Source organism: Haliotis cracherodii, unplaced genomic scaffold (genome assembly GCF_022045235.1).
Source record: "Haliotis cracherodii isolate W230 unplaced genomic scaffold, xgHalCrac1.p SCAF_11, whole genome shotgun sequence".
NCBI lineage: Eukaryota > Metazoa > Mollusca > Gastropoda > Lepetellida > Haliotidae > Haliotis > Haliotis cracherodii.
The window spans coordinates 41,511,085-41,655,263 of NW_027266266.1; the positions used below are offsets into that span (position 1 = coordinate 41,511,085).

At 40.1% G+C, this 144,179-nt stretch overlaps 6 protein-coding genes across 6 annotated transcripts; 3 read left to right on the top strand and 3 right to left on the bottom strand.

The window, feature by feature from the left end:
- Positions 1-7,845: 7,845 nt before the first annotated feature.
- Positions 7,846-26,339, bottom strand: LOC139456506 (structure-specific endonuclease subunit slx1-like). The gene is made up of 6 exons (XM_071238256.1): positions 26,125-26,339; positions 24,275-24,572; positions 15,228-15,279; positions 14,156-14,524; positions 11,369-11,575; positions 7,846-8,115 (listed from the first exon to the last, which is right to left on the bottom strand). The coding sequence occupies exons 2-6, from the start codon at positions 24,445-24,447 to the stop codon at positions 8,077-8,079; spliced, it is 840 nt and encodes a 279-aa protein (XP_071094357.1). The 5' UTR covers positions 24,448-24,572; positions 26,125-26,339; the 3' UTR covers positions 7,846-8,076.
- On the top strand, positions 26,308-74,539 carry LOC139456507 (sodium/calcium exchanger regulatory protein 1-like). Its single transcript, XM_071238257.1, has 4 exons — positions 26,308-26,501; positions 53,238-53,410; positions 56,487-56,585; positions 73,529-74,539. Exons 1-4 carry the CDS (start codon positions 26,432-26,434, stop codon positions 73,580-73,582), a joined length of 396 nt encoding a protein of 131 aa, XP_071094358.1. The 5' UTR covers positions 26,308-26,431; the 3' UTR covers positions 73,583-74,539.
- An 11,524-nt stretch (positions 74,540-86,063) lies between these two features.
- On the bottom strand, positions 86,064-91,369 carry LOC139455812 (PR domain zinc finger protein 4-like). Its single transcript, XM_071237360.1, has 2 exons — positions 91,254-91,369; positions 86,064-89,305 (listed from the first exon to the last, which is right to left on the bottom strand). The coding sequence occupies exon 2, from the start codon at positions 89,300-89,302 to the stop codon at positions 87,086-87,088; it is 2,217 nt and encodes a 738-aa protein (XP_071093461.1). The 5' UTR covers positions 89,303-89,305; positions 91,254-91,369; the 3' UTR covers positions 86,064-87,085.
- A 440-nt stretch (positions 91,370-91,809) lies between these two features.
- Positions 91,810-94,797, top strand: LOC139455814 (small nuclear ribonucleoprotein Sm D3-like). The gene is made up of 2 exons (XM_071237361.1): positions 91,810-92,270; positions 94,489-94,797. Exons 1-2 carry the CDS (start codon positions 91,958-91,960, stop codon positions 94,545-94,547), a joined length of 372 nt encoding a protein of 123 aa, XP_071093462.1. The 5' UTR covers positions 91,810-91,957; the 3' UTR covers positions 94,548-94,797.
- An 18,466-nt stretch (positions 94,798-113,263) lies between these two features.
- On the top strand, positions 113,264-118,874 carry LOC139455815 (chondroitin proteoglycan 2-like). The gene is made up of 4 exons (XM_071237362.1): positions 113,264-113,400; positions 113,915-114,062; positions 116,642-116,787; positions 118,627-118,874. The coding sequence occupies exons 1-4, from the start codon at positions 113,346-113,348 to the stop codon at positions 118,710-118,712; spliced, it is 435 nt and encodes a 144-aa protein (XP_071093463.1). The 5' UTR covers positions 113,264-113,345; the 3' UTR covers positions 118,713-118,874.
- A 4,857-nt stretch (positions 118,875-123,731) lies between these two features.
- On the bottom strand, positions 123,732-141,135 carry LOC139455816 (lectin BRA-3-like). The gene is made up of 4 exons (XM_071237363.1): positions 141,054-141,135; positions 132,900-133,077; positions 124,516-124,739; positions 123,732-124,055 (listed from the first exon to the last, which is right to left on the bottom strand). The coding sequence occupies exons 1-4, from the start codon at positions 141,109-141,111 to the stop codon at positions 123,784-123,786; spliced, it is 732 nt and encodes a 243-aa protein (XP_071093464.1). The 5' UTR covers positions 141,112-141,135; the 3' UTR covers positions 123,732-123,783.
- Positions 141,136-144,179: the final 3,044 nt, after the last annotated feature.

Here is a 144,179-nt window from a genome sequence, read left to right on the forward strand (position 1 = left end):
TAGACAATGGCAGAGTCATGTGCATTGCCGGAGATGTGGTACACCTTTGTACTATGTAAAACTAGACAATGGCAGAGTCATATGCATTGCCGGAGATATGGTACACCTTTGTACTATGTAAAACTAGACAATGGCGCTGAGTCATGTGCATTGCCGGAGATGTGGTACACCTTTGTACTATGTAAAACTAGAGAACGGTGCTGAGTCATGTGCATTGCTGGAGATGTGGTACACCTTTACACCATGTAAAACTAGACAATGGCGCTGAGTCATGTGCATTGCTGGAGATGTGGTACACCTTTGTACTATGTAAAACTAGACAATGGCGCTGAGTCATATGCATTGCCGGAGATGTGGTAAACCTCTATACCATGTAAAACTAGACAATGGCGCTGAGTCATATGCATTGCCGGAGATGTGGTAAACCTCTATACCATGTAAATCTAGACAATGGCGCTGAGTCATGTGCATTGCCGGAGATGTGGTAAACCTCTATACCATGTAAAACTAGACAATGGCGCTGAGTCATATGCATTGCCGGAGATGTGGTAAACCTCTATACCATGTAAATCTAGACAATGGCGCTGAGTCATGTGCATTGCCGGAGATGTGGTTCACCTTTATACTATCTAAATCTAGAGAACGGTGCTGAGTCTTGTGCATTGCCGGAGATGTGGTACACCTTTATATCATGTAAAACTAGAGAACGGTGCTGAGTCATGTGCATTGCTGGAGATGTGGTACACCTTTACACCATGTAAAACTAGACAATGGCGCTGAGTCATATGCATTGCCGGAGATGTGGTATACCTCTATACCATGTAAAACTAGACAACGGCGCTGAGTCATATGCATTGCCGGAGATGTGGTACACCTTTATACTATGTAAAACTAGACAATGGCGCTGAGTCATGTGCATTGCTGGAGATGTGGTACACCTTTGTACTATGTAAAACTAGAGAACGGTGCTGAGTCATGTGCATTGCCGGAGATGTGGTACACCTTTGTACTATGTAAAACTAGACAATGGCGCTGAGTCATGTGCATTGCTGGAGATGTGGTACACCTTTGTACTATGTAAAACTAGAGAACGGTGCTGAGTCATGTGCATTGCTGGAGATGTGGTACACCTTTACACCATGTAAATCTAGACAATGGCGCTGAGTCATGTGCATTGCCGGAGATGTGGTTCACCTTTATACTATGTAAAACTAGACAATGGCGCTGAGTCATGTGCATTGCCGGAGATGTGGTAAACCTCTATACCATGTAAAACTAGACAATGGCGCTGAGTCATGTGCATTGCCGGAGATGTGGTACACCTTTATATCATGTAAAACTAGACAATGGCGCTGAGTCATGTGCATTGCCGGAGATGTGGTACACCTTTGTACTATGTAAAACTAGACAATGGCGCTGAGTCATGTGCATTGCTGGAGATGTGGTACACCTTTGTACTATGTAAAACTAGAGAACGGTGCTGAGTCATGTGCATTGCTGGAGATGTGGTACACCTTTACACCATGTAAATCTAGACAATGGCGCTGAGTCATGTGCATTGCCGGAGATGTGGTTCACCTTTGTACTATGTAAAACTAGACAATGGCGCTGAGTCATGTGCATTGCCGGAGATGTGGTAAACCTCTATACCATGTAAAACTAGACAATGGCGCTGAGTCATGTGCATTGCCGGAGATGTGGTACACCTTTGTACTATGTAAAACTAGACAATGGCGCTGAGTCATATGCATTGCCGGAGATGTGGTAAACCTCTATACCATGTAAATCTAGACAATGGCGCTGAGTCATATGCATTGCCGGAGATGTGGTAAACCTCTATACTATGTAAACTAGACAATGGCGCTGAGTCATGTGCATTGCCGGAGATGTGGTACACCTTTGTACTATGTAAAACTAGACAATGGCGCTGAGTCATATGCATTGCCGGAGATGTGGTACACCTTTACACCATGTAAAACTAGACAATGGCGCTGAGTCATGTGCATTGCCGGAGATGTGGTAAACCTCTATACCATGTAAAACTAGACAATGGCGCTGAGTCATATGCATTGCCGGAGATGTGGTAAACCTCTATACCATGTAAAACTAGACAATGGCGCTGAGTCATGTGCATTGCCGGAGATGTGGTACACCTTTATACCATGTAAAACTTGGCAATAGCATGGTATTTCACGAACTAGAATGTTTTCAGTCTTGACTGCAAGGTGTTTAGTTGGATATTCCTTGATGGTGAGAGATAGATTGTCCCAAAATATAAGATTGCTACGCGATAAATCGCAAAGAACAATACAGAACAGAGCGTGGTTTATTTCACGGTAAAACGGTGTTCTATCATGACGTCACGTAGATTCGAACATGCGCTCGCAACTTGATGACGTGGGACGTGGGAGAGATACCACAATCTGTATTTGGGAGAGAGGTGTTAGGTTTCCTTTTTTTTCAGTTTTGAGAAGTTTGGAATTTGGAAACTTGGGGGTCTGAGGGGGAGGGTGTGGATGTGTGTTTTTTGGATTTGTGTTTTATTCGTTTTGATTAGTGTTGGTTTGATTTTTGTAGGTGATTAAAGGCAGCCTAGTAGTTTTAATCTTAAATGGTGTCCATCTCTGGGCCCAGGCTTATATAGCCAAGGTCACCTGGCATGGATTAAGTCCTAAATATAAACAACAGTAATAATAAGTGACATAGTTGCACAGCTCGTTCAGGATGGCAGAAAGTCAATGTGCAATATAACGGGGATTAACAGTTGGGATTAGCATCTAATAAATAACACAAGACATACACATGTCATGAGTAATTAGTCTTTGGAATTAAATGTTCATTCGGATAATGGTTGTGCCAAATTGGTCGCTATGACAGCAGATTGTAACACCTTGAAGCAAGTGATGGAAACAGCTGTTAGAATCGATTCCAACATGCCACCTCAACTGTAACAAAGAAGATGTTTATCCATAGGAACATATCCTTTTCCATCACACCAACTTCTAAATGCTGAGAAGACACTGAGAACCAGCTACTACTGTAAGAGTCAGGCTGATTAGACACAAAGGAACTAAAGTCACTATCAACCATTTAGAGATATATTTCAAAAGGGTTTAGCGAGAAGTTTTTCATGATAAATTATTGTATCAAGTTGAGAAAGAAAGGAGATGCAAAATATGGACTTCCCACTTTAGACTGATACATCATACTAGGGGTGACTATTGGTCTGGAAATCACTATTGAGATAACTATTGATATTGAAAGAAACTATTGCTATAAATATCGATAGTTTTCAGTGTATCATTTTAGATGGATTTTAGAGTTGAATTAAACCTTGGAACTGAAATTTCCTTTGAATGTGATAACCATAACAACAAATAAAAAGTAAAGATTGAGACATGACTGATTTGTTTTTTTCTGTACCCTAATTATTTAAGAAAAAGTAATCTCCACATTACCATGTGTAAATTACTACCACTCATGATCAAAAAAAAAAAAAATTTGAACAGCATTGCATGTATACTCTTCAAAAGAACAAACTTGACACTGACTTTCAAAATGTAATATAATGCGATTGTTTCAAAAGAGGACACAGAAACCATAATTGAAACACACAATGTTCAAAACATTAATCGTGTCACCTAGACAGACACACGTACACGATACAGTTAATGTCACAGGGGTACAGAAAATGTCAGTATCGGCTGTGCCCACCACGTGCATCAATCACCGCTTGACACCGACGACCAATAGATGCAATCAAATTGTCAATAACACGCTGTTGGATGTGCTGCCATTCATGCTGAAGTGCATCAAGAAGCGCCGGAAATGTTGGGGCGGTGGATTCCTTCTGCGAACGCGTCGACCCAGCTCGTCCCACAGATGCCCAATCGGGAACAAATCTGGTGACCGGGATGGCCAAGGTAATGTCTGGATGTTGTTGTGCTGTAAGAAGTCCTGACAAACACGTGCAATCAATATGCGGTCGAGTGTTGTCCTGCTGGAACTGTCAGCCATGAACGTTGACGTGAGGAAGAACGTAAGGCTGTAGGATCAAGTCTCTGTAACGCACACCTGTCAATGCACCTGCCACATGCACGAGAGGCGTCCTACCGCCGTGATAAATTCCGGCCCGTACCATGACACTCCCGCCGCCAAATGGGACAACCTGCTGCACGAAGTTGGGTGCGTAACGTTCACCCCGACGTCTGTAGACACGTGCGCGCCCATCAGCACGTGTGGATAGGAAACGGGACTCGTCAGTAAACAGTACATTTCTCCACCTTGCACGTGCCCATCTAACCCTCTGTTGGCACCAAAGCAGACGGTCCGCCAGATGACGTGGGGTCAATACATGACGTCGAACAGGTCTTCGTGCAAAATGTCCGGCCTCCCTCAGTCTGTTGCGCACCGTTTGATCTGCTATTCTGCGTACCCCAGGGATCTGTGTGGTTGTAGACGTGGCTGTGGCAGTGCGGTCTCGGAGGTGTCGCAGCCGGATGTATCGATCTTGTGCTTGGGTTGTCACCCTTGGTCTTCCTGACCTTGGTCTGTCGTCAACTCTGTTGGTGTTGTTGTATCGGGTCCACAGTGCGGAGATTGTCTGTCTTCTTGCTGAGTTGCTCCAGCTTGTAACCTCCCAATGGCGTTGTTCCATTGAGCTGCATTCAGTAGTGGCATTCTGTCACCGCCTCTACTGCCGTTATAAGGACTGTATAAACAGCCGTTGATGTGGATTTTTATACCCATTCAGCAGGGGGGCCTGCAAGCCTAAATGCAGGATCCTGTGCTGCACGTGTTTTACAGGCGGCTGCAAAATAGCGTCAGCGACCCAACAAGTCAAGTCCAATCAAGCCAAGTTTATTCCCATAAATCCCAGATGTGACACAGGGAGGATATATATGCATATGTACACATGCCCAGATAGAAATAATAATAGTAAAAATAATAGTATACGATATATACATAGTATGAGTGAGCATAACATATATACAAATATATACTAGTAACATTATTTATACAATTTCATTGGTGCATTGATATACTTGAATAAATGTATACGGATAGGCCTATATTCTACATAAGTGATATGTATTTTTTCATTGAAGGATATTCGCAATAGTATTTTGGAAGATATAGATTTCGGAGGACATTTAAATTGGGGAAAATAACATGAAATGTAACTCATCACCTATTCCAGGATTACGTAATGTACAGATTATATATGTTCTCTAAGTACCTGGTACCATCAACCAGTTTCTATTGGGAGATGATGATTACCTAATCTTTATGTGTTTGTTTGTTTGTTTGTTGTTTAACGCCTCATTCAGTAATATTCCAGCTATATGACTGCGGTCGGTAAATAATCGAGTCTGGACCAGACAATCCAGTGATTGATATGAGCATCGATCCACGCAGTTGGGATACGATGACATGCATCAACCAAGTCAGCGAGCCTGACCACCTGATCCCGTTAGTCGCCTCTTACGAAAAGCATAGTCGCCTTTTACGGCAAGCATGGGTTGCTGAAGACCTATTCTACCCCGGATCTTCACGGGTTCTAATCTATCTGGAGTTAAGCTTAATCAGTTTACAGGCAGTGATAACAGGTATGGTTCAATGATATGTCACAGCTTAAACATGGAATATGGACACAAAGGAACTAAAGGAACTGAAGGCACTATCACCCAGTTGGTGACAGCATAATATTTCAATAGGGTTTATCGCAAGGTCAGTGTTACAATCAACAATCTCCGGTGTTTTAAATGAGAAATTACTGTATCAAGTTGGGGGGAAATGGAGATAAAAATTATGGACTTCCCATCTCAGACTGATGGATCACCCCAGGTAGATCCGGCTAAGTGTAGATGTGCAAGACTAAGTCGTCTGGAAACAAGGTTTCCTGTATCACAGTTTTACTTTATCCGTACGTTGACAATCTAAATAACAAGGAATCTCATTGGATACACTATCAGTGAGGAAGTGTTACATTACAGACTCACTACAGCTACAGTTAATGGAGATACACAATAGAAATAAATAGTGACCGAGTGAGTATAGTTTTACGCAGCTTTTAGCAATATTCCTGCAATATCACGGCGGGGGACACCAGAAATGGGCTTCACACATTATACCCTGTTGGAATCGAACCGTGTCATCAGCGTGACGAGCGAACGCTTTAACCACTAGGCTACCCGACCGCCCCTATAGTCATAAATAACACAATTATTAATATACACATGAGCATTAATAAAGCACCACCGACCTTTTCAGATATGTGCTACATTAAAAAAAAAAAAAAAAAAAGGACTAGTGAAATTCATTGTTGAATATGACAAAAAAATAACAATCTGACAAACAGAATGTCTGACACTACCAACACACAAATAAAGCTGGCACTGAACTAGCTTTTTATTGGCGTTATGTTAGGTTTCATTTCAACAACTGCTTAGAATCAGCACCCTACCCACACCATTAAATTTGATTGTCACATTAGGAAGTGAAAAACGAGTATTGTCAATCTTGGAATCACCACTGACCATGCAATCAGTGTCTGGAGTATCCACCACTCTGATGGATGATTTGGTTGGTTGGTTCGTTGTTTAACGCGGCACTCAGCAATATTCCAGCTATATGACGGCGGTCTGTAAATAATCGAGTCTGGACCAGGCAATCCAGTGATTAATATCATGAGCATCAATCCACGCAATTGGGATCGATGACATGCATCAAACCAAGTCAGCGAGCCTGACCACCCGATCCCGTTAGTTGCCTCTTACGACAAGCATAGTCGCCTTTTACGACATCTGATGGATGTTATTCACAAGGCATCAGCTCATCCTGCTGATTCGTCTGATGTTTAACATTGGGATCCTCTGCCATTCCGGGTACAGCACCAGTGTCACTTCATTCTGGTTTTGAACTGTAGGGTCCCTAGCTCTCACTTGGCGGCCAAGGTAACCCCAAAGGTGTTCAATTGGTTTCAGATCAGGGTCTGTCATTAATTATTCGGAAATTTGAATCAGGTTTTGCTTTACTAATGCTCATGTGTACTGTTAGATTACCAAATTATTTGAGAAATACGAATAATATTAATGTGGTGCATGTGATAAGACAGTATTGGATATAAGAAAGTCCCTTTGATTTTGTATAATTGAAATGCCAGTTCCTAAAGAAATATTTTCATCAAATCATCGTCTATTAGAAATCAAATATAATACTATAATACACCATCTAGGTCTTTGGTCACAATTAATTTGTGTTTTTTGTGACTTCCTCTTCTTGCCCTGAGCCAAGACAGTACATTTCCATGCCCTGTCCTGCAAATGCTGCTAGATCACATGTTACTTTGTCTTACAGCTGCACATCTTACAGCTGTATCAAACATGACCATCAGTCTCCTTACAGCCGTTTCAAGGTCATTCAAACATTCAAACATGACCATCACTCACCTTACAGCTCCATGAGTGAGTGAGTGAGTGAGAATAAGGTTTTACGCCGCTTTTAGCAATATTCCAGCAATATCATGGAGGGGGACACCAGAAATTGGCTTCACACATTGTACTCATGTGGGGAATCGAACCCGGGTCTTCGGCGTGACGAGCGAACGCTTTAACCACTAGGCTACCCGACCGCCCCTACAGCTCCATGAAGGTCAGTCAAACATTGCCTCCTTAAACTCCTTACAGCAGTATCCAGGTCAGTTTGTCTTGTTTCATTTGATAATTTCTTTGTTGTTTGACGCCGCACTCGGCATTATTCAAGCTATATGACAGCGATCTGTAAATAACCAAATTTGGACCAGCCAATTCAGTGATGGACATCATGAGCATAGATCCACGCAACTGGGATAGGATGACATGTATCAGTCAAGTCAAAGAACCTGACCACACGATCCTGTTAGTCGTCTCTTATGACAAGCATGGGTTGCTGAAGAATTACTCTAACCCGGAACACTGGTATATCAAGGTCAGTCAAACATGACCCATCACTCTCCTTACAGCTGTGTCAAGGTCAGTCAAACATGACCCATCAATCTCCTAAAAGCGGTGTCAAGGTCAGTGACACAAAACCCCTTCACCATGTGTCGCTCTCGCTGTCTGCTTGGGATTCTCCCTGAAATGTCAAAAACACAAACCTGTTCACACTAAAGATAAACATTGAGTTTTAGCATGCCCCAATATTGCACAACTTATTGCCTCAGAAGTTAGAACAAAGTGTTTTTCATATATTCTCAGCACAAAATATACAATTTTTATTACTGGCATTGTTTTGCAATTGTTTGGGTTCATGAAAGAACAAATAGTTTTCATGGACATTGAAAAACAATACTAAAGTACTGTTGGAAATGCTAGAAAACTGCTTTTCTGGCTTCATGTAATAAATACGAGTCATAGGACTGTAAAAAGAGCATATATCAAAATAATGCGAATTGACCTAATCTAGCCTGTCCTAACTGACATTGTGATTACCCTTAAAATGTACTTTTACAGGTAAAATGATTAGAAAATATGAAGAGAAAATTTTCGTGTGTTGTCATGTATGTATGAAATGGCCTATAACCTGAGGTAATTACCGAACACCTGTACCGAGGTGATGACCTCACACAACCCCGTGCATTCTCCTAGGTGCAAATGTCACCAAGTTGGGGGGGGGGGGGGGGTCTCAAAATATTGCTGTTATTGCACTTAATTGACATGTGTTTATGGGGTAGCAATTTAGGATATGTATTGCATTATATTTGCTTGGAAACATGATGGAATAGTTAAGAGCTATGAAACAGGATGAGTATTGGAAGGTTGCGGTTTTTGAATCCAGAGGTATTTGTTGTTCTACAGATGATTTCTTGAGGTAGACTTTATCTCCGCTGATGACGTATATGAATCTGTACTTTTGAATGTTGTGTTATGTCTTGCCACGAACCCGTTACACTAAGCCAAGATGGGCACAACAGGGTTGAGCTCACAATGTCTGACTGGCGTACGTAAGACAACGTAACAGTGTTGTGCCACCAGCACATATGTCTTGTACTTTACTAGTTTCTTATTCTATTTTTCTCCATGAGTTGAACTTTCGTTTCATATGGTCTGAAGTCGACAAGGCCATATATTCCTGTATGGTCGCGATAGTTAGTGCAGTCTGGGAAACATTAATTGTATCTTTAATTCCTCCCAAATTCTACTACCAGTCAGGGTTACCCTCTGCTCATAAAGCTTGTACACTATACGCCTAATCACCCTGTATCAAAGCTGTCTAATATCCTTTTACGCCCCAGTTTTGTTTTCTTACCATACCGTAGACTTAATGGTATGAATTGAAAACCCCATAGCTTGGACAGTTCGGTAATTCACCCTATCTAAATTAATAAATGGTTTCCCTCTATCTCAAAAAGTGTAAGGAACTTGTATACATTTCCCAGTACAGACTCGATATCGTGTACCATGGTTATGGCTATGCAAGTGTAATCTAACATGCATCATGGGAGCAATGTTAACAAACAAATCGCAGCGTCATTTTGTCATTTTAGAAGATGCACATCTAGAATTTTTCTCAAAATAATTTTTGTGTGTGGATTTGATGTTTTATGAAGACTACATTATTATCATTAGAACGGAGTCATGTGCATATATTTCTATAGTCCATTTTAGACTGTCATCATTGGACTAAGAATAAATGTGAACTTCGTGTTTTAGTTCGAATTTGTCTCCTGTAAACTTGTCAATAGGACTCCTTGTGACTGAAATACTTCAAACCGCAGATAGGGAGATCGGTAGTTACTCAATATTTCAATAACAGCAGTCTGTGAAAAATCATATCCTTTTTTCAGAGGCAAAAAGCAGTTTTCTCACATTTCTGACAGTACTTTACGGTATCTGCAGTATTGAGTCATACTATGTCATGTATACCAGGGTTCAGATAGAACTTCCTCGTCACAATATGGCCGATGTGACGATATATATTTTAACTCACTCAGATAGAGTTTTAATCATTTATCTATTCATGTTTTAATTCTGTATTGATTTTAAAAGATAACATTTATTAAGACTTTGCAACAACCTGACATAACTACAGGATTTTATCTAGACTTAGGCTAGGTTGTAGTGATTTAAAATCACATTTATTTGACAGATTTCTGATTGATAATCCCATCTGTCCATGTGGCCTAAATAGAGAAGATGCTTTCCACTTTTTGTCTAAATTGTCCACGCTATGCCAAATTTAGAATTGATAAATACTTTTTTGTTAACCAGCTCAGTATACATACTATACTCCATGGCAATGAAGATTCATCTCCCTCAGACAATGAACACATTATAAAATCAGTTCACAATTACATCATTGAAACAAACCGCTTTACGTTATTTATGCGTCAACTTAAGAATATAAACTGCATTTGGTATCTTGCTTTCCATTTTATTTCATTTTGTGTTACTCATTAATTACAATCTACATGTATAATGTACAATATTAGGAGAAGCATTAATATAGGCCTTTTTGGCCTGTTTGCTATTCCTTTTTCCATTTTTTAAAGTTATGTAATGTAAAATCTGAACATTAATGGAAATAAAATACTGTTTAAATCAACTACTGGGTGTAGCAGTACCTTACCAACTTTCAAACATAATACTGTCATAACAAGCCTTAAACACAAATTGGTTGGGCTCAAGTATCGTGAGGTAATGTGACATGAGAGCTGGGCAATTGTTTACTGCTCTACAATCCGTTGCTCCAATATCATACCGATGAAATGCAAAATAGATATAAATCCAAAAGCAACAATACTATCTAAAAGGCATGAGAGTTATTGATTTGTCCATACCAACTTGTCACTATAATTTCAGATATTGTCATGAAGTAGAGAAAAGTTGTTTAAAAAACTTTCATATAATTGTTGGTGTTTTAATGCCAGTGTGACCCTTACAGTGCAAATGGCTAAAAGGTAATTTGATCAACTAATCAGGGATCATGTCTTAAAATGTGATCAAAATCAGAACAAGGAAGTAAATACATTGCCATCAGGTGGACTAGTGATACTTACGATGTCAACATTTTTTCAAAGGGAGATTACCCAAGGATCTTCTTAACCGTAAAGTTGTCCGTGGACAACCGAAGCTGATATTTTGTGTTTGTCCGTCAATCTGACATAAGAGGTCAGGCAGGCATTGATATTCCACATCCCCTGAAGGGGCGGTATTACAGTGGGGTAAAAGCACAGGGCCACGGATAGCCATACTATACTGACTTCCTGATAACATCAAAAAATAAGAGTCTTTTTTTAATGTAATCAGTACAGTCAGTATAGTATGGCTATCCGTGGTCCTGTGGGTAAAAGATCTGACTTCAATGACATTGCAGCAGTACAACTCACTTGGGTTGACGACTCAGCGAGGTTCTGGTAGCAGCCCCGCTTATGCCTGATGAGGTCGCCCCACAGGAGGGGCTGCTTACACTTGAGACAGAAGCCTTCGATTGGGATTATTTGACCTGGGTCATACAGGAAGCGTTGAGCCAGACACAGGATGTGAGCCTCCATCTGACATTGGGGATGGTAGCAGGATACAGTCGTGTCATCAGGCTACAAACATGTGCAAAATATGAGTCGGATTAAAATCATTCATCATTACTTGTTGAGGAATCTACCTGTATGATTGGCCAATGTCGCATAAATATAGTGAGCTTGTGAGCGTGTGTTTTTCACGTGTGTGTTCATACCAATACCTTTGGTCTTTTGGTGTACAAGACCATTCAGATTGTAAAATACTGTTCATGTTGGTAGGTGTCTCTCATATCTGGTCCCAAGAGTGAGTGAGTGAGAGAGTTTAGACCTTGGTTTATCGCTGCTTTGAGAAGTATTTCAGTAATATCATTGTGTGTCACCTTGATGTTGGAGGAAAGGCTGTGGTAGTGCATGTCTCGGACATATACCAATTTGGCAACATTTATGAACATGGGTTGGGTGCTGACAAGCCTTGAAACATGACCGGGGCAAAAATAAATGACATAACTCTGCACAACAAAACACAGAGTGTTAGATAACTGAGCCCTCACAACAAGGACTGCAGGGATATCTAATTAGTAGTTCCTTTTATAGTGCAAACTTAGATACCATGCCTCAGTTTAACCTTGATACCCGTTGTAATGTGTGGGTAAACACAAGTGCCATCATTTAACATCTTTTGGTATTAGGCAGCCCAGGAATTGAACCATAGACTATCCACTCTCTGGGCAGATGCTTCATCCACTAGACCACAGAGGCCATCTCTGCTAAAGCAGGCCATCAAAACAAGCCACTGGGATTAGTGATTTTACTGCCTCTTCCCACAATTTGTAAGAAAAAGAGATAATGGGGTATTTTACTTACAAAAGTAAGTGTGATTATAAATTGTTTGATAGGCATTACTTAGACGCTGACGGATGACAAGGTAGACACAATATTATGGATAACAACTTCTTTAATACTGTAAAAAGTCTTGCTTGACAACGTTATAAGGATCTATAGAGAAACATCACTTTTTACAGTATTAAAGAAATTGTTATCCATAAAATTGTGTCTAAAGTGTGATCATGCTCTTTATCCTCTAATTGTGTTTTAGTCAAGTCAATACTCTGTTATTTGCAGATATAAATTGTTCTGGTTAATTATCAGATTGAAAACGGACCAACCTCTGCAACATCAACAACATCCCAGCAATATCCCAGCAATATCCCAGCAATATCATGGTGGCCTGTACATTGTGGGGACCAGACAATCTAGTGTTTGTTTGATTGTTTGTTTGTGTTGTTTGTTTGTTTAACGCTGAACTCAACAATATTCCAGCTATATGACGGTGGTCTGTAAATAATCCAGTGTGGACAAGACAATCCAACCAAATGAGCAACCCTGACCACCTGATCCTGTTAGATGCCTCGTACGACAAGCATAGTCACCTTTTGCAGCAAGCATGGGTTGCTGAAGACCTATACTAACCAAGACAATCCAGTGATCGATACTGTGAGCAACATGACACCATCGGAGTAAGTGGATATACAATCAACCAAGCCACTGAGCCTGACAGTTGATCCATTTGGCCTCCCTTCCGAGCAGCATACAGAGCCTATTCTAGCCAGGAATGACATGACTGATCAACCTTCAATTCACTGCAATATTCTCAGACCGATAACAATACATTGACGACCACAGCAGACAACAATAATAAACACCAACACCGCACAAGTTTCAATAGAGAATAAATTACTTAAATACCGATAATCTTGTCTGAAGTGGCATTCCTGCAGCTGTCCATACATATCATGTACGTAACTTTAGACCCCTGAATTCTTGTCGAACGAGATGACCAGTGGGATCGGGTGGTCAGGCTTGATAGATGCATGTCATTATTTCCAAATTGTGCAGATCAATGCTCATGATGTCAATCACTGGATTGTCTGATTATTTACAGACCGCCGTCACATAGGTGAAATATTGCTGAATGCGCATTTAACAACGACCCGATCCCATTAGTCGCCTCCTATGACAAGCACAGGTTGCTAAAGACCTATTCCAACCTGGAATCTTTACGGGTCAATTGAGGGCGTGACGTCACTTACCACACATTGGTGGTGAAAGGATCCAGGGTATTGGGTCAAAATAGAATGGATACTGTAAACAGCTTCATTTCTGCGCTGTTAAAATATTGCGAATACCACACCAAAGACAATACTGCGACGAGATATTTTTGCGAGTTGCTATGTTGAGAAGTTGAGAAGTGACAATGTGGATTTGAAGATCAGTGTCATGAAACCGATTCACGCAAGATGGCTTGTTTCCTGTGTGGACAAAATTGCAAAGGACACCGACGCAATCAAGCGAGGTTGGAAGAAGGCAGGATTACTGTGAGGTAACAGTGACACTAATTGGTCTGTTTACACTGTCATTTGTGATGTATTGTGTGACCATTCTGCATTCATTTGTGTTTTTAACTTATTGAGTAACTTGTGGTTCTGGTTGATGATTTCAACATTTGATGACGTGTTGCAATGAATAAAGTATGTATGTATCATTTATACTTATTTTTGCGTTTTTAATTTTTGCGATAAACCCCCTTTGCAAAACTCGCAATAATAAAACGGTTGCAAAAAATTTCCTGTTCACAGTATATTCCCCTGATAATCTCACCTTCAATCTCTTGTAGCACACGGGGCAGACCCTGTGTCTCACATTTAGACTTGTGATCTCGCTCTGGTTACATGTCTCCTCCGTGCTCTCCTTCGGAGTCTTCCCCTTGCCTGCCTTCCTGACCTTCATGCTCCTCACGGGGCCGTACACGATGGGCATGTGTGAGGGTGGTGCACTCGCTGGGGGGAAGTCAAGACAGTAGTCTTGCTTCAACCAGCGGATCGTAAGTGGGAGACGATTCCATGGACCTGTTCGGAGCATTTGGGAAACAATTCGGAATCGGAACTGATGTGCTGTTTCTTTGCGTGCTTTCTTCGGTAGATGGCGGAGACGTCTGGACTTTTCTGGGTGCTGCCAGGCCCACTCAAACTGAAATGAAAACGCGTTGTTTTGACATGAACAGTCAAACCGCTGGTTGATAGAGTGAACACTGAGCAATGTTGTCAGGAGCAATCTTGAAGCCCAAGAAGCTTTTGTAAGTTGTTTTTACAGGAACAAACAGTGAGTGCTGGGCACAGAAGTGTCTGAAATACATTTTTTAAATATATTTGGAACTAGCCTGTATTCAGATTTGCAGACCAGAATTAGTAAATACATGCTAGAGTAGACATTCATTTTCTCAGATTTACTTTATTCTGTGCCTTTATTATTCCAGCAATATTCCAGCCATACAATTGTGGTCTGTAAATAATCGAGTCTGAACCAGAAAATCTGGTGACTGATATCATGAGCATCAACCTACGCCACTGGGATACGATGACATGCTTCAAACCAAGTCAGTGAGCCTGACCACCCGATCCCATTAGTCGCCTCTCACGACAAGCATGGGTGGCTGAAGAGCTATTATAACCCTGATCTTCACAGGGTCACAATCACAAAGGTAGCTCTTGCTCTAAGGTAAGTGAGTCACATATCAATGTCTCGTTCAAACTTGTCAGCGCGGTTATGAAATTTTCAACCAGACAGTCAGGCAGGTAGGAATAAATTTGACATATCCCCATACCCATTACCAGGCACAGGATAGCCTGCAGCTATTTGGACACTAGGGGACACACAAAGACATGCACCCTACCCGTAATGCTGAGATATCATTGGGGAAGCCATGGATTATCAGGATCATCTCCCTGAAAAGAAACATAAATTGTAAAAGATGAAGAATTAAATGTTTTTGGTATTCACTGCAATCCCTGCAATTTGATTGGCCGAATGGGTCAATTTCTTCTGCTTTCATTTCGCAGTGATGAATTAAGGCACTGCCGAGATGGACTACTTTCATCACAATGGAATGTCACGGAATCCCAAGGCAAGGCCATCACTGTTTCAAGTACGCTTGAACTTTTAGCTTTGTTTCGGTATCAAACATGGCGTCACAAGCTGTTAATTATGCTAAGAGTAACTTGTGAAATAAAGATTGTGTCACTATTTTTTATACATATTGTCTGGTTAACATGGTTAACACTTTCCTCCTGAAACGACACAAAAAATAATCCAGGGTTGTCTAAGCAGCCATGACGCACCCTGCGACAAACGCATGTACAAGCCAAATGATGACAGTGTCCTGTCAATGCGCTTCATCAACACCTTGATCATCTTCCTGAGGCAAGGGAGTTAACTGACTGTAAAAATCCAGTTTCCACCCTTGCCGAACTCAGCTGGAATATCTAGACTCAATCGTAAGCACCACCAGTGACCATTAAGAGATAAGTCCCTTCTATGTCCCTCCTACTGACTAATCAAATTCCATCTCTTATATCACTTATATTTGCTTCAAACAAAATGGCGGTGGCCAGTCAGGACGATCTGATTGATAAACAAGATCTATTTTGTTACAAAACGGGTCTTACTTCACAAGTGCATCAAATCACATGAGCACCATGATAAAAAACATGAACAAATTTGGAAAATATCTGTTGACACCGAGTTGGCAGTACACATGCTTTGAAAATCCTAAAATCGACTGAAATCTGCACGGTATTTTACAAACCAGATGTCAACTTTGTTATGCAATTTTGATTGGATTATGCATAGGCCTGTTAGTCCAGCCAAGATATAACTCCATAATTCCAGCCTATTTCAGCAAGGGTGACTTTTAGAGATTAACTCCCTTGCCTCAGGAAGTGAGTGAGTGAGTGAGTGAGTTAAAGTTTAACGTCACATCGGCAATATTTCAGCCATATCATGACGAATATGCACCTTGATAAAAGTAACCAAAATTATTTTTTTCATTGACAAAAAGATGCATTTCGTCCCTTGTCTGCTTCTGGCCTACCAGTACAAAACTATGTTGGGTAAAAACTCATTCCCCCAACTCCCTTCACTTATAAAAATAAAAAGAATTTTTTTTTTAAATAAATTAAAAAATAAATTATTAGTATAGGCTTTCCTTGTTTGGTATCTAGCCACTTTACATCTGTTAAAGAGAACAAACTTTCTTACTGCTACAAGTGAAAGCAAACAACATTTGCCGTTTGGATAGAAACCGTCTCTCATTGTACACTGGCATTCACTGAGAACGGTGTGGCCAATAGATCAAGGGAGGTAACTCTTACAGCCTCCACACCAATGAGTATTATCCAGTATATGGGATCTGGTAGACAAACTAGGGTAAGCAGTGTACTATAACAGAACTGCTCTGGAAGTGATCACATGTTCTTGTGTGCTGAATAATAAAATATCATGTCTGTTGTCAAACCTCTCTTCTCATTATTTTAATGCCGAGTTTGAATTTAAACAATCAAACATGGTCTCAGATAAATTTAAGTGATTTTTTCTTTCAAATGTTTTTGAATGTAAATATTACTGGTATGATCAAAAGATTTCAAACCATAGCTAAACTATCAGTTACAATTCACAAAATATTGAAAAAGAGCACATAACAAGATATACCAACAAAAACATTTTTGTGGGTATTGAGCACTTTGATTACAATTTTTAAAAAAGCGACAAAACCCTTTACATTTTCAAAAAAAATCTCTGCAAAACATGCTAAAAACAGAGTCGACAGCAAGCCAGATCATACTTATTTTTGATGGATAGTGAAAATTAGTTGTTTCACACTTTATTATCTAAACCACAGTAACAAAGTACAAAAACTTACATTAACTCAGTGATAATACTTTTTTGTCAAAAACAAAAGCACCCTACACAAAAATACAATTGGCTATTTTTCAAGTTATCCAACCTGTTATCTGTGCTGCCTTTTCTGACAACCTTGTATTTTGTTCCATAAGCTGTCTATATTTTTCTGATATGAATTAATAATAAATCTTTATCCACAATATTTACAACACACTAAAAATATGTACAGATAAATTAATATTTTAATACAATATTGTTTTGTTCACCGAGAGCTATGAATTTATAAAACGAATTGCAAACTGTATTCATCTGCCAAGAAATGTCTCAATTTTCCAATTCTGTGTATTCATTCATGTTTGCATAAATAAACAACCTGCCTTGCCAAGATGTAAATTTCTATACTTGTTAGGGCTGTTACGATTCACTCGCGTAATCGGGGCGGTTGGGTAGCCTAGTGGTTAAAGAGTTCGCTCGCCACAGCAAAGACCCAGGTTCGATTCCCGACATGGGTACAATGCGTGAAGCCCATTTCTGGTGTCCCCTGCCGTGATGTTGCTGGAATATTGCTAAAAGCGGCGTAAAACCATGCTCACTCACTCACTCACTCGCGTAATCGGTGAATTGAACCGTAAATCGAAGCATGACCATTCATGAATTGAATTTGTTATTCGTGGCCACTAGAATCAAATATTTATGAATATGCAGTCATATGTATTTACATACCCTGAACCTAAAAATATCCATAAGAACATATTACATGCATAGATATCTTTCAATGACAACACTCTTATAATATTTAATTTGACAGTATTGTGGTCACTGGTCATTGTCGCAGTTGAGCAGACACTAGTACCTGGATAAGTGCAGTATATAAATGTATATTATATTAATAATTAACAAACCATGTCAAATAATTTATGTTGTTATTGTTTCACTGAATATAATTAATAACTATACATAAACTGCTGACTTGTTATTGTATTTGTGAATTAATATTCGTATTCATTACCCTATCTTCGTGATATGAATCGTATTCACTTCACAGTGTATTCGTTTGCAGCCCTAATACTTGTCATTCAGTTCAGCGATCACTAGGGGGCAGACAGCATATGACTGCCGCACAGTTAAACACATATCAATGTGGGTCATTGTAAAATGTTTATTCTTTACATATTCAAACATCCTTAAGCAAATATACCCCACAGCGGTTCCCCAGATAATAAATATCTAGATTGCTGAAAATGGTTCAGGGAGAATGGCCTAGTTTCCTTTTCAATTTATTGAGTTATGAACACAGAAGAAAAGATTTTGATTTGATGGAGGTGTCCTCAAATCTTCACACACAGAAGCATTGTATCAGAGAACAGGATCTGATTTTACTGAATCTTCCCATGGGTCCAATCTATTTTAAGAATGAGACAGTTTTAAATGAGACAGTTTGTGCAGTACCGTATTCGACATAATAAGCGCCCAACCTTACCTGCTGATTACCGGTACTTCCTGTTTGGAACAATGGGCATCAATGATAATTTTTTCTCATCATTAATGTGGAGTTTCGGTATCAAAAATACATCGATATGTAAGTTAATAGTATTATTTTTAAGAGAAATATATATCTAAATGGGTAAAATACTGAGATCGATCGTTTTCTGCGTTTGCCAAACAACGAAATTTACGACCTTTCAATTCTGAATTTTTTTTACCAAAATTATGTTCTTATAACCACCTCCTATTTCTAATTTTGAGAGTGCCCTGGGCGCTTATTACATCGAATACAGTATTCACTGCAATAGAGTTCATGTATGTATACAAGACACCTGCATTAGATCAATAAAAATTCTCTATACAGAAATACACTGCAGATAACAAAGTTGAAAAGACTCCCTAGGAGGGGTGTGTTAACAATACTCTGAGTAATTACCGAATGTATATCCTTTTTAACTTGCATACCTATATTTAATTACATCCTTATACAAAGAATGAATGCAGGAATTACACACACACAAACTCTACTGCACTGAATACAAATTAATAGACACCTGAAACAGCATTTTAAGCCGAGTTATTTTAAAATACCCAATAGCGAGTGAGTATGGTTTTACGCAGCTTTTAGCAATATTCCAGCAATATCACGGCAGGGGACCCCAGAAATGGGCATCACACATTGTGCCCATGTCGGGAATCGAACCCGGGTCTTCGGTGTGACGAGCGAACAATTGAACCACTAGGCTACCCGACCACCCCAAAATACCCAATAGACTGGACCACAGGAATAAGAATATACTGACTACAGAAAGAACACTATCAATACCAGTGTGAATGAAAACTTGTGAGTAAATACTCAATGTTAAAAAATATTATCTGGAGACCTATTGCATAATAGTGGTTGCTGGGGACCAATTCTAACCTGGAATTTCCACAGGGTCATAGTTCATTGAGAGTCTAATCCATCAGGAATCAGCAATGAACTTTATCCCCCAACTGACAGATGTCTTGGAGTAAATATATTGTTTGACCAAAGTCCGGCAGGTCAAACTCCAGGCTGTAGAGCCAGTGTAGATCTGTAAGCCAGATTAACATGCGTCTGGTAATGGCCCAGGGGTCTCTCCCAGCAGAGAATAGGCAGGGGGCATTAATTACATGGAACTCAAGGCACATTTGACAGGAAGTAGATTACCTCTGTCACGTTTACACTCACTGGCTACTTAATGCTACACTGTTACAACAGGCCAAACATTGATGATTGAGGTGTTATTCAACAGCTTTTAGGCCAATAACTATCAAAAGGTACCATGGATATTTAGTGTTCACGAAGGTACTCGCGCTTAAAACAGCATGGCTTATGACATATCCTTATTATGTTTTAATCCTTAATCTTTGATCCCATCCAGGGACTTCTCCAGTCTTTTAAACTTAGGGCCCCTGGCAGGCAAACTGAGAGGAAAACATAATTTTGTTCAAAATTGGGATGGTATTTTTAATGTTTTATTTTCCTAACTTCGGGGTGTATTGTATTTTGCTACGGCATTCAATATAATGACATGAAATGAAGTACCGTTTTCGATGTAACAAGCGTCCCGCACTAATAAGCGCCCACGGCGACATTTGCTAAGATATTGGCTATTGAACAATCCCAATCAGCACCCCTTCTGAGTGATCAATGTACACAAGACTTATTTATTCGAGTATAATATGTACTCGTGTGTTTTACACACCCTTAATTATGGGCATTTAATTCTGGAAAAATATATCTGTCGTACATAAACATTTCAGGCTGTCAGCATAAACCACGAAATTTATCTTTCAACTCTGTTTTTTCCACCAAAATAACATTCTATTGAGAGCCCCCTATTTCTAATTTTGAGAGTGCCCTGGGCGCTTATTACGTCGAATACGGTATTTGACACATCTTCTTTTTTATTGCTCCTGTACAGGTTATCTCTACAAAGCCATAAAATTTGTTATTAAGTTTATCCATAAAATTTGTTTTTAAGTTTATACATAAAATTTGAATAGAGACATGTTTATTTCCAATTTGGGAAGATATAATACATTTGCTCCAGATTTGAGGTTGAATATCACACTCCGACAAGGTCTAGATAACTCCATGTACATCAGTAATGCAGGGATATTTGCCAGGATTCCAACTACCATATTCGCAATAATAGCCGCCCTGATCCAAAAAATGCCCCTGACCAACTTCTAGACAAATCTTTTTAAGCACCCGCATCTAAGACTGAAAATAAACATGGCACTTTCTTGTGTATATTACAGATTTGTTAAAAACAACAGCAGAATACTACCAGTGTAGAATACATACCAGCATATAATTACAAAGTAACGATTATGGCAACAAGGTTAATTTCATCAATGTTTGAAGTAATTGCTCACTACCGCCAGATCACTGACAACAAATTTAACTCACTGTATGGGGTTTAATAAGCGTCCCCATTTGTCAATTTTCTGTTAACCCAGGCGCTTATTACAGGGAATACAGTATTGGCACATAATGCATTATTTGTCCAAAATTAGACTTTTTAACATTTTTATACTGCCTTTTTGAAGGCATTTTATCAAATGTTAAGACATTTTACAAGGCAGATTCTAAATTGTTACCTGATAAGTTAAAGGCATGTTCAACCCTGTGCGAAACTTGTCCTATCGAAGAAAAGAACTTTTAGGTCCACTGGCAACCCAGAGAAGTCTACAACTGATTTGATTTTAATTACCAGTCTCCAAGAACCTTCTTTCTCTAAATTGCAGCTCTCATTTTCTATGTATTAATATTTTGATATTTCATCAATGTTTTTACTGTATTTTATTTCACCTTATATCATTTTTGTACTTTTTTAATGTTTTATATCATCTGATTCTATTGCTGTGTGTCAACTTACTTACCTCATTGTCATTGTTAATAGCATCTTATTTTCCATATCAAATGTTACTGCTTACAATACTATCTAATCCCTTGTACAATACTTCACTGCATGAAATACGAACACAAATTATCTCCCTTCCTCTTCCTTTTCCTCTTCCTCTCCCTCCTCTTGACAGTGATTGGCTGATCAGAAAGATCACCTGTCTCATCCTCCTTTTGAGGTGTCCGGAGATCTTCATGCAGGGAGATATTGTCTTCACTCATCCTGTATCTATATTGCACCACATGATACAGTGCCTGCTGTAGTCCGATGGAACAAAAATATCTAAATTCTGTGGTTATTTTTTTTAAATTCTGAGACCAATCATTTTTTAATAATTCAGCACAAAATTCTGCAAACTTTTAAGCTCAGTTGTTGTGTATTTCATAGTTTTGACTTGTGGCAGGCATTGTTCTGGCCGACTTTGCCATGGCTAAGATAGTTTATTGTAGTGAATTAGGCAATTGATCACTATTGCAAACATTCAGATATACACACTTTTAGAACCAATTTTCGACTCACATGTCACACATTTAGACTAACATCTAGTCTCTGAAATGAACATATCGTCCAGAAAAAACAGTTGTTCAGTTATCTTAATAAAAATATAATAAAAGGGAGCCCAGTGACTCTCCTCATCCATGATACTGCAGTAATCTAGACTTGCCCAACATTATAGACTTGCATGGGCTGTATTTGATATATATTTGTATCAGGGTCTGTAAGACAGACTAGTCACAAATTCTGCAGTGTATTTGACAAATTCTGTAACAAGATAGGTACATTTCTGCACTGAGTGGACATTTCTGCAAAATAGTGAGTAACCGTGAAATCGAGGATTCAGCCAGGACTGCTTGTTGTGGCATTACTTTCATTTTTATTTTAATTTTTGATCTGCCATCCTGAAAATGGGAATAAGGAAACAAATAATATTTCCAGTTTAAAGTGTTTCATATTATCATATTTTTTATAATCACACTTTTCCTGCGAGAACGAGAACAGTTATACATGCTGGGTTGTCGCCACAACAAATACCCCAAGCAAGCTGTGTGTGACATAGTTCCCATGAAAACGCAGGGATTTATCTAGGATTCCAAACTAAGTGCCCCTAGCAAGCAAACTGGGTAAAAATCATTAGGATTTTTGTTAAGGTTCTTGTTTTCTAAAATCAGAAGGTATTTTAAATTGCATTCATTGCAAAAGTGTAAAACTGGGCACTTTAGCCTTTAGGCCCCTTATTATTGGCCCTGTTATCAATGAAATGCCAGACACCTCTACAAAGCCATAACATTGGCTATAACCACATTGGTAAATTTGTAATTCCAATTTGGGAATCTGTACAGACATTTTCTGCAGACTTTGAGCTGTCGGCCACTGAGCAGGTGGCCACACGTTTCGTTTTTATTTCCATTTAAAAAAAAACAAATAAAAAATCCTTAAATATTCCATGTCCAACAAGAGTCAAATACTGTATTCCAGTATTTTACTCATCAAGGAATACATTTATGTAGGGAGGCCCTTTCCCAGGTTGATTATACACAACTGTTTATTATTTACACTTCTGTTAATTGGTTACATACTAGTTTGAACAACAACAACAACAACAAAAAGACACCGCCCGCCCGCACTATATTTTCGAAAAACATTGCCTGAGAACCAATTCTTTTAAGATTTTAAGCCTTACGACCACATGCACTCCTTCCTCTACCCCGTTAAATAAAAACAACAAGTCAAAAAGATCATGTCGGACATTAAATGAGACAAAAGACATAAACAAAAACCTTCTTGCAAAACTGAATAAGTCCCCTAAAAATGACACTTTTTCTGTATATTCAACGGAAGTGTGAAAACTTGATCACTTTCTGTTACAAAGTGGTTTAACTTCCCGATAGTTCATTCAAAAGCAATCTCATGAGTCTTCGTCCCACAACCAATAAATGTCAACTAAAAATCTTACGCTGTTCAACATAGTGGTCTGTCACATACAGAGCATGAAAAGCACGAGATTTACAAAAAAGAACATATGCAAGTGATACAGCAACGGGTGTGTTTGGGCGAGCTATACCAAAACAAACCGAGAACAACTGTTCCCTTCTGTTCACGAGATGTTGCACAAATGTGCATTATTCACAGTAGAGTTCTTGTATATGTAATACTAGCATTCAGTGAGTAAGAAAAGGTCTGTAAATACATACGTGTACGCCGGTGAAAAAGGTACATTGGGTTACTATGCAGTGAAATACTGTTGGGTTATCAAATTTCTTCATGCGTATTTTATGCAAGCAACTCAAAATTCATTGGGATATGATTTAGTTTGCTGTATTTTACATACATATGCAGCTCATCTGGAGATCTGGGGCGGTCGGGTAGCCTAGAGTTTAAAGCGTTCGCCCGTTACGCCGAAGACCCGGGTTTGATTCCTGACATGAGTACAATGTGTGAAGCCCATTTCTGGTGTCCCCTGCTCTGATATTCCTGGAATATCGCTAAAAGCAGTGTAAACCTTACTCACTCACTATAGGGTGATGACATGGCTGGAATATTGCTAAAAGCGGTGTAAAACCATACATACTCACTCACTCACACACTCTGATACAACTTGGATTTGCTGATCTCTACTCACCAAGGTCCTTTCCCGTCTGTGCGCCACGCCCCTCCTGCCTGTGCCCCTGTGTTGTGCTGTTTGATCCTCCTGTTGGGGTCCACGGTGTACCCAATATAGGTCCTTCCCTTGTACCGGGGGTTCAGATTGTACAGGAGGTAAACGCCATAGAAGTCTTCGATCTCGTGCACCATGGTGGCGATGGCGGCCCTTGTGTCTGAGCTGGTTCACCTGTTCCTCTGATGGACTGGTGGCCTTCCTGCCGGTGCTTCTCAATCACTCATTACTGGGATTTATCTAGGATTCCGAACTAAGAGCCCTTGAAACATAAATTGGGAAAATAATATAATTTAGTTCAAAATTGGGATTTGGTCCTTAATTTCTTAAATTCATATGTATGTTAATATGTTATGTATTCCATGAAAAATGTAAAATTAAACATTAAAGCCCCTTCTTGTTTATTCGTCCTGTTATCAGTGAAATGCAAGTCACCTCTGGAGTGAGTGAGTGAGTGAGTGAGTGAGTGAGTGAGCGAGCTGGGTTTAATGCTGCTTTTAACAATGTTCCAAGGCGTGCCAGCTTTATGTGGGAGGAAAGGCATATTGTTAATACAAATACACAGGTGATCTGGAGCTCTGTATAGCAACAGGACCATATGTACATGATGTTAGTAATATATCTATGTTTAATCATGTTAATAGCATTGTTCATGTTTGATTTACGACTGATTTTCTTCTTTAAACGACATAATAATTTTTATCGTACTTCATAGACTCCTGTGAGTTACTATTGCTTCATTCCTGCGCAGCACTGAAGCACATACAGGTGAGTGACATTGTTTGAAATACTGTATTCGACGTAATAAGCGCCCCATTCTAATAAGCGCCCACGGCAATATTTGCTAATATATTGGCTAGTGAACAATCCCAATTAGCACCCCTTCCGTTTGATCAATGTCAGAAGACTTATTTATTCGCGTATAATACTCACTCGTGTGTTATATGTACCCTTATTTATGGGCAATTAAATTCTGGAAAAAATATGTTCGTCGTACATAAACATTAACCATGAAATTTATCTTTCAACTCTTTCAACTTTTTTCACCAAAATGATATTCTAATAAGAGCCCCCTATTTCTTATTTTGAGAGTGCCCTGGGTGCTTATTACGTCGAATACGGTATGCCTCTGTCCACCAAGCAGTGAATTGGCAATGTGACTGTTAACTTTCTGGCGCATCACGGGCAGCTTAGAGATGAGAATGAAATCGAGTGCACACTGATCCACACACCAGGGTAATAAAAGTGCAACACTTTGAGCAAGCCCCAGATTGGTGTGGAAATATAGCGCAATATTATTATTATTAATATCATTAAGCATAGAGGGTTATATATATGTACATTCAAGCTTTTGATCACAAACATTTCAAAGCACATATTCATCGCACCCTCTAGCTCCAATAGGCTAATGCGTTTTAATATTTAAAGGGTTAGTGAAATATCTAAATGGTAAATAATGTAAATCACTGGCCCTTAAGTCAGTTAATAGAAGTAGCCAGAGACCATATAATATTATATGGTCTCTGAAGTAGCTTAGGCTTGTAAGTGTCGACAAAATGGATCGGGTGATCTTGCTCGGTGACACGGTTAATGATTGCATGTCATCGTATTCCAGTTTCCATTGCGTGGATCAATGAATATCAATCAAGAATTGTCTTGTCCAAACTCGATTAAGTACAGACCGTCGTCATATAGCTGGAATATTACTGAGTGCGACGTAAACAACAAACAAAGCTTATGCAATTGTTGAGTGTCTGACGCGAACATTGTCTTAGCATTTTCCCACACAATAACACTGGATGAAACGCACTAACCGGGTCTATTCTTCGGCTACCATTAATTATCAAGGCTGTCCTGTACACACACTCAGGACAGGATAAACAAACATATCACGGTCCAACATACGCGTACAATCACTTTCTTCCAATCAATCAAACCTGCCGCCATTTTGTACAATCACGTGATGGCGTACTACAAAGGTCGAAGTTCAGAGTTCACACCACGCCACATGTCCCTTATCGTTCTGTCTTCTGAGGTTTCATTCATTCAACCACTGTAAGCCAGTCAACGCGGACAGACAAACGATCGTTCTGTTTCCATTCCCGAGAAGAATTTTCAAAAATGGCTTTTGCTGAGGGTAAATGGCACCTTGTCGACAGCGATAATTTTGACGCCTACATGCAAGCAGTGGGTAGGTACCATTCCTGGCAATGTCCATACTTGTCTCATTTATTATTCTGCAGATGCAAAGCGATCTGAGTTCTTCGGATCACGCGATGCCTGTTGTTTGTTAACGGTGTTGGCTGTTAATGCTCTCAGTCTCACATAAGACCTCGACATTATATTTTAGAAGTGTGTTCTTGGGGATACAGCTTTGAATGAAACACATCGCAGTGCTATAAATGTCATATCGTACGATCGCGGCTGTAAATCGATTTCTTAAGTTACAATAATGGTACATTGTGTTAACTGATGTGGCGTTCGTTTTGATGTCTTAGTAACCATGCAATTGATTTTATGGAAGCTTTTTTCATAGTACGAATGTTTTAACTGGTTAGCTGTTTTACATGGTTAATATTACTTGTAATACACTAGTGATAATTTATATAGAAAACATAAGATAATGCGTTTATATCAGCATACATGTGATAAGCATATTTTCTGTATGATTGATCAAGATGCAAATAAATTTTATATAAATAGATAGGTTTGGATGTTAAACATTTTAATTGAAAAAAAAAATTCATCATTTGGAAGTGTTTGGAACATGTGGAAGAGAATTTAAATGATTATAAAAATAGATTGTTTTAGCTAGATTGCAAGGCTCCATAGAAGGGCTATTATGGAAGGCTTTTAGGGCCATTCCCCCCCCCCCCCCCCCCCCCCCCTCCCCCGATATTATCTTGAAATTTCAAGATACTAAGTTGAAATTTCAAGATACTGTCTTGAAATTTCAACTTAGTATCTTAGTATCTTGAAATTTCAAATTCTGTATCTTGAAATTTCAAGATAGTATCGAAAAAAATAAATGACCCTAAAAGGCTTCCATAGCTTATTGAAAATGTTTAAACATTATTTTACATTTTTTCCCTTTAAAGAAGTTAGCATATTTTAAATTTAAACAACAACGATAAAAGCATGTACACAAACAATCATATTGATTTTTTCGTCTATATGTAGAATTCATTAACTTTGACCCCCAAAATACGCTGTTTCAAAATTGCACTTGATGTTTATTTTTTTGCAAATTCCTGCATGCACTCAACACTGCAGCATTTAGTACACAGTGGAACAAGCAGCTATTATATGGGAAGGGTTGTCAGTCTCGTTTGAAGTAATTGACTTTCATGCTGTAGCCAGCATTTATCTAATGCATACTGATATGAAGGTGAGACATCATGAATGCTGTCTGATATCAGCCTCATGACTCACTGATGTAGGGGGACTCCCAGATAAAAGAAGAAAGTTGACCTAAAAATAGTTCAGAGTTTACCAAACTTGAGCTTAGTGGGATAGTGTTTGGGCAATATTTTAAAAGAGCTTGAAATACAGAACAGGATGGGAGACCTGAATGCACATCTTTTGGAGTATTTCACATAGAAAAGTTTTGTGACTGTAGTACTTATAAGGTGGTTGAATGTCTTGTTTATGTACTTGTTTGTTTGTTGTTTAATGCTGCACTGTTTGACAGCGGTCTGTAGATAATTGAGTCTGGACCAGACAATCTAGTGGTTGACATCATGAACATCGATCCATGCAATAAGGGTACAATGACATGCATCAACCAAGTCAGCGAGCCTCTGACTACTTGATTTTTACAGAAATTGTCTTGTATACTTAGCATGATTACATTTCAGTAGGAACTAGGGCTGGGATGAGTCCAAATTTAACTACCCGGGGACCCCCCCTGCCTATTACCAAACCCTCCCCGGGTACCCACTGTAGGTCTCAGGAGATGTCTCAGGAAATGTCTCAAAATGTTTCAAAATGTCTCAAACATTTTTAGCATAGCCCTGGCAAAACGTATTTATATACATGTATAAAACAATCTGGTCATTCATACAATGAAATTAAAATAAGTTATATAACCATATGAAAAATCAGAAGGAATGGGTGCATAGTCAGAAAGAAATGAGAACATTAGTGACTTGTAGTGTAACCATAGAGTTCTAAACAATTTTTGTCATTAAACAATATATTACGTGACTAACCACGGGTCCAGGTAGTCCTTAGTGTACTTGGGTCCTACACATTACACACCCGACCCTAGAACGAACATTTGTGTTGAATAACTCTTATGTCCTAGTCTAGCGTCATGACTGTGGAATATATATATATATATATATATATATATATATACTTATTTATTTTTTTACTGACAGCCTAGGCAAGTCTAGATGAAACTATACCAAGTTTAGTTTTCTTGATACCAAAGGTTCTTTTGAAAAAAAACCATTACAATTATTTTAAATAAATGTTTTCTTAGACTAAGTGTTATTCTAATAATGTCCAAACCCCTGTGGTGATTCTGGATTAGAATTGGTTTATTGAGTGGTCAGACTTGGTGATTGATACAACTGGGTCCTGATGGCTATCCTGAAAACAAGTTTTTGGTTTTATTTAGGCCACATCTTTTTTGCTTTTTGGATCCACCAACCATATTTGAAAAAGTTGAAATTGGGACGAAAAATCAGAATTTGCTTTTTTTTCTTTATTCCCCAAAATAATCTGAAAGCATGTTGCATCCAAAAAATATTTTCTGAACAGGGACCCACTGAAGGTGATATAATATACATTGGCATCAAAATAAAGTTTGTTGTTGTTCCTGAAATTGATAGGATGCAGAGACCCACAATAGTATAGGCAGGTTTGCATGGCTCAGAGCATCGGCCCAGTTGCAGTGTTGCATGCTCTCATCCCACATTAAGCCATTTTAAAAACAAAAACAATTCCCACCTAGCAATAGTTATTTCCCTGTTAAAAATCTGTAAAGCAAGTGAAAAAAGGTGTGATCTTAATGAAAAAATAATTGTGTTTGTGGAAAGGCTGAGAAATATGCAAGTTCAGTAATCCATTACTTATAACAGTATATATATTTCTCAGGTGTCTAAGGGAATGGTCATTTATTAAAGGGGGGAGGGGGGTGACAAAATGTATCGCAACTATAAGGTTGCTGGGGGATGGAAATGATACAGTTCTATTTATTCAAATGTATTTTTATGAATTTGTCCATTATTTAAGGTTTGTGGAAATGCTGAGAAGTATGCAAGTTCAGTAATCAATGACTGATAACGGTCAAGGGTTACAGCAGATGGTATTAGTTGTGCATTCCTGTCACCTGAAACATTGACCCAGATATCTGACCTAATATCTTTGTAATTAAAGGTTGATAGATTAATGTTATCTCTCACCTGATTCTACAGGCCCAGACAGGATGTGTCGCCTGACATCATGGCGACACCCATCTTCTGAATTACTGACTGTGTACTCCTATCGGGGCTGAAATACTCGCAAGGCTAGATGTCAACTGCTTTTGAGGCCTATATACACCTATATGTAGACTGTCTCCAAGACCCTTGAGAATAAATAAAAAAATGAATCCAACTCAAGTTTAGACTAATTTGGAAAGTCTAGATTGCCTCAGTTGTAAGCATTGATCGCTCCGTTTGGATGTTTGTTTTGTAGATATATATTGTTAAATAAGATATCTGTATTTTGGGGGTGAATGTATCACATAACAAATTTTCTGAACCCAAAATGTTTAAAAAAATGGTTATTCCTAAATTATGAAATACTTTTGTTGTTATTTCTTTAATGGCATCAAAACGTTAGACACGTTTTTGTTGACAAGTTGTTTATTTACATTGTTAAACTGTACCACTTGACTGACATTTTCACCAAGAGCATGATAAACAAGACTGAACTCTACAGTCAATGCAGTTTGTCACAGTTTGTACCATTATTTGAGGAGTTCTTAAACCAATACATGCACAGGCTGAGCCTCTGATGTGTGGGATAATAGATTCAAGATTAGACTGTGCTTATCCTTTACTGAGAGCTGTCAGGATCCCAGGTGTAATTACATAATGGCAATAGTCACAGCAGGAGCAACATGTGGTGTTCCTTTCAGCTTGCCAGGTGGGGAATAGGAGGAGGGGTGGGGGGAAGGAGGAGGGGGGTAGCTTACTGAGAGGTGGTGGAGTGAGTGAGTTTGGTTTAACGCCGCTTTTAACAGTTATATCGCGGCGTGTCAGCTTAATGTGGGAGGAAAGCCCGAAGTGATGCAGGTCTCCGACGTTTACCACTTCGGTGAAACCCACGAGCACGGGTATGGTGCTGACAAACCTAGAAACATAATTGGGGCGAACCGGGATTCGAACCCACAATCATAGGTTTCTGGCGTGCCCAAGGGACGCAACTCTGCACTGCGAATCGCGGCGCCTTAGACGACTGGGCCACCCGTGCCCCTTTGAGGTGGTGGAAGAGGGGGTAGGTTACAGTGAGGGTAGTGGTGAGGAAGACATCTCCATCTTTATAAAGGATATTCATCTTGAGTGACTAAAAATCAGTTACATAATTTTGATTAAAATTTAAAATTGGAGGCAAGGCATCTATACTTTCTTGTTTTAAAGATGTCCGTTCCAGGAATTTTAAATAAAGTTGATGAAATGAAATTAACCTTATATAGCATTAAACATGTTAAACATATTTCTTCCTTATTATTTGTATTTCATATCATATTGAAACAAGATGTCTTTTTTACTTAAAGACAGGCACATGCATCAAATAAAAAGAACTGTAAGGCGATATAGGGTTATGGTCTTTGTCCCTGGCACAGAGTACAAGGCTGACCACCACAGTAGCCACTGTCCATGTGGCTTCTGCCATGCAGGGAACAGCTGGTATTGATTGATGGGTAATTAGCATGACCAGGGCTTAGAGTCAGCAGGTCACTGCAGTGGTCAGATCCAGCAGTTGGACATTTGTCAGATGCTGAGCCCTGGGTTGTAAATCTGCTTGTGATATCAGCAGGGTTGAACAAAGAGGCTTTGTGTATGTCTTGAAATGCACATGATGTATATTTCTAAGGTGTCTAAGGGGGGAATGGTCATTTATTATAGGGGGATGGGGGTGACAAAATGTATCACAACTATAAGGTTGCTGGGGGGTGGAAATGATACAGTTCTATTTATTCAAATGTATTTTTATGAATTTGTACATTATTTAAGGTTTGCTCATTTATTTTAGAGCGGGGTCAATGAAAAATGTTACATTCATTTTGGGTGGCCGTGGAATAATGTCATATAAAATTTAGGTTCAGGGCTTGAGCAAATCTCACCACTGCCACACTAAAGATACTTGGGATCCACAATATTGAGTGGACCCTAGCAAAAAAAATTTCTGGAACTGCCAAGCTAGTCTGTCTTACAGACCCTGATACAAATATATATCAAATACAGCCCATGCAAGTCTATAGTATTTGGCAAGTCTAGATTACTGCAGTATCATAGATGAAGAGAGTCTCTGGGCTCCTTTTTATTGTATTTTTATTTAGATTATTTAACTACTGGTTTTTTCCTGTACAATACCGTATTCGACGTAATAAGCGCCCACGGCGATATTTGCTGATATATTGGTTAGTAAACAATCCTAATTAGCACCCCTTCCGATTGATCAATGTACACAAGACTTATTTATTTGCGTATATGCAGTCGTGTGTTATATGCACCCTTAATTATGGGCAATTAAATTCTGGAAAAATATATCTGTCGTACATAAACATTTCAGGCTGTCACCATAAACCACGAAATTCATCTTTCAACTCTGTATTTTTTTTCCACCGAAATTATATTCTAATAAGAGCCCCCTATTTCTAATTTTGAGAGCGCCCTGGGCGCTTATTACGTCGAATAATGTATGTTCATTTCAGAGACTAGATGTTAGTCTACTGCCGTGCATGTCTGCGATACTATGGCAAATCTAGATTAAACTGAAGAAATTCCACGGCTCCTTTGGGTTACGTATTAATAGACACTCTTAAGATATTTTCATTATTAAAGGAGTTGTTAATCAATAGTGTTTGTGACCGGTGTTCAGAAAGATGTTTGTCATTTTGTGTATGCTAAACATGCTTAATGTTGTCTCCTTATTCTATAGATTGCTGAACCGTGTTGAGTAGAAAAGCACTAATGACCAGCTACTCAATTCCTTCAGAGTTTGATTATCATCATTCTGATTATCATCATTCTGATTATCATTATTCTGATTATCATCATTCTGATTATCATCATTCTGATTATTATCATTCTGATTATCATCATTCTGATTGTCATCATTCTGATTGTCATTATTCTGATTGTCATGATTCTGATTATCATTATTCTGATTATCATCATTCTGATTATCATTCTGATTATCATCATTCTGATTATCATCATTCTGATTGTCATCATTCTGATTATCATCATTCTGATTGTCATCATTCTGATTATCATTATTCTGATTATCATCATTCTGATTATCATTATTCTGATTATCATCATTCTGATTATCATTATTCTGATTATCATTATTCTGATTATCATCATTCAAAGTTTAATTACAAGATTCGTATAACTTGAAATTCTAGATAATTAAAATATATTTTCATGGGCCCTGATTTGATTAACATAGATGGGGGATCAAGTTTAATGGCCGGGTTGATTATGTGTTCTTCATAACACTTTTTCGATAATGTTTCAACAATGCAAGTTAAATACCCACAACTGCAGTGTACAGATACTGCGTTTTGAGAAATGCATGGGTGGCATGCTGTATGTGCATGTCGTGCTGCGATGTGACGTCAGTCGCCATTGTATACTGTCTATCATTTCGACGAACACCATCCTTGACATACTCAGTACGAAATTTGCAGTTGTTGTGAATGAGGATATTTCAGCATTAATTATTTCCAGGGGTGCTTTACCCTTTTCTTCCTGTGTATATTATCAAGTATTAATTATGGCTGTGTATCAGGGCCCTGTTCCTCAAAGCGATCTTAGCGCTACGATTGTCGTAAGTCAGTGTTAGAGAATGGGAGTTACGATCGACTTAGCGCTAAGATCCCTTTGTGGAACGGGGCCCAGATGAAAACGTTGGAATAACCTGAGTTAGATTAATCGTATAAACATGATAAACAGAAGCCGGAAGCACATAGGTACTTCTGTCTCAATCCCTTGAACCAGCTGTTGAATAATGTTGTGCAAATTCATGCATTTGTGATCTACTTGATATTTTCTATGTCAGCACACAGGCACAGCATGATATGGTTTAGTTGATCACAGCTCTAGAAGATGAGCAACTTTATTGTCAACTACATATCATAGGGGGCGGTCGGGTAGCCTGGTGGTTGAAGCGTTCGCACGTCATGCCGAAGACCCGGGTTCGATTCCCGACATGGGTACAATGTGTGAAGCCCATTTCTGGTGTCCCCCGCCGTGATATTGCTGGAATATTGCTAAAAGCGGCGTACAACCATACTCACTCACTAACATATCATAGTTACATATCAACTCAACACACCCCAAATTAAAAACCAAAAAAACCCACAAGGGACAATTTGTTTATTAAACAGTCTATAATAATAATATCTATATTATGATGAAGAATTTTTATTGCAAAATATGTATTAGGTTAAAATCACATCAAGTCCTAGTTACCCCCTTATCTAGCCCTTACCGCTCTTTCTACATCAACAACAAATTAACCTGATCATGTCACTCAATAAATATAATTATTCTAGTCCTGAACAGATTTTATTAACATGATTAAGTCAATTAAAATGTACCTATTGCCATCTGTATGACTCATCTGGTGACATCCTGGTGCATGTCATTTGTTCAAGTTGTTACCATGTTGATACATGCTGGGTATTTTTGTGGAGCTGAGCTTTGCCTGTCCCACTCACACAGTGGGAGGACCTGACTCTGAAGCCTGTCTCCGCCAGTGGGCTGGCAGTGTATCCTGTTACATGAACCTCACATCCTGTCACATGATGTAATGTACTGTCATCGACACATGTTGAATTCTTAATTGCTGTGTTGGCCCTTGTGCAATTGGTCTGAGTAAGTGAGGATGGTATTACGCTGCTTTTTGCAATATTCCAGCAATATTATAGCAGGGGCATCTGACATCATCTTCCCGAGGCAAGTGAGTTAACTGACTATAAAAGTCCAGTTTCCACCCTTGCCAAACTAGGCTGGTATTATGGAGTTAACTTTTGGCTGGGCTAACGAGTCTCTATGAACAAACACAGGTAACCTGAGAGCTCATTGGTCAGACCCCTCACCATCTTCCCGAGGCTAGCGACTATCAAAGTCCAGTTTCCACCCTTGCCGAACCAGGCTGGTATTATGGAGTTACATTTTAGCTGGACCTAGAGTCTATGCATAGTCCAGTCACAATCGCGCAACAAAATCAAAATCCAGTTCGTAAACTGTCGTGCAGATTTCGATCGATTGCAGGATTTGCAAAGCATGTGCACCGCCAACTCGTTGTCAACAGATATTTTCCAAATCTTTTCATGTTTTTAATCAAGGTGCTCACGTGATTTCATGCACTTGGCGATGTAAGACTCGTTTTATCACAAAGTAGATCTTGATTATCGATCAGATCGTCTTGACCGGGCCCCGCCATTTTTTTTGAAGCAAATGCAAGTGATACGAGAGGTGGAATCTGATTGGTCCATAGGAGAGGCATAAAAGTTACGTAACTCGTAATAGCCTCTGGTGGCGCTACAATCAAGCCCAGGAATTCCAGCCTAGTTCGGCAATGGTGGAAACTGGACTTTTACAGTCAGTTAACTCTCTTGCCTTGGGAAGATGGTGAGGATGGTATTACGCAGCTTTTTGCAATATTCCAGCAATATTATAGCAGGGGCATCTGACATGGGCTTCACACATTGTGGCCATGTGGGGAATCAAACCCAGGCCTTTAATGTGACAAGAGAATGTTTTAACCACTTGGCTACCCGACCACCCCAAATAAATCTGAACACTGACACCTTTATTTTGGTAGACTTACATCTAGTCTCTGAAATGAACATATCATACAGAAAAAACAGTTGTTCAATTATCTTAATAAAAATGTAATAAAACGGAGCCCAGAGACTCTCTTCATTTTCAGATTCTGCAGTAATCTAGACTTGCCAAACATTATAGACTTGCATGGGCTGTATTTGATATATTTTGTGGGTAAAATCCAGATAGTTGTCCATGTCTGTCAAATGAACTTATCCAAACTGTATTGAGTATTTTAAGGTTTTACATAATTTTTGAATTTACCATTTCAAACCAAAAGAGCCTGCGGAGAGGCCGATATTCTGCCCCAATTCTGCAGCAAATGTCAGTAAAAACATTCTTTAAAGAAAAGAAATAAAAATTCACAATTCATGTTAATACAGTACAATTAATGTGATGGTTTTGTGGAGATTGTTGGTTGGTTGGTTTGTTGTTTAACGCCGCACTCAGCAATACTACAGCTATGTGACGGCGGTCTGTAAATAATCGAGTCTGGACCAGACAATCCAGTGATTGACATCATGAGCATCGATCCACGCAATTGGGAGGTTTCGTTGAGGTACGTTGCAGCACACTGATAACGGGACCAATAAAGGAAGATGCTTTCATGCTTAGTTTAACATTGTTGCATTGAATGCATAGTTAAAATTCAATGTTCAGACAACGGTACCTCTGAAATTATGAACTTTAAAAAATCCCAATTTTGAACATGTTGAACAAAATTTGTAAAATTTCCCCACTTTTCCTGCCAAGGGCACTTTAATATTAGTTTTGAATCCTTCATAAATTCCTTTACACATATTTATTATGTCAAGCTGACAGGACGGAGTAGAGTCTTAAGCCTCTCTAGTTGAGCAGATGTTTTATGAATGATCAGGAATATGTTGCATCATCAGAGGTAGTACAGACCATGCAGACAGCACATGTCCACAGCTGTTTGTAAATCTATAGCCTCAGGCTTGAACAGCTGTTTGGTATTTACATTCATGACATTGAGATTAACAAGTCAATATTGGTAACTGTGTAATTCTCAAATACAACAATTGAAAGATACATTTTTCAGATATGCACAAAGAAATTTGGGGGTCAACGCATGAACATTGGGGTTCCCGGTGAAGCTGGTAACATGTGTCACGCTTCTCTTGAATTCAAAGAATTGAATTGATGTCACATCATTGAGCATAGTCAGAAGCATAAGTCACTATCAATGGGGATTTGAATGTTAGATTGAAATAAATCAATGCATACTCTGGTCTATTTCTTACTGATGTGTACAGTGGGGGCCCAGTCATTCAAGGCGCCAAAATTCGCTGTACAGAGTTGCGTCCCTTGGGCATGCCAGAAACTTGTGATTGTGGGTTCGAATCCTGATTCGTCCCATTATGTTTCTAGGTTTGTCAGCACCATAACCATGCTCGTAGGTTTCACCAGTGGTAAACGTCTGAGACCTGCATCACTTTGAGCTTTCGTCCCTCATTATTAAGCTGACACGCTGTGATATAAAGTTCAGGAATATTGTTAAAAGCAGTGTAAACCACAACTCACTCACTCACTCACTCGCTCGCCCGCCCGCCCGCCCGCGTAAGAGGCGACTTACGGGATCGGGTGGTCAGGCGTACCTACTTGGTTGATGCATGTCAACGATCCAAATTGCGTGGATCGATGCTCATGATATCAATCTCTGTATTGACTAGCCAGACTCGATTATTTACAGACAGCCATCTTATAGCTGGAATATTGCCCTGTGTGGCGTTAAACTTCAAACAAACAAACAAACAAACAAACTCGATCACTCTCACCAGAATTTGTATTTGTGTTCTATGAGAATACAATCTACAGTTTTTAAGTTATAGTTTTTTGCATCCCACAGTAAATTATTTGTCTCCATTCTCTATTTATATGTGTTTAGGGCCAATATTTTGCATCCAAAACCCTGCCTGAAGATTTAGAAAGATTGAATGAAGTGATATTTTCATTTCACTCTGAGGCTTTGTCATGTTTATTATTTTGTTGACACAGAAATCTCTCTGTTGTATTATTTCTTTGTATCGGTATTTTTAATGCATTGACAACTGACAATTAAACTCGAACATGTTGTATAACACTAACAACGTCTGGAATTTACAAGGTTTAATCAAAGTCCAGACTGGATTGATTCAACAAGGTCGAGGGGGGTTCTGGAGGTCTGTTTAAAATATCATACAGCTATGACGTCACTCTATTGTTTCAACTGTAGATTATCTGTAATTGACAGTTTACTGACCTACTTTCTGCAATGCATTAATGCTAAGCATGTGCATTACGAATGTATTGGCTACAAAGATCAAATGGCACAAAATGCATGTACAGTACAAGTTTTGTTTGTTTGTTTGTTTGTTGTTTAACGCCGCACTCAGCAATATTCCAGCTATATGACGGCGATCTGTGTAAATAATCGAGTCTCGACCAGACAATCCAGTGATTGATATCATGAGCATCGATCCACGCTATTGGGATCGATGACATGCATCAACCAAGTCAGCGAGCCTGACCACCCGATCCCGTTAGCCGCCTCTTACGACAAGCATAGTCGCCTTTTACAGCAAGCATGGGTTGCTGAAGACGGGTGTACACTATGAATATACAGGCTAGTTCAAATGCAGCACAGATTTCAAAGTCAAATACTCTCACTTATTACAAATGAACCACTTGAAATACATTTCTGATGTAATTATTTTTTATTTATTGATCTATTTTAACTTTCAGGCAGTATAATAAATCTGATTATGCAGTATTTTATTACTTTCATGTTGTATTTTAAGTCAGATAACGCATGCCTAACTGGACATTCGTTAAGAATATTGATACTCTCTAACAAATCCCAGCTACTTGTGTGTAATCCTCAATGTAAAGAGGGGGCACAGGTGGCCCACTCGGCTAAGGCGCCGCGATTCGCTGTGCAGAGTTGCGTCCCTTGGGCACGCAAGAAACCTATGATTGTGGGTTCGAATCCCGGTTCCCCCCGATTATGTTTCTAGGTTTGTCAGCAGCATACCCGTGCTCGTGGGTTTCACCGAAGTGGTAAACGTCTGAGACCTGCATCACTTCGGGCTTTCCTCCCACATTAAGCTGACACGCCGTGATATAACTGGAATACTGTTAAAAGCGGCGTTAAACCCAACTCACTCACTCACTCACTCACTTAATGTAAAGTAAAGGTAATGTCGGATTATAACATTAAAGACAGAGTTAAACATGTGACAGCCACTAGCATGACGAGTCTAATGAACATCTGAAATGTCAGCTATGGACAAGTTTGATATGACCATTATTGTCTACCCCTGTAAGAATTGAGAGAAGTTTCAAAAATATCCTGTTGATTATTAGATTATTTTGCTGAATGAATTTTTGAAAAACTCACTGTGTATGCAATTTTATTACATTTTGACGGAAATCTTCACTCAACTTAATTCTTTTCTGCATTCTTCAATAAGTTTTTGTTGACTTACTGATTAAAACCTTTGTATTCCTGATATCAAGGAGCAAATACTCAACTCTACAAATATGAAGACACTTACTGTTATCATCTGAAGGAGACAGGAAGCTGGAGGATGAGTAGGGACACTTGTTACCATCGTTGCTAACGGCGACAGTGATAGCGTGTAATAGGGATGTGTGAGTGAGTTTGAACTGCAATGATGGTGAGGTGAGGTGAAATGGGGTTTAACATCGCCTTCAAGATTATTGCACTTATAGCGATGTGCATACAATTACGTGTGTGCGTGTGTGCGTGTGTGCGTGTGTGCGTGCGTGCATGCGTGCGTGCATGCGTTTGTGCGTATGTGCACAAGGCATGGTAACAACAAGTACCACTGTTCCCTAGTTGACTGGCAACCCTAAAAACTACCAGTCCCACCCTGTTTTGGGCAGTCCCAACTTTTAACAAATATAAATCGTATGAAAATTACCTGGTTTTAATTGTTTCAACATCAACTTCAATGCAATGTACTTTCATTGCTGATGGGTTCAGTGACGTCATTTCTGAAGTACCGTATTCGACGTAATAAGCGCAGAGGGCGCTCTCAAAATTAGAAATAGGGGCTCTTATTAGAATATTATTTTGGTGAAAAAAACAGAGTTGAAAAATAAATTTTGTGGTTTATGCTGACAGCCTGAAATGTTTATGTATGACAGATATATTTTTCCAGAATTAAATGCCCATAATTAAGGGTGCAAATAACACACGAGTGCGTATAATATGGATTGTGTACATTGATCAATCGGAAGGGGTGCTAATTGGGATTGTTCAATAGCCAATGTCTTAGCAAATGTCGCCGTGGGTGCTTATTACGTCGAATTCTGTAACTTATTTAGATCTTCACATCATTCACACAAAGTTCCATCACTCCATATTTTTGAATATTTCACTTTGATTCAAGGCTAAATTACTACAAGTAGATATTTAACCTCAAAGCAAAGCGAACTAGTTTTTGCTTGTGCTAAAATTAGACAACAGTAAATTCTGATGATAAAAGACAAGCTGACTTTGTTTGAAAAATCTGCATATTTTTACTATAGACGATGTTTTGTTTAACACCAAAGATTAATGAGATGTGACACTTGCCAGTCCGCTGGGACTGTCAGTAACAAGAGTTACAGGTTCAAGGCTGATTTTACTGGTATAAAACTGGTAATAACCGGTAAACGGGAACAGATTATCTTTTATCATCTATTGGTATGACACACTGATCCTGTGGACCTTCCGCACTCCAGGCATGCAATCTATCCACATGATCCACTGGACCACTGAGGCAGTCTGTTCATGAATAGATGGCCACTGATAATTACTGATAAATTCCTTTACAATCTTAATAACCAGACTGCAGTACTCAGATGAGATCAATTTGATTGACACTCCTTGAGAAAATTAGCATAGGGCACTTAGAGTGAGTGAGTGAGTTGGGTTTAACGCCACTTTTAACAGTATTCTAGTTTTATCACGGCGTGTCAGCTTCATGTGGGAGGCAAGCCCGAAGTGATGCAGGTCTCAGACGTTTACCACTTCGGTGAAACCAACGAGGACAGGTTATACCCGTGCTTGTGGGTTTCACCGAGGTGGTAAATGCCTTTCTTAATTTGAAAAAAATGTCCACCCAGACAAAACTACCAATTTGTTTTTCGTTCATCTGCAGGCTCCTCACAGTGATACCTCATTTAGTAACAGTATATACAGAGTGTCAGGCACTGTGATGGAGTGCAGACTTGGATGAGCTTCTCTATCAGTTACAGTTTCCAACTGAGTTACACAGCAATCTGGGCTATTTCAGTGCCACAATCATTTTCCAGTGCAGGTCATATGTACACAAAAATTATTAACAGAGTCATGGCCCTTGCTCCATGTTTTTCAAATTAGTAAAACTGTGTGAAATGGGGACAAGTTTTCTCAGAAACTACTGAAAGTACATGAATGAAAGTTTCCATACTTATATGTATATATGAGAGATACTTGGCAAGACTGTGTTTGAAAATTCTGAATAAACATGTTCATTATAGATCTACATGTATTAATTATTTGTCAGAGAATCTGTTCTTTTTCTTGAAACACAAGAAATCCAAAAGTACTGTCATCCTGCTTGGGAGTTTTAGGATAGGTTTGTTTCAGGATCTGTAGGAGAGACTTGTAAACATGACTAAGTTCAAGCTATGTGACTGTGCTGTTTCCCAACAAGTTGTCCATCAGGTGGAAATGATGTGGAAAGAGTGTTTAACATCAGTGATGGCTATTTTTACACAAGGATGTGGGGATATGGTATCCTGTTGGTGTTTGCTGACACACATTCAGTTTTATGAATCCATGGACTTTTCTTTGCTGAGTACAGCCTTGGAGCAAGGCTAGGTCAATGTCACCAGTCTAGCTTGATGCTTGTTGCATGTGTGTCTTGCTGCTTGTTGTCATGTCTGTCTGTGCCTTAATAACTTCATCAAATTAAGAAACAAGACAATGCCATTTGATCACTGAATGGCAAATGAAACATGAATGTTTGATATTACTTGAACCCTATTTAGAGTGAGTGAGTGAGTGAGTGAGTTAGGTTTAACGCCGCTTTTAACATTATGCCAGTTATATCGTGGCATGTCAGCTTAATGTGGGAGGAAAGCCCGAAGTGATGCAGGTCTCAGACGTTTACCACTTCTGTGAAACCCACGAGCACGGGTATGGTGCTGACAAACCTAGAAACATAATCGGGGCGAACCGGGATTCGAACCCACAATCATAGGTTTCTGGCGTGCCCTAGGGATACAGCGAATCGTGGCGCCTTAGACGACTGGGCGACCTGTGGCCCCCCCCCCCCCCCCTATTTAGAACACTGTAAGATAAAAAAACCCACCGTACTCACTTCACCACGCTAAGGCTGTGTGAACCCAGACTAAAACTTGAACTGGGTAGAACAGGACCTGGCCTACACCTTACAGTGGAAGAACATCTCTGTGATCACTGCTCAGTCCCTGCAGATGGGTAGAGTAGGTCTTCAGCAACCCATGCTTGCCGTAAAAGGCAACTATGCTTGTCGTAAAAGGCGACTAACGGGATCGGGTGGTCAGGTTCACTGACTTGATTTGAGTCATTATCGATCCCAATTACGTGGATCGATGCTCATGATATCAATCACTGGATTGTCTGGTCCAGACTCGATTATTTACAGACCACCGTCAAATAGCTGGAATATTGCTGAGTGCGGCGTTAAACAAAAAAACAACTAACCAACCTTGCAGATGAAGAACACTATCGGATGTCTAGTAGTACATATTCAGATGTAAGGCACACCCTATCTAATTCTGTTTCCTTAAAAAATGATTGTTTTGAAAGCCTTAACATCCCAGAAATATTCAGTCTACTTTTTTCAAACAATGAACCAAGTAACATAGTCTGATAGCTATCATCTACAACTTCAAATGAATCTGAAGTACTTATTATAGATAACCCAAGGTCATAAAGTAATATTTTATATTAATACTTTGTGTTGTTATCCTGACTTATTATGTACCTGTTCATGTAGTTTATTGAATAGCGTCACGGTTTCTCCTTGGAATGTTTGCGCAATAAGATCTTGTATCTTGTATTACTATGTATATGGTGTATTTCTCTCAGCAAGTTGGGGCGGTTGGTTAGTCAAGTGGTTGAAGTATTCGCTCACCACAAGTAAGACCCGGAATCAATTCCCGACATGGGTACAATGTGTGAAGCCCATTTCTGGTGTCTCCCGCCGTGATATTGCTGGAATTTCGCTAAGAGCATCATAAAACCTCCCTCCCTCCCTCACTCACTCACTCACTCACAGCAAGTTGAGCAACGTGAAGATATCACATCTGACGGATGTGTTATGTCTGTAGACACTTAAAATTATGACCACATGGTTCAAAGTGGCAAAACCATTAATTGCTCTAACTGTATTCATTTCTAGTCAAATTATGGCTTATATCAATCAACGTATGTATTCAGAATAAGTACATAGAAAATGGCAAAAATACAAATAGGTTGGTCTTTCACCACATCAAACATCAACAACAAAACAACCAATTTTGTTCATTTTCATCGTTATCATTAAATGTCAACATATCAAAACGATACCGTCAGACTAATTACATAACTGCCTGTTTTGTTGGGGTGACCTTGGACTAACACTTAGTTAGAAAACATTTCCTTTAAATAATTGTAATTTATATTTTAAAGAACCTTCCTTTTCTGCTGTTTTCAAAACATTTCTTTAAAATAATTGTAAGTTGCTTTTCAAAATAACCTTTCCTCTTCAATGGAATCAGGGAAACTAGACTTGGTTTAGTTTGATCTGGACTTGCCCAGGCTTTTTGTAAAAAGAATAATATAAATCACACAGGCGACCCATAGTCAAATGAATTTTCAGATTTCAACCACGATCCTATATCCCTCCAAGAACATGTTCTGTTAATAGTTTAACGCCAGGACAAACCCTCTGTCCAGACAACCACGACCACTCTCTCCACAGTATACACTGCAGCATCTGCTCTGAGGTGTGTTTACACTGAAGACATGGCTGACATAGTGTAGGAGAACCACATCAACACCTTCTTTTGAGGGAGCAGTTAAAGCCCCACCCTGACTATAAATAGCCCGCAAGGTGGCGGTGTTTCAGTTTCGAACAATGACTGACAATGTAAACACAACCGAGTGTCGGGAGAGGTTTTTTGAAAACCATACGGGAACCAGATCACCATTGACCGTCAAACTTCGTATCAACTTGAATAACAAACCATGGATACAAAAAATGGCTCCATATCAAGATATAAGTAAATAAATTTTCTGTAGTTTTATCATAAAAAATCGAATCGATCGTGTTTGGCGTCTGCATCAATCACAGTGGGCGGAGCTTAATTACGTTAGCGCTATAAATAGCAAAGCACATGGTCATGTGTACATGTGACACATTTAATGCATTTGTGGTCAAAGTGTATTGTGTTGTATATTTTTACGGCAGAACATCAGTTTCGGTTAATGTAACAGTAACGATACTTAAATACGAAATTGACGACGCGATTCTTTCAGTTCTATCCGAAAATTACAGATACTTGCTTAGTTTTGGTCATTTGCATTCAACAGTTAGATTTATGCCACACAATAATCAGTTTATATTCATAAAACGTAAATTATTACAGATTTTTCAACTAATGTTTAGGAAGGGGCCTAACTTGAAGCACCAGAAGTTACGCCAATATTCCTCAGCTTGACTACAATAGATGAATATGTCACGTGTATCAAAATAACAATGCACATAAGCAACTGGTAAATGAGTAACGAAATATATTTCATGATTTGACCTATAGAAGGCGTATCCAGATAATATTGTACTTACGATAAACGAAAACTCCAATACACATATTCCAAGACAACTTTAATTATGAACTTCCTTCACTTTCACAGAATTTTCACACACAAAACTGAGTTTGATCATTAGATCCACACTTGTCCCATGTATTTTTGTTCGGGGTATTTGGATACACTTAGCGCACAAGTTTTAAAATAGAATCTGGGATCCCTTTCCCGTTTTGTCCACACCAATCCTTCATCTGCTCAGAGACCATATAATATTATATGGTCTCTGATCTGCTGCAACGTTTAATTCCGTTTCTTCAAGTCCAAGTATCTACGATCTCTCCAAACACTTCGTCCAGAAGCAATGTGCTCGAATCGACGAATTTCTGCAACATGGTGGCCGCACCATTCCTTAACTGCGATTGCCTGTGCCGTGTCGCGCATGGTTGACAAAAGAAGGGCGAACATACATATTCGGCTTCATCTGGTTCCACAATGAAATCTAGCTGTGACACTGATTCACTAATCCCAAGAATCGTCACTGAATTTATCAAAGTTTCTGTTGCCCTTGCAAGGGCGGGAAGAGAGGCGCCATCTTGTCGATTCGAGTTGTGAATCGGAATGATGTCAACTTGAATTGGAACTTTCTCCACGATAAAGTCACCAATGTCATAATCGAAATGACATAAGGCTCCCTGATTATCTCGAACAATTCTTCGTCAAAGTAGGCTTCACATGAAAATCTTCTGTTGCTCATATTGAAGACAAGCGAAATTGCAAAGATCTTCACAGTTGTAAGCAGCAACTCGATGCGCTCATGGGGCGTGGTTGCTAGGAGATCGCGTGGTCAGAAATGCGAAAATAAAAAGTTTTAGAAAGTAATAAAAGAAATACCCAGTGCAATGAAAAAGTACCATCTAGGGGATATTTTTTAATTATAATATTCACGAAAAAAATAATATTTTCTAAAAATGCAAAATGATTTATTAATTTATCCCAAGGTCGTAACCCTGATCACATGGTGGGCATTTGGAAGAAATCTTTACGATGACGCCGTGAATGAGGCCGTGTGTATTACATTGTTGAATTCAACTGCGCAGATATTCGTCATGAATGGAGAGAAAAATGTATCTGAGAGAAACATTGTTGCTTTGAGCTTCGAGACATAACACGACTGCCAAAGTAGCAAGCGACCTGAATGTAAGCTTGATGAAAGTAATGATGAAACCCATTTTCACGCACATGACAGAACTAATGTGAACAAATATTTATCTGAACATCGTTTCGAAGTCTGTGAGGCTGTCCGTATTTGAATATTTTTATCTCCATTCCGACGTGAAATAATATAATGTCTTCGTGTCTCAATTTTGCTGCGGCAGTGGAAAATTGCCCACCGATCTAATAAAAGAAATACTTCTACATCTACAACTGTACCGTCATAAAACCAGGTCAACTTTATCTTTGTTCCGTTGTTTATTAAAAATTCGTTTCCGAAGCAAAGCGAATCGATCTACATCATAAATTAATTCATAGACTTGATTCCAGTATCAAGTGTTTTTTTAAAATGTCATAAAATTACTTACACAATTATTGAAAGACATTTTTTGATGAGTCATATATTTTATTTCGTCCGCCCGCTCTCTGATTAGTTGAGGCTTGAGGGGAGAAACACATACAAACAATATAGATGGCCGTATGCAAATGACACTTGGCATGCCAATCAAAAGGGATCTGGGTCACTCGGACCCGCCAAGTTTCACGGATCGAGTTACTTCGGCACGAAGAGCTTCTTCGGACAAGTGAGACTTTGTCAAAATACATTGCTACTGGGCAATGAAAAAACGACAAGAAACTACTTTGATCAATTGAAAATATTTTTGACCAGGGTTTTTTACACGATCGTTGTCATCCAGATGAGGCAAGACGAACACAACGAAGAAAAACATTGTTGAAATCACCGATTGCCGTATATATTGTGAGAAATGCTATTTATAAACTGCAGATATACCGTACACCACAGGATAACGATTGGTGCCCCAACACATATTATGTTTCTTGTTCATTTACACTGCTCATATGCATTACGACAAACATATTTCGTTCTAGTCTAGAAATCTAGAACTATAATTTGTGTGTTGGATAAATCGTGGACATTCACACGGTATCATTTTATGAAGATGTGAAGACGACATGGCAGGTAGGTTTTGAAACCAAAGATGAACGCGTGTGTTGAAAAGTCTTGTAATCGTTTGTTAGATATTTATATTACCATTAAAACTTACGTCCTTGTTGTCAAACGGCCCACGTGGGTGGGTGTTTACATGACGTCACCCGTTTACGCATTAACCAATGAAATCTATGTGTTTATGATGACGTCATATTGACCTGTCAGATCACTTGTATAAGCTCCGCCCACTAGAGTGCGGTAGTTACTACCGCAGATGGGGCTTAAAGCCCCACCCTGACTATAAATAGCCCGCAAGGTGGCGGTGTTTCAGTTTCGAACAATGACTGACAATGTAAACACAACCGAGTGTCGGGAGAGGTTTTTTGAAAACCATACGGGAACCAGATCACCATTGACCGTCAAACTTCGTATCAACTTGAATAACAAACCATGGATACAAAAAATGGCTCCATATCAAGATATAAGTAAATAAATTTTCTGTAGTTTTATCATAAAAAATCGAATCGATCGTGTTTGGCGTCTGCATCAATCACAGTGGGCGGAGCTTAATTACGTTAGCGCTATAAATAGCAAAGCACATGGTCATGTGTACATGTGACACATTTAATGCATTTGTGGTCAAAGTGTATTGTGTTGTATATTTTTACGGCAGAACATCAGTTTCGGTTAATGTAACAGTAACGATACTTAAATACGAAATTGACGACGCGATTCTTTCAGTTCTATCCGAAAATTACAGATACTTGCTTAGTTTTGGTCATTTGCATTCAACAGTTAGATTTATGCCACACAATAATCAGTTTATATTCATAAAACGTAAATTATTACAGATTTTTCAACTAATGTTTAGGAAGGGGCCTAACTTGAAGCACCAGAAGTTACGCCAATATTCCTCAGCTTGACTACAATAGATGAATATGTCACGTGTATCAAAATAACAATGCACATAAGCAACTGGTAAATGAGTAACGAAATATATTTCATGATTTGACCTATAGAAGGCGTATCCAGATAATATTGTACTTACGATAAACGAAAACTCCAATACACATATTCCAAGACAACTTTAATTATGAACTTCCTTCACTTTCACAGAATTTTCACACACAAAACTGAGTTTGATCATTAGATCCACACTTGTCCCATGTATTTTTGTTCGGGGTATTTGGATACACTTAGCGCACAAGTTTTAAAATAGAATCTGGGATCCCTTTCCCGTTTTGTCCACACCAATCCTTCATCTGCTCAGAGACCATATAATATTATATGGTCTCTGATCTGCTGCAACGTTTAATTCCGTTTCTTCAAGTCCAAGTATCTACGATCTCTCCAAACACTTCGTCCAGAAGCAATGTGCTCGAATCGACGAATTTCTGCAACATGGTGGCCGCACCATTCCTTAACTGCGATTGCCTGTGCCGTGTCGCGCATGGTTGACAAAAGAAGGGCGAACATACATATTCGGCTTCATCTGGTTCCACAATGAAATCTAGCTGTGACACTGATTCACTAATCCCAAGAATCGTCACTGAATTTATCAAAGTTTCTGTTGCCCTTGCAAGGGCGGGAAGAGAGGCGCCATCTTGTCGATTCGAGTTGTGAATCGGAATGATGTCAACTTGAATTGGAACTTTCTCCACGATAAAGTCACCAATGTCATAATCGAAATGACATAAGGCTCCCTGATTATCTCGAACAATTCTTCGTCAAAGTAGGCTTCACATGAAAATCTTCTGTTGCTCATATTGAAGACAAGCGAAATTGCAAAGATCTTCACAGTTGTAAGCAGCAACTCGATGCGCTCATGGGGCGTGGTTGCTAGGAGATCGCGTGGTCAGAAATGCGAAAATAAAAAGTTTTAGAAAGTAATAAAAGAAATACCCAGTGCAATGAAAAAGTACCATCTAGGGGATATTTTTTAATTATAATATTCACGAAAAAAATAATATTTTCTAAAAATGCAAAATGATTTATTAATTTATCCCAAGGTCGTAACCCTGATCACATGGTGGGCATTTGGAAGAAATCTTTACGATGACGCCGTGAATGAGGCCGTGTGTATTACATTGTTGAATTCAACTGCGCAGATATTCGTCATGAATGGAGAGAAAAATGTATCTGAGAGAAACATTGTTGCTTTGAGCTTCGAGACATAACACGACTGCCAAAGTAGCAAGCGACCTGAATGTAAGCTTGATGAAAGTAATGATGAAACCCATTTTCACGCACATGACAGAACTAATGTGAACAAATATTTATCTGAACATCGTTTCGAAGTCTGTGAGGCTGTCCGTATTTGAATATTTTTATCTCCATTCCGACGTGAAATAATATAATGTCTTCGTGTCTCAATTTTGCTGCGGCAGTGGAAAATTGCCCACCGATCTAATAAAAGAAATACTTCTACATCTACAACTGTACCGTCATAAAACCAGGTCAACTTTATCTTTGTTCCGTTGTTTATTAAAAATTCGTTTCCGAAGCAAAGCGAATCGATCTACATCATAAATTAATTCATAGACTTGATTCCAGTATCAAGTGTTTTTTTAAAATGTCATAAAATTACTTACACAATTATTGAAAGACATTTTTTGATGAGTCATATATTTTATTTCGTCCGCCCGCTCTCTGATTAGTTGAGGCTTGAGGGGAGAAACACATACAAACAATATAGATGGCCGTATGCAAATGACACTTGGCATGCCAATCAAAAGGGATCTGGGTCACTCGGACCCGCCAAGTTTCACGGATCGAGTTACTTCGGCACGAAGAGCTTCTTCGGACAAGTGAGACTTTGTCAAAATACATTGCTACTGGGCAATGAAAAAACGACAAGAAACTACTTTGATCAATTGAAAATATTTTTGACCAGGGTTTTTTACACGATCGTTGTCATCCAGATGAGGCAAGACGAACACAACGAAGAAAAACATTGTTGAAATCACCGATTGCCGTATATATTGTGAGAAATGCTATTTATAAACTGCAGATATACCGTACACCACAGGATAACGATTGGTGCCCCAACACATATTATGTTTCTTGTTCATTTACACTGCTCATATGCATTACGACAAACATATTTCGTTCTAGTCTAGAAATCTAGAACTATAATTTGTGTGTTGGATAAATCGTGGACATTCACACGGTATCATTTTATGAAGATGTGAAGACGACATGGCAGGTAGGTTTTGAAACCAAAGATGAACGCGTTTGTTGAAAAGTCTTGTAATCGTTTGTTAGATATTTATATTACCATTAAAACTTACGTCCTTGTTGTCAAACGGCCCACGTGGGTGGGTGTTTACATGACGTCACCCGTTTACGCATTAACCAATGAAATCTATGTGTTTATGATGACGTCATATTGACCTGTCAGATCACTTGTATAAGCTCCGCCCACTAGAGTGCGGTAGTTACTACCGCAGATGGGGCTTTAAGCAGTTTCATGTCATATCAAAGGTTTTGTGACATCCTCTTTCCTCACGCTTTTCCCTTCTAAAACATCATTGCCAAAGTATTAACGTCCTCAAAAAGATTTTCAAAATGAAAAACACTGAAATCCTTGTACCAGTGCATAAATTTTATCTTGCTGGTGACTATGCTTGTCGTAAGAGGCGACTAACGGGATCAGGTGGTCAGGCTCGCTGACTTGGTTGATGCATGTCATCGATCCCAATTAGTTGCATTGATGCTCGTGATGTCAATCACTAGATTGTCTGGTTCAGACTAAATTATTTACAGCCCGCAGTCATATAGCTGGTATATTGCTGAGTGCCTCATAAACATGATTAAACAACAAACAAACAAAACAAAATCTTGGTATATGTATTTTATCTGGTTTTATCTTAGTCCTGCACCATGACTGTGGAATATATTTATTTTATGAGAGAAAAAATAATTAGATAAATATACAAAAGCAAGTCTAGCTAGCTCTGTTCTACAAATCAGCTTTAGGAACAATTTTTGTTATAATTTTAGAGGAGAGAAGAGTTTTGTGTTATATAAGATTTCATAGACTGTATGTTAGTCTAGTTTTACCTGGCAGGGCTTGATTTAAGGAACTGATTTAACTTGCACCAGGTACATGTTGACATGAAAAGCTTGTTGCACCAGACAAAACCAGGTTGCACCCTGGTGTGTGAGACACAGGTATAAACTAGTCGAAATAAGTGAGGTGAGGTGAAATGGGGTTTAACGTCGCGATTATTCCACTTATATAGCGACGTGCATGTACATGTGTGTGTTTGTGTGGCTGCTTGTACTAGTCCGGACTGATGCCGATTTATAGTGCTAGCTCACTGAGATACCATGCTGCAAATTTTGAATTTTTCGATCATACACTTGGTGCATGTAGACATAAATATTAGGATGCATTTTACAATAAAAGGTTGCACTGGTGCCTGTTTTATATATGCTTAAATCAAGCTTTGTCTGTGATAGTGATACTGGTCAGTTTCAACCACACCAGCTGATATTAAACTACATGTATTGAATATATCTGTAAAAGCCCTGATGAGTTTACTTTGTCAGATGAAGACAGGTGTTAACTGTCTCTACCAAGAATTCGGATTTTTATCCGACATCAAACTGTTGAACCTCTCCCTTACTGTGGAGGGGGGATGAGAGAGGGTGGGGAGCTGGTGAGGGGAGGGGGAGGAGGAGGGGGATAAAGTGAATCGGCCAGATGGCTGCAGGTACAGCTGCAGAGTTGAGGAAGGAGTGTGGTTAAATAGGGTGGGAGGAAGATAAAAAAGATACTTGTTGCAATGAATGTCTGGGTCCTGATGGTTTTGCCATTGAATGTGAATAAGATGTGCTCAGATCCTGAACCAGGGGTCACAGTCAAGTGATGCTCTTGTGGAAGGTGAACCACAAATCTAAATAAAACTCAATAAAGTTAGTGACTCTGCACACACAAATGGCAAAATGCAGCTTTTAAGTACACTCTGTCCATATATTCCATCACCTCAATTGACCCGTGAAGATCCGGGGTAGAATAGGTCTTCAGCAAACCATGCTTGCCGTAAATGGCGACTATGCTTGTCGTAAGAGGCAACTAACGGGATCGGGTGGTCAGGCTCACTGACTTAAAAAAAAATTGGTTGATGCATGTCTTCAAATAGGAAAAAACATTCATCATTGGGCTGGAAACTGATCAGATAGGGTACGGACCTATATACAAATATATAACATGTAATATACAAAGTTTTTGGTTTGGGTGATAATTGTTTTTAAACATTGAATGCTCTTTTTGTTATCAAAAAGGTGCATTTCAATATAATCAGTGTGTGAGTATGGTTTCACGCCGGTTTTAGCAATATTCCAGCGATATCACGGCGGGGGACACCAGAACTGGGGTTCACTAACTGTGCCCATGTCGGGAATCGAACCCAGGTCTTCGGCGTGACGAGCGAACGCTTTAACCACTAGGCTACCCGACCGCCCTCATTTCAATATAAGAAAGAGTTGTGTATAATCATGGTAATTGTTATTTTTTGCTAAATAACAACAATAGGCAGGAATCAGTCAAGTGTTCACAGATCTGTGTCACCAGTAGGACATGCAGAGTTATTAAATGTGCACTTCAGAGACTTTGTACCCGAATTAAATAGTAGTTGGAATTAAAAACTCACATTTTCAAGAGGCCACACTGCTTGCTGATACCCTTTCACACTGAGGTACCGTATTTGACGTAATAAGCGCCCACGGCGATATTTGCTAATATATTGGCTAGTGAACAATCCCAATTGGCACCCTTCCGATTAGTCAATGTACACAAGACTTTTTCGCGTATAATACGCACTCGTGTGTTATATGCACCCTTAATTATGGGCAATTAAATTCTTTAAAAATATATCTGTCGTACATAAACATTTCAGGCTGTCAGCTTAAACCACAAAATTTATCTTTCAACTCTGTTTTTTTCACCAAAATAATATTCTAATAAGAGCTCCCTGTTTCTAATTTTGAGAGCGTCCTGGGCGCTTATTACGTCGAATACGGTATATAATAAAGAGTGTCATCATCAAACTAGCTAACTGCCTCAGGCCAATATGACTGTCACCTTGGACCTATTACTAGGCCAACATGATTTGTTTGTTTGATGTTAAACGCCACACTCAGCAATATTCCACCTATATGATGGCGGTCTGTAAATAACCGAGTCTGGACCAGACAATCCAGTGATTGACATTATGTGTATCGATCCACGCAATTAGGATACGATGACATGCATCAACCAAGTCAGCGAACCTGAGCACCTGATCCCGTTAGTTGCCTCTTACAATAAGCATAGTCGCCTTTCACGGCAAGCATGGGTTGCTGAAGACCTATTCTATGCCGGATGTTCACAGGTCAGGCCAATATGAAAACACCCATATAATACCCCCAGTAACATAATAGTATAACTGACCGCCTCCGTGGTCTAGTGGTTGAGCATCCGCCCGGAGAGCGGAAGGTCCGGGGTTCGATCCCCGGAAGCGTCATACCAAAAGACGTTAAAAGATGGTACTTGTTGTTACCCTGCCTGGCGCTCAGCATTAAAGGGCTAAAACAGGGACTGGTCGGCTCGGAGTCAGTATACTGTGTCTGATTGGGGTATTCATGTTAAACTGCGGCATGGTATCTCAGTGTGCTAGCACTATAAATCGGCATCAGTCCGGACTAGTACAAGCAGCCACACACACACGTGCATGCATGTCGCTATATAAGTGCAATAATCTTGGACGCGACGTTAAACCCAATTTCACCTCACCTCACCTAATAGTATAACTGAAATATTGAAACGCACCAGTATATAACTGAAATTTTATTAAGCCAACTTACTGACTAATTGTCCTTTTATCTTTGCAGGTGTTGGGCTTGTCACAAGAAAGATGGCTGGAGCCTTGAAGCCGAGCCAGGAGGTCAAGGTTGAAGGAGATAAATGGGAGATTAAAACTTCCTCCACATTCAAGAGCTCCGAGCTGAAATTCACCGTTGGGACAACATTTGACGAAAATACACCAGACGGCAGGAAGTGCAAGGTAGGATCTTTGATATTGTCAAAGTCTGAGCTACTTGTATTTCGACAAAGTTGTAACTTTGGTTTCTTTTGAACAGGGGCACATGTGGCCCAGTCGTCTTAGATGTCACAATTCCCTATGCAGAGTTGCATCCCTTGAGCATGCCAGAATTCTGTGATTTGGGGTTCAAATCCTAGTTCACCCCCATTATGTTTCTAGGTTTGTCAGCATCATACACAAGCTCATCGGTTAAAAGTCTGTGACCTGCATCCCTTGATGCATCGGCTTTACTTTCACGCTAAGCTGACACGTTGTAATATCATGGAATACTATTCAAAGCGGCCCAAAAAAAGTATGAGAATCTGTACTTTACTAAGAAAGTGTTATTCCAAATATAACATTTGTTACATCTGACCACTTTCTAAATGGCATTGTGTGTGTTCATGCCAATTTATAGTTCATATACAATAGCCATGTTTTGAAATTGTATCCTGTAAAAAGTTTCTGGAGAACCATTTCTTTAGTTTGCAACTCGAAGACCGCACCCATGGTCTCGTGGTAAAGTACTCGACTTTAAAGGGCTAAAACAAGGACTGGTCGGCTTGGAGTCGTGTGTTATATGCACCCTTAATTATGGGCAATTAACGCTGCACTCAGCAATATTCCACCAATATATTCTGTAAATAATCGAGTCTGGACCAGACAATCCAGTGATTGACATTATGTGTATCGATCCACGCAATTAGGATACGATGACATGCATCAACCAAGTCAGTGAACCTGACCACCTGATCCCATGGTAAAGTACTCGATTTTAAAGGGCTAAAACAAGGACTGGTCGGCTTGGAGTCAGTATACTGTGTCTGAGTGGGGTAAGCATGTAAAACTGTGGCATGGAATCTCAATGGGCTAGTATGATAAATCGGCATCAGTCCGAACTACTACAAGGAGACACATGTGCATGCACATTGCTATGTAGGTGCAATAATCTTGGACATGACGATAAGCCCCATTTCACCTCTTTGCAACGTGACACGACTCAGTACTTGTGACTATCTGGTTAAAATGTGTTCATCAGGGACCAGCAGTTCCTTTGACATTTAACAAAATAACATCAGTGTCATATGTAGATAATTTTTTTACATGACCGCGAAATTGACGTTCATAAGTGTATGAACAACACAATTTGACGTTCATAAGTTTTTCACGAGTCCGTGTTCTTGAAATGACGTAAACACTGACGGACGCATTCCTGGGGAAACCCCTGGGAATTCCCTAGCACGAAAACATGCATAAGCGTTCTTTCTGATCATTTAGAGCCTTTATTCTTGGTCTCAGCGTTTCAGTATACTTTGGGAAATGTCAGGGAGCGTGACTGCATGATTGTTCACGAATATCCTCGCTACGGCCCATCCTAATGAACAAATGAAGAAATGCACATCTAAACTATCGTAGTATCGACTCGATCCGTGCCTAGGCTGACATTGACCGCCTCCAGCGATCTATGAATTTACCTTTGTGTCTTTTTGACGCATCTTTATTCACCTTTCAATGATCGGCCAGTTGATCAATGATGACTAACACATGTAACCGCCAAAGGTTCATCAACAACTTTGGAAATCTCTCCCGTCACGTTTATCGTGTCAGCCATTTTGACGTCTTGTATTTGATGTAAATGTATTACGACGCGCTGTCATTGTGACTAACTTTCTGAGGTAGTTCTTTACAGACCTTTCTCATCTAATGAGGATATGATTTGAACACATGTGCTGCGTAAGATGTTTCTGGAGAGCAAGTTGTGCATCCATACGTCCATGTCACCTCTCTTTTTGAGGGACTATTTTACTCCGCGATATAGCTGGTTGTTGTATGGCTGTCAGTGTAAACATGAAGTCACACGTACTAAATAAAATTGTGTTTAGATCTAGGCCTACATCTTTTGAGGTAAGAAATTGTGATAAAAAAATGATAAGAATTGACCTTCACTTTGTGTGAGTTCATTGGAGTATGAACCTTCATAGAGTGTAGGGCCAAACATTGTATGAACGTCATCGCAAGCTCCGACGTTCATACAGTTTGGCCCTCACTCTATGAAGGTTCATACTCCAATGAACTCACACAAAGTGAAGGTCAATTCTTAAATATTTAAAAAAATCCCAGGCAAAAGAAAGTATACACTTATAAATTGGATATTTTCCAAAAAATTACAAACATTATCAAAAAAATTTCTAGTCTGAAAACAGTACTAGACTGAAACACTGCAAACTTCAGGTGCAAAACACAACTATGACCAAACCCTGAACAAACAAATCCCCATCACGTAAATATTTCTTGTTTCTTTCATTTTTAGCCACCATCAAACATGGGTGTATACTTTCTATCGCCCGTCTGTTTAAATTGCCTCAGCTGTTATATTGCTGATATAGATAGTTTGTTATATATATGAAAAGATTTAAGGGACGGCGATCATTTTCCCAGCTGTATGTTAAGAATCAATTGCATAGTTTTATCTAGGATTCCAAACTACTGTATTCAATGTAATAAGCACCCAGGGCGCTCTCAAAATTAGAAATAGGGGGCTCTTATTAGAATGTTATTTTGGTGGAAAACACAGAGTTGAAAGATAAATTTCGTGGTTTATGCTGATGGCCTGAACTGTTTATATACGACAGATATATTTTTCCAGAATTTAATTGCCCATGATTAAGGGTGCATGTAACACACGAGTGTGTATTATACACGAATAAATAAGTCTTGTGTACATTGATCAATCAGACTGGGTGCTAATTGGGATTGTTCACTTGCCAATATATTAGCAAATATCTCTGTGGGCGCTTATTAGAGTAGGGCGCTTATTACGTCGAATATGGTAAGTGCCCATAGCAGGCAAATTTAGCACAAATTGGGATATTGTTCAAAAATGGATTTTTTTACTTGTTTTATTTCCATAAATTCTAAGGTTTTGGGACATTTTTGTTCAAATGGGGACTTTTTCCTGTCATTTGCTGCAGGCTTGGGGTCAGTTATCGGCCTCTGAGCAGGTACAGGTAAACCCTAGTGCTGTTCTCTATCTATGTATCTGTTTGCTTGTTCACAGACCACAGCCTCTCTGGACGGTCAGAAACTAACATTAGAACAAAAAGGTGACGTGGACTCAACGATAGTAAGAGACTACAATGGCAGTGACATGCTAATGGTAAGTACTGTTTAGTCATTGGTAAAGTGTCCCAGAAACGCATTGAACCATTGGTTCGCTTGCGATCTGAGATTGTTGTCACACTGGTGGATAGTGGTCAGGAAAAGGTATCAAATCAGATGATACCCTGGGCCCATTCTCCATAGATTCATTCCGGAAGTGACCGCCTCTGTGGTCCAATGGTAGAGCGTCCACCCGGAGAGTGGAAGGTCCGGGGTTTGATCCCCAGCCGCGTCATACCAAAAGACGTTAAAAGAAGGTACCCTGTCTGGCGCTCGGCATTAAGGGGCTAAAACAAGGACAGGTCGGCTCGGTGTCAGTATACTGTGTCTGAGTGGGGTATTCATGTTAACCTGCGGCATGGTATCTCAGTGGGCTAGCACTATAAATCGGCATCAGTCCGGACTAGTACAAGCAGCCACACATGTTAAACCCCATTTCACCTTACATCACCTCATTCCGGAAGTGGCGTGACCACCTCCATGTCTCTCGTCACTTTGTTTGTTTGTTTGTTTGTTTGTTGTTTAGCGCAGCACACAGCAATATTACAGCTATATGATGGTGGTCTGAAAATAATTGAGTCTGGACCAGGGAATCCAGTGATTGATATCATGAGCACTGGGATACAATGCATCACCCAAATCAGGGAGCCTGGCCACATGATCCTGTTAGTAACGTCTTCCCACATGCATTGGTTGCTAAACACCAACTCTGACCCAGATCTACACAGGTTTCATATTGGAGTTAAAGATCTGATTTTAATGAGATTGCAATCTATCATTTGCTGCTGCTGCTGTTGCTTATTTATGAGGATGCTGCACTGACTGGATACCGGTACTCAGCTGATAACTTGTTGGATTCACACTTTTATCAAGTGATAAATTTAGATATAGTTTGAGAAAAAAATTACATTAATGATCTCAAAGATAATGCCAAAAAGACAGACAGATCGGATAATGAGCAGGCACCTTTATGAAAAATAAAATACCTCTATATTGCAACAAACTAGTAAGGAATAGTAATATGAACACACAATGCCATTTAGAAAGTGATCAAATGTAAAAAAAAAGAGTTATATTTGGGATAACACTTTCTTAGTTAAGTACAGATTCTAGTACTTATTTGAGTTGAGTCCCATCTAACATTTAAATAGTAATATGATCATGATGATAAAAAAAAAGAAATTTGATACATACACAAAGTTTGGAAATGAGACTTAGATCTTTTCAATACTTGTTTTTTATTTGCACACATTTCTATACATGTCTAAATTACGCAGAGCATATTTATCATCCTTAAATAGCAGCCATTGAAGCTAATAAATATACATTGCCTAAATTTGTCAGATTATTTACTCAACAAACTTCACATTAAGCAAATAAATCATAACAAGTCAAATGGGTGGGTTTTTTCCTAGAGACAGCCATGACATTTGTTTGCTCCGTGCGATGACATTGCCTAGCTTATGCTGCCTGTCAATCATGTACGGGACAGTGATCAATTTCTTTGCACCAACTAGTGTTGATTTGATATTGATGTACATGACATGTTGCTAATTTCAGCCTCGGTGTTGTTAATTTCTGATGTACATTTCAAAGGTGAAAGACCTTTGTAAATGCTGTCATTCAAGGTGTTAATTTCAGCATCTCCATAATATATTTCAACAGTGTCCTTATTAACAAGCTCTCAAAATGTAATCTCTTGTTAGAAGTGGGTTGTTTCAAAATAAATACTTTAACCAAGGCATTAATGTCAGAAAAAAGGTGTAAAACTGCTTATCGGGAAAGTGACAAGTTTTGAAATTCTATCCATCACTCATCTGTGGGTTTTCTATATAAAGAGTATCAGTACCAGGCCAGACATGATATTTTTATAGGAGTCACATCTTTAAGGTTAGCTCTCCCACTCAACAATTCACAGGCCCGACCAACATTAAGTGTTGATACAGCCATTTTCCTGAGGCAAGGGAGTTAACTGACTATAAAAGTCCGGTTTCTAGGCTGGAATTTCTGGGGTCGATCGTTGCGTCACCAGTGGTTATGACAAGTTGGTGTCCCTTCTATGCCTCTCCTATAGGCCAATCAGATTCAACCTCTTGTATCACTTGCATTTGCTTCAAACAAAATGGCAGCGCCAAGTCAAGACGATCTGATAAATAATCATGATCTATACTGTGAGAAAACAGGTCTTAAAGTGCATCAAATCACGTGAGCACCTTGATTATGAACAAGAAAACATTTAGAAAATATCTGTTGACGCCGAGTTGGAGGTGCACATCCTTTCCAAATCCTGCAATCGACTGAAATCTGCATGACATTTTACAAACCGGATTTTGAATTTGTTATGCTATTTTGATTGGACTATGCATAGACTCGTTAGTCCAGCCAAAATATAACTCGATAACACCAGCCTAGTTCGGCAAGGATGGAAACTGGATTTCAGTTAACTCCCTTGGCTCAGGATGATTGGACACAGCAGGTAAAGTTAGGTGCAGTTTGCAAACACAAGTTAACATGCTAGATCAATGCAATTTATCAGTGAAGCCTTGTTTGTTTGGATACGTTTTTGTTTAGATATTTAATGTGTTTTATTACAGACATTTAGTATGCCGGATTATATGTATAAATATTCCATATGCATAAATGTTTACCATGCTTCAATATTAAAGGGGGGGCACGGGTTGCCCTGTCGTCTAAGGCGCCACGATTTGCTGTGCAGAGTTGCATCCAGTGGACACTCCAGAAACCTATGATCGTGGGTTCGAATCCCAGTTCGCCCTGATTATGTTTCTAGGTTTGTCAGCACCATACCCGTGCTCGTGGGTTTCACCGAAGTGATAAACGTCTGAGACCTGCATCACTTCGGGCTTTCCTCCCACATTAAGCTGACACGCCGCCATATAACTGGAATTGGAATTGGTTAAACACAACTCACTCACTCAATACTAAAGGACATAGCCCTGTAACAATTCAGATTTGGGTATAGGAGATATCTTGATCTGACTGTATGAACATGAAGTACCTTAGTCCTAATTATCCCCCCAGGAATTTAAACAAGTAAGAAACCAAAAGGGTATTTAGTGGGAGACAATGTCATCGGTAATTTTACCGATTGTGGAAATGATTTACATATTTGAGCTAGTCACTGTGGTACACTGCTGATGATTAATCTGCTCCAGCTGCAAAAGCATGTCAGTCATGCTGACAGTGATTGACACATTGTCATGTGTATCTGTGTCACACGTCATACAGGAAGCCAGTGGAGGGAGAGAGTCATGGGTCCCCAGTGGAGGGGAGGGTCACACGTCACACAGAACCCAGTGGAGGGTTAGGGTCACATGTCATATAAGAACCCAGTGGAGGGGGAGGGAGAGAGCACCCAGTGGAGGGGGAGGGTCTCACGTCATACAAGAACCCAGTGGAGGGGGAGAGTCACACGTCATACAAGAACCCAGTGGAGGGGGAGAGTCACACGTCATACAAGAACCCAGTGGAGGGGGAGAGTCACACGTCATACAAGAACCCAGTGGAGGGGGAGAGTCACACGTCATACAAGAACCCAGTGGAGGGGGAGAGTCACACGTCATACAAGAACTCAGTGGAGGGGGAGGGAGAGAGCACCCAGTGGAGGGGGAGAGTCACACGTCATACAAGAACCCAGTGGAGGGGGAGGGTCACATGTCATACAAGAACCCAGTAGAGGGGGAGGGTCACACGTCATACAAGAACCCAGTGGAGGGGGAGGGTCACAAGTCATACAAGAACCCAGTGGAGGGGGAGGGTCACACGTCATACAAGAACCCAGTGGAGGGGGAGGGTCACAAGTCATACAAGAACCCAGTGGAGGGGGAGGGTCACACGTCATACAAGAACCCAGTGGAGGGGGAGGGTCACATGTCATACAAGAACCAAGTGGAGGGGGAGGGAGGGAGGGAGAACCCAATCGAAGATGACACATTCCTGATATAGTTTTATAGGTGAACATTTAGAAGTGAAATCATGTTTTAACTCTAAAACTTATTCTTTATTGATTTGTTTGCAGGAGAAATAACAAGAATCCAAAAAGCAAATTACTTCAAAACTATTTCCATTTATCTAGAACTTGTATGTAAACTTTTGATCTCAAAATCCACGCCTTCCTTTCCAAAAAGCTCTCAGTATCAGTACTTACAAGAAGACAGCACAACATCTTATATATCACCAGTGTCAACTTGTGCAACAATAACTTGTAAATCTGCCATCGTTCTGAGGTGACCCGTAATGGGATGTCCTCAGATCTTTGTTTAGCGGTAGGAAAGGAGATTGCTCAATCTGTCTTTTTGTAGAAGCTGAAGCACCTATAGCTTTGTCAACTGTCACCTGGTGAGACAAGTGCGTGTGTGCGTGCGTGTGTGCGTGCATGCGTGTGTGCGTGCGTGCCTGCGTGCCTGGGTGCGTGCGTGTTGCTTAACGCCCCACTCAGCAAAGTATCTGCTATATAACAGCAGCCTGTAAATAATAAAATCTGGCCCAAGAAATCAGGGTATAATCACAGGCAATCAAGTCACCAAGTCTGAGACCCAAACCATAAAGTCACCTCTTCAACCAGCATAGTTCCATTTGGGGCGGTCTGGTAGCCTAGTGGTTAAAGCGTGTGGTAAGCCCATTTCTGGTGTCCCCCGCCGTGATATTGCTGGAATATTGCTAAAAGCAGCGTAAAACCATACTCACTCACTCACTGCTTGGGACCTTTTTTAAATTGGTTTCCTCACACAGTCAAGGAGTATGTTGCCCTCATCATGAATGTTTTGATATCATAAAAACCCAAGTGGAAGCGTTTTATATATCAACCGAAAAAATGAAATTTTAAACATCATTTATCAACATTTTTATGTTTCAAACATGCTTTTCATGTACCTTAGGAAATGGTATCAAAATGTTACTGGCGTACAGTAATTGAAAAAGACATTCTTCAAACCATTGTGACTTATCAGCGCCCCTGTAGCCAAGTGGTACACTCACTAGGCTACAGATAAGAAAGTTGTGCGTTCGATACTCTGAAATATGAAGAAAACATTTGTCATTTGATTTAACATTTACATTGTGTTCAAATGCAAAATAAATTTCTAGCGAGAAACATTAATATGCTACAGTCTAAACTGAAGTTGTATTATTAAATTCCCAGGGATATTATAACATCTCTGTTTATGAGATTTATCCCAACTGGAGAACAAGAGGATGATGTCAATGGAGGTTTATAAATGCAGACTGCACTGTGTTTTAATCATGAAGTGATAATGATCGTGTATTACAGTAATGAAGTGTATGTGTACTTGTCCCTGGATACAGTAACTGCTGAGTGTTATATTAAAACATAAGCCGAATGATGAGTAGTGAGTGAGTGAGTGAGTGAGTGAGTTGGGTTTAACGCCGCTTTTAACAGTATTCCAGTTATATCACGGCGTGTCAGCTTAATGTGGGAGGAAAGCTGCAGGTCTCGGACGTTTACCACTTCGGTGAAACCCACAAGCACGGGTATGGTGCTGACAAACCTAGAAACATAATCGGGGCGAACCGGGATTCGAACCCACAATCATAGGTTTCTGGCGTGCCCAAGGGACGCAACTCTGCACAGCGAATGGCGGCGCCTTAGACGACTGGGCCACCCGTGCCCCCCGAATGATGAGTAAACTGAGCATTGTCGGAGAGAATTTCTTTTTCTTTTTTTTTCTTTTACTTTTCCAGTAAAGTAAGTGGTCCAGGCTGTTGTGTTATCTGAAGTGTGCACAAATGCAGTGGAGGAAAAAACTAAATCGCACCATGTTTTTTATTTGAGTGTTTACTATGACTCAACTACAAAATCAATACGTTCAATATATAATACCAGAGTAGTTGGGTTGTAGAACCTGTGATGTATTGATTTATTATCTGTGGAAGGAACCTTTTCAAGGACAGTAAGCTATAAGCAGAAGCCAGTCAATTATGTTTTCAGACCAATGAATTTTAGTGATGGGACGATACACCAGCTGTGATCCGATACATATCACGATACCTTGCTCTTTATCGGATACATACCATGATACTTGCAGGTGCTCTTATCGGTGGTGTGTAAGCCATCTTTTTGATAGACAGGATGGCCAAATACCTGCCACACTGACAATTTACAGTTGGCAATGTCATGTATGGCACAATAAATGAAAATATTTACCTTTTCACTACTAATAAGTACTTGATGTAACAGTTATTAATGAAAACATTTTAGGTTAGAATCAATATTTTTTTACTTAGTGTACAACTGTGAGCAATACTTGTATTGATAAGTAAAAACTCGTAATGCATCGTTGTATCGTCCCACTACTTATGAATATATACTGTATGTGTATAATGCACATATAAGGTCACACATATTTTTTCCCTTGCTTTACAGATTTTTTTGTTGTAAAAAACCTGTTGGTAGGTGGAGTAAATTTTTTTTAAAAAGGTGTTGTTTGTTTACATTGATGCAAAATTATTAAAAATGGTTTTTGTTTAGAATAAAACATGGGGTTGCAATATTCTATCAGTTTATCGGCTGGATAAAAAAGGGGCAAATTGTTCATTTATTTTTGTTCATTTCAACAAAATCTACAGTCAGCGGATCCTAAAGCAAGTAAAAAAAGTGTGACCTTACACCCAAAAGTTCCTGCAGCAGTCGTATCCTTTGGAGAGTACAGAGAGAAAACATACAGAATGCAATCTTACCAGAATCATATTTTTTGTCCCGATTTAATACTATTCTGAAAAATACTCCATAAGAGGTCACATCAGGTGAACCCTGAGCAAACTTTGACCGCCCAATCAAAATGAAGGGCTACAGCTTATAAGCCAATCAGATGTCAGCTTCCTGAAAAGGGCGTTTCATTGTGTGAGTGTGGAGTAGTATCCAGACGATATCACAGTTAAATAACTTGTGCCTGGTAACAGCAACCACTGGGAAACACTACATCCGGTAGGTCTCGTATAACTGCTGCAGCAATTAGCACTCACACAGGGAATAATCTGGCGTAAACACTGCGAGACAAATTTCAGTTAAAAACAGAAACAAGTGCCATAATATGACCTCATGTATACTTCATTCAGTACAATGTTACTAAAAGCTAAGACTGGTATTCTGCAATATACCGCTTTTCAAACAATATTGCAATATTCTTTCTGTGTTTTGTTGAATTGGGTAAAACAAAACTATATCGTTTTGTGATCACTTGTATTGTTTGGCCTAAAAGCTGCACAGAAAGTCATTCACAAATGATGTTTCAATAAAAAATTGATTGAAGATTGAAGGGCTTTTTCTATCATGTTGGTATTTCCTCTGTATCCATGACTACGAAATGGCTTGACTGACTTTGCTGACTTTGACATCTTAATATTTTCTTTAGTATGTAGTAAGTAGGATCTGCATGTACAAACAGTGTCGTATGTATCGCAATACAGATACCTGTTTTGCAGTATAGTGCAGTACAATTCTTTGGCCAATACGCAGCCCTAGCAAATAGTGTGAGGCAAATTTCAAAAGCTCCTCTTTGCCATGTCCAATACATAGGCAACTGCTATAGCTTCTGTAAACTCTATACTGCACCACCTTGCCAAAAGCAGATTCTTTGCTAACATTTGAGATGTCTCACTATCAATATTTGACAAACCCTCAATAGCCTTTTTTATCCATAGAAAACCCCCACAGAACTCAAATGTTCAGAAACATGTACGTCGGTCTGGTCTCATGGGAGTCCAAAGGTGATGATACAATGAACTGTTATGCCTGTCTGGTAGTGGAAGATTTATTACAGAACAGTTCAGCACATAACAGTAACTGTGATTGCACAACTAGCCTACTAGGGCTGGGAAGGGTAACTCAGGGTACTCGGGTCACGTGGTGGCAGAGTAGGACCCCTGTACCCACAGGACTACCCAGACCCGTTGTTAGTCACGTGATATGTTGTATAATTACAAAACTTGTCTAGTACTCCATGAAATAGTCTACAGTCACGAATGTTCACATTGCTTTCGGACTATTCACGCATTCCTTCTGACTTATATATTTTTGAAGAAAGATACAGCTTCAGTCAACTTCAGTTATGCATGACCAGATAGTTTTTATAAGTGTACCTAAATACTTTTGGCCAGCACTGTGGTCAATCAGTTCCGTATCGGACATTTTGTACCGATCTCTTGAGACCTACAGCAGGTACCTGGGTAGGGTCGGGTAATAGGGGGGTGGGTACCTGGGTAGTAAATTTCGTCTCGCTCCAGCCCCATTGTCTACACTCCAACTGGTATAGTAGTAGGCTCAAAGAAACCCTCTGTCTGTGTGTATGATTTTTATGTGTGTGTGTGTGTGTGTGTGTGTGTGTGTGTGTGTGTGGAGGGGGGGGGGGGGGGGGTCTGTGTGTAGGTTTGTGTGTGTGAACTGAATGCATAACGCATCAATGTACCATACATATATATGGGTAAAATCATGCATACATACATAATTTCGGGGGGGGGGGGGGGGGGGGGCGTAAATAATATAGTGCCTTTCAAGCTCAGGTAAAGAGTTGGTCAGGCATTATTTTAACACCATTTTTATTAAGTTTCAACACTTGTAACTGAGCACAGAGTACTCGTAAATGTGTTTTGCTGAAAAAACAAGCTCGCTCTCTTAGAGGGCTCCCATGGATCAGTCGGGCTTTACGACCTGCCATTACCTATGTCCATGGCTACAAACAACAGATTGCCTGACTCAAGTGTTATGAAGAAGTTCACTGACTCTTTGCACAGACTGAATAAACATTCAGAATATATGTCAGCACAGAGGTGACAGCAAGAGGCTTATCCCGTCAGCTCTGTGTCGCACATGAGCAGTCTTTTAATGAGAGGTCTACATCAGACCATGTGTCACGCACGTTGTTAATAAGTTAATCAATAAATGAGCCTAACATGGTTGCACATTAATGTAAAAAGCTGGTAAGTAGTATGATCAAGATAGATCTGTTGATATCTGGTGGATGTGGGGAAAGGTGTGTTGTGTAGGTTTCAGTGTGTGTGTGTGTGTGTGTGAGTGTGTGTGTGTGTGTGTGTGTGTGTAGGAGAGTGTGTGTGTGTGTGTGTAGGAGTGGTGTGCAGGGGGAGAGTGTGTGTGGTGTGTATGTAGGAGTGTGTGTGGGGGGGAGTGTGTGTGTGTGTAGGAGAGTGTGTGTGGTGTGTATGAAGGTGTGTGTGTGTGTGTACATGTGTGTACATGTGTGTGATGTGTTTGTGTGTAGGAGAGTGTGTGTGTGTGTAGGAGTGGTGAGCAGGGGGAGAGTTTGTGTGGTGTGTATGTAGGAATGTGTGTGTGTGTGTGTGTGTGTGTGTGTGTGTGTGTGTGTGTGTGTAGGAGTGGTGTGCAGTGGGAGAGTGTGTGTGTGTGTGTGTGTGTGTGTGTGTGTGTGTGTGTGTGTGTGTGTGTGTGTGTGTGTGTGTGTGTGTGTGTGATGCTGTTTAAACCTCCCTATCTGTTGTTCAAGTTTTGAAAATGTCCCTGTAAAAGTGTTTGAAATAGGACCTAAACGTCAGTAGGCCTGTGGCATGGAGGTCTCGTGTCGGGACTGTAGTTTCAAAGTTGTATGGGTCCTTATGGTAAACTTACGTGTCTTTTTATTTGTCACATAAAGCTTCATTTTTTTTAATGATTGCCTGAAGAGTTTAGTCAGTGCCTGCAGCTTTTGAAAGTTTGCAGGTCCAGCTGGCATCCTGCCAACTTTTTTAGTTGCATACACTGTTCCTGTATGAACATGTTAAGTTATTAATGTTTCACTAGATACACAGCTGAAGCGTATGGAAGCAGATACGACTGACTGACCAAGTTGGTATAGGTAGGAAAGGAAGGAAACATTTATTATTATGAATGCATTTTCAAAGAGTGAGTGAGTAAGGTTTTATGCAGCCTTTAGCAATATTCCAGAATACGATGGGGGAAACCAGAAATGGGCTTCACACATTGTACCATGTGGGGAGTTGAACCCAGTCCTTTGGCGTGCCAAGAGAACTCTTTAACCACAAGGCTATGTCACCAACCCTCATTTTTAAGGAAATGTGATTGTGAACTTTTATGACATGAAAGGCAATTAAATCTTTCATTGTCATGATATTTTTAATATCAATGTGTAATAATGTGTTAAATATTGGTTCATTTGTCCCATGTATAATTAAGCCTCAACTGTTTAAGACATCCCGCTTTACAGGGCCTTGCGCTAAAATTAATCCAGCAGGGCAGACTACGAAGTGTGAAAACAATTCCGCAGGCTGAAGGTTGCAAAATAAACCTCTGAATTGCAAATGAACACTTTAAGCCAACCCAAAACTTTTTCGTCAGGAAATCAAGAAATAAATCCATTTTTGTTCCACGGCCTAATACAATATAGTTGTTGATCATGCTGATATTATGATCAAATCACTGCCATAGATGAATTAACAATTATGTGTCAGCAATTATCATTGGATGAAGATTCTCTACAAACACCAGCATCCATATTTACCCAGACTCCGTGTCTACAGCAATTGTACAGCAATTTGTCAAAATTATTTGTCGTGATGTCTAATTATTTCAAGTGATATTGAAAAAAAAACACTTTTACACATCCTTGTTTACAACCTACGAAACTAGTTAACCCAATTTTCGCCTTATTTTTACATGTTTTTTTTTACTTCCGATTCCGCCATTCCAGTCTGTGTCACTTCACCCTTGTGTGTGTACTCAGGTCGACCTGGTGATTCAAGCTGGAGTGGGTGAGGAGATAAAGTAAAAAGAAAGCCTAATGGTTAGAATGTGTGGGAGAGATAAACACGGTGATGCAATGTCAGACACATTAAATCGGGCGCTATTTTCATCAGGGAATTAAAGCCCGTGAAGCATGACTTGCATTTTATGCATTTGGTATGTTAATATGTTATTCTAAGTGTTCTCATTAGGTCGATGTGACTCACTGTTTATTTAGAATAAAAAAGGCTGTTTCCATTATTGATTCCTTACTCTGTTTCTTCATCCATGTTATATATGTTGTTCCGAGGAATCAAAAGGGATACTGATGCTGGTTTGTTATCACCTTTGTTTCCTTTCAACAAATAATAATAATCATAATCATAATCATAATAATTAATAATTAATAATTATTATTATTAATAATAATAATAATTAATTAAAAAAATAAAAATAATTATAATATTTTACCGTTGCAACTGAATGCAGTGCTGTGGAAAAAGTTATAATTCTAAAAACAATTATATGCCATCAAAAATCATATATTTCATACAGTACTTAATTTGTCCACATCCTATATACCGTATTAGACGTAATAAGCACCCCGCTCTAATAAGAGCCCAGGGTGATATTTGCTCATATATTGGCTAGTGAACAACCCCAATTAGCACCCCTTCCAATCGATCAATGTACACAAGTCTCATTTATTCGTGTATAATACGCACTCATGTGTTACATGCACCCTTAATTATGGGCAATTAAATTCTGGTAAAATATATTTGTCGTGTATAATATGCACAGACTTTTCTTTTCTATCATATCAGGCTGTCAGCATAAACCACAAAATTTATTATCTGTTTTTTTTCACCAAAATTTTATTCTAATAAGAGCCCCCTATTTCTAATTTCGAGAGCGCCCTGAGCGTCATTATGTTGAATACAGTAATCAATTCTGCCGACGTTCTAATCACCATTAAAACAAATAGTGACATTTAGTATCAAATGCATAGAATGAGTGAGTAAGTGATTTTGGTTTAACACTGCTTTGAACAGCCCTTCAGTTATGTCACAACATGTCAGTTTGATGTGGGAGTAAGGATTGTTCAAAGTGGTGTAGTGAGTGAATGAGTGAGTGAGTTTGGTTTTATGCCGCTTTTAGCAATATTCCAGCAATATCACAGCGGGGGACACCAGAAATGGGCTTCACACATTGTACCCATGTCAGGATTCGAACCCGGGTCTTTGGCGTGACGAGCGAATGCTTTAACCACTAGGCTACCCGACCACCCCTCAAAGTGATGTAAGTCTTAGATGTTCATCACTTTGGTGAAACCCATGAGCACTTACAAAAAATAATCTGGCTGAACCAGGATTCAAAACCACATCAATTATGGGTTCGGGACATCTAAGGGGCACAACTGTGCACCCCCACCCACACACCCACACCCATCTCCACGCACCTCCACCCACTCCCCACCCCCACCCCCACCTCCACCCCCACACCCCCCTCCACACCCACACCTACCTCCACCTCAACGTGCCTCCACCCACTCCCCACCCCCACCTCCACCCCCACCCCCACATCCACCCCCACCTCCACACCCACACCCACACCCACATCCACATCCACCCCCCAACACTGCATGGTAATGTAATGACCAGGAGATTGATTCAAGTTTTGATAATGTTGACAGAGGGGGATGAAATTACATCACAGCTCCTTGTGCCTTAAGTGCAGCTCAAGGTCTCTGAACAGTGGACAATTTGAGACCTTTGTCATAGCTTCCTTCCACTTGTTTGAAGATATAGACTTGGGTTAAGTCGACGTTGTTACTCAGCACTCTATGTTGACCTTATTTTGTGTCAGATAGCAAGTTCATATTCATAAAAGTAGATTTATTGTGTAAGACCCCATAAAAGTTGCAAATTTGTTTGTTGATGCTGAACTACAGGAGAATGACCTCTTTTCATCATGATTATTTGTGTGGAAGATAGCTTTATTAGTTACAGTGAGTTCAAATATTGTTGATTTAGGAACAATGAGTTATTTATGGCTGGAAATTATAGATTTGAAAACATATGCAACTGATGATGATAAGGTCATTATTTTAGTGACATAAATAATTTTCCTTATTATGAATAATTTTTCAAACAGTTTATTTTTTTCCTGACTGTTTGGTGCTGTGAAGTAGGGCGTGTTTTTCATCATGAATAGTTCTTCATGCAGAGCTACAGATAAGTAGTGTATTTGCATAAAATACCCCCCCCCCCCCCAATAAAAAAAATAAAAAATATTCAAATAACTTGCATACAGAAATGCATGCATTAATTGAAAAACTGATATATATAAAAACAGCACACGTAAATACCCAATGAAGCTATTTCAGCATGCTTTTACAAAGGAGCTTATTTCCGAAACATAATTACGAGCTAATTTACTTTCCGAGCCAAGCCTATATATTTAGAACTGTTATATACATCTCAAACATTATTTCATTTTTGATGAAAAAACATCTTAAAATGTTTACTAAATATATGAAAAATCCAATAGAATGATGAATAGATGATAGAAAAAATATTGGTTACCCAATGAAAAATGTAATAACCCAATTAAAATAGAAACCCTAGAGTAAAAACTCCATTGCTCAAAAAGTTATCTTGAGCTCTGGACATGTAGAGCTAAGTCTCAGATGTATTGGTGGGTGGCTTAGTAAATGCCAGGAATTGCACATCCCTGCATCAATACAGATGTTGTTTGAGCAGAATATGACAATTCCCAGTTGCTGTGGTGAAATCCATTTCACTTCATCTTTATCTTTATCTGCCATTTTGTGTAGTGATATTTGACCACTGTCTTCTGTTTGTCCAGCTTGAGGAACAAACACAAGCACCTGCTGTGCTCCATCCTCCCTAGCTTATCTCACCATCTTGACCATGTCTTGACAACATGTCAGAGGTGGCTCCACCAGTCTCTTAACTGACCACTGGTCATATTTGTCTATCAATCAAGAAGGTTCTTCTTATTCAACCGTGGGGCCTTTGTTATTCAATAGTACATTGTGTGTTATTCAACAGAACACTTAATAGTATGTTATTCAATAGAATAATGTTGCAGTGTGTTATTCAATAGAATATGTTACAGAGTGTTATTCAATAGAATATGTTACAGAGTGTTATTCAATAGAATATGTTACAGAGTGTTATTCAATAGAATATGTTATTGTGTGTTATTCAATAGAATATGTTACAGTGTGTTATTCAATAGAATATGTTACAGAGTGTTATTCAATAGAATATATTATTGTGTGTTAACCAATAGAATATCTTGAAGCGTTATATTCAAGAGAATATTTTAAAGTATGTCAATCAATAGAATATTTTACAGTGTGTTATCAATAGAACACTAGCAGTGTTTTATTTCAACAGGACAATAATTATGAGAACAAGAATTTGAAATATGAGATCGGCAATATCAGATACAGATTCAATCACACATCCTGTTTCTTCATCATGATGTGTGCCCGAACTGACTATTAATATAATCTATGCTAGAGTGTGTAGATGCCATGGCACTCAGAAATGGTAGGCTGTATAAAGTATTTATAACAATATAGTGGCATGGCTTCTTCTTTTTTCGATCAGAACTCCTCAATTACATTCGCTTTAAAAATGCAGAAATCAGATATGCTTGTCTGAATGCTTAGCTCACTCCCTCCAAGAATTTAGAAGCCTTGATGCTGATTGGCTGATGTGACCTTCTATAAAGGTGTCCTCAAATCTGATTTAATGAGGTTCATCTTCCTTAGGCAAGGGTGATAACTGACTATAAAAGTCCAGTTTCCACCCTTGCCTAACTAGGCTGGAAATTCTTGGCTCCATCATAGCACCACCAGTGACCATTATGAGTTTGTCCCTTCTATGTCCCCCTATTGACCAATCAGATTCCATTTCTCATATTATTTGCATTTGCTTCAAACAAAATGGCGCAGCCCAGTCAGGACGATCTGATCGATTATCAAGATCTATATTGTAATAAAACGAGACTTACTTTGCAAAGTGCATCAAATCATGTAATCACCTTGATTAAAAACATGAAAAATTTTGGAAAATATCTGTTGACAACGAGTTGGCAATATACATGCTTTGCAAATCCTGCAATCAACCTAAATCAGCACGGCGTTTTAACAACCAGATTGAGATTTCGTTATGGGCTATGCATTAGTCCAGGCAAAAAATAATTCCCACTTCATAAAATATATTACATATGACAATATGTAACTGTTTTAGCATTTTTATTTTTTTTATGATGATATATTGGAAGATATGAAAACTTTGATGGATAGTGTTCTCATTTACAAATTCTTCCATCAAGATGTTGAATGTTTTAATTGATAATAGTGGGTCATATTTTATCTGTGGGAGGACAAATATGTACTTAGTATGTGGCATCTTCCTGAGACAAGAGAGTTAACTGACTTTAAAAGTCCAGTTTCCACCAACTGCCGAAGTAGGCTGGAATTACTGGGCTCGATCGTACCGCCATCAGTGGTTATTACGAGTTATGTCCCTTCGAAGCCTCTCCTACAGACCAATCAGATTCCATCACTTGCATTTGTTTCAAACAAAATGGAGGCGCCCAGTCAAGATGATCTGATCGATAATCAAGATCTGTATTGTGATAAAACAGGTCTGACATCGCAAACTGCATCAAATCATGTGAGCACCTTGATAAAAAACATGAAAAGGTTTGGAAAATATCTGTTGACTAGTTGACGGTGCACATGCTTTACTAATCCTGCAATCGACCAAAATCGTTTTAACAACCAGATTGAGATTTCGTTATGGGCTATGCATTAGTCCAGGCAAAAAATAATTCCCACTTCCAGACTAGTTCGCCAAGGGTGGAAACTGGACTTTTATGGTCAGTTAACTCCCTTGCCTCAGGAAGATGGATGTGTGTGACTTTAGATGCTGTGGTATCTGTGACAACACAGTTGACTTATGGACTCAAACTGTCTTCACATCAGAAAGATTATATGAGTGCTTTTATCAGTTGTTACAGAAAATGCATACATCCGTGGTCTGGTGTTAGAGCGCTCGTCCAGAAAGCCGTAGGTCCGGGGTTCGATCCCCGGCCGCGTCATACCAAAAGACATTAAAAGATGGTACTTGCTGTTACCCGGCCTGTCTGGCGCTCGGGATTAAGAGGCTAAAACAAGGACTGGTGGGCTCGGAGTCAGTATACTGTGTCTGAGTGGGGTATTCAGGAATGGCTAATAGATGGTCTAGATTGAATGGATTCAGTCGTTAAACCCATACCTATCAGCCATTGTGACCAGCTGATCACCATAATTGTCATCTCATGGGTTCCAGCTATCAACTCTGGAATCCATTCTAGGAATTGTTACCAAGGGAAAGATTTTTGTGATAGCTGTGATATTCATTCATTCTGTGGTGATTCCTGGTTCAAGTTGCTTCCAAGCAACTTATACTGGTCATAGAGACGATCAACTAAATGCATTGGGTGGGCGTGTCGTTGTTCCCCAACGGTGAGGAGTGTTGCTCATGATATCAATCACTGGAATATTTATTGGCCTCTGTCAAATACCTGGAATTTCACATTCATTCATTCATTCATTCATTCATTCATTCATTCATTCATTCATCTTCCCACGGCAAGAGCGTCCACTAGCCTTTTTATCAGTCTTGTTTCCACCCTTGCCACATCAAGCCCACTTTCCTGTGCTAAATATGATTGGACTATCACACATATCGATAGTCAAATCAGAGAATGTTTTACAAAATCAACATCCACGGCTGGTACACATTCGTATGAAAGTGATTTACCGCTGTCTGTCCGTGTTGACACGAATATGTCTTTTGTCATCTTTAAACCCCCTCATGATTGCCTATGTTTCTGTGTCAGGGATGAAATCACAAATATTTTCGATAAGAGATTGACCAGGTCGTCGCCTATAGTAGTCACATCTTTGTGAAGCTATACGAGATAAGAACAGCGATCTGATTGGATATCACATTTTCATTACAAGGGGCACAACTCATGATCTAGCGAGGTGGTGCCAGGGTCGAGGCAAGAAAAGTGGCCTTGAAGTGGCTAGGCTAGAAACTAGGCTTTGATATAGGCTAGTAGACATGCTTGCCTCGGGAAGATGGTTATTCGTGTTTGTTACCCATCTTCTTTGTGTTTTTCAGACTCTCACAGCAAAGGATGTGACCTGTACAAGAAAATACAAGAAGGAAGAATAACACCTCAAAGACTTGTTTGTTTACTTACATCATCGACCAATTCCTTCCTTCCATTGAACAGTCCAGGGATTCCACTGATTGGCTGAACATTTCGAGATGCGTTGGCGACTCTGAATCACCAGAAGCATACCCCATGAGAAGTCTTTTATTTCCAGGAATGTTAGTAACCTAGCAACGGTTTTTGTGTTAAAATTGCTCAGTGTCACAAAGCAAACTTTTTGTTTTGACTTGAAAACTATAAGAAACAAAATAAAAAATAAAATTTTACAAATAAGACAGGCAAATAATTCAAATACAGTCTGTTCACAATCAACACAATTCCAATGTATTCCTCAGCATGCAAAAATCTCAAGAAAGCCTTCATGAAATATTGTCCTGTAGTCTGAAGCAATCCATCACACCAAAGATTATTATTAAAATATTTAATTTAAAGAAAAAATAAATTCACAAGGTCTTTTCTTCGAGGTGTACTGTGACGTAGTCAGATTTCTTGCCAACAAAAAGTACATTGTTTATTTGCATATGTCAGCAACTCTGAAATTCATCATATCTTTTAAATCCAACTTGGCAATTGTTATCTGATCGAAAAATGGTTGTTATCTGATTGGGCAATTGTGTTATCTAATTGGGCAATGGTTGTTTCTGATTGGACAATGAGTGATGTTCAGATAACAGATATGTTTCTGTGATTCAGTACTTATCAACAAGTGATACCTGGCAACTCATATGAAAGCATGCTTTAGTATATTGCAAACAAACATCTGACAACTTACAAATATTGCAATAGCTGTTCCAGGCCAGCTTTGAGTTCTAATTTGATTCCAATACCAACTTTGTTTTAGTATAGTCTCCTGTAGAATAAGTCAGTTTTCAAGAGTTTGGTAAGAATATTTATTCAGAAACTAAAAGAACTTGACCCATGGTCTCATCAAATAGTCTAGTCAGCACATATTTTGCCTTAGAAGTCAAAGTTTTTTTTTGAATAGTATTACCGATATGTAAGTTTATTTATGTTTTTTACAACATTTTTTTTAAATGTACCTATAATCCGTAGGTTGCTTTTCATGAACAATGTTTACAGCCTGTCCTGTGATTTTTACCTTGAACATTTAACGTTTGACATTTACTTTGAGAGAAAAAGGATCATTATAATAATTTAATTTAATCATAAAATATATTACATATGACAATATGTAACTGTTTTAGCATTTTTATTTTTTTTATGATGATATATTGGAAGATATGAAAACTTTGATGGATAGTGTTCTCATTTACAAATTCTTCCATCAAGATGTTGAATGTTTTAATTGATAATAGTGGGTCATATTTTATCTGTGGGAGGACAGATATGTACTTAGTATGTGGCATCTTCCTGAGACAAGAGAGTTAACTGACTTTAAAAGTCCAGTTTCCACCAACTGCCGAAGTAGGCTGGAATTACTGGGCTCGATCGTACCGCCATCAGTGGTTATTACGAGTTATGTCCCTTCGAAGCCTCTCCTACAGACCAATCAGATTCCATCACTTGCATTTGTTTCAAACAAAATGGAGGCGCCCAGTCAAGATGATCTGATCGATAATCAAGATCTGTATTGTGATAAAAGTGCATCAAATCATGTGAGCACCTTAATAAAAAACATGAAAAGGTTTGGAAAATATCTGTTGACTAGTTGACGGTGCACATGCTTTGCCAATCCTGCAATCGACCGAAATCTGCATGACAGTTTACAAACCGGATTTCGATTCCGTTGCACAATTTTGATTGGATTATGCATCGTCCGGCCAAAATATAACTCCATAATACCAGCCAAGTTCGACAAGGATGGAAACTGGACTTTTACAGTCAGTTAAATAACTCCCTTGCCTCAGGAAGATGAGTATTTTGATGCTGTGAAGAAGTCAAAGAGGATTACAAAATATTTTTTTATTGGGCTCACTGAAGTACAGATATTGGAATAACTGTTACCATGGTAACATAACTTTTACAAAATAACAATTCTAACATTTCTGGCCAGTCTGAATTACTTTTTTTATTGAATTTATTTATTGAATTTATTCCAAATATTGTTGGGACCCAACTAAATATTGAATTAAGAACAATATTTATTTCATGAACAGAAAGATATACTTTGAAATTCTTACTGTTGTTTATGCTTTGAATAGTTTTACATAGGTTTAGGAGTGTGGGACACTATGTGGTGACCTCGTAGAGAATTGCTTGGCACATTGCCATGTTTGTATGAACTACAGCATATTAACTATGGCAATAAATTATTTAATCTTACATCATGCTATTTTTATTCTTTCTTTTTCATACAACTGAAAAATGAGTGAGTGTTTGTTTGTTTAACACCGCACTCAGCAATATTCCAGTGATATGACGGCGGTCTGTAAATAGTCGAGTCTGGGCCAGACAATCCAGTGATTGATATCATGAGCACTGATCCATACAAATGGGATACAATGACATGCATCTACCCAGTCAGTGAGCCTGAGCACCCGTTAGTCACCTCTTACGACAAGCATAGTCGCCTTTTACGGCAAGCATGGGTTATTGAAGACCTATTCTACCCCGGATCTTCACGGGTGCTCTTACATATGGCCTGATGAGGCAAAAGGAAATTGTTTCTCCTATTTATTATTTTTACCTGTCAACTGCCTGAGAGTTGAATTTTATTAAATTTATCGCACGCATGCACGCACACCAACCGATGCCTACATTGTTATCTTCTCACAAGAAGATATATGACACTCCACTAATACAGGATAATTATACAGTAATCTTCTCAATCATATTGGTCATTAAATAGAGATCTACTTTCTTCCTTGTGTTATTTAGATGAAAGTAAAAGAAAATCGCCATTTTACTGGAGTAAAAAACACTTTAGTCCGGAACTACTTCAATATACCTCACAGGCACAAAGCCATAGAAGAAAATACATAATAAGTAGATTATGTGTCTATTTCTTGTAAATAACATGTTAATGTCATTGAGTGACCTGCAAAGTTGATATTTTCATGAATGTTTTCAAGTCAGTCTCCATATAAATTAACTGCCCTTGACATGAAAGGTCATGGTCATTGCATGCAAATTTGTACTCTGCTAGTGTTTCAGCCGAAATATATGAGAAAGGTATATTGTTTCATGTAACATCTTGCATGGAATGATTGTTGAGCTATCATCTGTTATTGACTCGCAGATTGGCATAAGTCAGAATCAGTAAATATGATGTTTCAGCAGTGTTTGCCAGGATCTATATTGCTTCTGTTTTCAAAGTGCAAGTGGAAAACGCACTGTTTTGTGGTTAAATGATACAATAGACCTACACTGTCGAATTGTTTTCGTCAACATGCCTTGTTTTGACTGCCATAAGCTCCTAAAACAGCTCCAACATTGTCTTAATTTTTGTGTTTGTTTGTTTGTTGTTTATCGCTGTTTTCAGCAATATTCCAGCTATATGACGGCAGTCTGTAAATAATCAAATCTGGACCAGACAATCCGGTGATTGATATGAGCATCGATCCACACTATTGGGATATGATGACATGCATCAACCAAGTTGGCGAGTCTGACCACCCAATCCTGTTAGTCGCCTCTTACAACAAGCATGGGTTATTTTTGTGGTAAACTTAAGATAACTTGGTGATAAGAAAGCTTTGAGAATAAACTTGGCTAAGATTTTTTTCACTACAACGCCTTTACGCCAATCTTAGTTCTAAGTGTGCATAGAGCTAATCTCAGTGCTTCGTGAATAGGCCACCAGGCGTTTATTCAAGACAGGCGTTTATTTCTTCCAATGTACTGGCTTTTATTAAGTGTTGTATCAGGAGGTCAGGCTCTACGGCTTGGCTGATTGTGTCATCGTGCCCTGATGCAGACATGTTTTCATCACACTTTTAGTCACAGGTTTGAGTGAGTGAGTGAGTTGGGTTTAACACCGCTTTTAACAGTATTCCAGTTATATCACGGCGTGTCAGCTTAATGTGGGAGGAAAGTCCGAAGTGATGCAGGTTTCAGATGTTTACCACTTCGGTGAAACCCATGAGCACGGGTATGGTCCTGACAAACCTAGAAACATAATCAGGGCAAACCAGGATTCGAACCCACAATCATAGGTTTCTGTCGTGGCCAAGGGACGCAACTCTGCACAGCGAATCGCGGCATCTTAGACGACAGGGCCACCCGTGCCCCCTCACAGGTGTAACTTGATTATGACATCTAGGTTTCTTTGATAGGATTAATACAAATTGCTTACTGCGTCCTTAAACAACATTCACCAACTCCAAATACTTGTTAGTTCAGATGTTTGAGAGTAAATCATGATGAAGTCAACCATAGTCTTAAATGTAAAAAGCAGAATTTGCTAAAAAATCAAAATTGCAGTGGGACACCCTATTGCGGGAATGTGATCTGAGCTTGTGATAATCGATTCATCCTCGATTATCCAGTCTATCATATCTCCATTCTATTGCGATACGTACACTGGAGCTATTGACTACCCTACCTTTGTTTTAAGTGTGGTTTGAATGACACAGAGCTAAAAATAGACCCCTGATCAAATTACACTGTTCTTATGTGATTGAGAGAAGCTGCCATATGACTCAACTTTTCAGTGTCAAATACAACCTCTTGAAGCAAAAGTAGAGTGAGGCAATACCTAGGGTCTAGCAGCCTGACGGTTATAGGACTCTGGAGTCAGGGTGATGTGCGATTGTGGGCCAACACCCGTGTGAGGCTCGGCGACTTGGTTGATGGCATGTCAACACCCGCATGAGGCTCGGTGACTTGGTTGATGGCATGTCAACACCCGCATGAGGCTTGGTGACTTGGTTGATGGCATGTCAACACCCGCGTGAAGCTCGGTGACTTGGTTGATGGCATGTGAACACCCGCGTGAGGCTCGGTGACTTGGTTGATGGCATGTGAACACCCGCGTGAGGCTCGGTGACTTGGTTGATGGCATGTCAACACCCGCGTGAGGCTCGGTGACTTGGTTGATGGCATGTCAACACCCGCGTGAGGCTCGGTGACTTGGTTGATGGCATGTGAACACCCGGGTGAGGCTCGGTGACTTGGTTGATGGCATGTCAACACCCGCGTGAGGCTCGGTGACTTGCTTGATGGCATGTCAACACCCACGTGAGGCTCGGTGACTTGGTTGATGGCATGTCAACACCCACGTGAGTCTCAGTGACTTGGTTGATGGCATGTCTACACCCACGTGAGGCTCAGTGACTTGGTTGATGGCATGTCAACACCCACGTGAGGCTCAGTGACTTGGTTGATGGCATGTCAACACCCGCGTGAGGCTCGGTGACTTGGTTGATGGCATGTCAACACCCGCGTGAGGCTCGGTGACTTGGTTGAATTGCATGTCAACACCCGCATGAGGCTCAGTGACTTGCTTGATGGCATGTCAACACCCACGTGAGGCTCGGTGACTTGCTTGATGGCATGTCAACACCTGCGAGACTCGGTGACTTGGTTGATTGCATGTCAACACCCGTGTGAGGCTCGGTGACTTGGTTGATGGCATGTCAACACCCACGTGAGTCTCAGTGACTTGGTTGATGGCATGTCAACACCCATGTGAGGCTCAGTGACTTGGTTGATGGCATGTCAACACCCGCGTGAGGCTCGGTGACTTGGTTGATGGCATGTCAACACCCGCGTGAGGCTCGGTGACTTGCTTGATGGCATGTCAACACCCGCATGAGGCTCGGTGACTTGGTTGATGGCATGTCAACACCCGCATGAGGCTCGGTGACTTGGTTGATGGCATGTCAACACCCGCATGAGGCTTGGTGACTTGGTTGATGGCATGTCAACACCCGCGTGAAGCTCGGTGACTTGGTTGATGGCATGTCAACACCCGCATGAGGCTCGGTGACTTGGTTGATGGCATGTCAACACCTGCGTGAGGCTCGGTGACTTGCTTGATGGCATGTCAACACCCGCGTGAGGCTCGGTGACTTGGTTGATGGCATGTCAACACCCGTGTGAGGCTCGGTGACTTGGTTGATGGCAGGTCAACACCCGCGTGAGGCTCGGTGACTTGCTTGATGGCATGTCAACACCCGCATGAGGCTCGGTGACTTGCTTGATGGCATGTCAACACCCGCGTGAGGCTCGGTGACTTGGTTGATGGCATGTCAACACCCACGTGAGTCTCAGTGACTTGGTTGATGGCATGTCTACACCCATGTGAGGCTCAGTGACTTGGTTGATGGCATGTCAACACCCATGTGAGGCTCAGTGACTTGGTTGATGGCATGTCAACACCCGCGTGAGGCTCGGTGACTTGGTTGATGGCATGTCAACACCCGCGAGGCTCGGTGACTTGGTTGAATTGCATGTCAACACCCGCATGAGGCTCAGTGACTTGCTTGATGGCATGTCAACACCCACGTGAGGCTCGGTGACTTGCTTGATGGCATGTCAACACCTGCGAGACTCGGTGACTTGGTTGATGGCATGTCAACACCCGTGTGAGGCTCGGTGACTTGGTTGATGGCATGTCAACACCCACGTGAGTCTCAGTGACTTGGTTGATGGCATGTCAACACCCATGTGAGGCTCAGTGACTTGGTTGATGGCATGTCAACACCCGCGTGAGGCTCGGTGACTTGGTTGATGGCAGGTCAACACCCGCGTGAGGCTTGGTGACTTGCTTGATGGCATGTCAACACCCGCATGAGGCTCGGTGACTTGCTTGATGGCATGTTAACAGCTGCGTGAGGCTCGGTGACTTGGTTGATGGCATGTCAACACCCACGTGAGGCTCAGTGACTTGGTTGATGGCATGTCAACACCCGCATGAGGCTCGGTGACTTGGTTGATGGCATGTCAACACCCGCGTGAGGCTCGGTGACTTGGTTGATGGCATGTCAACACCTGCGAGGCTCGGTGACTTGGTTGATGGCATGTCAACACCCGCGCTAGGCTTGGTGACTTGCTTGATGGCATGTCAACACCCGCGTGAGGTTTGGTGACTTGGTTGATGGCATGTCAACACCCGAGTGACGCTCAGTGACTAAATTGATGGTGTGTTAACATACCGACAATGGTGTGTCAGCTTAATGTGGGAGGAAAGACTGAAGTGATGCAGGTCTTAGACGTTTACCACTTTTGTGAAACCCCGAGCACGGGTATGGTGTCGACAAACCTAGAAACCTATTCGGGGCCATTGAGGATTTGAACCCACGATTGAAGTTTGAGTGCACTGTTCAATACACAAACAAGCATGCAAGCTGTGGTGATTTGTATCTCTCTAGTTTGTCTCCCAATCTGGAATACTGTTTTTTTTACATATGGACATCTATGATCAACAATAAATGTTGACGAGAAGGCAATCGTATAACATGATTTAATCAAGATTTAATTTCAACAAGAAAAGATAATTATGCCAACAAACAAACTCTCACTTCGTATTTGTTTATCAAGCAAACAAATGTTCAATAATGACTTCAAATTGGTCACAACTGATGAACATGCAAACATTAATGTTAGATTAAGGAAACCATAATATATGTTTAACACAAATGAACTTCTCAACTCAGATCGCAGTAAGAACGGAAACTACGTCCTTTCATATATAACAAGGGGCGGTGGGGTAGCCTAGTTTTTAAAGCGTTCGCTCGATATCCCACATGGGTACAATGTGTGAAGCCCATTTCTGATGTCCCCCGCTGTGATATTGCTGGAATATTGCTAAAAGCGGCGTCAAACCACAATCACACACTCTCTCACACATACCACATCCTAGGATGCAACTTGTGTCGAGAAATGAAAGAAATGATTACCGTAACATGCAACATACATCAGTGAATGAGTGAGTGAGTTTTAGTTTCAACCCACTTTCAACAGTATTCCAGTCATATCACGATGTGTCAGCTTGATGTAGATGGAAAGCCTGAAGTTATACCGGTCTCAGATGTGTACCACTTTGGTGAAACACACGAGCATGGAGGTGACAAACCTAGAAACGTACCATTTTCGACGTAATAAGCGCCCACGGCGATATTTGCTGATATATTGGCGAGTGAACAATCCTAATTAGCACCCATTCTGATTGATCAATGTACACAAGACCTATTTATTCGTGTATAATACGCACTCGTGTGTTATATGCACTCTTAATTATGGGCATTTAAATTCTGGAAAAATATATCTGTCGTATATAAAGGCAGGCCGTCAGCATAAACCATTTAATTTATATTTCAACTCTGTTTTTTCCACCAAAATAATATTCTAATAAGAGCCCCCTATTTCTAATTTTTAGAGCGCCCTGGGCGCTTATTACGTCGAATACGGTAATTCAGACAAACAGCAACAAAGATCACCTTGGCCTACATTTGTAACCAGTACACAGGTGCTATTTGATTGATGCATTTAAAGAGGGAATGAGTGAGTGTAGTCATCTGTGAAATATTTCTCCCATATAGCGGACACTAAGAAGTCTGCCCATTCAGGGGAACCAAACCTGGATCTTTGGTGTGACGAGCAAAACTTTCACTACTTGGCTATCCCTCCAGCCCTGAGCAGCACGAGTTGTTTGATTTGGTTATATAAATATATCATGTACTTGTATAAGATCGAAGTTCATTGGTTAGCCAATTCTCTGTGGATCTCATTAAAATCAGATCTGGTTCTCCGATACGATACCTCTCTGTGTGAACATCTGACAAGCCCTCCAATGACTCAACAGTTGAACTCTCCAATCAGCCAATCAGTGTTGAGGCTTCAAAATTCTCAGTACAAGTGAGCAAATCATTTACAGTAACCTATCTAAAAAAGGTTGGTTGGTTGGTTTGTTGTTTAACGCCGCACTCAGCAATATTCCAGCTATATGACGGCGGTCTGAAAATAATAAAGTGTGGACCAGACAATCCATTGATTGACATCATGACCATCGATCCACAGAATTGGGATTCAATGACATGCATCAACCAAGTCAGCGAGCCTGACCACCAAATCCCTTCAGTCGCCTCTTACCACAAGCATAGACGCATTTTACGGCAAGCATGGGTTGCTGAAGACCTATTCTACCCTGGATCTTCACGGGTCTCCCTTTATGTAGAGTTTGTCACCCTTGTGTCTTTTCAGATCAAATACATCAACACAAGTTGACAAAACACCTCCGAGACTTGCCAAGGAGTTTTAAACTTTTATCTGTGAGTGGTGATATGTTTGGTTTCACGGTGAGGTGATGTGAAATGGGGTCAACGTGGCATTCAAGGTTATTGCACGTGTATCCGTGGCAGCTTGTACTAGTCCGAACTAAAGCCGACTTTCTAGTGCTAGCCCACTGAGATACCATGCCGCAATTATAACATGAATACCCCACTCAAACACAGTATCTATGTTATAGTTCCTTAATGCTGAGCGCCAGGCAGGGTAACAACAAGTACCATCTACTAATGTCTTTTGACCAGGGATCGAACCCCCAACCTTCTGTTATCCCACCAGACGCATACGAGACCACAGGGGCGGTCATTTGATATCAAAAGACACAAGGGTAAGATTCTCTTGATCATCTAAAATCATTCTAGGTTGTAAACAGTACGAACCAGTATTAACCAGTGTCTTGATTTTAAAAATCTCACAGCTAACCAGAGAGATTAGTGAAGTCATTTGATTCTGCCGTCATGGCAACCGATGATGTCACAATGTAGTGAAAAGCAGTGTGATGCAATTTCTTTTTCGAGACATCGCTTGATCTCACCCAACCAATATCTCCTATGGAGGCCAGTTTTTCAATGATAAATATCTATACCCTCTGTCTCTTATGAAAATCAGCTACCAACATGGCACTTCAGTGGACACTATTGCTACTTTTTAGACAAGACTGCAATTAGATTAGCTACTACCATGTTATCTATGGTAAATGATATACAAATATTATAAGGGCTATTAAAATTGACATGAAAAATAACATTACCAAAATACCCCATATTTACTAACCTCCCCAAAATGGTCTGTTTTTTCATACCCTCCTAAATGCATATCAGAATTGAAGGGCTAGCATCTGTGGTTTGGTGCCCTATTTCCATGTGGGCATAGACACTGTGAAGTGCCTTGAATGAAACTGCTACAAAGACTGTAATTACGGCAAGCTGGACTGCATCATCATAAAGTCTGCCGCACGTTTTGTTTATATTTTTATTTTCAAAAAATTAAAATAATCCTGTTCTTAAAAACAATGTGATCTAATATAGCTCACAGTTACTTCTCTTTACATGCACCCTGCTTTACTGTGCATCTCCTGTTATGGTCATGGTGGCAACAGGAGTTAGTATACTAGTTTATGTAGGGAGACCCTTTCCCCGGTTCATGGACCACGACTGTTTATTCAGTTACATACTAGTTTCAACAAGCAAAAAAACCAACAAAAAAACAACAACACCTGCCCGCACTATATTTTCATTCTTTTTCTTTTTTCAGCAATTCTTTTAATCTTTGCCGAAGCACAGTCCCAGCTGCCATACTGACACATGTGATAGTCACAGTCCTCACAGTACATTAAGAGTGACATTGGATTTTAGCATCGGTGTCTCTTCCTCAGATCAGCTACTGACGACTATGAACATGAGACAATATCATGCACAGCAGTGAGAACCAAGTCACCTTGGAAACAATTTTAAAGAAAGACTACAATGATCTGTTTCAAATACACACAACAGTGAGTGAGTACGTGAGTTTGGTCTAATGCCAATATAAAAAGTATTCCAGTCATATCATGGCGTGTCAGCTGAATATGTGGGGGGAAAGCCTGAAGTGATGCAGGTGAAGCCCCTAAGCACAGGTCAAACCTCGAAACCTCGGTGCGAATCAGGATTCGAACGCACGACCACAGGCACAGCGAATTGCAGCATTATACAAAACACAACAGATACTGTTTAACTGTTAAACATGTGCATATCAATGTAAAAGATTACAAAGACCAAAAAGAGTTCAACTTTTGTTGATGTCCCTGTACCAGAAACACCCCAGTTGACTTTCCAAACTGCAGAATTCTGTTGATCCGTGGAAACTAGTCATCCCTGTAATATGCAACAATATAGGTACATAAGATTTATTCAAGCACTTCACTGCATGGGTATATAAATATAACAGTTCTGAAAACAATTCTGGTAGCACTAAGAGAATATTGCACTGAAACTTCATAATCTTGAAAACTATAATAGAAAATGTAAATACATGCACAGAATTGTATCTCTCAAAGATGTTAACAAATGGTCTTTCATAGTCAATATACATCGCAGGTGAGTGAGTTTGGTCTAACATGTTTAACGCTGCTTTGAACAGTTGTATCACGGTGTGTCAGCATGGAAGGAAAGTCTCAAGTGATGCAGGGACGAAGATGTTTAGGACTTCGGTGAAACCCATGAGTAAGGGTATGGTGCTGACAAACACAGAATCACAATCAGGGTGTATCTGGAATTTGAAGTGACAATCATAGGATTCTGGCATTCCTGAGGCAACTATGCACAGTGGCTGTGGCACCTTAGACTATGACCCTAAACATTGTAAGAGAATGGAAATAACAGAAATTGGGCCAGTGCTGATACATACCCTTTGTCATGATCTCAACAGTAAGGAATACACCAGTAGAAACTTGAAAACTCCTTTCATGACAAGAAACTGGACTACATTGTCAATGGCCAAACCAAGATATATTTAGTACACTTGAGTCAATCAAACCAACAATCACTGGAGAATGTATGTACATATTGCCCAGGCCCCATTCCATAAAGCAATCGCAAAGATTATCATAACTCCCACACTTTAACATAGACTTACGACAGGGATCATTTTGAGTAACGAGCCAAGAATAAAGCATTTTACAAACAATTCTCTTACTATATTCATATACAGGAGTTTGTCTGGGATTTTAAAGACTGGGGAGAAATATATGAGTCTGTGGCAGGAATATTTGTAAAAAAGAATTTTTCGTCAAAATTGAAAATTCTATTTTCTTAAATTCAGAGGTATTTTAACATGCATGCAGGGCAGTAAATTTGAACTTAGTATTAAAACTCTCTTCGTCAAGTTTATTGGCACTGTTATCAGAGCAATACATAATAGTTCTATTGTGCCACTGTTCACACGAATTGCTCGTGAACTCTGAGACTGACCATTAAATGTCATGGATTTATCTATAACTGCAAAGAGGACAATACTGCTCAGCCCCATGTCTGCAGCAAATATCAGTACAAATACCCAAATTGGAATCATAAATCTGTCAATTCTAGTATTTCAGTCATAACTAACGTTACGAGTGAGTGAGTGAGTTGGGTTTAATGCCGCTTTTAACAGGCTAATATCGCGGCATGTCAGCTTAATGTGGGAGGAAAGCCCGAAGTGATGCAGGTCTCAGACGTTTACCACTTCGGTGAAACCCACGGGCATGGGTATGGTGCTGACAAACCTAGAAACATAATCGGGACGAACCAGGATTCAAACCCACAATCAAAGGTTTCTGGCGTGCCCAAGGGACACAACTCTGCACAGCGAATTGCAGCGCTTTAGACGACTTGGCCATCCATGCCCCCACTAACTTTACGCCTTTGTAAAAGTGACTTGTATTTCACAGATAACATTACCAATAGAGACGAGGAGGCTTGAAAGGTAACTTTGACATTGCAATGTTACGACATCTAAATTAAGAAAATAAGAACTAAGAAAAAACAATTTCAAACAAATTACATTTGTGCTGAGGGCACGTTGTTTGAAGTCCTAACAACTGACACTTACCTGGTATAACTATGAGGCAATAACACACATTATTATCAATATGTTTTGAAATAACCGAGTTCATAAAGATTGCATGTGCATTGGTGCAAATTTCACTTCTTGCGCATCAGTGTATTGTTACAGTCATCCGAACTGAATTGTTGATGTCATTCGAATTTTATGGTCGGAATGACGTTAGACCAGAAATAACGCCATAGCTGAAGATTGTTGATATCATCCGACCAATTATTGTTTCCTAGGACAGCGGTGCAGATCAGTGTATTTTTCTACAGGGAAGCTCCAAAGGATGAAGAAATAATGAGTAATAAAGAAATGATTAAACTCACATATGTGTCATGCTGATTTCACAAAACTTGTGTAAGAATTCATGTCTTGCCCTCACTCTCGCTCGGGAAGTCCAAAAATACTGACACTCAATTAGTACTACACACGTGCTTGAATAATAATCTCCATCACTAAAACATCAACCAGTGAAGATCTGGGTTAGAATAGGTCTTCAGCAAACCCATCCTTGCCGTAAGAGGCTTATGCTTTTCATAAGAGGCAACTAACAGGATCGGGTGATCTGGCTCGCTGACTTGGTTGGTGCATTTCATCGTATCCCAATTGCTTGGATCAATGCTCATGATATCAATCACTTGATTTCTGGTCCGGACTCGATTATGTACAGATCGCCGTCATATAGTTGGAATATTGCTGAGTGCAGCATTAAACAACAAACAAAACAAAGAAAAACACTACAACATCTATATACTGTTCTCCACAGAGTGAGCCTCCACAGTAAAGGGCACTGTTCGTATAATCTCCGGCATGCTGTCATCACTATAGCCGTGGGCCTTCCTGTAGTGGATCTGCAGACACTGCTTGGTGGTGTAGGCAGTGCCACAACCCTCATGCTGGCAGGAGAAGGGTTTGATCCCAGAGTGAGTTAATAGATGCACTTTCAGGTTGCTGCCGTCCCGGAAACCCTTCCCGCACCGATCACAGAAAATTGCAAATTCCTGCGTGTGGGTTTTGAGGTGGCGTTCGAGTCCCATCTTACTGTTGAAAACCTTGTTGCACTTCTCACAGGAGAATCGCTCCTCGGAATGGTTCCGTCTTATATGATGTTTCAGCCTCCACGAATTTTTGAATGTCGAGCCGCATACGGAACAGGTGCTTGCTTCGATGTTATCCTGTTTGTGGACTGTCTGTATGTGACGGTTGAGTTGTCTGGCATACAGATAATCCCGTCCACATTGTTCGCATTTGTATGCCCCCATGCCTCCATGTTCATTCTGAGCGTGATTGGCAAGGTGGGCATACTTATGAAACACTTTATGGCAGATTTTACACTTCTCTTTCTTCCGAGTTATTCCTCTAGGGTGGACGATCCTCACATGCTTGATGTAGTTCACGTTGCTGTCAAAGTCCAGATTACACCGATGGCACTTCAACTCATCGTTGGATAACACAAGATGTTGCTGATCGTCCATAAATGCCGCATAAAACTGTATCTCTTCCCCCTTTTTCACATTCCGACGGGTGATGAAATAAATCTCCTTGTCCGTTTGAACATAATACAGATTGCTGTCCACAAACCGTAAAGTTGGCATGAGAAACCGGCACCAGTTGCTGTTCATTTCATCCTCCGTCGTCAGAAATGTCTGAACCTCCTCCTCCCCATCTTCATCCCCTTCTTCGTCGGGTCTGACAGGATGGTTCAGACGGGGCTGTATGAACCATATGTACTTGAGATCAGTCAGACATTGAATACTCTCATAGTCAATTTCTTGCCCCATCACAGGACCGAACGCTGTCCCTGCTAGGATCTTCTCCGCTGCATATATGGTATATCCTCTTATGGTCTCGCTGATGCCCAGGTAGAACTGGGAAGGCAGGGAGGCATATGATAAGATGTGGCTGTTGGTGGAAGTCAAATTGTCGGGGATGAAAGACTTGGGATTTTCTATCACACATAATCCTTTCATATGGTTCAACCTGCACATAGCACACTGAGTGGCCATTTTAATTTTCCTTCCATCATCTTCTAACGGCCTTTTCAGATTTTTCAATTTCTTCAGAACATTTTGAATGGATTTATTTTCAGTTTTCAAACGTTTCAGATTCAAGGTTGATTTTGAGTTTTCATCACTCCTTGAACGGAGCGATTTCTGTTCCTTGAACGATTCCAAACTGTCCTGGTCTGAATCAGGCTCTGCTTGACCAGCCTTCATTGAATCAACTGTGTCGTCATCGGATACATCCTCCTTAGACTCTTTGTCCTCCTTGTCCTCAAGTCCATCTGTCCCGCAATCCTCTTTTGTCTCTTCTTCCCCATCTTTCTCAACATCATCTTTATCGTTCTCGTTACTTTTATCAACCTCTTCCTCCCTCTTCTCAACATTGTACACCTTATTGGAAGGGTTCTCACTCACTGTTAACTTCATATTCTGAACTGTTGTCAAAACACGAACCCCGTCCTCAGGATTCGTAATCTCGACATCATTCAGCTTCAGCAAATCTTCAACAGCCATCGCGGACAGCAAATCGATTTCATGATTATATGCAATAAGATATATCAAGTTATCCTCCTCCTGGCATAGGTTACGTACAGATATGTTGTCGAAGTTGATTGCGAACATAATAAAAGGCTTGGCGTTGCTGGTGCTGGTCACTCCACGACCACTGACTGGACCACTGAACTCAGTCATGTGACGTGGTGATATATTGTCTGAAAAGTTGTCAAAATGCTGTATTGGTAAATCTGTGGGATGGGATGAAAACTGATTCGGCTGTAGAAAAGGTCGAACTGGTGATTCAAATCTGTGATGAGTTGGAGGTAGATGGTTAGTGTAAATCGGATTGAAAGATCCGTATCGCGGTTGTCCCACAGGTTGGAAAGGAGGGGTCAAGGTCATGTCCATTCCATTCCAAGTTCCAAACGAGGCTGGATTGCCTTGGAAACCAGTCCATTGGTCCATTGTCTGCAAATAAATATTGTGTAAAAATAAAACTGTTAATCATATTTTATGCAGCATTTTGAAGCAATAGTGATAAAGAAGACAGGACTGAATAGTTAGATTCAGATACTTTCACCTTTTTAAGCAAATGTTTGAAAAAGTGAGTGAGTGTGGTTTTACGCCGCTTTTAGCAATATTCCAGCAATATCACGGCGGGTACACCCGAAATGGGCTTCACACATTGTACCCATGTCAGTGTACCACTAGGCTACCCAACCGCCCCTGTGTTTTTTAAAAAGACACCTGTATCTGTTCTGAAGCAATGCAAGACATGATGGAATTTTAAGAATAAAACAGGTTTAATCCCGTTGTCATTGTAAGTTTTAGTAGAAGCTTCTGAAATTACTTGTCAAAGTTTACCACTTTGTTGAAGAAACCCAGTGGATACTGTCACAATTAAAGGGACACAACTCTCGACCAGCATCTTAACCAATGGGCTATCTGTATCATGTAGGAACTGCATGGATTAGCATTAGTGAAACAACTGAAATGAGAATTCAAGTATTTCTTGCTTATCATTTCACCCCGACAACAAGTGAAACTACAATATGCCACCATGTCCAATTGAGTTAACTCAATTCATTTAAACCTAATGTTACTGGTATATTACAGAGGGCATGACTGCTTAAAATCCTGGTCGAAATATCAGCGGAGAGGGATATCAGCTTAGAGACTACTGGTCAAAGCCATGCTTTCTAGTGACCAGGCCACTTGAGGACTAAAATCACAATTCACAGACATTGATTGACTTAAGCAATTAAGGCCACTTGAGGACCAATCACAGACATTGATTGATTTAATGGGCTGATTCACCAACTAATGAAGGAATGTTTGAAATGTATAACAATGTAAATGTAATAATGCTATGAATATCTACTATGGTTGGTTGGTCTGTTGTTGAACGCCGCACTCAGCAATCGTCCAGCTATATGACGGCGGTAAAATTACTATGGAAGTGCATGACAGAATATATGAGAATTTAGTGCTGAATAAATTATTAGAAACATATATATTTGTATCTTTTATGGTCTATACTGGTCAAAGCAATCCGGTTTCAACCATCTTGCTTTAAAATGAACGGGTCATTCAAATTTCAGTATGGTTTTTCCAAATTTGGGATATAGTCCTCAAAATTTGGGTACACACAGCAATTTAAAGCATGAATGCTCCAAAACAAGTACTAAACTGATGAGAATTTTAGGTACGGGTTAGCGATTTTAGTTGTGTACAAACCTGCAGTGGAAGGGATCGTCTAGTATCCACCCCACCCTCACCCCCCGACCATACACACTCTTACGATCCTTAGGGTCAGTTGTGAGTTGGGGTATGAGTTAGCTTTCTCCCATCAACTATCAAATTGTACCAATGTTAATCAGAGGAAACTCTTGTAAAATCAATAGGACAATGGCTACCACACATATGCATTAATGTATTCAGTTGGGTGTTGATCACAAGGCATACTAGGTAAATGAACACCAATTATTTGTGATAGCGCCAGTGGTTCCATGGTAAAGTATTGACTAATTAAGCTTACTCATCAGCCTATCTTGTCTTCAAGCAGGCAAAGCATGGTTGAACCTCAGCACGGAACTAATTAAATCCGAAAAAGTGCATCCGGTTAAGTGTAGGACTAAATAACTGACAATCACGTCTAAAACACTGGCAATCACAAAATTGCACTGAAAGACCAAGACATTCAGGCTGCAAAACCGTTTGTTAATAACAATTATCTCAACTCGAAAACTAAAACACATATAACAGTGAGACATTTTCTCTAAACAGACAGATACTGATAACTCGGGTGTAATATAACAAGTTATTAAAATCAAAATGTCAAATATTCCAAGGTCCCTCCAATATTCCATGAACCGTGCTGTACATTAGACAATCACTGTCATGACATCAAACACACCTTTGATCTATGTGACGGGTTTATCTCTGGCAAATGCACTTAACGTTTAAGTCCATGCATAGTCCTACAGTGTCTGTGGTCATTAACATTGTTGACAATTTCATACTTCTGTAACACCCTCATACCGGAAGTGGAATAGCGGAAGTTGATAGGGGGGGAGTAATCTGTGTTTGAAAACAGAACATTTTCCCAAATCTCCAACATTATACATGTGTGAATATTAATGTTCAATAAACATCGGTTGTTGTTACACAAAATCGTATTGTTCCAAGCAAAGATGGAGTAGTAATCAAATATAAAGACGATTTGTTACGAAAAAATATCTTGTCGATTATGTAGATTCTCTAGGCCTTGTTCTCATTTTCTCGCAAAAATATTGCCGATGTAGATCTAATGAGATTGAATATAAAAATCTTGCAATATTTTTTTAATGGTAAATATAATTATGTTTTTCGCGGATAACTTCAGTGCTTTGACATGCATTACAGAGAGTTGTTCTAAATCATAAAATTGTTCTTCTCAAAACACAATGAGAGTCCAAGGGGAGTAACTCTAAATTCGCTCTCCAAACGTTGCCGGTACGCGCTCCGCCATTTTCAAAAGCGTGATCAGTGCGGAATCTTTGTTTACAATCCATCGCATCTAGACCTTGTATGTGGAGATAAAGGTTTGAAACATAACGGAGGTAAAGACGGAACATCACCATGTCTATTGGTGTGCCTATTAAAGTTCTGCACGAGGCAGAAGGCCACATCGTAACCTGCGAAACAACCATGGGTGAAGTGTACAGAGGAAAGCTTGTTGAAGCCGAGGACAATATGAATTGCCAAATGGCTAACATCACAGTTACTTACAGAGATGGCCGAGTTGCACAACTAGAAAATGTTTACATCCGTGGAAGCAAGATTCGGTTCCTCATACTTCCAGACATGTTAAAAAATGCTCCAATGTTCAAGAGAGTCCAAGGCAAGGGTGGCGGCGCAGGAAGAGGAAAATCTGCAATTCTTCGTGCACAGGGTATAAACAATGCATTGGTTTCGTTTATTGAATGTATCATTTATAGTTATTATATGAATTTTGCGATAGTCAATGCTCCTTTTCGCAGTGAATGTTAAAAGAATGCGAGAACTCGGTTCTTGCATATCTACTAGGCCTAGTTGCATGCTGTAGATCTACACACTTCGTAAGATAATCATGGCTATGGTGAATCCACTCAATCCAGTTAACCATAATATATACATCAGTGACATTTTCAAGTTTATTGCGTTATGAACAAGTGAAACAAGAAAACAATGGTGTTGCCCATTGTTCAAATGTTTTGAACTGCAGTCAAGTTTTACACAATTAAGAAGTATCAGACATGTGAAACTACCAAACTATTATATCCTTTTAGTGGACAGGGATGATCTTATTTGCTCCTTTAGATCATTAGGCTGCCATACCACGGGATGTCAATTGGGCCCTCAAAATCAGTAGAGGTGGTGAGGTAGTCTAGTGGTTAAATCGTTTGCTTGTCATGCCAGGACCGTTGTTCAATTTCCCCCTGGGGTAAAACGTGTGAAGCACGTTTCTGGTTCCCTGCCATGATGTTGCTGGAATATTGCCAAAAGCTGCATAAGACCATAAAAACTCAATCACTTAAATTTCAATACTGACATGAATGATCATATAAATGTCTGATTTTCTGTATACAGGGATGTAGCTTGGCACTAGGCCAAGTGGTTTATCTGATGTAAATGACTTTCTGAGGGCTAGTAGAATATTAAGCATTTTAGCATGTTCAGGGTGGATTTATGTCACTTTTTATTATTATTATCATTAAATGTTTGTTGCACTCTGGAATGCATATATTTCTAGATACAACACCCCTTGAAACTCTGCAGTCAACAATTAAGTGTGTTAAAAATCATTCCGGCTACTATTCCTAACTTAGCATTAATTTCTGTCAATTTTGTGTTATTTTATGGACTATTATTTCTGAGCTCACTTGACCAAACATAAATTTCCTTGCCTCAGCTTTGGGTTAGTGGTTAAGATCATAGGCATGTGTTAATATTCATGATGTTAAATCTAGAATCGAGCTCTGAAATATTATTTCTAAATCCCTGACAGGGGACAACGTAAATATGACGACCTTGTCCTGAGAATCTACGAGTTCTAGTTTTCACCACAAATCTAGTTGTGTTTTAGGAAACTAGTGGCATCATTTCCCTGAAGATAGTATACAAAAATTTATGTTTAATATATATGGGTAGGATATGTTAATTACCTGAATGAATCCATTCAATATTGATGAATAAAAAAGTGTGATAAATTTGACATGCATGCAAACAATTCATATCTTTTTCATGGTTTGTGGATTGGCTGTGAACTGATTACATGGTAGCTATATAGAAAAATGATTAAAATCAAAATGAGTTTACTACTTAGCTTTTGATAGGTGTACTGTGATATTTCAGGTTGCAAAACTATGTACTATTTGTAGGCATGGGTATTGGATGTTTAAAGTGTTACAATAGTTTACAATGCACAAGGCCGTATTGTGATACGTATCACCATATATTGTATAGTTCTATATCATTTGTATATTTTGAATTCAGAAGCAATCTGATACATTTAGGTATGAACTGAAATTCATTTATGTTCCAAACAAGATGCTGGTACAACATAACGTTTACTCAGTCAATAAATACAAGCCGTCTTGGGGCCACGGTTGCATGCCCTGGGGCAGCGAAGGCATTTGCCAAGTATATGACATTAAACTTCTGATAAAAATCACTATTTGAAATCACCCGATATATCTAGCATGAACAAATTATATTGTGATAATATTGTGGAAAGAATGAACATCAATTTTCCGATAATACCAAACGCCCAATACTAATCAATACAGCATCTCTCAACAATAAAGGTTATTCAGTATGCCACCTGAACACAGAATATTCCTGTCAAAAGTCGAGCAGTATATTTGTAATTTGATATTTGTTTGAGAGACTTGAATCTACAGGCAATACCACTTGTTAGTTCAAACCAATTATAACGCTTTTTACTGATATTTAACCATTACGATTTATTCTGACATTTTCTAATAATACCAGACACCAGCTCTATTTTAACATTGTAAATGACCTGACTCTGTAGCCCTTGCTTTCTCTATTAACAAAAGTCCTCCTTGTACTTAGTTCCCTAGCATATGCATGATACATGATTTTTATGTTGCCCTTGTATATTTCAGCTGCCCGAGGGAGAGGAAGAGCTGGTGGGCGTGGCAATGTGTTCCAGAAAAGACGTTGATCATTCTCTATTTCAAACTAGCCAAGATGGCGATGTGTTGATTTTCTTTAAGACATTACATGAGGCCATGATCATGGCCAGTTCAATCATCTACACTGAAGATGTGGAAATACAATTGATAATACATCAAGAGAAGTTTACTGCGTTCAGTACAGATATATTTGTCTAATGCAAACACATGATCATGATACATTGTATATATATGCTTTCTAAATCAAGGTTTTGTCATTTCATCACCACTTCATTAAACTCATTTAATCTATACATGTTGCTGTGTTCTTTTTCTTGGGGTTTTCATTGCATGAGCAACACTTTTGATCCCATTTTTGACTGAGCAATTAGTCCCTCTGGATTTGTACGAGCATCGGGCTAACAAGTGACTGTTTGTATACTCTGACATAAAATAGTCCCCATACTCGCTCTCTTCAGTGTCCGAGTAAGTCCCAAGCTTACAGTGCTCATTGAAAGCTTTGTTGTTTAATGCTGCACTCAGCTATATGACAGCGGTCTGTAAATAATAAAGTCTGGACCAGACGTGGGCACTGGTGGCCCAGTCGTCTGAGGTGCTGCGATTTGCTGTGCAGAGTTGCGTCCCTTGGGCACGCCAGAAACCTATGATTGTGGGTTCAAATCTCGGTTCGCCCCGATTATGTTTCTAGGTTTGTCAGCACCATACCCGTGCTTGTGGGTTTCACCGAAGTGGTAAACATCTGAGACCTGCATCACTTCGGGCCTTCCTCCCACATTAAGCTGACATGCCGCGATATAGCTGGAATACTGTTAAAAGCGGCGTTAAACCCAACTCACTCACTCACTGGACCAGGCAATCCAGTGATTGACATCATGAGCATCAATCTAGGCAAGTGGGATATTATGACATGCTTGTCGTCAGAGGCGACTAACAGGTTGAGTGCTCAGGCTCACTGACTTGGTGGATGCATGTCATTGTGTCCCAATTGCATGGATCATGCTCATGATGTCAGTCGCTGGATTGTCTTGTCACTTGATTATTTAGCGTGCAGTGTTAAACAACAAACATATTGAAAGAGATAACTTATAAAGATTGGGTGGCAACTATGTGTGTTTCAGTTGATTGTGTTATGATCCTGTGATATTGATGGTTTCATATGTTGCCAAACAATGGTTTGACAGGCACAAATTTCATACATGCTGTTCAATGGCTGGAATAGTACTTAGTGAGACCCTAGTTTCTCTTCAACAATGATTATTGTCTGCAGGGACAGGGGTAGCCCTGTTAGGGTTGGTGAGGCAAGGGTTCGAATCACCACATAGGTACAATATGTGAACCTGTTCCTAGTTACCACTCCAGTAATATTTCTGAAATATTACCAAGAGCTGCTTTGACTTGTGTGTCCAATGATGAAATTCCATATTTCTTAACCAGGCTAATGCATTTTTAGAGAGAGACCACTATTTAATAGGACAATAGATAAGTATAGGTGTCAATAAATATAATATGTCAATGTACTATGTGAGTAGAGTTTTGCTGACCTCAAATGGCGTTTATCAGTGATGGCATCATCCATATGGTAGTACCATGACAATATTACATGTTGATGGTGTTGGTTGCATAGCATACATGTAGCTATATGGGGCAGGCCTGTTCCTGGCCCTCTCGACAGGCAGACCCCGCTACACAGAAATTGGTCAACGTTTCCCACATAGCGATTTGCTGTAGGTGTCCCCCTCCCTCTCCACAGACTGACCCGGTTGACGGAAATGGGTCAACGTTTTACGGCAGTGAAATGTCCTGGGAAATAGTTCAGATAGAGCTAGACTGGTACCTTGCCCTTCGCCCCCTAGCGGCACCAGGCGAGGAGCACAAGCGCTCTGGGGCAGCTCCCATTCTCATGATTGTTGCCGAATAAGAAACATGTTTAGTGTAATAATTATCCCCCGCCCCAACCAAGTTGTAAGGGGGATATTAAAATGGGTTCCGAAATCGTTTCCGGAGCGTAACTCAAAACCCATTCAATACTTTCTAACAAAACTTTGGACACATACTGAACTGGTGCCTTTTGCTATTTAGGAATTTTAGAATTTTTTATTCTTTACGTTTCCATGGCAACGAGTTGGACTTAGGTTCTGTAAGGGTGGTGTTCGTTTCCTGAGCGTAACTCAAAAACCGTTAAATACTTTCTTACAAACCATTGCATGTCTACCAGGCACATACTGAACTGGTGCCTTTTGATATTTAGCACTTTTAGAAATTTATATTTTGTACGTTTCCATGGCAACAAATTGGACTTCGAACACAATAAGGATAGGGTCCAATTCCGGATGAAATTTTCCACATCTATCAGACACATGCTGAATTCTTGCCTTATGCTATTTCTGAATTTTAGAAATTTATTGAAGTAATAACACAACTTACAAATACAGTTACATATTCTATCATAAACTGCAGAAGGCCAAACAACACCAGTAATAACTTTTTAGGGCTGCAATTAGGCCATTTACAAAAAAAGGTCATTTGAACATAGTTCACAGGAGCTAATGCACTGTACACAACCGGACATGTCATTGGCGGGGGATATGAGTATTTCATGCTTGTTTACAGTTAGGAATGTTTAAAACAATATCTTCATAAGTATTTATGGATTTCATATGTACGCATATCATATACTGTTTTACACACGTGAGACAAAGATTAAGTATCTTTAAAGAGTTTGGTTACATCTTTCCAACGATTACTCATCCCAATGGCCCATGTAATTTGGTCAAACCCACAACAAATAAGGCAATGAAGGCATTCATCACGACTCGCCCCTTCCATCACCCGAATGACACGAGTTGGCCACGAATGAGTATCAAGGTTGACTATTTAATATATGAGGACCATGTATGTATATTATATATATTGTTGGTTTTGAGAAAGACCTTCACAATTTTGACGGGCGGTTGGGTAGCCTAGTGGTTAAAGCGTTCGCTCTTCACGCCGAAGACCCGGGTTCGATTCCCGACATGGGTACAATGTGTGAAGCCCAATTCTGGTGTTCCCCGCCGTGATATTGCTTGAATATTGCTAAAAGCGGCGTAAAAACATACTCACTCACAATTTGGACATTGTGCACCCCAAGATTGCGAGTGGTGTGATCATGAGCAATCTTGGTAAATATAGACTGAGGGGCAAAATAAGCTATACCTCTCAGTTGATTTTATCATGTTTGATTTTTATTTGAAAACATCTTAAGTTAGCGATATTCTATCCTAAAAATAAACTGTACTGGCGCTTAGACAACACTCAGAGAATAACTTTAAGTGGGGTTTTTACAAATATAATTTGTTGTAAAACATTTTAAAAAATTGAAAAAATACGTGCGCTAGATACACAACCTTTGATGGGTTTCTTAGACATCCTTTCTTTGAAAATCAATCATTTTCCTTTTTTTGGCACAAATTTACATTCCAAACATGGTAGGGGTCATGTGGTTGCAAATTTATTTCTTAACCCCGTCTTCATTTTTACACAAAAACTACCCAGCCACAGATTACTTTTTACAAACTGTTTCAGGAAGGAGTATTTCTGGTGTCCCCCGCCGTGATATTGCTGGAATATTGCTAAAAGCGGCGTAAAACCATACTCACTCACTCACTCACATAACCAAATTTATAAACAACTCCTTAAACTTTTAAATTACTGCTCGTTTAGCATGGTGTATTGCGCGACAGAATTGGAATGTGAGAACTTGGAGACGGATCCATCAGTCAGGCGATAGTCGCTTTGTGCTCCACGTCACTGATGGAAGAACGAGAGTTTGGAGGTACCGGAACACGGCCTACACCCCCAGAATCACTGAACCGACTGTTGCTTATGGCAGGGGGGGGGGGGGGGGGGGTAATGGTTTGTGGGTGTATCTCTCATGATTTCAAGTTGGATTTGGTTACCATTAGCGGCAACTTAACAGGGGCTCAGTGCATCCGGGACGTTTTGAGGCCAGTCGTCGTTCCTCATTTTGACAACCACCCTCTTGCTACTCGACCTCAGTACATGGACGACAATGCCAGGCCTCATCGTTCGCATGCAGTCGTGGATAACATGAGGGCCAATGCAATAACGACTCTACCCTGGCCAGCAATGAGCCCAGATCTGAACCCCCTTGAACATGTTTGAGATATTCTGGGGCGGCGCATACAGGCACGAGATCCTCCTGTACAAGAATTACGCCAATTGGAAGCAGCATTGCATCAGGAGTGGTTGTTGTAGACCCATCAACAGATCCAACGTCTGACCGGAGGCATGAGACGTAGGGTGGAATGCGTCATCCGGGCATGTGGCGGTTATACCCGCTACTGATCTGTTTCACGTGTCATGTCAAGTAGAGACTTTAAGGAACATCTTCACATGAAACACCAAACGTTACTCGTTTACTTAATCCTACAGCTCCATATTTTTTAAAGGTATTTTCTAAGGTCAAAAACAGTACCCGTGTTACCATGTTGTTTTTGTCAGTAAATTTCAATCACAACTCGCCAATATCTTCTTAATTTGTTGTCAAATGTTTGTTCTATCCGATGACATTGTTATCACCCAGCTCCTGTGGTCAGTCATCCCATGCCATGATTTTTGCCATTGGTCATGGTTCAGAAATAGGGGTGTGCTTAACTTTCTTCTTTGTGTATATTTCGTTTTGTTAAATGGATTTTGCTTCTTCAAACCACACGAGGATGAAATGTAACAAACAGCAGAGACTCGTTACAATTCACAATTGGAACCTCACAGGAGATTCACACCAGAAGCAGTAACAATGAATGAGGTACGTTGTGGGATTTGTAACCTGTATAACATGCCATGTCAGGTGAGTAAGATGCAAGATATTTAAGATATCTTCACATGTAGAGGTGTTTTGTGATGCGAGGTGGACGTGATGGCCGTTTTGGATGCGAGATGGAAGTATGGCCGTTTTGAATGCGAGGTGGAAGTAAACGGCCGTTTTGGATGCGAGGTGGACGTGATGGCCGTTTTGGATGCGAGGTGGAAGTGATGGCCGTTTTGAATGCGAGGTGGAAGTGATGGCCGTTTTGAATGCGAGGTGGAAGTAAACGGCCGTTTTGGATGCGAGGTGGACGTGATTGCCGTTTTGGATGCGAGGTGGAAGTGATGGCCGTTTTGGAGCGAGGTGGAAGAAAACGGCCGTTTTGGATGCGAGGTGGAAGTGATGGCCGTTTTGGATGCGAGGTGGACGTGATTGCCGTTTTGGATGCGAGGTGGACGTGATTGCCGTTTTGGATGCGAGGTGGAAGTGATGGCCGTTTTGGATGCGAGGTGGAAGTAAACGGCCGTTTTGGATGCGAGGTGGACGTGATTGCCGTTTTGGACGGAGGTGGACGTGATGGCCGTTTTGGATGCGAGGTGGAAGTGATGGCCGTTTTGAATGCGAGGTGGAAGTGATGGCCGTTTTGGATGCGAGGTGGAAGTGATGGCCGTTTTGAATGCGAGGTGGAAGTGATGGCCGTTTTGGATGCGAGGTGGAAGTGATGGCCGTTTTGGATGCGAGGTGGAAGTGATGGCCGTTTTGAATGCGAGGTGGAAGTGATGGCCGTTTTGAATGCGAGGTGGAAGTGATGGCCGTTTTGAATGCGAGGTGGAAGTGATGGCCGTTTTGGATGCGAGGTGGAAGTGATGGCCGTTTTGAATGCGAGGTGGAAGTGATGGCCGTTTTGAATGCGAGGTGGAAGTGATGGCCGTTTTGAATGCAAGGTGGAAGTGATGGCCGTTTTGGATGCGAGGTGGAAGTGATGGAGTGAGTGAGTGAGTGAATATTGCTTAACGCCGCATCAGCAATTTTGCAGCTATTCGCGGCGAGGAAGTGATGGAGAATGCGTAGAAAATATGAACTATAGAATTCTCTCCCTTTATTCAATTACACTCTGAAACCGAGAAAAGATATATCGGAACGGATACCAATGTACAGACCATCATATTGAACTCTTAATTATCAATAAAACACAAGGGACGCTGGGCAGAGTAGTGACTCAACATTGTAGAGAAATTTCGTAACCATAGGATTTTAGTGATTTCAAGAATTCGTGGCATCTTAATATTGACGTTAATACCATGATGCCACAAATTCGTAACTATTTAATAATATCTTCAAATCGATCCATGTCTCGTCAAATTTAGACAAGGACCTCTCCCTCGACGCCGCACGAAATAGGAGAATGTTGGTAATATGCAGAAATCTCCATGCTACAAAAATAATCTTTTACCATCTCATATACTGAATTACTTGAACTATGTCCAGCACAAATAACAGTTTTCATGTTAGATTCTTCTGAACAATTACATCTTAATTTCTTTCGGTTTTCGTTGGATAAGGATTTATTGGTAATAACTTTTCAAGAAGTGCATTTTCTAGACAGACGTAAACCTACTTCAACATGTACACCTTGCCAAAGCGAGGTTTGATTTCGCTGAAAGAGTAGATATACATCTAAAAACGTTTATCGTAATTTGACATGGAACAGATTAATTGAGAGGCAGGTGGAGTTTACACGAACGTGTAATAGATTTGTTGTGGCCTAAGTATGTTTGAATGAATTTGAGCTCTTATTTCCGGACCCGACTGTCCTAACACGAAGGGGCGATACACGCATCGTGGGGACGGGACCCGAACTATTTTGTCTCTCAGACCTGCGCCCTGAAGCTGGAAACTCACTACCACTGTGAGGCAGGGGACACTCTCGCTTTTGCAGGCTCGGTTGGTTGGTTGGTTTGTTGTTTAACGCCGCACTCAGCAATATTCCAGCTATATGACGGCGGTCTGTAAAATAATCGAGTCTGGACCAGACAATCCAGTGATTAACATCATGGGCATCGATCCACGCTATTGGGATCGATGACATGTATTAACCAAGTCAGCGAGCCTGACCACCCGATCCCGTTAGTCGCCTTTTACGACAAGCATAGGCGCCTTTTACGGCAAGTATGGGTTGCTGAAGACCTATTCTAACCCGGAATCTCGGCTCGGAGCCCTGTCTTGGATCCTGGAAGTCCAAGAACGCATTGATGGCTCACGAGTACCTGGAGATATCTGGCCACTGGTTGGTAGGTAGATAAGTGCAGCATTAGGTTTGTTGTATATTCATGACGGCTGCAAGATAATTCACAACATATAATATGGAGACACCATAACTTCGCGTGGTATCGGAAAGAAAATTTCCTTTATGTATAAAATTCAATTACATCTATCCAGGTTAGATTTATTTCCAAGGATAACATGACTAATATGCTATGTGTTACCCTTAAAGTCATTTCCCATTAGAGCTACAATCGTATTCATTATTTATATATATTCCGATTTCAGTTAGACATCCCCACATGACAGTAGTTATCATAATTCATTCCATGTTTTTTCAGGCAAATACTCTAGTGGACGTCCACCGTGACTACCAGTGGAAGTGGGCGGTCGTCGACGTGAAGACGAGGAAGGTGAAGAGATGGGAGGAGTGTGGCAACAGATTTATCTCCACCAACTGCGAGCAGCTCTACATCCGGGCACCCTGGAACGCGCCATCGTTCACCTTGTCCCACTCAACCATCATCCAGGAGCAGACGATCGACATGGCCAAGGTCGTCAAGTTCTATGATACCGCGGAGAACTGTGATGATCTTGTGACCTCGGAGATGAGTCACTTGATGTCTAGCTGACAGTCACGACAGGAGACAAACAAGAAACCATTTGTGAGTAAGTACACGTCAGATATTCATTTCTATTTCAAAAAGGGGCAAGGGCGGTCCTGTGGTCTTAGCCGCCGACGTTTGCAGTACAGAGTTTAATCCTTTAATGGTGTCGGTGTATTTGCTGACAGTGGTTTCGAATCCCCTTGGTTTGTCTTGAGCATACCGGTGCTTGTGGGCTTCACCATGGTGATAGACAGTCTGCTCATGTGACTGAGGGGGTACGGGTGGCCCAGTCGTCTAAGGCGCCGCGATTCGCTGTGTAGAGTTGCGTCCCTTGTGCACGCCATAAACCTATGATTGTGGGTTCGAATCCCGGTTCGCCTCGATTATGGTTTTTGGTTTTTACAGCACCAACATGAACAGAAGACAAAAAGTCACAGCTCATTTCTCAGAAAGGTTCCCGCACTTGCCTGTCACGTGACCAACTTCCTGAGTGACTGTTACTACTGGTTGGAGTAGAAGAGTTGTCATGGATACAGAACTGTAGATAGAGCCTATTTTCTGCGAAGAGTTTGTATTTACACTTATTAAAACTATTGTAAATAGTTGCATAGTATCATCTTGTAAATATCGGTCAAATGTATTGTCATTAAAACAAATTTACAAATCGTGTGATATATGTACTGTGCAGCTGTAAAAAGAAGCAGCATGTCATGTGTACATATAGCAATCAAGCAGAATCATAATCCATTCTCGAAAACATACATATAGTCAATGTTGTGGTGTTTCCTCAACCATTATGAGACCCGTGAAGATCCGGGGTAGAATAGGTCTTCAGCAACCCATGCTTGCCGTAAAAGGCGTCTATGCTTGTCGCAAGAGCGACTAACGGGATTGGGTGGTCATGCTCGCTGGCTTGGTTGATGCATGTCATCGATCCCAATTGCGTCACCTGGGCAGAATGTCAGATCGATGCTACAACATCAAAGTAGTCTGGTACACCGTCGTCAGTAATAGCAACAAGTGCGGTGCGATGACCTTATCAACGTGGTGGTGTACTGCCGTCGGTGCACGCGCAGGAGCACGGGCTTTGGGGCCGGGGATGATGTGCACGATTTATTTGTGTGCTTCCTCTGTCATATTCCAAGACGGCCGTTCCTTACTTACTTACTTACATTGGAGATTTTACGTGCGCTTTCCGGCTTCAGCGTATTTCGCACACGGGACCCATCCTTACAAGGTTGCAGGATTAATCGATCCTTATTGATAGATATGTGTAGTTGGAGGTATTTTAATTTAATAGGTGATTTTAATGGTGTCAAGTGTGTACAAAGTCAAAGTAATAACTACACAGTGAATTCTCGCTAAGTGGGAAAATTTGTAACGGAGACAAACCGTTTATCTTGAAATTTCAGCATATAATCTTGAAATTTCAACGTCTACTAGTGAGCGTAGCTCAATCACCGTCAGTGTCTACCTACCCATCACCTCTAATTATCCCCCGCAAGGCAAAGGATTACCGCAAGGCAAACATTATACCAGATGCATTGTTTTTTAGCAAGTAATCCTCTTATCGTTAATGTCAAACAGTAGGTTAGTAAAACTTGAGAAATCAGTCAGTCATTACAAGCCTTAGGTCAGAAATTCTTATCCAATCAAAATTGACGTTACATACTTTGGACCAATAACAGTAAAGGCCCAGTTCTTTCGCCATCAACTCTGTGATTTATATTCTCAACTTTATGTTCTAAGGTTACCCATACATGTGAGAGCGCACAGCGCGCGTTCTCAGTTGGTGGAAAGGAAAGAAAACGGTACCCCCATGAGTGCAACCAAGTCAAGAGGAACCTTCGAACTTCGCAGTCAAATCTCCCAAGACCAACCGGCCCCCAACAGCCACCTGCAAATTCAACAAGAAGACCAGCTCCGAGATATTCAGCAGAACCAGCTGCAACATCAACAACAAAATCAAATCCAAATCACAAAAAACAACTAATCCATACCTCCAGGAAGAAGACCCAGAAGTTCCTGATATTCCATTTACAATGGCGGCAAGTGTAGCATCTGTTATAGACAAATTCACTGGATCTATTTATAGGTCGTGTAAAAGATGCATTTAGGATATTAAATGCCAACCCTTTTAGACCCTAAAGTTAAAGAATGGTTCAATAGCAAGGCATTCTCTATGACAACCTCTATTGATACCCAATTACAGGCTATTAAGGATAGATATGTTAAAAAGACCTTTAACAATTCATCCTTATCTATCAAACAGTCACCAGTAGAATCTGTATATGTCTATCTAGACAGGTATCAGAAATCTATTGTAGGCCAAACTATACCTGAATACCTATAGCTACAAAGAGTTATGACAGGACTTCGTAGCTTTGAGAGATTGCATGTAGATATCCTTTGCCCTCTCACCAAAACTCCACGAGGAAACAAGTATGTTCTGCTAGCCATAGATTCCTTCAGCAAATGGACAGAAGCCTTTCCCATGAAGACACAGGAAGCTAGTGAAGTTGCTCACCTACTCTTCAATGAAGTCTTTACCAGGTGTGGCGCCCCAAGAACACTTCTCACCGACAATGGTAGACAATTTACATCCAAACTTGTCAATGCCCTCTGCGAACTCATGGATGTTAAGCATTATACCACATCACCTTACCACCCTGAATCCAATGGAGTGTGTGAGAGACACAATAGCACCATTACCCAGGGTACAGGGTAAAATGGGTTGGACATCCTTCTTCATGGGTTCCTCCAGAAAATATACAGCGAGATATTTGTGATGACTTCCATTCCAAGTGGACAGCAAGTTGACGAAGAAAGAAGAAGAAATCAAGATTCTTTCAGAAACAAAATCCAAATGCACCCTAAAACATTCTCCTTTATTTTCACTTTCTTTGTTGGCCACCACTCTAACCTTACTCTCTACCCTCTTTAGAACAGTATGTAAATGAGCCTCAACCCATACAATTTTCATATTGTATCAGTGCTAGAAGGTGGTAATGCCTCCTCACCCAGACTTATTTACATGTGATGTCAGGACCTTTTATTCTCGTCAGGTTCCTCCCTCTTCAACAGCCTTATATTTGGATTGTTTCTGTTCGCCTTCTTGTCCACTGCCTCTACAGAAGAAATTATCCAGCGACTTAACTACGGTGTGATCTTCAAGCCAACCTTCACAGTCCAGTTTGGCAGTGACTACTGGCTTCACACTTATGAATTCGATCTGCCATCACACATCAATCTCACCCTAATAAATGAACGCCACCGAGATAATGCCACCTGCCATCTGGTACATTTGATCTAATCTAATAAAAATTCTATTAAAACTAGATGTGCAACTTTCATAAATTTAACACTTTCACAAATTAATCATCTTCCCCCAATTTCAAAACTTTCCAAACATCAAAGTAGTAAAAGAGCATTTCTCTCTTTCATTGGTCAACTATCAAATTAATTATTTGGAACAGCAACAGAAGATGAAATTCAGGTTTTAGCTAAACATATAAATGTATTATCAAAAGATAAGCATAAAGTGGCAACTTCTCTGGCACAATTTTCAAAAAATATATCCTCTTTCATGTACACTGTTGGCCATCGATTAGAGAACGCTCTTCATGGTATCCAACTGAACAATGAAGCCATTAATTATGCAACAGCAAGCATTAAAGCTTCCTATGACAGCCTTCGTGAAGCCTTCGTCTCCCTCTCCTCTATCCTCACCCATCAGAATGAACAGACTGCCATCATCGAACACAAGTTAGAAGAAATTAAACATGGAGTTCAAGATCTGGCGAAAGGAAGTCTTTCACCATTACTGCTACAACCCCATATCCTCGCCCAAACTATTCATCATATTCAACGCCTCCTCAAGGATCAGTTTCCCAGTTTTGAGCTTTTACAAACTTCACCAAATTTTTATTACAACCATGGCAAATTTGTCTTTGCACGTACAAATTCTAATAAACTATACATTACTATTACATTTCCAGTTGCAGCAAACCCCCAACCTTTCACTCTCTATAAGATTATATCACTTCCAGTTCCCGCGAACGAATCCTCCAAGCAAGCCACACAGTTGTTGGATCTCCCACATTTTATTGCAGTCTCACGGGATCAACAACATTCTGTCACTCTTAATAACAATCTTGTTTCACAATGTTATGGCACGAATATGCACCACTGTCCTTTTATGGTTCCTTTTGTAGCATCAACAGTTCCCTCTTGTGAAACCCCACTATTTCAAAATAACAAGAAGGTGGTAAAACATCTGTGTAATTTCCGTTTTACTTTACAGGAACAACCTTCTAAACTGTTAGAGCTAAAACCATCCACACTTTTGGTTTATAACAACTTCTAATCACTTGTGTGTGTCCTCATGGACAAAAGGTAATTCAAAGTTGTTCTTTTTGCATGATTCACATTCCTTGTCTCTGTTCTGTCAGCACTCAATCATACTTAATACCTGCTCGCTTAGGTAAAAGCCAACATTATTCTCAAAGTAATATCACATATCTTCATCCTGTAAATTTGGCTCTCTTGCAACATTTCTTTCGGGATAATTCATTAACAGCTATTGCTGCGGATACAACATACCCTTATCCAATTAAAATAAAAATTCAAAAATTCCATATGTATTATCATACATTTAATACTATCGTTGCCAGAGATCAAAAGGATCATCTAAGTCTCGCACGCATGGCCCAAAGTGTCAAAAATAAGCAGACTATCTTTCAGACCCTTACAGAGTCCCATCTGGATGGTCAAATAAATGTAAAATCTTCAGGCCTTAGTTATCAGTTTTGGATGACTACTGTATCTTTCATTATTTCAGCTTTATCATTTCTTGCCATGGTTTGTATGTTCTTGAAATTAAGAAACTGTTACTGCAGCCTTATACTTAGTAAATAAAGCAGTCCCAGTCAAATCACCCTTTATTAAAAACTGTGTATGATAATATTCCTATTGCTTTGACATGTATTTGTCTTCTTATTCTTTGTATAATTTTATACAAATTATTCAAAAGGAGATCCAACCACACTTTCATTATCATTGAAATATCAACTGGATCTCTTTGTGAATTAATCCCAGATATGTCATTGTCGTTATGTCCTTCTTATTGGTTTATTTACGCCCCTTCTACTGTCACTGACCTTAAAGTTCCCCATTCCTTCATCTCAAATGGCCCAACTTTACAATTGCAAATAAAATCACAAATCCATCCTTGTTTTTACTAAAAATCATCCCTATTTCAGCTTTAGTGGGTAGACGCATAGAAAAAATTCTCAGACAGCCATTTTCAGTTAATATTCTTTTAGTGCATCACAACATTTGTGAAGTTGTACATTTAAACCCCAATAATCATACTTAAACAAAAGTAGGCAAAGTATTTTCTTTTGAGGACAAAAGATTCGTGTACATATCTGTCCCAATTCGTTGAAAATTCCTTACATTATTTTAAATCCAATTTATCAAAACTACAGCTTATATTATAATTAAATATTCCCAACTTGATCTTATATACCTGTATATCCAAATTCTTGTACATTTAAAATTAGCTACCTTTATTATTCTACTTTTATTTCATTTTAATTATTTTACTTTCCATAGGTTTTATATAAACTTACTATTACTTTGATAAAAGTTATCCAGGCTTAACAATAAGCCATCCAAGTTCATACCCATAGGCACAAACTCAACATGCCCTGCTATTTTGATTCTATACCCGTTACCGTCTACTAGTGAGTGTAGCTCAATCACCGTCAGTGTCTACCTACCAATCACCTCTAATTATCCCCCGCAAGGCGAAGGATTACCGCAAGGCAAACATTATACCAGATGCATTGTTTTTAGAAAGTAATCCTCTTATCGTTAATGTCAAACAGTAGGTTAGTAAAACTTGATAAATCAGTCAGTCATTAAAAACCTTAGGTAAGAAATTCTTATCCAATCGATATTGGCTTTACTTTGGACCAATAACAGAAAAGGAGCAGTTCTTTGGCCATCAACTCTGCGATTTATATTCTCAACTATATCCAAAAATATGTGAGAGCGCACAGCGCGCGTTAAAAGTAACAGCTACTTTGTTGTAATAAATTTTATAATGAAGTGGAGACATGCACCTTTCACGCATAGCAATATGCTACGGGCCTGTCCCCGACCCTCTCGACAGACAGACCCGCTTCACGAAAATGGGTCAACGTTTCACCGCAGCGATATGATGATGGAAAGTTTGGTCGGATAGAGCTAGACTGGTTCCCTGCCCTTTGCTTCCTAGCGGCTGCAGGCGAGAAGCGCAAGCGCTCTAGGCCAGGTAAACGAGCGTAGGACCGGTCATGCCCAGTCCCTCTTATGATCGTTGTCGAATAAGATAAACATGTTTTGTGTAATAATTTACAGTGAGGAATGTTTTAAAAATATTTTCATAACTATTGATGTATTTCGTATGTATACATATCAGAGACAAAGATAAAGTATCTCTTAAAAGTTTAGTTACATCTTTCCAATAGTTACTCATCCTCATGCCCCATGTAAAGTGAGGCACGGCACTTGGCGTCATGCAGTCAGTGGATGCATGCAATGTTACCATTTTACACAAGTTTTATATAACCTTGTACAATACTTCCTTATAAGAGTTACCTCCCAAATGCTGAGCATACTGAACGTTTAGTCCTGTAGTCTGGCGCGTCAATTATTCAAGCTATCTGTTTCCCACCTTTTCACGAAACAGACCTTGCCTCCATTCGATAATTGTCCGGGACAATCATAAACGTTTTCAGAGTAATAATTTACAGTAAGGTTTGTTTTAAAATTATACTCATGATCATGTATGTATTTCGTATGTACAAATAATCTTGTACATGTGTGAGTCAAAGAAAAAGTTTCTTTTAAAATTTTGCTTATGTTTTCCGAACGAATACTCACCCCCCATGTCCCGTCCCCATGCTCCCGAACCAAGGTCTTCTGCGTGACGAGCGAACGTTTTATGCCAGATTCACACAGTGCCGATTACGGCACTCGTTTGAGATCAGACAGCGCTACGACACAAAAAGTGAAAAAGTCTGATTACTATCCTCAGTGATCTGGAATGTCCTATCATTGTCTGAACGCAGTCGTATACGTTCGTAACAGAGTCTTACGGATCGGGAAAGGTCCAGAGAGGTCGGCCAAGCACTCCCGACAGTATGGTGCGTCCCGCAACATTCGGGAAACTCAGCCGATTTTGTCTAGTCGGATTACAATCGATATTCTGTCGTGACAGATTCTGCTGTATCGGATCAAAATTGTAACAATGTTATGTATTGTCAGGATGGTGTCCTGTGGATCGGGCATGATGAACGGACATGAGTTGTTTATTGCCGTCTCTTGCCGATTGAGTCCAGACTGCGTCCAGATCTTGCCAAATGCGAACCGTCTGTCGGTTAACTGTCCGGTCGCATACGGGAGAATCGGGACGCTGTCGCGACAGATTCGGACGTTTTTTACCATGCAGAAGATACAAATCAGATCAAATTGAGGACGGGAGAATTAGGACAAATTCGGCTGGAAATGGCTGAATCGGGACGCTTCCTGAACAATATCTGATTGTGAATTTCCCGGCACGAATCACAGGATCTTGATAAGATTTTTGACAAAGTTTAATCGGGAAATCCTGAATGTGTGACTGAGCCCTTAACCACAAAGCTACCCCACCATCCCCGTACGTTTGTTTTGCTTGTTTGATGCACCGAGCAATATTCCAACTATATGATGGCGGACTGTAAATAATCGAGGCTTGACAATCCAGTGATTGACATCGTGAACATCGATCCACGCAACATGCACCAACCAAGTCAGCGAGTCTGACCACCCGAACCCGTTAGTCGCCTCTTACGACGGGCATAGTCACCTTTTACGGCAAGTATGGGTTGCTGAAGACCTACTCTATATCAGATCTTCACGGGTCACAAACATAAGAATATGGGATGCAATTACATACATATATTTGCAGCAGCTTAATTAACCCTCGCATCATGGACCTATAATTTGAAATGATGTTTACTTTATGATGCCCAAACACTCACTTTCTATAAGGAGTGTCTCGAATGATAAAAAAGGCATATTGTACTTTAGAGAATTTTGATAAAATAAAGTTCCAGTATATATTTCTTAAGATTTTGGTATTAAATAATTAATCTTTGAGTGAAAAGGTTAACACACCCTTTTCACATTTGGTGTCAGAACATACAGCTTAACACACATAGATAAGATTTATTTGGCCCCAAAGAACTTCACAGAAACACAACAAACACAAGCAGGGTTCCTTACCGGCATTTTATTTGAGATTGCAGTGGTGGTGTTTATTATCATGTGACTTTTATGCATTATGTGTTCAAATCCACCAAAGGAAGGTGAGGTGAAATTGGGTTTAACGTCGCGTCCAAGATTATTGCACTTATATAGCGACGTGCATGCACGTGCATGCGTGTGTGTGGCTGCTTGTACTAGTCCGGACTGATGCCGATTTATAGTGCTAGCTCACTGAGATACCATGCCGCAGTTGAACATGAATACCCCACTCAGACACAGTATACTGACTCCGAGCCGACCAGTCCTTGTTTTAGCACCTTAATGCCGAGCGCCAGACAGGGTAACAACAAGTACAATTTTTTAACGTCTTTATGTATGACGCGGCCAGGGATCGAACCCTGGACCTTCCGCTCTCCGGGCGGACGCTGTACCACAAGACCACGGAGGTGGTCCACCAAAGGAAGAAAAAAACAACAACAACATATAAACACAACACGTCAGAGACAGAGAGTCTTGATTATCTGTGATTAACGTCACAACCACATGATTCATTGATCGGGTATAACGAAAGAAAATGCGCCCATTTGGGCACAGATGGCAGACAAAGTGTTTGGAGACGATATGAGAGGTACTATACGACAACAGTCCAAGAGCACGATAGGTACGGCGGTGGCAGCATCATGGTCTCGGCCGGCATCACATACGACAACAGGACGGATCTGATGCTCGTGCAGGTGAACATGACAGGTCAACGTTAAGTGGACCAAATGTTACGCCCAGTAGCCATCCAATTTGTCCAGTTCGTAGGTCAGAACTTTGAATTCTAGAATGACAAGGCACATCCTCACAGAGATTGTGTTGCAGTCGACTGTCTGAGACAGCAAGGTGTCACAACATTGACCTGGCAGATTGGTCACCAATTTATCACCTTTGGGATGTTATGGGCCAAAGGGTTCGCAACCTCCTCAGCGTTACCAGAATTTGCATCAGCTTGGGTAGTCCTTACAGGCGCAGAATGGCAAAGGATACAAAGAGAGACAATCTTGCGATTGTGAGTGGAGATGATAGGTGTCTTTCAGGTTCACAGTGACGGAGTGGCTCAACAATTATCTCAGAAAAGGCAAAGGATTATGGTTACTATTACAAGTGTACTTCAAGGCTTTTTAAAGCAATTTATTAGTCCAAGGGGATCGAAAACTTCCACTTTTCTAGAGTTGTTTTTCTTTGCAGCCCTGGATACTATCCTCCTCCTGAATACACAGATGGCCAGTTTCACAGAACTTCTGCTGTATTGTCTGTACTCCATGAACCCCTTGCAAATCTTTAAAGGCTAATACAACTGCACCAAAGTTGAGGTCTCAGAATTTACCCAAAACCAGTCAAAAGAAGTCAATGAATTTTCTCCCTTGTAGTTCATTTGTGGAAATCCAATAAAACCACCAAATACGAATATTTGAATATAAATCTGAAAACGTTTGATCCACTGCTCATTCATGAACATTATTACGTGAAGAATAGTTGCAATGTTGTCATGGTGAATGTTGTTGATATACGTTGCAAGGTCATTACACCTCGAAAGTCTCCCGTTTAGCACCACACAGGAGTCTGACCTTGGAGTGAGTGAGTATGGTTTTACGCCGCTTTTAGCAATATTCCTGCAATATTGCGGCAAGGGACACCAGAAATGGGCTTCACACATTGTACCCATGTCTGGAATCTAACCCGGGTCTTAGGTGTGATTTTGGAAGGATGGTATTCTCATTAACTGCCATATCTGTTTTCATGCCACACAGCAAAGTAAGCACTGGAATCAAGCGAGAAACATGCAGTCAGGTTGTACACTCCGGTCTTTCATCAACAAAGAAAAAGTGTCGCTCACCGAGGTACGTAAATTTCATTATACACATGAACATTAATTAATTCCGAAGAGTAATGACTAACAATGCAGCCCTAAGTTGTCAGCATGTTGTACACATGTACATCCGCCGTCCCTCCAGTTCAACACCTGAATGAACTGACCAAGGAACTGCACCAGATATGGCAGAAGATCCCAGTGTTAAATATCAGACGGCTGATCAGCACCGCAAATGTCATCCGTGAGATGGGTGGATACTCCAGACACCGATTGCAGAGTCGTTGGTGATCCTAGGTTGGCAATAACCGTTTTTCACTGCATAATGTGGCAATCCGATCCGTGGTGTAAGATGAGTGCTGATACTTCTTAGCGTTTTTAAAGTGAATATTTTGAAACTTTTTCACACAACGCCAGTAAATAGATACCGATTGCCAATGGCAGCTTCATTATTTCTGTGATGGTAGTGGCAGGCGTTCTGTTTGTCAGTTTACTTCTCTTTTGTCATGTTGCCAACAGTGATTTTATTGGAAGAAATTATTTACCAGGAAATTAGCTTTCATTCTGTTGTAAATACGAAGATCTTGCGGCCTAAAAATACATTGTTGCAAGGTTGCAAGGCGCTTTTCTTAAAAAAATATTGAGGCTCTGTAGCTGTGGCTGAAAGAAATGTCTGATCGACCTTATCAGGAATATTAAATTGTCGGTCCCTGAAGATGATTCTAAAAGTTTAACTATCGTAGCCAAAAAATGTGGTGTGTTGAGTGGTCTGAGGTGAATCAGTTCTTTCAATGACCTACCTTTATTCGCCTTCACCATATCCGAAAATCCATGTCCACTATCTCCAAGCATAAAGGCCTGGTAATAAGGAATGTAGGACATAACAATGTAACAGGTGCTTGTCTTATCTCATTTTACAGTTGCACGAACGCTTGCCGACTCCAAGGAAGCACAGCAGTTAACAGTCTTACCCTGTTAGCTACCTATTGTGCCTCAACTGAGCATGTCGTCCCGACCAGATATGCTGTTTTGGATCGTTCTGCTGGGACTCATTGCCGGTACGTTTATTAACCTGTGACCTTGCTACTATACCTACTTGCTTAAGTCCTTAAGTAGTGCCAGGATCCGAGGATCTTTGGGTCGAATCCCAGTTTCCTCTAATCATGATACTTGGTTTGAAAGCAGCTAAACCACTTTGCGTCACCTTTGACGTTTCTAACACATTATGCTGACACGCCATGATACCTAAAATCCTCCCAATACGCCTTCACGCATCATACTCCTTGTCCCTGAGCTATCACTGCCTCAAGGGGATCCCGGTTAAAACAGGCTTACATCAACCTATGCTGTTGGTAGTCGACTTAATCGAAACGGTGGTCTGGCTTGTGGACATGTTTTGTGGTATCTTCGTACCCTGTCTCCATGGATCGTTGTTCACTATAGAAATCACTGGATTGTCAAGTCAAGATTTTATTATTTACAGGCGGCATCGTACAGCCGCTTCTTGCCCTATCACTACAGCTACTCCTTGCCCCACTCCTAACATTCTTTGAGTATAGTTGAACATTCCAGTGACCACCGGCATGGACTGCACTGGCCAGCCTGATGGAATATATGAGTACAACTGCTTCTCTTACGTGATATGTTCGCAAGGAGTGGCCACTGAGATATTGTGCAACAGTACACAAGTGTTCGATCCTGACCAACAGAAATGCGTGACGTAAGTTATTATGCGTATGAACAATTATAGACTTTATATGAGGTGAATAAACACATGCAAAGGCGAGTCAGTTGTTCACGTGATAACACAAGTGAATGTATGTCTAGCATAATTTCTTTTGAAAGCTTTAAAAGGTATTCATAAATCATGGCAACAACTGGTTAAAGATACAGGGTGGTAATTTGAGGGATCAGTATGATTCCGGCCAGGTTTTGGTATGGGGACGAAAATGGTATTTAGTAGGAAAAATCGCTGATGTCCATATCTGGGCCCACTTGCACGAAGCAATCTTAGCGCTACGACTATTGTAAGCCTATGTTAAAGTATGGGAGTTAAGATCATCTTAGCGCTAAGATCGCTTTGTGCAAGTGGGCCCTGGTCAAATATGTCCAAAAGTGTCTCAAGACATGATTCAAGCAAATGCTTCAGTAACTGATATAGGATATTATCACCTTCTGCAGTATCATGAGTTTGCTCAAGTGCAATATGTAACTCACGCAACGAAAATCGTCACCGTTATTAAAATAATAATTTACCCTTTTCCTTTGAGAAGTTTATTTGCAATGTCAGATTTATCAGTTAGTACTTTGTCACCTTGTTTGTTTGTACCATGTTCCACACCTTGGTTAGCAACAGCTTGAAGATTAGTATTTAGTTGAACATCACTATGAATGACGACCTACCTGATTAAATAGTAGAGCCTCCACTCGCTTTATCACCCTGAGGAAGAAATGAATGATGACAGTTGTACTGCCTCAGGTCTAATGTGTCTGTATGGTTTTTTTATGTGTCTCTTGGGGAGAGATTGCTGATGGCTTTTAATCTTGTATTAATAAGTGTCCCTCATTACAAATTGTGTTAGCAGGTGCGACTAATTTCGCTTGTGTCCTGGCATCTTAGCAGCTGATCTTTTGCTCGTATTTAATTTTTTGTACAAGGGACTGAAAGTTTCAAACTTGTATTCACTGCAGTCAGTTGAAGATGACGTATGATCACCTTGACAGTTGGAAGCATTCAGAGGCTAAGTGGACGTATTGCCATCATGGGGGGCACGGTTGGCCCAGTCGTCAAAGGCGCCTCGATTCGCTCTGCAGGGTTGTGTCCCTTGGGCACGTCAGAAACCTATGATTGTGGGTTCGAAATCGGTTTGCCCCATTTGCTCGTGGGTTTCACCGAAGTGGTAAACGTCTGAGACCTCAATCACATGGGGCTTTCCTCCCACATAAAGCTGACACGCCGTCATATAACTGCAATAATGTTAAAAGAGGTTTTAAACTCACTGACTCACTGTTTCAATCATGATCGATTTCAGTCACATTTTGACTGCGACGTTCTAATACATTTTCATCATTGGTTTCATCAACTTGACTGCGATCAGGGTCATGGAGTGGGCCTTTGCCGAAATTAAGGTTCTTATGAGCAGAACAGCTAACTGGTATATCAGCCAATTTAGTCAGTGTTATTATATCAATGGCTTGTAAAAATCCGAGTACATTCAATCAAAGTGTTCCAGATCGTCATTTCATTACACCCTTCAAACTCACCAATTTTACATATGAGTCCTTTTCCCAAAAGAAATAGTGAATAAGAGGCTAGAGTACGGTCACCCTGAACTTTCATGACAAGGAACCAAGGCTAAGTATCGATAGAACCAGGACCATTCTTCCACCCGTCTAGGTAAAGTCAAAGTAGTGTCATAGGCAAAGGATCCGTCTATCAGGAACCAGTGCCCTCAACCACCAGACTCCCTTCCTCCTTTCCCAGACTGACACAGGGGCACAACACAGGGCAAACGGGTTGCCCAATTTAGTCGCCTCTTACGACAAACAATGGCGTGCTGAGGACACATTCTACCCTGTTTCCCACGGGGGAAGAGCGATTATCCAGCACTCACGATGTGGAGGTTGCTCTTCATGAGTGCTTGGATTTGGAGGAATGACCAAAGTGAAACAGGTCTTAGACGTTTACCACGTTGGTGAAACCCACGAGCACGGGTATGTTTCCGACAAACCTTAAAACCTAATCGGGGCGAACCGAGATTGTTTTATAGTCAGCAAACATATGTCATGTCCTCTTTGTTCAGTATCCGGAGACCAGTGAAGCTGACCCTAGCCGTCCTGAAAACCTGTAGATAGCCATTCTTGTTAAAGAATATAATGAAATATGGTATTTATTTATTCAGTAGAGGGGTTTAACATATATGTTTTGTGATATTTAATCTTTTTGACCTTTTTTTTACCATGTTCTTAAAAATGCATGAAATTGCAGGAATCAGATTTTGCATATGTTTCTCCTTATCGTTAAGATCCAAAGTGTTGTTTCTCGTTCTTTATATTGATATTATTTAATTATCAGCAATTCATTATTATACTGACAGCAACTATCGTTATGTAGCGGGCCTTTTTGCCATTTCGCACTGTTATCTACACAGGTAGACGAGCTACAAAGCCGTGCGACTATATTAAAGAACATAATCCAACTCTTGAAATGATACTGCTAGGGAAGCATTACATGCAATCCACAGAGAAACTGCTGGTTTTACCTGTTTGCGGTAATCAAGAGTGCATCTTTACCACCAGCCCTGGTATCGACAACTGGCCATGTACTGACGTTCAAAGCTGCCTGAACCAACCTGACAGCAGATACCCCGACTACGCCAACGCCTGCAAGACCTATTACACCTGCCAATTCGGTATCTTCTACGGGCACAACTTCTGTCCACCAGGCAAGTTGAATGACACTAAAAGTTCTCGGGAAAAGAAACATATCAGTTCGGTGTTAAAGGCAACTGTTAAAAAATAAGGAAACGACGCCACGTCCTACTCAAACTGCCTGAGCCCTAGGTTAGAATTCTTCAGCAACTAATGCTTGTAATTGATGTTGTAACAAACATTCCCAGGGTGCCTCAGAAAATGAAAAATATGAGAAAGTTATCTTGGGACGTGTCCAACAATGACCTCTCCCTTGAGGACTGCAATGGCACCGATCTTCAGCAACCCATGCTTGACATAAGAGGCGACTAACGGGCTCAGGTGTTCCGGATAGCTGACTTGGTGTTTGCATGTCATCGTACTGCGCAGATCAAAGTTCATGGTGTCGATGTTGTCTGGTCCAGACTCGACCCGCTGTAGTGTGGCTGTACTATTACTGAGTGCGGTGTTAAACAAACAAAACACACGAAACCGGCTTACTTCTAACCTTTCTTTCTTTGCTTCAAAACTCTGACAGGAGGAGCAACACACTTTTTTAACAACGACACCTCTGCTTCGGGGATTAGGGTTGTTTAACGCCACACTCAGCAATATTCCAGCTAAATGACGACGGTCTGTAAAGATTGTTTGTTGTTTAACGCCACACTCAGCAATATTCCAGCTAAATGACGACGGTCTGTAAAGATTGTTTGTTGTTTAACGCCGCACTCGGCAATATTCCAGCTAAATGACGACGGTCTGTAAAGTTTGTTTGTTGTTTAACGCCGCACTCAGCAATATTCCAGCTAAATGACGACGGTCTGTAAAGATTGTTTGTTTATCGCTTATCGCCGAATTCAGCAATGTTCTAGCTAAATGATGGCAATCCAGTGTTTGAAATCATGAGCATCGATCCACCCGAATGGGATACGGGGACATGCATCAACCAAGTCAGCGAGCCTGACCACATGATCCCGTTAGTCGCCTCTTACGACAAGCATGGTAGCCTTTAACGACAAGTGTGCGGATTGTAAAGAATCTGGATAAGACAAACCAGTGATTGATACCATGAGAAACAACAATCCACACCATCGGGGCAGGTTGACACGCAACCAACCATGTCACCTATTGGGTTGAGTGGTATGAGTCTACGATCATATTGCAAGGCTGTTAGAATACCAAGCCAATTTTTCCATTTAATAGTTCTGTCAGGGGTTTCATGTCTACAGTAGGACTCCATGAAATTGTTCCCACAAAAATTGTACCTCGGACGCCTCATTACATGCACGCCATTGCAGTGCTAACATTGTTGAAATGTCCCAAGAGAACACTCTGGGAATGTTTGTTAACGACATCAATCATAGACACTCAGACATTGGTGGATGCTGCTTAACGTGGGTTTTATCGAGAGACAGGTAGCAGCCTTTCTATGGATGATTGATGTAGTTGGTTTACAGTTTAAAAAAACCCCCATAAATCAATACGATTAACAGTTTTAAGGTACAGATCGTGAACAAAAAAACATACATTTGATGTAAATATCCCCTTCATAACGCTGTGTGTCGGGACCTTCCGAAATATACTACTCAAAAGAAGTTAAGGATCACCCGATTCTTTCATATTGTAATGTTAATCTGTCATGACATGAGAGATTAACTATTGTAATATGAAAGAATCAGGTGATCCTTAACTTCTTTTGAGTACTATAAATAAAAAACGCAGGCGGTTTATTCAAGGATTTATGGTATCTTCAAATTGCCTCCTTGGGACTAAAGAATAGGGTAAATACTTTGTCAACTGGTACTACATCCAGAATATTTCGACAATATTGTTCGGCATCAATGCAGTACCAATACCTAACCTTTCTGTTTCAGGGCTTGTGTTCGACTTTAAAAATCAGCTGTGCAACTGGCACTTCAACGTCCTGCCTCCGTGTGGCACATGTACGGAGGATTGTTGATGCGGTTGCAGCACGATGACACAGCCGAAGGGTGTGAGGTCTGTTTGTTTGTGTTTGTGTCGAAAAAGACACCCGTATCAATGAATGCAATAATAAACACACTTTTTCAACACAAAATGCACATACAACCAAAGCAGATTAAAGACTAATCTACTACACCTATAGGATATTCATGTTATACTTTTCTACAACCATAAGGGGGCATGGGTGGCCCAGTCGTCTAAGGGGGCAGTCGGGTAGCCTAGTGGTTTAAGCGTTCGCTCGCCACGCCGAACACCCGGGTGCGATTCCCGACGTTGGTACAATGTGTGAAGCCCATTTCTGGTGTCCCCCGCCGTGATATTGCTGGAATATTGCTAAAAGCGGCGTAAAACCATACTCACTCACTAGCTCAGTCGTCTAAGGCGCCGCGATTCGCAATGCAGAGTTGTGTCCCTTGAGAGTAGCGGATTCTTACAAAAGTTTGTACATCGGTTTTTCGATTCATACCTCAATAAACCGAAGAAAATACACAGTCAATGCTGAAAAATATATTCGACGACGAAAACATATAATAGTTTAACCAAAAACAGTTGTTTATATCAAAGCAGACAAAAATGACGAGATTGAGAAACATTCCAGATGTAGGAATACATACTGGTGAGTGTTTAATTTATGCACATAACTTGACACGCCCACAAAGTCAGTTGCCAATCAACGGAGAGTAGGATTTAAACAAAGTTCATAGGACCTGTCAATCAAGGCAAGAGACGAGAACTCAGACAGTAACAAGTCGGAACAAATATGTCCGGGAGAAGGCGGCTGTTTCAAATGACATGGTCAGTTACCGCCAGATTCGAACATTAGTTCCCTGAGAACGGGAAGACCCAGTTAGAAATGAAACCCGAAGTCATGAAAGTTGTGGAACCAAGGCGAGCGGGACAGAAAAAGGCGAGCGAGCCTGCACGTTTGCTGTTTCATTCCTTCTCAGCCTTCGGTCTCAAAGGGTTGTTTGGACAAGGAATATGCATGAATTTCGCTAAATGCTCGTGCAAGGCGATACACGTGAACGGAAATGGAATACCCTCCCATGTAATATTGGGATTCCCCGACATTCCGTAGTAATAAAAGTAGTCCGCTTGAGTGGGCGAGGCTTAATTTTTTACATTCATTGGGAAATGAATGCAATAACACGTGATCAATTCAGAATGCAGGAATTTCAATGAACATAATATTTATATCAATTTCTTCCACTAATCAGAATGATACATTTATGAAAACACAAAAAAATATGTATGTATATATACTCTTCAAAAAAGAAACGCACATGTAGATTTTCAGAACATTTATTGTACCTAATACAGTCGATATATTTGATTTAATATCATATATACAAATATGAAATTTTGAAGCTCGATAGTCACATGTTGTCGTCCAGCCTCGCGAAGATGGTTCCTGACAGTCTGGTTCGATATCCTCCTCAAACCAGTGATGCGTCCTGCAGTCTCCGCAGCTGTGGCATTCCGATGACGTAGGTGGATCAGTCGAATGTAGCGATCCTGTGCAGGGGGGCTAACGCTTGGTCGGCCGGTTCTCGGACGGTCTGCAGTGGAATTGAACTCTGTGTGTATCGGTCACAAAGGCGGCAAACGGTGCTGTGGTGGACGTTGAAGTGGTGTGCAACAGAAGACTGCGATTAGCCTCTTTGGATACGTCCTATGACGATGTTCCGATCGGCAGCGCTGCGTCTAGGCATTTTAGAACTAGAAAAATGTTGACAATTGAATGACAAATTATTGGCTTATACTTGCCTTTTTATAGACACTATCGCGAGTTACGAATGCCATATCTTGCACGTGCATTTTGCTTTACTGTCGTCCGTCATGACATTTTTGAATAAGTGTGAAAACAATGCCGTTTAAGACATTGCAAATTGACCAAGATTGCGTTTTGACGCACCGTTTGTCGAATATCAGACCACCAACATTTTCCAATAACATATATCCATTTTATATACCGGATTTTTGGTGCAGTCAGGTTCAATGAACTACATACACCTGTGCGTTGCTTTTTTTTTAAGAGTGTATGTAGCCAAGGAATCCCAATGGTGTGTATCTGGGTGGTACAATACATCAGTCCTCGCGATAACCTGTTCCTGATATGAAACACATCATGAAGACATACATTCTCATTTATATACATAGACTATCATCGCATCATGAATATACAATATTAGTCACTGAGTACACAAATTAATCCATTTAACACCCAGACCAAAACACATACACCACACAAAGAAATATGTCTAGTACACACACGCACAAACTCTAGTATTTGTAACATGTTTAAATACTATTAATGAGATACAGGCATTTATTTACCAACATTGCTTTATACATTACACAGGCATAAATACAATATCATAACAACTTATCCGGGGTAGAATAGGTCTTCAGCAACCCATGCCTGTCATAAAAGGCGATTAACGGGATCGGGTGGTCAGGCTCGCTGACTTGGTTGATGCATGTCATCGATTCCAATTGCGTGGATCGATGTTCATGATGTCAATCACTAAATTGTCTTGTCCAGACTCGATTATATACAGACCGCCGTCATATAGCCGGAATATTACTAAGTGCGGCGTTAACCAACCGACCAACAGACCAACATTTTAATCGTATTTTTCTTTGCCTGTTAAAAATAGTGCCCACATTCGCTAGCAGCTGAAGGAATAGTGTACACCCTTTCGGATTAACATGCATGTAGCAAAAATACCGTGAGTGTGGTGGACAAACTTTAGTTTCATGTATTTTATGTCTGTTGTACTTTATGGTTACATGCTAGTTTTAAATATACATATGTGATAGTATAGTTGTTTTATTGACCATTGTCGACATTACTGTTCCAAAATGCTTATTAAGCTAAAATTTTGAATCTCTAAAACTGGTCATGACCGCAATGATAAGTGTAACAATTGCCTATTGCTCAGTTCCCATTCGATATGTTGCACCCGTGACATCTGGGTAGAGAATAGGTATTCAGCAGCCCATGCTTACTAACGGGATCGGGTTGTCAGGCTCGCTGATTTGGTTGATGCCTGTCATCGTAAGCCAATAGCGTAGAACGATGGAATCGCAGCGACTTTCAACAAATCAGAGCCTTCAGGTAGTATGTGTAATAATATATTATCAAATTTATAAAATGTGATTTGTGACCCAGTCATGGTGTTTTGACTTGCAATGACTTTCACTTCTTTCTCGTGTTGCTGAATTTCCGACACTCTCACTCTCTAAAAACCCTTAGGACATGGATGGCCCAGTCATATAAGGCGTCGCAATTCCCTATGCAGGGTTGCGTCCCTGTGGCACATCAAAAACTATGATCGTGTTCTCGAATCCGGTACGCGCCGTTTGTTTCTAGGTTTGTCTGCACCATACCCGTTCTCGTGGGTTTCACCAAAGTGTTAAACGTCTGGGACCTGCATCCCTTCTGACTTTCCTACCAGAATAAGCTGACACGCCGTGATATTGCTGGAATACGGCTGAAAGCGGCGTTAAGCCCAGCTCACTAACTCTCTCCAGTCTGAATCCAAACAACAGTCAAAACAGTGGGAGCGCACGGGGTAGAATAGGTCTTCAGCAACTCATGCTTGCCGTAAATAGCGACTTTGCTTGTCGTAAGAAGCTACTAACGGGATGGGGTGGTCAGGCTCGCTGGCTTGGTTGATGCATGTCATCGTGTCCCAATTGCGTGGATCGATGCTCACGATATCAATCACTTGATTGCGTTGGTCAGACCAGATTATTTACAGACCGCCGTGACATAGCTGAATATTGCTGAGTGCGGCGTTAAACAACAAACAAACCAAACCACACCTACCATACACGAGTGTGGCTTTGAACTTCTTCAGCACCATTCTTCTTCTCCTGCTCGGGAACCTTCAGACATCCATGTGTTCCCAAACATGAATAAAGCTTTACAAAACTTTGATACAGTCCCTCCAAAATCGTTGGCAAAGGTGTATCAGTATGGAAGGGGATCATGTTGAAAAAGACAGACAGACAGTTTTATTTCAGTGAAAGGCCACAGGCCCATAATACATGTTACATCACAAGAACAGATTGAACCGCACATAAAATGTTTACAATTTACAAAACAGGGTTTCTACGTTTATTTATATATTTTAGTAAAGAGCATGGATTTGTTTGGACATTTTCATTACAAATGATGTATATTAGAATGTTTAGGTTTTCTAAATTATGAAAATAAGGAGCGATAAAAATATGTATAACATCATTTCATAATTTACAAACAACAAAACAAGGATTTCATCTTCAACAATAAATTCTCCATTTGTTTGACAATAAGTACGTAACCTTTGCTCGAGAGGGGTATTTGAATATATTCTAGTCTCTATTTGTATACCAAAGTTAAGTTGAACAAGAGAATATTCTAATGTGTTTCGGTTAAGTCTTTCTATGCGAGGCTAAGAACTTTGAATCAACCGTGCTGTTACAGAGAAAAGTACAAGAAGTACAAGACCTACCAAAGACATGTAAATGCATGTGATCTAACCACATAGTCCCAACCTCTTGAACTCTTTTTTTAACAAAGATATTTCTGAATTTCTAGTTTTTATTGAAACCTGAGAACATATATCTACTATGTATAGAGATAACCTCTCCCATTTAGGCTTAAAATATGTATATGTTAATTTTGATTGCGAACCTGTAATTTCCCTTTCGTTTGCCTTTTACGTGGTGAAATGATTTTACTTGACACAATACGATCGGTCATCTCTATGCTTTGTTTTTTTTTTGTTTAACGCCGCAATCGGCAATATTCCAGCTATATGACGGAGGTCGTTAAATAATTGAGTCTGGACAAGACAATCCAGTGATTGACATCATGAGCATCGATCCACGCAAATGGGATACGATGACATGCATCATATAGCTGGAATATTGCTGAGTGCGGCGTTTAACAACAAATCAACCAACCCACCAAACCCTAGAACCTAGAAGGCTAGAACCACCCGATCCAAACACGACACCCAATTCTCATTTAACACGGATCCGACAATGGTTTGCGTCTATCCTGTGATCGCATACACATTCCATCCTCTAAACAGCGGGGCATACCCACCGGGTGCTTCTCTGTAGAGAAGGCAGTTGTGTGGAGTCTTGGCTGGTCCATACCCCAGGACTACACACTCTGGATTGTAGAGACAATGCATGACACAAACGACTTCATCTTCGACCATCAGAAGGCTCATCAATTCAATGTCTCGGGACGATTCCGGCACCTTTAACGTAGCCTCTTTGTCCACAATCTGAGGACTTGCTGGGTCATACACATTGGGCACTGGGAAAGAGAACAAACATTAGATTCTGGCTTTCCGGAACATGGATTAATTCATGTACACAAAGGTCACAAAACACTAGTTCTTATTTTCAACTGGCATTAATGCACATGGGGTACAAAATCCTGGCTTACTCGGGACCACAGTTTTGTTTGTTTGTTGTTTAACGTCGTCCTCAGCAATATTCCATCTGTATGACGGCGGTCTGTAAATAAACGATCCATGACCAGACAATCCAGTGATTGACATCATGAGCAACGATCCACGCAATTGGGATACGATGACATGGACCAACCAAGTCAGTGAGCCTGACCACCCGATCCCGTTAGTCGCCTCTTACGACTAGCATCGTCGCTTTTAACGGCAAGCATGGGTTGCTGAAGTCCTATTCTATCCCGGGATCTTCTCGGGTTTTATATATCAGTTCAACATTGTCATAGGTGCTTATCCAGCTGTACTTACCTGGTTCGCTGTTAGATGTTATTTGACACACGTAATAGTAGAGCTCTTCGCACTCCTTGTCTTGCCACTCATAGCGCTCGTCAATCGCTGTACAGTTCTGGTCATCATCGCCGTTTGGCTGTTCACTTCTCCAGTTGAACCATGTGACGCTATTGCCATCTGTCCACACAAATGATCCCTCAATCGCCAAATCGTTCATGCCAAACCAGGTATATTTATTATTTCTGTAAGTAAGAGAAAAAAACGATTATGCTCAATCTCCTAAAAGACCCGTGAAGATCCGGGGTAGAATAGGTCTTCAGCAACCCATGCTTGCCGCAAAAGGCGACTATGCTTGTCGTAAAAGGCGACTTACGGGATAGGGTTGATGGACATGGTTGATGCATGTCCTCGATCCCAATTGCGTGGATCGATGGTCATGATATTTATCACTGGATTGTCTAGTCCAGACTCGATTGTTTACAGACCGCCGTCATATAGCTGGAATATTGCTGAGTACGGCATTAACCAACACACCATTATAAAACATAAACGCAAATATTCTGCCGAAACACATTCCATTGCGCGTAAAAGGCAAAAAGAGATGAAAATAATATAAATTGATTACTGGCTATTAATGAAAAAGTTGGTTGTATTCCATGGGTATAATTTCAATATAAAATTCAATATATCAGACAATTCAATGGTTGTAATATATTGTGAGAGATCCTATGTTGAAGTGAGTTCCAAGGGATCTTATTTTAAGTATTTAAAGAATCAACCTTCCTTCTGTTTCAGATCCAAATAATATTCAGTACTACAAATAATAAATTATCAGTTGAATCTGAAGATGGTTTTAATAAAACATGTCCAATGAAGACCGTCAGTGACAGCTTTGCAAATCTATTGATGCTGGAGCTGAGTTCGGCTCTTTAAGAAGATTTCCTATGAAAGAGTTTTGTCACTTTCCATTATTTGAAGCAAATATACAACAAATATATTCAATTTACGAACCTGTTGAAGTTGAAGTGAGTTCCAAGGGATCTTATTTTAAGTATTTAAAGAATCAACCTTCCTTCTGTTTCAGATCCAAATAATATTCAGTACTACAAATAATAAATTATCAGTTGAATCTGAAGATGGTTTTAATAAAACATGTCCAATGAAGACCGTCAGTGACAGCTTTGCAAATCTATTGATGCTGGAGCTGAGTTCGGCTCTTTAAGAAGATTTCCTATGAAAGAGTTTTGTCACTTTCCATTATTTGAAGCAAATATACAACAAATATATTCAATTTACGAACCTACGGGACAAAATACTGACGACCAACAGCGTCAAGGAGTTACACGTATCATGTTTTGGAAACATGAATCTCCCAGTGGGGACCCGGGGTAGAATGTGTCCCTAGCACCCCATTGCTGGTCATAAGAGGCGAGCGAATTGGGCAAACTGTTTGCCGTGGGTTGCGCCCGTGTTGGTGGAGGACGGGATGTGGTGGTTGAAGGCACTCGAGCCAGGAACAGTGTTCCTTTCGCCCAACACACCACTTCGACCCTTACTTCACCCAGACGGGTGGTAGGATTGGCCCAAGCCTATCAATCGGCTGGTCATGCCAAGCCTGTGTATGATATTGTGTATGCGCATGTGTGATTTATTTAACTGTATTGTTTGCTCTATGTCTACTACAAATTACCGATGTAGTTAATTGCCTAGAATCTTATGCCAGAAGGCTGTGGCTCATGGGCCAATCTGGTAATGTTGACCTCCGAATAATGTATGTTTCCAATTTCTTATCATGAGCCGAACCAGTCTAAGGAGTTTCTTGTCAAAAACGTCACCCGTCACTGTAGTGGTTCGCTTCTGGTGGAGTGTGCACGGAGACAGCAATCTCTTTTACCAATCTCTAAATTTGCCAATATTGAGGTTGCTGTGTCTGTGCACAGAACATTAAACTCTTGTTCATGACAGGGCTCGTTGTCTGTCCGACATGATCTGATGAAGATATTGCTACAGAATTGGAAGACCAGGCTGTTACCGCAGTTAAACGTTTCATGATCAAGAAGGAGGGTTTCATCACATCTCATGACGTTTGCCAGAACATCCCTTCTCCAGTCAATTAAAGCAGGATATTTCAACATCGGAGTGGATGTGTATGTCCCCAATCCGCTCCGATGCTACAAGTGCCAACATTTCGGTCATGGTAACAAATCCTGTCACAGCTCTGTGGTATGTCATCGTTGTGTTGACAGCCATGAGGCACTGACTGTGAGAAAGATTTGAAGTGTGCTAACTGTGCTAGCCCACATGTTGCTTCATCCAAATCTTGCCCGGTGGCAAAATTGAATCACAAATAATGAAACTTAATTTTGAAAGAAACATGTCCTACCTGGATGGCAATAAACTATTTAAAAATAAGACCACAACCCCATCAACTATTTCCTTCTCCACTGCAGTCTCCCGCTTTGTAGCAACATCATATATTCGTGTCAGACAGACCTGACCTGGGTCAAGTCAGAACAACCTGTTAATACTGTTCAAATCAATCGGCCTATTCCTGCCATCAGTCAATCTAGTTCAGGATCTGAGACTGAGATTCAATCTGAGAAACAGTCTCAAACGTCTGTGAAACAACCAGTTCATCTGACAAAAATGAAAGAAAAAATTGAATAGAAAACGGCCATCTATCGTTCCTTTACAGAACCCCCTTGGGCCTCTGGACATGGAGGTTACTCTGTCCTCACAGGACAGGCGGAGGAGTAGTTCCTCCTCACAATCACGCGAGCGATCTCCAATTGAGCCACCATGAATCAATCGTCCAATATAATGCAATGGAATTGCAGGGGACTTAGGCATAATTTTAACGAGATACAATTAGTGATACAGAATGTTCAACCGTCAGCATTTTGTCTTCAATAAACATACCTAAAAACTACAGATCAGTTTAACTTAAGACAGTACAATGACAATTATTCCTTTTCTTCTCCGGGAGATAAAGCAACAGGAGGCTCTACTATCTTGATGTGACAGGGGATCATACATAGCCCCTTTTCTCTTAATATGAATCTTCTGTTAATACCAATACTATTGCTGTTCGTCTGACTCTGCACATTGCTTTTACGCTGTGCTCTTTGTGTATCCCTCCTTCTTCTGATCTTTGACAGTCTGAGCTTCAAAAACTGTATGACCAGATCCCAAAGCCCTGCATCATCATGGGTGATCTCAACGGACACAACCAGCTATTGGGAAGTGCAAATACTAATCTTAAAGGGAAAATCATTATGGAATATATTTCTGACAACCTATGTATGTTTAATGATGATTCCATCGCTTATATACATCCAGCCGCTGGAACGTATTCTGCCCTCGATCTGTCACTCACAGACTCAACCTTGTATAATGAATTTGAATGGTTGGTCCATGATGACCTCTGTTGGAGTCATCACTTCCCAACCATTCTTAAAAGTATTAACCCTACTGATGACCCACCTTCATCAAGGTGGAACTTTACCTAGGCAGATTGGTCATTATAATTGATACAATGTATTGACATCTTTAAAACATGACCTTTTCAAGAATATCCCAGATCCGATACAGTTGTTTTCGGACGAACTAAATGACATTGCTGACCAAACAATTCTTAAGTCCTCGGCGAATCCTCAAATTCATAAACCATGGTTTACTACTGAATGCAAACAGGCCAGAACGTGTCGGTAGAAAGCAGAAATATATTTTCGCAGACATCCTACGGTCCATGATTAAGCTAAAGTTAAAATCACAAATGCCAAGGCTCGATGCGCTTTTAAACAGAATAAGCGTCAATCGTGGATGAACTATGTCTCAAAAATAAATTGTGGTTCAGAAAATAAAAGGCAAAGGTTCCAAATCTTCTGTTGACCATCTTAAGGACAGTGATCAATCATTAACTGATAAAGACATCACCAATACACTTTGTAAAACACTTGCCAAACATTCTTCATCATCTGATTATGTCCCTGAATTAAAAAAATATATCAGAAACAACAGGGGAAGACAAAAATAAATTAACTGTGAAGACTACAATGAAGTCTTTTCTTTACATGAGCTACAAACTGCCCTTGGGCAAGATCATGATACAGCAACAGGGGCTGACAATATCCACTGCCAGCTATTGAAGCATTTGCCTGAATCATGTCTCATAATCGTTTTATATATATTTGATCAAATATGGACATGAGGGAATTTTCCCTATACCAAAGCCTGGTTGTAATCATACGATCCCTCTAATTGCCAGCCTATATCTTTAACCAGGTGTGGCTGTAAAACCATGGAATGAATGGTAAATAACAGATCAGTTTGGTATTTGGAAACCAACAATCTTATCAGAAAAATTCAATGTTGTTCCCGCAAAAATAGAAGTACCACTGATCATTTAGTACGATTAGAATCCTTTGTTAAAAATGCTATTGTAAATAAAAAACACATAGTATCAATATTCTTTGATTTCGAGAAAGCATACGATACTACTTGGAAGCATGGCATTTTTAAAGGATTTACATGACTTTTGTTTGAGAGGTCGTTCGCCTCATTTTATATCGCAGTTTTTGACCGACAGGCAATTTCAAGTCAGAGTGGGTTCAACCCAGTCTGATCATTATAATCAGGATCAACGTGTCCCACAAGGAAGTATTTTGTCTGTCACACTATTCAGTATCAAGATAAATAGTCTTTCAAAAGTTTTAAGCGATACAGTAGATGGATCGCTATTTGTGGATGATTTTTATATTTCTTGTAAAAATATGCATACTATTGAGAGACAGCTACAACTTTGCCTCAATAAAATACATAAATGGTCGCTTGGCTTCAACTTTTCCAAAGCTAAAACTAATTGTTTCTATTATTTCTGCAGAAATTATAGACCGCACAAGGATCCAGAACTATTTTTATCTGGCAATCCCATCAAAGTGGTCGAAGAGGCCAAGTTTCTAGGACTTATTTTCGACCGACATCTCACATTCTTGCCACATATTAAATATCTAAAAGGTAAATGCCTGAAAGCACTTACTGAAAGTCGTATCAAACACTTAATGTAGAGGAGATCAGAAACCCCTTCTACATCTGAACAGATCCCTCATTAACTCAAAACTGGATTATGATTCCATCATTTATGGTGCAGACTGTAAAAGTAACTTACAGAAATTGGATTCAATACATCCTCAAGGCTTGAGGCTCTGTCATTGGATCTTTCCGAACCTCTCCTGTAGACAGTTTGTATGTGGAGGCTGATGAGCCTTCGATCAAAAAACGTCTTCTTAAACTCTCATTACAATATGTTACAAAATTACACTGAAATCCTTCAAAACCAGATCATAAGTGTGTTTACCATCCTGTTTCTGAAGTATTGTTTCAGTCTAAACCTACACTTGTTCTACCTTTTGGGATCAGAATTAAGCCACATATGGTGGCAGCTAACATAGATCTTGATATTATCACGACATATCAGCTGTTGTCTACACCCCCTTGGCAACTAGTCAAACCTTGCTAATTTTAGAAAATCCGAAACAAACCAATTAATCTTCCAACAGGAATACATTCATTTGAGATCCAAATATGATTCTCACCACTCTATTTTCACTGATTGGTCCAAGGATGGTGGCAAAAATGCTAGTGCCAATGTCGTTGGATCAACAATTATATCTTCTAGAATACCAGATAATAGCTCCTTATTCACCACAGAAGCCAAGGCTATCCTAACAGCATTGGACTATATTCAGCACCAGAAACAATGCAAACAATTTATCGTATTCTCCAGTTCATTGTCTTGCCTACAGACACTACAAAAATGTCAACTCTACTGATCCACTGGTTCTTGATATTTAAGAATATATAATAATCTTGCAACAGGCCAATACGACTTTGTCTTTTGTTTGTTACCCAGCCATGTTGGAATCGTTGGTAACACAACGGCTGATGCTGCAGCTAGGGCAGCACTCAACAAATCTGTGACACAACTTCTTCTTCCATACAGTGACTATAAGGCTGTTATCAGATGTTACATCAGAGATCAAATGCAGAAGAAGTGGGACACCCAAGAGGTTATAAATAAATTACATACAATAACACCAAATATTGGTTATACCTACTTAGGCTGTCAGTCCAGATTTGATGAGGTCATATCATGACGATGTCGTATTGACCATACACGATATCCTCATGTCTATTTATTAAATGGTGAGGATCCTCCATTCTGTATCCCTTGTGATGAAAGATTCACGGTCAAGCATGTCTTGCTTGACTCCATTGATTTTTCCATCATAAGGGATAACTATTTCAAAGTTTCAAGGCTCAAGGATCTTTTTAACAATGTCAGCTCTCATTTAATTCTCGGGGGGTTTTTTAAACAGAATTGTTGAATACATTTTGGAACGTGTTAATTAATAATATGATCTTATTAATATTGGTGGAATAAATTGTATAACTTAGACTGTTAGTGGCTGTACCCTCGAAGGGGTTTGAAGTAGTATGTAAGGATTGTTCCACGGATATGATACATAAGACCACGTCATTCAACATTATTTTTATTACTGCCCCGGTTATAATCGTAGAGTGTGTGTTTCTTTAATTCGGCTAAATTTGCCAATAATCGCCAACACCTGAAGGGATAATGTAAATCCTTCTGGGGTCCATGAAGGAAGCTAAAGTACTGTAAATCCCCATGGTCCCTACTATGGTGATCGAACTTCAGTTGCTGGCGATCTTTTGCCCTTTTTTATAATGTATTGTTATGTATAGTTATCTATTGGTTGGTTGGTTTGTTGTTTAACGCCGGACGCAGCAATATTCCAGCTCTATGACGGCGGTCTGTAAATAATCGAGTCTGGACAAGACAATCCATTGATTGACATCATGGGCATCGATCCACGCAATTGGGATCGATGACATGCATCAACCAAGTCAGCGAGCCTGACCACCCTATCCCGATTCAGCCGTCTTTAAACCTCGTCCCACAGGAGCGCAATGAGACTGAGGGCAGGCCACTGCATGGTTCTGATGCCATTCTGCTGGAGGAAGTCTCTTGTTGCTTTCACAGTGTGGGCACGGGCGTTATCATGCGGAAACTCGTGGTTGCGGCGACGTGCCAAATGAGGTATGGCATGTGGTCTCAAGACTTGATCAATGTACTGAGCTGCTGTGACACCATTGCCTCTCCCTGGACCGATGTTCTGGAAGACAACAGGGCCGACCCTCTGTGCAAGACCAATTCCACACCACACAACGATGCTCCGACCATCCCACGAGTCTCTCTCAACAACACAAGCATCCGAATAACGTTCCCCACGGCGTCGCCAGACTCTCTCTCTGCCTTCTGCTGTTGAGATACAGTAATGGCTCTCGTCTGAGAAGAGGACTCTTCTCTACTGCTGGTGGCGCCAATGCTGGTGCCGTGTTGCCCACAAAAGACGGTCCCGGCGATGACGTGGTGTCAGAATGGGTCCTCGGTGTGGCCTGTGACATTGGAGGTGTCTGCTCGTCAATCGTCGACGCACGGTGTCCGCACTAGTGTGTCGCTGGTGTGCCCCCATGGTCTGTTGAGCAGTTTCCGTATCAGTAACTAAGCGATCTTGAAGATGCTGTCGCACAATCTGACGATCCTGACGTCGGGTGGTAACCCTTGGTCTTCCACTCATCACTACGTGGTCGGTCATCTGTAGTGTTGGTGGTCTGGTACCGTTGCGGGAGCCTGTATATGGTCCTTACGTGGACTTAAAATGCATTGGCTACTTGCCGGGCGGTTTGTCCAGCTTTGCAATCGTCCAAGGGCTTGGTGTCGCTGATTTCTTGACAATCTTGGCATGTGGTAGCAATTCAATAACGAATGAATGTTATCCGATCTGGGTGGATATTTATAGGGCAAGAAATGGGGGAACGCATGTGCATTTCAATTTGCACGGAACTCACGTGCATCGGGTTACCATGGCCGTAGCCGTAATTCGTTTGGGCGATCGGTTTTATTGTCATCTGCTTTTTTTTTTTATCATCAAATTTCATTTTAACGGACAAGGTAATGTTAACTTTTAGAAACTTTGACAAAAAATTACCCAGATATTTAAATGACAACTTTTCATGCAATGTTACTTGGGTGACGTTTCTTTTGCGGTTCAGTATATATATATATATGATAAGACCAGTTATCTTACTGTTGACTGGCTTTTATAGTTTACATATATTTCTTATGTATACCTTTGATAGTCACGATATGGCTGAAATACTGCTGATGTGACTTTAAATTTTACCTCACACACACAAACTCAAAACTGAATTAAAGGGTTGAATATAAGTCTGTGCGAATAAGGAACACACACAGATAAATATACTACTCAAAACAAGTTAAAGAACACCCAAACGTGGAAGGCAATGTGTTATGTGACCTTTGATTGTCCTTGATGTAGTCCTGTTGTTTGTCAGTTTCTATCTTCACCAGTGTCCCACCATTCGTCTCGCACACATTCAGAGCGTCCACCCAGTTCAGCTGGTCACGTGACACGGCGAGGCAGGGGTAAAGTTCAGGGTCATTTGAAGTCACGCCTTCCAGGGGGCAATACGAATCTGAAGATAAAATCGACGTTATAGTGTAGGATTAACCAAACATCTCTGGTCAATATTCCATCTATGTGACGGCGGTCTGTAAATACTCGAGTCTGGACCAGACGAGACAGTGATTGACATCATACGCATCGATCTACGCAATTGGAATCGATTACATGCATCAACGAAGTCAGCAAGCCTAACCACCCGATCCCGTCATTTCTCAATGGTGTTAGGGTAACCATCTGTTAGAGCCATCTGCATCATGCAGACAACAGACAAAGTGGTGTTTGAAAGACCTGAACCAAACTTTACTGGATTGCCCCATTACCCTTTAAATGTTACACAAACGCTGAAACTGTGGATAGGTTGGTCAAATGGCGGCCTACGTTTATGTAGGTTTTACGTTTATTATGAATAGAATATTATTAGGAACCGACAATCTTTTACGACATGCTGACGAAATAATCTTGCTTCACATGTACATTACACATACTATGGATCAGAATCAACAATACATTAACGTTTTTATAGTGATGGAGGCACAAAACGAATGAAACAAACGCATGAAAGCGTGCAATGAAGGTTAAAAGCTTAAGTAAATCAAGTAAATTTCGTTAAACTAGTCCTACCATGACTGCACCATGCAAATTGATTGAAAGTTGGGAAAAACAATGAGTACTTATGGCGGTTGCGAATGATTTGAAGAATACAGTATAGAAACAGTTGGTTTGATTAATATGCCTTTAAGTGGTCAACAGTTGCTGTAGAATAACCCACATAACGACACTGTGTTATAAGTACGCAAATAATCAATGAACACACGGTAAACCAGCAATATTTTGTGTGTTGGTGTTTGTGCAAGGCTGGGAAATAAGGGAACACAGGTTTGCAATTCCGGCCCCAAGGGAAGGAGATTGTATTTCATGTAGTGCAAGGGGGCACGGGTGGCCCAGTCGTCTAAGGCGATACGATTCGCTGTGCAGAGTTGCGTCGATTGGGAACGCCAGAAACCTATGATTGTGGGTTTGAATACCTGTTCGCCCCAATTATGTTTCTAGGTGTGTAAGCACCATACCCATGCTCGTGGGTTTCAACGAAGTGATAAACGTCTGAGACCTGCATCATTTTGGGCTTTCCTCCCACATTAAGCTGCCACGCCGTGATATAACTGGAATAGTTTTAAAAGCGGCGTTAAGCCAACCTCACTCACTCTTGTAGTACATGTTACAAGTTCGCCATGGTAAGACCGACGAATAAGAGAGGTAATTAAGACGGTAACATCACTTTCATTTTAAAACAGTACATTAAAGTGCATTAAAAATTGGTGTAAAATTAAGTGTACGTAAAGGTTTGGGGTTAGAGATTTGAGCAAGAAGCAGGATCCCCATGGGCACCAAATGTGCAGCCATTCTTGTGGATCTGTTTCTTTATGTATATGGATCGGAATTTCTGCTCGGCTTGGCAAAGTCAAAACAAGGTAATTTGGCCAAGACGTTTAACTTGAGCTTCAGGTATATCGATCATCTGATATCGTTCAATAACAATCAAATAGCCAATTCTCTTCCACTGATTTACCCACCTGAACTAGAAATAAAGGAGACCAGTGAGAACGCCTCATCTGTTTCATATTTAGAGCTTCAGAGTGACAAACCCAAGACTGTATGACAAGAGGGATGACTTCAACTTTCCAACTGCCCCTTCATGTCGAGCAATATTCCAGCAGCTCCAGCCTTTGGCGTTTACACGTCACACCTTTTGAGATACAATCGAGCATGCTTTCTGCCAAGGTTTCAAAGAGCGTCCTGTGAATCTTGCTCAGAAGTTGTTTGTTCAAGGTTACAACTTTCAAGGCCTCAGTAAAGCTTTCAAAGGGTTTTATGGAAGACATGTGGAGGACATTTCCAAATGTGACGCACCAGTGACAAAAATGATGCCCGATGCAGTTCTCTATTTTGACTTGTACCATATGTTCCCGTGTTTGTTTTAGGTGAACAATTGACATGCCTTTGCATGCTTTTGCTTCCTCCTCCACCGATGGGGCAGGATACGCTAATGTTTTCGCGAACTCCTGGTACCGTCACTATTTGACAGTTCTTCCTAAACACATGCTTATGACATAACATGAATCATACTATTGACTTTATGCAGAGATTTCCATAGGGTTTTGTTGCTTTATTAGAATTCGGTACGAGTCGGGCTTTATCCCTGTCGCTGTGAAACTACTCGGATAACGCGTTGTTTCTTTGCTGTACAGGGCTTAAGCAGTGAAACTTCACGGATAACCTTGCACCACTGTGGCCGAAGGAAGCGAACTACATGGAAAACGCGATACTGCCCTGCATCGCTGACTCTTATCACATCGTTTGAACACCCCCGTTCCCGTTGTTCCTCTCCACAAGGGTTGTACGGGTGGCCAAGTCGTCTAAGTCGTCGAATCCCGGTTCGCCCTGATTATGTTTCTAGGTTTGTCAGCACCATACCCGTGCTCGTGGGTCCCACCGAAGTGGTAAACGTCTGAGACCTGCATCACTTCCGGCTTTCCTCCCACATTGAGCTGACACGCCGTGTTATAACTGGAATAGTGTTGAAAGCGGCGTTAAGCCAACCTCACTCACTCACTCCTATCCACAGGCCACGTTTGCAAACGCAGCCGTGTTAAAGTCAACACTAATATTCCGGGTACGACTGACAGACATGCATCACTTCGTACGAGTTTATAGCTACCAGGGACAGCCTTCTTAAGACGTTTTCAATAAATATATGATATCCAATTACATTTGATTGATTATCTACAACAACCGCCATGGTTGATTAAGTATGTCGAAATAAGTACCACATAACGATGAATAATACAGTTTATTTTGCCCCTCAAGTCTAACGATCTGTATTAACTAGTTAACCAGTCATCGATTTGGCATCAACGTGAATTCCTTAACAAAAGAAAAAATTTAATGACAGGCTGCATATCATATTCTCATGAACACGATCAGTAAATAAATGATAATTATTATTGTTTTCATGACATATAGGATTTGCCATACTTTTTGATGCGAATTGGGTGGGTTGCGGGTGCTACGAGGAGGGCAGGGCATGTTTACCCTTTTCACGAACACCTGGTGTCATTGTTTTTAAGTGAGTCATTCACATACCTTTAACCGCTACCCCAAACCTCCCATCCTCCCTTCACTCTACGACCCGTGAAGATTCCGGGGTAGAATAGGTCTTCAGCAACCCATACTTGCCATAAAAGGTGACTATGCTTGTCGTAAAAGGCGACAAACGGGATCGGGTGGTCAGGCTCTCTGACTTGGTTGATGCATGTCATCGATTCCAATTGCGTGGATCGATGCACATGACAATAATCACTGGATTGTCTGGTCCAGACTCGATTTATTTACCACCGTCATATGGCTGGAATGTTGCTGAGTGCTGCGTTAAACAACAAACCAACCAACCAACCAACCCTTCACTCTACACCCCCTTTGGGGATTCTGGGTTATACCAGGTCCCTAGAAATCTCAGCTTGATGTTCGATGTGACTGTTTAACATATGATTTATAGTAGCTGATATTGCTATATAAATACTGTTTGTTTCTTGTTTAACCCTGCACTCAGCAATATGACAGATGTATGACGGCGGTTTGTGCATATTCAAGTCTTGGCCTGACAATCCAGTGATTGACATCATCAGCATCGACCTACTCAAATGCGATACGATGACATGCTTCAACCAACTCAGCGAGTCTGACCACATGGCCCCGGAAGTTGCCCAAGCCTGGTTGCCGCTGAGGAGGTTACCAAGATTGGATTAATGTACATGCCGCTGGATTATACATGCAAAGGAGGCCTAAAACGACATTAAAAATAAAGTGAGTCCTATTGATTTGCTTAACATAAATCAAAACATGATTCTATGTGTGGTTGTCCTGGTACTAGTATTCATATGTTTGTCCTCCGTCTCCACGGGAATAGGCTTCGTCTGGAATTAACCATACAGATAAACGTCCTAATGTAATACACACATCAGCGGTACTATTGTTTCCTCTGCCACACGCGTCTATAATTCAACACACTTGAAGCTCTCAGACAGTGACTCTGTTAACTTGACAGCAAAATTTCATCTCTCACAACGCTGTGTTTCTCATTGAGTCAATTTGAAATAATCAATCCTGCCTCGCGGCTCGCTTCCCGTACATCAACTTTAACACCGTAGGTCAGTTAGAGACATCGATAATTAGTCGACTTTATATTACTGTGTACCATAGCCATGTTAATTTATAGGAAACTGGAGAGAGTGGTTCTTACACAGGGCCGACCGAAATAGAACTAGAAATAAGGACACTTTCCTGTCGTGACGGAAACGTCAAAGAGTACGAGTCATGTCTCACTAATAAAAAACCCAATGTTGAACTAGTTTGTCTTAATTCAATCGTAGCTTTCATACCCAATCAAAGTTATTCAACATGTAGGATTGGAAACTATTCTACATGTAGGAATGAAAACATATTCTACATGTAGGAATGAAAGCTATTCTACATGTAGGAATGGAAACTATTCTACATGTAGGAATGAAAGCTATTCTACATATAGGAATGGAAGCGTATTCAACATGTAGGAATGGATGCGTATTCTACATGTAGGAATGGAAACTATTCTACATGTAGGAATGTCACTCCTTATAAATAAATATAAATGGCAAAAACCAAAGTCTAAAAAATGTCCGTTTCAATATTGAAACGTTTTTCATCAAAACGAACCTTCACCATTCTGAGTTCATTACTGCCTGATTTGCGTAAATCTCACCGTTGGCGCTTGATGGGACAAGGTACGACCACAGTAAATAACGACACAGCATGAGGTATGTACTATTGGTTCTCTTACGTACATGTACCTGTGTGTTGCTGTTATGTATTGAGCTGTAGATTCTTCAAGGTTACAAGGGTGCATGCTGGGTGTGAACATCAATATGTCCCTCGGCAGCTCTTGAAGCACTCTCTGATGACGACGAATGTGTGAGGCTTGATATAGCCCACACTGAGTACTCAAAGACATCACCCCCTTATTGCTCTTAAGCTGTATAAGAACAACATATGACAACATTCAACAACGCGTCAGTCGATGATTGACTGTGTATTCCTTAGAAAATAGTTTCAAAGTCGACATTCAAATAAACAACCCCATTTTTATTGCGTGGCTTTTTAGGTTTTGCTGGAACATTGCCACCGCTTCAACGCGCATTTTGTTTGTTTCTGTTCAGTTTAGGATCGATTTCTGTTGCAATGAAGTGAGGTGAGGTGAGGTGAAATTGGGTTTAACGTCGCGTCCAAGGTTATTGCACTTATATAGCGACGTGCATGCACGTGTGTGTGTGGCTGATTGTACTAGTCCGGACTGATGCCGATTTATAGTGCTAGGACACTGAGATACAATGCCGCTGTTTAACATGAATACCCCACTCAGACACAGTATACTGACTCCGAGCCGATCAGTCCTTGTTTTATCCCCTAAATGCCGAGTTTTTGGTATAACGCGGCCGGGGATCTCCGGGCGGACGCTCTACCACTAGACCACTAAGGCGGTTTTGTAATGAAGAAAGTTTTGATATATTCACATATAATGCACAAACAACTATGAAAGGTAGGCGGGGTATTTACATTCTATACAGCAGTGGGTTTGAACAATGCAGACGCTTATTACATTACATCATACAATGTACATTTTTTCGTCCCTTTTGTCAGATGACAAGCCATATGGACAGCCAGTCTACACACCTAATAAGATTGAACTTTGCAAAGCTATTGAGGACTCCTTAGACAATTCTTATTACGTCAATACTGTCTATGCTACGGACACTAATTAGATCTAATTACTCACGCATTAGATCTTACTGAGTGAGTGAGGTTTTACGCCGCTTTTAGCAATATTCCAGCAATATCACGGCGGGGGACACCAGAAATGGGCTTCACACATTGTACGTATCGGGATTCGAACATGCGATCGCAACTTGATGAAGTCATATATTGAACGACGTATTTTTTAGAGGGAAGTGTCAAGTGAGATGTTCCCCATTGATGTAGCTGGACAACGCAGATGGTTTATTCTCCCTGCTGTGTTTTATTGTACAAAAAACAACGACCACGAGTCGTTTATTTCTTAAATATAGTCCAACTGACGAAATACGTATAATTTCAATTTATTTCTTTTTCAATTTTAACATTTCTTAGATGAGTGGGCTATTATACGCACCAAAGTGCTCACATTCGGCGCAATATTTTCGCATTGTTCGAAGGAAGGAGCATGCGTACTGAATGATTCAGCTGTTGTAACTTGGCCAGTTAAGTATCTTTGTAATCACCTACGTGCTCCAAACAATGACGTCATCTCGTATCGTTCGTACAGTTCACATCCCAGTAAAATGTCTCGAAAATGACACAATAAATGATACACCGCGAGTATCGACATCGCCTTCTAGCTCTCGTTCAGCAAAGCGAAATTGCGAGATTTGCTTAGTGAATTGGCGATTTATTAACTTCCGAAACAGCACTATGCTCTTCAAAATATTAAAACGTCAACATCAGATATTAACCAGTCTCGATTATCTGCCGAAACATATTCCATTGGGCGTGAAAGGATCAAGATGGCGACCTTGTTCCATGTTTATTGTTCAATTCTGTAGACAGATACAGGTTAATTGAATGGTTCGAAATTGGGTGATGCTTGACACAGTGTTACATTGTTGCAAGTATGCTTTTAGCGTGTATATATATATAATTTTATAGGGAACACACAATACGTATTTTGTAACTGCTACGGGAAACATGACCCGTATGAGTGTGTGTGTATGGTTTAACGCCGCTCTTAGCAACATTCCAGCAATATCACGGCGGGGGACACCCGAAATGGGCTTGATACATTGTACCCATGTCGAGAATCGAACCGGGGTCTTCGGCGTGACGAGCGAACGCTTTGATTACCAGGTTACCCGACCGCTCCCTGACCCGTATGAAACTCGCCACAGTGTTATCGATATATCGCACGTCTTTCAATTTTACCGTGTATTGCTAAAACACACGTCATGACAACTAATGCAAGCTTAATATTATCTTAGCATTTCTTTCTATTCCATTCGTCAAAGATGTTTTCTTTGATTAGTACCTTGGGTATTTGGTTTGGATTTAAGGGTATATTCGGGAATATTCCCTGTCTTTTTCGCCATATTGTCATCATTGTTCACTCATGTTATGGTGACAACTTCAAACAACAGGACAGTTTTCACAGTTATTAACATGCTAATTACATCACACCACTGTCAGATTCAGTAGGAAATTTATATGTTTTTGTTCATGTCACTTTTAAGAGACCGTTGAGAACTAAATCAAAGTTGGAATTTCACAACGGAAATCAAATTTCTTATTGTAGAGTATTAATGAACGGTACTTGATTTAAAGTTCTCATTGCACAGTATTAATGAACGCGTACTTGAAATAAAGTTCTCATTGCACAGGATTAATGAACGGTACTTGAATTAAAGCTCTCATTGCATTGTATTAAAGAACAATATTTGAATTATAGAGTAGGTCAGGACAAATATATATATATATATATATATATATATATATATATATATATATATATATATATATATATATATATATTGCATGGATCGATGCACGTGATGTCAATCAATTGATGGTCTGGTCCAGACCATTGATTATTTACAGACCTCCGTCATATAGCTGGAATATTGCTGAGTGCGTCGTTAAACAACAAAAAAAACAAAAAAACAATCCTACAAAGCGACAAACGGGAGCGGGTGGTCAGGCTCGCTGACTTGTTTGATCCATCACATCGCATCCAAATTACGTAGATCCATGCTCATGATGTCAATCTTTTGTCCAGACTCAAATAATACAGACCGCCGTTAAACAACAAACAACAAACACATCTAAAGTGTCTTAAAACTAAAAAAATGTGAAAATTCTTTTTTAACATACCTGTGACGTAGAGCCAAGAAGTGAAAGTAATAACGAGACATGTGACAGCGTCCTTCATCTTCGCGAATGCCTTTCACTCTGCAACGAAGGCACCGTCACATCCAAATATAACAAAGTACGAAGCACAAAGAGAAATCTACAATTAACCTATGATCAATGAACCAGTGAAAAACATCGTCTCGGTGTGATTTTACTGCGGTATTGAGAAACGTTTGGTCGATAGGAAACAATGATTTCACCGTCACCAACCATCATCGGGATTGACGTGATCAATATATGTGCCCTAATAAACAAAGCAGTTGAGTGTCCTCGTTAAGAATGTTTAAAAGTTATTGTTTTTTTATCTTACATAAAACAAGTCAATGCTTTCTGTCATTGTTACATCTAGTGATTACATTTTTGCTCAGTCATTGCTACAGCATTTGGTGTTTACTTACTTTCTCAGTCATTGCTACAACATTTGGTGTTTACTTACTTTCTCAGTCATTGCTACAACATTTGGTGTTTACTTCCTTTCTCAGTCATTGCTACAGCATTTGGTGTTTACTTACTTTCTCAGTCATTGCTACAACATTTGGTGTTTACTTCCTTTCTTAGTCATTGCTACAGCATTTGGTGTTTACTTTCTTGTTTTCCCCATTTTAATTCAGTTTATGATGTTACGTAGTTTTACATAGTGAGCGAGTGAGTGGGTGAGTTGGGTTTAACGCCGCTTTTAACATTACGGCGTGTCAGCTTAATGTGGGAGGAAGGCCCGAAGTGATGCAGGTCTCAGACGTTTACCACTTCGGTGAAACCCACGAGCACGGGTATGGTGCTGACAAACCTAGAAACATAATAGGGGCGAACCAGGATTCGAATCCACAAACATAGTTTTCTGGCGTGCACAGCGAACAGCTTTAGACGACCCCCCCCCCCCCAGTTTTACATAGAGTTACATGACATGTAAAATACTTATTAGGTGTAGGTTAGTACCTATACAACAGACAACAAATCTTAGTTGGCTACAGGTGTACAACAATGTTCACAAATAGTGAAAATAGTAGGCAACTTTTGCCATGCTTATTGGGGTCACCGTTATCTAAGTGTGAAGCTAAATCCTTACAGCTCATTAGTAGAAATTGTTCAAGTAAAACAGAGACATATTAACTAGACAATTCATTTGCCAATTTTTTAGCACTTTCTGTGAAACTGTCATATCACATTGTTTTTGTGTACAAGTGATTTCTCTATCCGAAATATATCGATTAAAGTCTTCAGAACGTTTTCAAGTGACAATTTGTTTTTCTTAATACTCGATATATGTATATGTGATGTGATTTAACAGAATGTTGGAGTTGTACCCAATAAAAACAGAGTATCTTGTAAATGTAAATTGTTTTGTACATTTTGCATTCAGAAAACATTCATCTTTGGCCCAAAACTCTTTAACGTGCTCCAAATCCCAATATACACGAAGTCAGGATTCAGTATCAGTTTCACAGAATGAATGAACACAGATCATCATTTAAACAATTCTTTCTTTGTATAGATGATGCGATGAATAAATTCATATTGAAAGTCAAGAATTTTTTACATTTTTTTGTACATATTTTGTGTACATCTGATAAAATCTTTCTTCCATGATATATCTAAGTCAAGAATGGTCACATACTGTTGGCAGATTTGCTGTAGTTATAGTCTTATCATAAAAAAATACATCTGGAGCCTTTAGGCGCTACAAGTAAGTCCATCAAAGTTGAATTTTAATTTGATTAGTTTTGATAACATCTTTCCAGGATTTTGGTATGTTCAGTAGAACCTGGTAATAGTCAATAATTGTGCCTTTAATTTGGTATTTTCTTTTAAGTTCATTGAAGGGCAGTATATCATATTTATTACAGAGATCTTAAATATTGTAAATTCCCTTTAAAAAACAATTCCTTAAAATGAAATCAGTTTTTTTTTAAATGTTTTTTTTAACAAATGTTTGTGGAGTTAGTTTTGTATCTTCTATACAGTGTTCCTCAAGAAGCCAAAACATCTCTCCAGGAAGGGTTAGCTAAGTGTATACAGTTTTCAATATTGGCCCCAAGTAGGAATATGTTTTTAGTGGAATGAATGAATGAATATTATTTTACGCCGCATCAGCAATTTTCCAGCTATTCACAGCGAAAGTGGAAAGATGCTAGGGTTATTATAGCTTTTGTTTTAAATATGTATTTCTTAGAACTGACAGTTTTAGAGAAATGATAAAAAAAACTACCTCTATTCTCCTCAGTTCGCCTTCGTCATATTTTCTAATTTATGTGGTGTGTTTTATTTTGTCCCTATTATCATTCCTGATGAATCTGTACAATATTTTGTTCAGTTCATCAATAAATTCACTTGGAGGGTTTGGAAGAGAGGAAAATATATGTACTAAGGTGTCAATAGCCGTACTTAAACTTTCATCAGTCCCTTCAAGAAATATTTCTGTAGCATATTGTCCCTCTTTATGTTCCTCATTAGTCAGTTTGATGATCTCAGCAGGAAAATGAATAGAACATGATTAACACAATCCATCTAGAAATGTATTACAGAGTATTTGATGCCATTCTTAACAATAGTTGATAGGTAGTTGAAACTTTAAACTCTAGGTGTAAAGCTTATTGATTAGAGGGACGTTGGGGTAGCCTAGTGGTTAAAGTGTTCGTTCGTCACGCTGAAGACTCTGGTTCGATTCCCCACGTGTGTACAATGTAGGAAGAACATTTCTGGTGATATTACTGGAATATTTCTTAAAGCGGCGTAAAACAATACTCACTCACTCACTGATCGATTAGATTAACAATAATTGGTATGAAAGACTGGCGGGCCTGTTTTGTCCTCGTTTTCGGAACACGCAGCCGACATCCTGGAGGTAAGAATTCATATGGTTGGGTTTTTTTTCCGAAATTCTCTAATCTCATTTCTGTACGCAAATTCAGAGTCCTTTGTCAAACAGGTAAGCGACTTGTGATCTGCATATTTCATAGTGCAAAGAATGAATAATACCGGCGATAATATACAACCCTGTAGAACACAGGGGGAAGTGTGCAAGAGACATGAAAGGAAAACCGGCCACAGGCACAAATTGCCATTCTGTATTATAACAGATGTTAAATG

Excerpts from the sequence above, each read along its gene's own strand:
- LOC139456506 (XM_071238256.1), bottom strand. The coding sequence starts at position 24,447 with ATGGTGCACGAGATCGAAGACTTCTATGGCGTTTACCTCCTGTACAAT. Across the intron at positions 15,280-24,274 it reads ACAGACGGGAAAGGACCTTG|GGAGATGATCCTGATAATCC; the intron begins GTGAGTAGAGAT and ends GTTTCTTTTCAG. Across the intron at positions 14,525-15,227 it reads ATGATATCTCAGCATTACGG|TTTGAGTGGGCCTGGCAGCA; the intron begins GTAGGGTGCATG and ends TTTTCATTTCAG.
- LOC139456507 (XM_071238257.1), top strand. The coding sequence starts at position 26,432 with ATGGCTTTTGCTGAGGGTAAATGGCACCTTGTCGACAGCGATAATTTT. Across the intron at positions 26,502-53,237 it reads CGCCTACATGCAAGCAGTGG|GTGTTGGGCTTGTCACAAGA; the intron begins GTAGGTACCATT and ends TTATCTTTGCAG. Across the intron at positions 56,586-73,528 it reads ATGGCAGTGACATGCTAATG|ACTCTCACAGCAAAGGATGT; the intron begins GTAAGTACTGTT and ends TGTGTTTTTCAG.
- LOC139455812 (XM_071237360.1), bottom strand. The coding sequence starts at position 89,302 with ATGGACCAATGGACTGGTTTCCAAGGCAATCCAGCCTCGTTTGGAACT.
- LOC139455814 (XM_071237361.1), top strand. The coding sequence starts at position 91,958 with ATGTCTATTGGTGTGCCTATTAAAGTTCTGCACGAGGCAGAAGGCCAC. Across the intron at positions 92,271-94,488 it reads TGCAATTCTTCGTGCACAGG|CTGCCCGAGGGAGAGGAAGA; the intron begins GTATAAACAATG and ends TGTATATTTCAG.
- LOC139455815 (XM_071237362.1), top strand. The coding sequence starts at position 113,346 with ATGTCGTCCCGACCAGATATGCTGTTTTGGATCGTTCTGCTGGGACTC. Across the intron at positions 114,063-116,641 it reads GACCAACAGAAATGCGTGAC|CCCTGGTATCGACAACTGGC; the intron begins GTAAGTTATTAT and ends CTTTACCACCAG. Across the intron at positions 116,788-118,626 it reads GCACAACTTCTGTCCACCAG|GGCTTGTGTTCGACTTTAAA; the intron begins GCAAGTTGAATG and ends TTTCTGTTTCAG.
- LOC139455816 (XM_071237363.1), bottom strand. The coding sequence starts at position 141,111 with ATGAAGGACGCTGTCACATGTCTCGTTATTACTTTCACTTCTTGGCTC. Across the intron at positions 124,740-132,899 it reads TACATCAAGGACAATCAAAG|AAATAATAAATATACCTGGT; the intron begins GTCACATAACAC and ends TCTTACTTACAG. Across the intron at positions 124,056-124,515 it reads AACATCTAACAGCGAACCAG|TGCCCAATGTGTATGACCCA; the intron begins GTAAGTACAGCT and ends TCTCTTTCCCAG.